Here is a 140,098-nt window from a genome sequence, read left to right on the forward strand (position 1 = left end):
CAAACTTTAAGCCAAAGTTACACTCTTTATTTTCTTTAAGCTATTTTCGTTGTCCTATTTCATAAGCTGCACTGCTCTGTGAAACTGGAATTTCCCTTCGGCAGCTGTTTCTAGGCACAGGGCGCTCCTCGCCTCTGCAGCGCTGGGGACACTCTGGTTTGGACAAAGCAAGTGAATTGGGGTCCTGCATCCACCAGGTCTTGTATCATGTACTAACGGCCTTCAAGCTCCTCCAGGGGAGATTTAGGCTGGACATCAGGAAAAAATTTTTCATGGAAAGGGTCATTGGGCACTGGCAGAGGCTGCCCAGGATGGGGGTTGAGTCACCTTCCCTGGAGGGGTTTAAGAGACGGGTGGACGAGGCGCTGAGGGACATGGGTTAGTGATTGATGGGAACGGTTGGACTCGATGATCCAATGGATCTTTTCCAACCTGATGATTTTATGATTCTACAATTCTATGTATCTTCCACACTCCAAAGCTCAGGTCCCACACCCCCCTGTATGTACATCCCTAAGGTCCTGCATTTCCCTGGACTCATATCCTCAAGATCCCACTTCTTCAGGTCCCACATCCCCCTCACCCACCTCCCCAGACCCCACCCTGAGAGCAGGAAGGACCCTGAGGTTGACTTAAGCCCCTTTAACTCCAAAGTGTCTCAGATCAGACCCGTATAAATCCTTTCCAGGTCTTGAATGTGGTCACATTGACTGGTTTTGATGGATCCGAGGTGGGGCAGGGAGGATGGCTCTGGCCGAAGCCCAGCCCGGAAAGCTCTCCGGGCTCTCGCTCAGCCCAGAATTGCGGTGGGGAAAACTGCCCAGAACAGGCCGGCCCTGTGCAAAAATGGGAACCTGTGTTGCTGATGAAAAGTGCTTTCTTTGGGTAGGATGTTTGTATTTCCTTTGGCAGAGGAGCCGCGGGAGCACGCACAGCACCTGCCGGGGGCGGGCGGGCTGGCTCTGCTCCCAGCGCACCCATCCAGCCCCTTCCCTTGAAAGCGGGAGGAAAGGGAAACGGTTTGGGAAACGCTCCAGTGATGGTTCTGCTTGAAGCAGGCTTTGCAGCTAGCGAGAGCCTCGTCTGGGCAGAGAACCACGACAACAGCCTCAAAAGCTGGGATCTCTCCCAGGAATCCATACAGGAGCTCTGGATCGAGAGTTATCTGCTGGCCTCCCAGCACCTACGGGATGGACAGGAACATCCTGGCCCCTGCCCTCCTGGCATCCCCGTCTGCCCTGGACGCTCCATCCCAGGACATGCCTTTGTTCACCCTTGGGGCCCTGGACAGTTAATGCTTCTCTTCCTGCTGCTTATCCCTCTTCTGGGAATCGGCCCCTGGATTGCTCTGGTTTGCATCACGGCTGCGAGGCTGAGCCAGCTGAGTGCGAGGAGCCAGGGCCGGAGGCTGCCTGCACTCCTCCTCCCGCTCCGAGAGAGAGTTCAAGGCTCTGTCCTGCAGCTCGGGATGGGGAAGGGAAAGAACTCCGGCTATGCGGAGGAGAGCAGGAGCCCACAGGGAAGCGAGAGTCAGGCTTTGCTCCATGGCGTGCGAGTCAGTGTTCAGTGCGGAGGAGAATGGCTGGGTGGCTGTGGTTGAGCTGTTTGCTGGGAGCCACCCAGTAAACCACCATCAAGGATGGGTTTGGAGGCAGAAGGGAGGGCAGCTGCCCAGGTTTGTGCTCTGCCCCTTTCCTTCCCTGCTCTGCAGTGTCCTCAGGGAGCACAAAGCTGCTACACAGAGGGTGCCCTGGCAGTGTGTACCCTACCCATCCCTTCTCCACAAAATTGTTTCGATTTAGATGGTTTAGTGATTGATGGGAATGGTTGGACTCGATGATCCAGTGGGTCCTTTCCAACCTAGTGATTCTATGATTCTATGACTTCCCCAGGGAGAAAGTTTTGCCATCAGATAGCATAGATCTGATGAAAATTCAGGGATAAAATAACAACCAGAAAAGCAATTTGTCTTGTCCCAATTAGAGTGAAGCCTCCGTCCTTCAGACCTTTCTGGGTGCTTGGATTGTACTGGTAAAGAAAGGCTAACGCTGGGACTGTGCCAGCTGAACCTAAACTGTTGAGTTGTGTGTTCCTCCCCCACCCTTGAAAGCATCGTCCAGAGTAAGATTTTATGTTTTAATGTGTTGTTCTAATGGATGAAACCTGGCGAGTGAGATGACGAGATTTCCCGTGAAATGCGGATTCTAGGTCTGCAGCCAACCCTGATCTACTGGCTTACTTGAAAGCTGACGGCCCCTGCTCCAAGCTTGGACTTGATGCTCCGGGGAGGGAAATGCTGAATCGTGTATCTTGCCAGGTGGAATTGGGGCTCATTGCCAGGGTGAATGCTCCTCGTGTCTCCCAGGGCTCGCGCAGGGTGCCCATCCCTGGAGGGGCCCCAGTTGCAGAGGGTGCAGGCTGCACCCTTCTTCTTGGGGACCTTTCCACACACCCAGCCCCCAGTCATGGTGGGAGCTGGGGTGAGAAGAAGCCACCCCAGCTGTATGTCCACGTGCAGCTGTTTTGTTCTTGGCAGAGGTACCTGATGGATCCCATGCACTGGCTGTGCATGTTGGAGTGGGATGGAGGGGACACGCGACTACATCCCTTGTGGTTTCCATAGGCAACTCCCTCTCCTTTTGGGCAGCTCAAGGCACCATGCAGGCCCACGTAACTGCCTTGCCATTTATTTATGACCGTGTCTGCGGTACTTGGAGCTACAGCTGTTGGTCTTGTTGCTCCTGCCACCCAGCAACACGGTGTCTACTAAACTAAGCTATTAGACTGAAATAAGTCTATCTTGAGAGGAGAAGCAGAGCATCTTGGTTGCTGCAACAGGCCCATGGCTTCTGAAACAATCATAGAATCATAGAATAGTTTGGGTAGGAAGGGATCTTAAAGATCATCTAGTTCCAACCCCCCTGCGATGGGAATCCCTGATGGCCTGAGTCAAACTCTGATGCCTTCCATCGAGGCATTATGGCTGGGGGAGGACTGGCTTTGGAGATTACTTTTTTCTTTCCTTCAGATCTTTTTAACTATGGGGATGATCCTCTCCCCCTGAATCTCCTGCATCAACCATCTTGTGCCCCATGAAAGCATCCCAGGGGCATCTGTCCATCCATCCTGCGCCCTGCCCTGTGGTACCATGCCTGGTGGTACCCTGTGTGACTTAGTATTTGATTTTTGATAGAAATGGTTGGACTCGATGATCCAATGGGTCTTTTCCAACCTGGTGATTCTATGATTTGCAGGGGGGAACCCAGGGGACTTGCAGGAAGCTTTGTGGTGTTGCTGGGGATGGAAAAATCCTGGGGATCTGCCCTTTCTCCAAGAAGACATCTGAGCTGGGAGGTGTTTTTCTTTCCACCCAGTCAGCGCGGCCGCTTGGAAATTTCCTATGCCGGCTCCCGGCTGTAATGTTTTCATAACGAAACGACCCATCTGGCAAACCCCTGAAAAGTGATTTGCCAATTAGTGACTTATATCTTTCCTGTAATTCTACCTCATTAGCCCTTATTAAAAAGAAATACATGAAAAATAACAACAAAGAGCCCGTCCCTAGGAACGCCTTGCAAAATCCTCCTAGTTTCTTGACGATGTTTCCCCTTTGCTCTCTTCCCACTGGGGTACCCAGGGGTAACCAAGTGGCAGGTATCAGCTCACAATGCCCATGGCTCGTCTGTTGGGTTCCACGTGGCTCCTGCCGCCTCCAGGGGATGAAGCTGGGCTAGCTGCATCCCTCCACCCCTGTGGGCAGCGAGGAACACGCAGCAGGCAGACGGGGCCCGAGGTCGGTGTGTTTTCATGCAGGGCATCCTCCTAGCTGGGTGTAAAGACACGTGAGCCAGCCTCCAGGGTCCACACGGGTGCTCCCGGCTCCCCCTGCGCCGGGACCAGGGGCTTTTTTGTGCCCTTTTTGGTGCTCCCCACCTGCTGGCAGAGGGGCCTGGGGCTCGAGTGGTGGCAGGAATGCTGACTCGGCACCTGAAAAGACTTACTTGGCAGTATAAGAAAACGCTGGCGCAGCATTTTGGGGGAAACGGTTGACTCGAGGGGGGTTGCAAAAACGTTGCTCAGCAGGCAGCGAAAATGTCAACTCATCGGGTTGTAAAAACACTGAGCTGTTCACAACCCCAGTCAGCCGAGCCATGCGTGGACCCACTCTGCCCCTGCCCTAACGTTGTGAGGATGCTGCTGCGGCATCCCAACCAGCTCCCAGCTTTATGGGGTGAGGCCACCCCAGGTTTGCCCTTGAGAGCCACCAAGCTTGCCCAGGTCCTTTGGGTGGCCACCCTTGGGCCACCCCATGCAACTCGTGCTTCTCCCCAGCAGCTCCCAAGACCTCAAATAGAAAATGCAAAACATGCTTATGGAAAGGTACCCTCCTCCTGAGCTCCCAGGGCTGCAGGGAGGCCGCACAGTCAGTAAATCCTGGTCCTGTGCTGTTCCAGTGCCTGGAGTTTGGCACTGGAGCGTGCCAGGACCCTCCTGCCAACACCGGCAATTGAAATGCAAGAGGCAGGCAATGCCACGGCAAACTCACCGATTTTTCAGTGGCCTCGGTGCCTGGAGCTCATGAAGGAATCAGGAAACCAAACGGTGATATCCAAAAGTCCCACAAAATTAAAGATCTAAGCAATCTGAGCCAGCGGAGTTGGGTCTTTCGGAAGGCGGTTTCAGCACTGCAGCCCCTGCTCTCCCCCCAGCACCAGGAGTGGCGTCACCAAACGTGGTTCTCCCTGAAGGCAGGAGAAGCAACTAAGCATGCAAGAACATCGCTGATGCCTCCTGCTCTCTCTAAAGACACTGTAAAAGGATCAGAGGAAAGGCTCCATTAAGGACGATGTGTGCACTACGTGTATTCCTCCCTTGCTTTGGCCCCAAGAGGGTTTTGGGTCTCGGCTGTTTCAGCTCCAGCTGAGAGCAGACCGGACCTCTGCGAGCCTTGTTTTTGAAAGTGTCTGTTAAAGATGAAGCTCATGGCCTCGTCTGGGAGACACAAACACAGCTAACACCACGACAGCCCAATCACGCTGCAGTTCTGAATTTATTAGAAACAGCTGTCAGTACATCCTTCTAAAACATTACATGTCAATGTGCTTTATTGCAACTTTTTATTGCATTTTTTTTGATCTAGAGCAAGTAGGCCCAGGATGCTTAGTGTCTGGGATTTAAAAGCCCAACCATCTAGTAAAAGAAAGTACAGCAAAATCGTAACACACCTGGTGACAAGTACAGTGTTGCATTACTGAGCTAGAAACTACAGGATGACTTGTCTGAAAACACTAACATACAATTGGTTTCCTTATGAAGCAGTTTGTTTCTTTTTTTTTTTAAAGTTAAACTACATGAATTCCTTTTTTTTTTTCTTTTTACCCCGCCCTCCCCCCCCAACTACACCATAAACGACAGAAGAACAGGTTTTACACAAATAACAAACAAGAGTACCAAAGTTACATGCTGGAATTCATCTGGAAAACAAAATAATTCGGTAGCTTCTGGAGAAGCAGGTTCTTAACAGATGCAGTTTCCCTTAAAGAAAATAGAATTCAAAGGAAAGCGGAAACATTAATGCAAAGGTTGTACAAAGGAGTGTGCTGTTATTTCAGCCCTCAATACAAGATCAAACACCCACTCATGCTTTACATTGAACCACACCTTATACAAAGAGTCCACTCACGAAGGGACACGTACCAACACCACCCATTGCACATCAGCTCTGGACGGGGGAGCCTGGGGGTCTACGCAAACGTGCAAACGCTCACTGCATCGTGCAGGAGCACAAGGGTTCCTTTTGCTAAAGCCTTGCCTGGAACAGAGTTGAAGGCTTTGTCCCAGAGTCAATAACAACCCAATTCGATTCGGTTTGGAAATGACCCCCAAGGAAATCCAGAGTTCAGCATTTCAGAAGCACGTATGCAAGATGAACACAAGAAACTCCTTTTCATTTGACAAAAACAAACCCAATTCTGCCTGAACGCATGGCAGAATGTGCTAACAGTGAATTTTGTTTGATTTTTAAGGGGCAGTGCCACTTACAGCTAATGCATATAAATGTGTACGTGAATATATTTTACATATATCTATATACATACAGTACATATACACACACGCACGCGCACACACACAGATGATGCAGACCATTACAATCCCGTGGTGCAATAAACAGCCAGATATACAAAATTAACAGGTTTCATCAAACATATCTTTGCTGGATGTAGAAGTCACTCACAAAAACAAAACAGACCAAAACCCCAACCATCTGACGGAACACGAAACCCCACCGCACGCGACGGAGACCCGAGGGCAGCTTATGGCTGGTCCCCGGCATCCGACAACTCCCCTGAAGCAACGAGACTGATGCCGGAGGGGTGAGATTCACCCTTGGACCCTTTTTTAATCTTTGGATGCAATCATTTTTCCAAATGATCCCAAGCCCCTTGCTACGAGCACTTGGCAAGCGCAGGGTACAGCGATGGTTAACACCGGGGAAAACCTCATCCCCCTCAGTTGCCAAGGCTGACCTCGCAGAAGCAATCCCAAGGGAAGGTGGTGAGGGGGGCATCAAATTAAAGCTGCTTTCTCTAATGCAGGTTGATCAATGAGGCATTATTTTCTATCAATACGGGCCCATTCGCACTTTTTTTTTTGCCTCTGAAGCTCATATCACAATTTTTAAGGTAAATTTTAAACCAAATGGTGAGTCAGGTCATAAAATACAGTGAGTCTATGCCAATAGCAATAAAAAAAATGCAAATTCTGCATTAATTGAATGGAGCCAGTGCCAAAGACCAGCACTTCAAGCACTGTCATCATCTAAACAGTTAACCAGCTAAAGCTCCTGATCTGCTCCTGTGAACAGACAGGAAGGAGCTGAAAAGACTTCAAGAGAGATTTTTTTTCCCCCCTTCCCATTTGGTGGAAAGTATTTCTGCCCACAGAATGCAAGATTCACAAAAATGTTGGACAAACTTCATCTAACCCCATCCAAAGCTACTCCTCACGCCGTACTTTTAGCTAGCCGAGCTGCTTCACCAACGGGCCCACGTGTATCTGGGCTAGTGACTCGGTTCCCTTCTCCTGGCTGCCAGGGTTGTGCCAAGGGAAACAAGGGGATAAGCTATGAGAGTTCTCTTCCAACACAGAAACAGAAGCAACTCCTTAAGGACATCTCTTAATTTCCTGACTATTCCCTTGCATGCACATTTAAGGAGAGTACAACTGATTATTCCAAAGGGAAGGGTCTGCTCTGGCATCTCCTCTTCCTTTCATGGTTCAAGGAGATCCTACTTCATGGTCTGTCTACTATTTCATAGAATTACAACCAGAGGGATGCTTTATGATGTCAACCTTTCCTCTTCATTAAAGCTATTTGCTTTGAACGCTGAATTTGAGCAAGTCTAACCCCCGTTCCCTTCACAGCATCTTTATTTTTCAGGAATGTTATTTTGATATTGCTGTTCCAAAAGCAGAGAATGCAAATAAAGAAAAGGAAACTTATACTTAAGAAAATCTGATTTTAAACATGTCCTAAACAAAACAACCCCCAACCCATCATAGTGCTTTGTAAAACTGCGTTTTGAACCTGTCTCTTACCCCTCCTGATCCACAAGCAGTACCTGTTTCATGTCTGCACAATGCAGCAAGCATACAAGACTCACTAAGTTTTCAGAGTTTTATTCCCTGTTAGTGTAACAAAAATAAAAAAAATAAACAGACATTCAAAACCAGAAGCGAGATTGTTCAAGTACCAAATAAGGGGCTTTTCCAAACTTAAGGTCCGACACTCCTATAGCAATTCTGCTGTTTTTAAACAGCCACAGCATTCAGTTACAGACATGATGCCATCCCAGGCTACAGAGAGCCCAGGATGTGGGGTAACAAGGACCCTCCTGCTTCCCCTGTCCTCCCCAAAACAGCACTAAGTGTGAACATTCATTTCCACAGTGCCCATTACAGTTGCCTGGCTTTGCAAAGGACTAACTTTGATTTTTGCCCTGCTGTGACTTGAATTCAGGTATGATTAAATACAAGCTCTTTTCCTGGGAATGGCTTTCAGTTGTGGAAGTCTTGCTTACACTAATGTCAGTGAGAAAAGAATCAGGCTCATCACATTAAATGGAAAACTTCTTGGCCATCTGCAACATCAAAAGGGATGGGTGTGGGAAGAGCATTTAAATTTTTGGCATCAGACAGAGGGATGTACTGGACGTAACTCTAGAGTGCTGTTACCAATGGTACAAAGCAGCAGCCCAATCCACTGCTGATGAGAATTAAAACAAACAAAATACAACCCCAAATCTAGAGGGCTCCAGTATCAGAAGGTGGACAATCACATATTACTGCTTCACACCCTAGTGAAGCATCTGTCGGGACATCCCTCTGTTTCTAGGTTGGTTCTTCCCGTGCTAAGATTACTTGTAATCAGAAAAAGAAACCAGTGTGAAAAGATTTATAACTTTCTAGCTTCAGAAACACGGCACTCATGGCTGATGCAACAGGGCCAATGGCAACTGTGGAAGTAGACCTGATTTCCATCTATACGAATACAAAATACTGAATTGCCCCTGATCCCTGCAAATATACTTCAAAACAGATTAGAAGAAACTGTGCATATGCGAGTTTCAACATATTCCCCTCCCCTTAACACTGTGCAAATGTTATTTATTTAATTCTAACTATATATTTAATACAATATGGGTCAACGAGCTCCGTACTCCTCTAACTGCAGTCCGATAACAGACAGCTGCTACAACAGTAAGACTATGCCCCCTCTTTCCTCCCAACTTTTTGACTCTTAAAACAAAAACCTTCTCACATCTTGCTGTTTTAAAAGAACTTGAGTTCCTTTGTTTTGCCTTTCTGTTCCCATTTCCTGTATTTGTTTTAGGCTTAACAGCTGCTTTTCGTACTAGGGTGTAAGCCTGCACCTCACAGACCCATTTCTGCTTTCTCAGTCATACAAGTGTAGAACAACTCCTGGAAGCCACGGGTTTTCTCACAGGTCTAACGCCACTGAGCAAACAGAATTATGCTGAGCACAATAAGTGCAGCAGGACCAAGCCCTTGCCCCATGGATCACGCCACGTATACGTGCCAGTAGGTTTTATACCTATTTTCAGTCCCCCTCTGAGTGCAAAACAGATGCAAAAAGAAATTGTGCAATGGCACATGAGAGTCAAAGGGGAGCAATTGTAGCAGCTGGTGCCTAAACCAAACACAGAGATACAGTGGCAAAACGCAGCCTCAGAGAGCCTGCTGAGAACAGAGCCGAACACGCGGAATGCGGACATAGTCTGCCCACAGCCCTGAGCTGAAGGTTTGGGCAAAGCACAATTTCAACGAATACTTCAAGATGGCTTATTGGCTCCAAGTGCATCATTTGCAGCAAATACAACACTTGCAATCAGCAAAGAGATCTCAGAGAGTGAGAGGCCAGAATCCCAACTCCCTCACACCACTATAAAGCCAAGCTACCTTCATGGACACCAGCAGAATTGTACTGTATTTACCTTGGCAGAGCTGGGGCAAGAGCCTGAACCAAGACCTCACAGGATCAGTCAGATTCCACTATGGGGAAACTTCAGACAGTCCTGCTTCGCTATCCCACTGCTTTCAGTACTCTGAGGGTGTGCCAGGATTTATGAGCTTGAAAGTAGACCTGCGCTTGTTTAAAACAAAACCGAGCCCTGTCTAAAACCAAGGGAGTTGTGGAACACTTCAGCTAGGTTGTCTCTGTCACAAAACCAAGGATCATAAATGTGCGCCCCATCAGCCTCAAATGTTAGCATTGTAAGTGAGATTGTAAAGGCAGAGAAAACAATCATACAATCCATGAGGCGCTCAGCTATCATTTATGCCTTTGAACTGATTTCCCTCACCTGGGACTCAGCCCAGCACCAAGGGAACAGCAGATGTACAAGAAACGTGAGGATGACAGCTTTAGACCTACCAGATTAGAACTGCAAATCATCCAAGAGGTAGGATAACTTCCTTTAGGAATTTCCATGCCATGCCACTGAGGAATCCATTCCACGTTTTCACTAAAAGCAAAGGCTACATCTCATTTTTCCATGAGAAGCTCGAGACAAGGGAAAACATGAGCAAACATGGGTCACTTTGACATAGCAACTTGCATGAATTTCCTTCTCCTCTCCCCCAGTTTTGGTTAAGTTTTGTCATGTTTAATTTAATCAGAAATGTAGCAATTACAGAATTCTTTGCCTGAAGATTGCACACTCTGTCCGATTACAAAGTGCCTAGGATGCGTCAGGGTCATTAGTGCAAAATAAAATAAAGTATCTTGCAGGCATGCCAGGCAACCAGACCACCCTTCCTGCAACGGCTGTCAGCACTCTAGCCTTGTCACTTCCCAACTTGTAAATTCATGCCATTCAGCAAAATAATGCTTCTCGTGTAAACATTAAACATCAACAAGCCAGGCACGGCTGCCCAGGCATTATAGAAAAGAAACCCATTTGAACAGGAAACCAGCCCCAGGGTCAGAAACAGGTCTAGAGTGTTCTCAGACCTGCATGACTGTCTGCTTCCTGTCCTGTACAATGGGTGCATTGCAAGGGAACGGCTTCCAGTAATAGGAACAAAAGTAACTTTCAAGGTTGCGCACTGAACAATTACTTTGCCAGTTGTGTTTTGATGCCAAGCGGTTCCTTTTGCCAAACTTAGCTCTTTTTCATTTTAGAAGCTTAAGGAATGGAAATAAGCTGCTTTATGTACTTTCCAGGGAAGGGATTTATTGGATGATTGTTGCACTTGAAGATGCCCAGGACAACCCATTCCATATCCAACAGCAGCCCAGGCCAAAGGATGGTACCAGACATCCAATAACTGAGAAGTATGGCTCTCTTGCCTTCCTGTGTTTTGCATCACGTCAAAAATAACTACATGGGAATTTGGATTATAACAGTATAAAATCCTGCTTGGCTGCAGTGGTGTGAGAGTTCAGAACCCAGCTTGCGAAGAACAAATTGGAGGAGATCTATAATTGGCACATTCACTTCTTACAACTGGAAAGGACTACATCTCGTGAAAAAAATTGGTACAATAAGCCATTGAGGAGCATTCGATTGCACCTACCTCTTCTATACCAAAATCAAGCATTACAAGATTCTGTCATTGTTCAGAACAGAACTGCAACAAGTGAGTGCAAGCTTCAGCCTAGTTTACATTCTGAAGCATGGTATCATTAAAGACTGAAAACAGAATCCCAAGCTGAGGAATGGGAGGAAAGGGATGAAGAAAGAGGAGAGTGAGCAGTTACATCAGATCAGACAAATTTAGTGTTTTGAAGCCACACAATGTTTAGCTTTTCCTTTTATTTGTTTCAAGTTTTGGTGTAAGAAGTATGTGCGGAAGCTAATGCAGCCTTCCCCACAAGTGCTCAATCTAGCAACGAACAAAGTTTTGGCGTGTTCAATTTGGTTATAATTGTTTCCTTTAAGTGAAGACCTGTAGTGCCATTGAAACCAAAACTTTGTTACTGTTGGCAAAAAAATAAAGCGACTTTTCTTTACAAGCATTTTTCCATTTAAATAAAAACCTGAAGCTTTCCCATAATTCCTTTGGTCTTCTCTCACCAAATTCCATACTACCTCAAGACAAGCCCTGTTTTGGAAGTTCGGCTGAATCGCAGTGAAGCTGCTAAAATTAACAGAGAAGAATTGCTGTGGTAGAGTTTCCCCCCTAGTTTCTTGGGAGTTTAAGACTGAAAGACATTACTGATGCCTCAAACAGAGGCTTCAAATTGTCTCTACAAGAACAAGAGAAAACAAAATCCAATTAAAAGTTCCACTGAAGGTGCCTGGCAAAAAATTATCTCCATAAAACGATGTTTTGCTTCCAGTATTTTTGTATGCGTTGTGTTGTTTATTCCCCTCATAAGGAAACAAAAGTATCAGTGTAAAAGCACAGCTGAGCTTTTAAGGTAGCACCAGGACACCTACACCCAAGTTGTCGTCTTGTTGCTGCTAGGCCTCTTTTTGATTCACATTCACAGAATCACTTCTTGTGCAAAACAAGCAGTCTAAGGAGAAAGAATGCCCTCCAAGTTCTAATAAAAATTGTAGAAAAGAATCCAAGACAGCCAATGCTTTCCTCCTCCCCAAAATTTATCTGCAGAGAGAGGGGGGCATCTGTGCGTAGACAGGATAGGCAAGCCTGACATTTAGGGAATCATTGTGTTGGACAAGGGATGTCTGCTGGTAATGAAGAACCAAATCCTTGAGTGTGCTGTACAGGTTATATGGTTCTGCAAACCCGTAACCTCTTGGAGTGCTGTAGATCACACAGTGTTTCACTTCTCCATCAGCTCTGCAAGAAAAAGAAATAGGAGAGGTTAACATCAAAGGACAAACCCAAAGTGACAGTCTATTAACAATTTACTAACACAGCAACTCTGCCAGTCACTAAATTGCATAATGGAGGACCCAGTAGATGCGAGAAGAGGAGATTAATATAGTCTGGGAAGAAACAGTGCTTCAGGGCATGCGATTAAACACTCTTGCATAATAATCCACATAAGAGGCCTCTTCTGTTCCAGCAGTACAATTCCCTACTGCATTGTTCTCCAAATGTTTCTTGAAAAAAAAAAAAAAAAAAAAATCAAGAGCTTAACTGAGAAGATAAGCACCTGAAGTCAGCAATGACTTTGTGCTCAACTCATCTGGAAATGTTTCCACTAAGCAAGAAAAGCCAAAACCCACAAATTCTTAGGACCTACAGAGTATTTCATGAAATGCAGCACTAACCTTCCAGCAGCATTTTTTAAATGTTAAGCACAGCATGGGTTCAAGTCGGTTCATTATCTGAAGCCATAGCGACTGAGCCCCTAACTTGGCAAAGCAGTTACTGCAACACAGTCTTTCCAAAGCTGCTAGAAAAACCTATCTGCCAGAAAGATCGATTATTATGTAATCCCTCTACTGGAGCCTATCGCAGTCCTGGTCACATGTAGGAAAAGGAAACGTTACACCATCCCTTTGCCAGCTTGTAGTATCATACAAACCAAGTAAAAGTATCTGATGAACCCACCACTTCAGTGATGCTGACAAAAAGTATGTTCAACAAAGCAGATACTACAATCTTCAGTTACCCTGAGGTGAAAGACCTTCACATATTCATTTCTCAAAGAAGCAATTAACCTCATATGAAATAAATCAACAAAAGGCATTTTGCACTACAGAACAGGCTTGAAGGATTTTTAGATAATGGAATCAGTATTTCTGACCTCCATTACACCAGCATAAAACACAAGAAATCAATGCAAGGCTGTGTGAATGTCATAAGAACTACTGTGCACAAATAATGGTGATACTTCACAGGAGACGTTATCTTAAACATACAAGAGAGGATTCTAGAGTTGGGCATGTCTGAAAATGAGAACAGAAGATGTTACAGCCTTACAGGATCATTTTTCTTCCTGTGTGCTCCTTGGCAGGAAAAAATATGGAAATGTGGCCTCAATTTATTTATGACTGTAGATCTTTGATTTGAGATACTTCTGAGATTTGTAGTAGCTACTTGGGTGACTGAAAAGACTGCTAGGACTACAATTATTGCACATTAAAAGCACATTCTTGAAACAGAGTTTTTATTATGCTAGTCTTCCTGCAAACATGCAACGTTTTCCAATGTTTATAGGCCTAGGCTAGGCCTGGCTTTTGTTCTCCAAAATGAAGAGGTATAATAGAGTTCTATACATTGAGCAGTTAAAACAAAGAGGAAAATAAGACTTACACCACAGAACAAGCATAACATCCTTTCTTGCTACTCTCTCGAATTAAAAATGCTCCATCAGGTTTCCCACAGAGCAAGTCTTCTGCCTGGATACGGTTGAGATCCCCAACAAACCAGGTTTTCTCATCATGATGTGGCAGGTTTTCATCTTCTTCATTCACAAAGTACATGCTGAAAGAGAGGATGAATTAAACTTCATCAGTGGTCAGTAAAGTAGTTAAAAAGTAGAGTGATTTAGTTTTACCAAGATAACTCAAAGAAATAACACAACACACCCAAACTGGGAGGTCAAGCTCATAATGGACATATATGAAAAGGTTTCAACTTCAGACTTAAATGCCAACTTCGTTTAATACTTAATGTTAGAGCAGAGTTGCTGCCTTGTATGACAAAGCTCCTCTAGAGAATTTCTCCTTTTTTTCTACAGTCCTTTTTCTGAGAAACCAGTGTTTTGTAATACCACCCCCCACAAGAGAAAACACATATTCATGGAATACTTCTCAGTAAAATCACACGTATAGTGACACTTACTCATCAATGTTTTCATTTTTGATCCCCAGCCAGTCGTTTATTCGCTTCTGTCTCACCCCTTTGTGATTGAGCCATCTGCCAGAAGAGAGCATTAGTATGTTACTTTAGAGTATTGGGTTTTCTTACAGACTCAGCTAAAGTTCAGACACAAGGCTGCACAATGGAACAGACTCAAGCTTAGTTTGTTCTCCAGTAGGAAAAGCCATAGAAAGACTACAGATTCCATAGAAGCGCTCTCTTGCACCATATTCCGAGATACCTCCTTTACTGGACACAGCAAAAAGGAGTCACGAAGCAATCTCTTAAATAGAGAAAGAGGAGGGTTGAGCTGAGAAGAGTTACTGCCTCTGCACAGAGCAGTCCAGAAAGGAAGCAAAATACATATCGTGACAGCTGCCTGTTTCTCTTGGAAAAACAAAATGGGTATTGCCAGTGGCTTCTTCTAACCTCCTAACACCACCTTCTGAGACACTTTGTGTTCTGCAGGAATCCTAGTGCACCAAGTCCACTCCAAGGACATTAGGAGCTGGATAATACATTTTGGTTATAACTCATTTATCTTAACCAGGAGTTGCAGAAAGTGCACCTAGTTGTGGCAGGCTCTTCAAGTCTAAGCAATCAAGTCACAAAGAGGCCAACTAATTACTCAGACATCCCATGCCAGAATGTAGTATTGTAGTACTCACAGAACTTTGGTTATGAAAAGAATATTAAATTCCCATTATCCTGATGGAAACAGTCATTAATCGCATTCATCAGAGCTCTAATTCTGAGGTACAGGTCAGGCTTACTTACACAAGATACTGATCTCTGATTTTGCGAAGCTGAATTAGGTCAGGCTTGATACTATTCATTTTCTTATCAGTCTCTCTGTTGTCCAGAGCTTGTTTCTTCAAATCTTGTTCCAGGCGCATTTTACTATCATGGATCTCACCCAGGCGTGATTTTAATTTTTCATAGTTCATCATTATCCTGCAAACAAGTGTAATATTTGAGAGGTGAGGTCAAACCAGTCTAGAAGGACTGAACCTTACCAGTAGCACTTACATAAGAGTATCACAAGAACTACTATAACAGCAGCTCCTCCCTTTCACTGCCTCATCTTAACATAAGAATTACTGTTAAAGTGCCAGGGAAAGACCTCCTGCCAAAAGGCCTACCACCTTTTTGCATCGTTTGAACCTTCAGTTTACCTTAATATATTTCCTCTTGGTGGAGATGCAAGAAAAATATATCTCTAGGAGGTAAGCTGGAACAGATTCCCCCTTCCTTCCCTTTTTACAAGGACATGCAGTGATAGGAAGCAGGGGAATGGCTTTAAATTGGAAGGGAGAAGATTTAGATTAATTAATAGAAAGAAATTCTTCACAATGAGGATGGTGAGACATGGAAGTTGTGGCTGTTCCCTCCCTAGAGGTGTTCAAGGCCAGACTGGATGGGGCCTTGAGCAGTGAGGTTGAGTAGGAGATGTCTCTGGGGGTGGAACTGGGTGATATTTAAGGTCCCTTCCAACCCAAACCATTTTATGATTCTATGATTGATTCCCAGTCAAATTCACTTTTTGGTCTATCAGTTGTGCAACCCCACCACAGGTATCAGTACCTGCGAGATTTCAAATGCAGACTTCAATTACTGATCAAGAGGTACCAAGGAGTAACACTGCCTGGCTCTTCATTCAGTGTTTACTTTGCAGTTTCAGTACAAGCCCAGAAAAATCACATATTTTCCCCTCAACTGATCTTCAGTCAGAATGAAGCACCACAATCATATAACAAAATCATTGCAGGTAACTGTTTACAGTCTAAAAATCTCCTTAAGGATACCCTACTGTGATTCCTGAAGCACTGTGTCAAGTTAGGCATCATACCTGGCATTTCTTCAAAGGCCCAGATACAGCTACTGCTGCTCGTATCTTTACAGAGTGGCAATTTCAAATGAGGCCCTTACTGAATTTTTGTTAGATGATCACTATCCACTTGCAAGTAGTGGCAATTCAATACTGAGGTTCTTTGAACATGACTAAAACAGACTATGGACTACAAGATTTACAAGATCTACGTACATTTCACACTTTATAAGTGAAGATTTTTCTGAATTATATTCTGAGCAAATCCAAACAGAAGTAGGACAAGCGGATGAAATTAGTATTTCCTGGTTCTCATCACAGTATCTTGATTTACTGAAGTTAAGAGAGAATAATCCAGAGATCTCCCACCAATTCTGCCTACAATGTTATTCCTTGACAAAAGAGGGCTTTACTGAACACACACACCTTGGAGAAAAATCTCAGAGAAAATACTGAGTTTACAAAGTGTTTTATATGATGCAATATTACATTAAAGAATTTCATGGGAGTGTCAATGTGGACACTAGCTCTTCCTCATAAGCAAACAAGTTGAGAGCATACCGTTCAATCTCTTTGTCATTCCCCTCCCTGCGAAATCGTTCAATGTATTCTTTGCTGTATCGCTCTTGTGAGTGGCACTGTTCCTCAAATATCTTAATAGTTTCATTAAATGCTTCAATTGCGGTCCTCTTCATCTGAATTTCCTATGTGAGGAGAGAGTCCTTCGTCATTTGCTCATGCTACACATGACAATGCAAGACTATGTTCCCTGAATTGACTGAGAAGATGAACTTTTCTCCCCCCAACAAGTTAAAAAGTGAGATTAATTAGTTTTAAGTTTATCCAGATGTCCAAGTAGAGTCAGGGAAGACTTAGGCCCCATAAGTCTACACTTCTTCCTGAAATGATGCTCTCTGTTATGCTGCAAACCCATCAAATATTTTAGTCATATTTTCCATCTTAGTTTGCAGGAAGACTGCCAGCAAATCTCCTCCCCATATATGAACTATCTTCTTTTACAAGAAGCAGTCCAAACACTGTATTCACACTTCCTTAATGTATAATATCTGGTATCTGGTTTGAACCTGACTTCATAAAAAACCTGGATCAACCCCTCCACAATTTCTCAGTGCAACATACAGCAGCTGGAAATACTCAGCATAAGTCTGCAGTGCAAAGCTTGTAGTTGATGGCCTTCTCCACTGCTTTACCTTACACTAGGAAGCTCAGCTCTTCTTTCTTGCTTGCTTCATACCCTACCTCTACGACTATCAGCAACAAATAATATTCACTGTTTCCACCACTTAGAAACCACCTTGTTCTATCCCACAAATTACTAAGATTTTTCCTTGTATTTTCTGACCTTGGCCTGGCCTGCCTTTATTAGCCATAACAGGTTTACTTTTTAAACAAGAAATAGACTCTACAGAGAGCTAAAGTAGAACCAACCTGTGATGTTCTGGTATATTCTTCATACAGTTTGTCGTACTCTTTACTCTTTTCCTGATACTGAGCATGGTATTCTTGAAGCTTTTTACCTACTGCATCTATATTATCTTCTTTCACCAACTGATCCTGTACATACAAAAAGCTATTAAGTCTTCAAGCAAAGCAGCTTTTCCGTAAGAGTATTCATTTGTCCACTCATGCACATTTGCATTTTACAACTATTAAGATAATTTTTATAATCAGTTTTCGACATAACACAAACTCCGTACCTAAATCCCCCTTCCTTCATGCAACCAGTTCCACAGTTTACAGACAGCAGGAACTGGAACTATGGGACACCAAGAACTATGTCAAAAACCTAAGCTTCCAAAAATACACTACAGCTTATGTCTGGAATTGCTATTCCCTACTAGAGAGGGGAAGAAGAGAATTGCTTGGAATCTGAAGTTAAAGATCAGAATATTTTTTCCAAAAAGCTCCGCAGTTCTTGCTTAACACAGGACAAAATCTCAGGCTACTGAATAAAAGTCTAAAAAATACACTTGAAATACTTGGATGGCTATGCACAGCGTGAGCACCTACATGGCTCGTGTGTGCTTCAAGGGCAACACTGCCTAGTACAGTGCCCCATGGGGCCAGAAAGGTCCAACGGGGGGAAAAAAAAGCTTCTCAAAGAGGTTCAAGTCTGCTGCACGGAGACTGGAAACTTGATAAAATGAAAGAGCTTAAATAGTTAGACAATTTGGAAGACCCATTATTATGAGCAAATAGAGATAAAATGTGGAAATTGACCTCTTTTCTCAGTTTTCAAAAAAACCCAAGGCTTTACAGAAAAAAACAAATTCACACACACATTTGCAATTGGTCTTCTGTCTGCACTAATAGCTACTGGGGTCTGACGAAGATCTTACCTGCTGGTATCGGGACACCGGATACATCAACTTCACATCAAGCTTCGGGTTATACTGAGCAAGAGACTCGTTGCGGTAGTGGTTAATCAGTTCCACGACTGAATTAAATGTCAGTGGATCAGAAAAGCCATATTTTCCATCCCGATGATAGATCTTTATCAGTTTATTGTTGCCACCCTTCCTGTAAAGCAGTACGGTCATTTAGAGGTTTTACTGTGTACCTCCTACCCCTCTTCAACACTAAGGCTGCTAACAAAGACAACAGTGAAATTCCTGGCCCAGTGGCTTTGACACTGTCCACCTTCATAGCGGTTCTTTACATAGTAGCAGATATTAGGTAATTTCAGAGTCAATACACACAGAATTATCACCAGATATTATTTGAACAGGAGCAACGCCCAGATTAAATTTCTTCCCATGAGTTCACTCTGGAGCCAGCTTATGGTATTCAAGACCTAGCTTTGTGAGAAGTTTTGCAAGGCAAAAGGAAGACACTGAAGGCTGAACAAAGGAGCCATATGAAAACCCACAACTTCAGGTCACTAATAGTATACGACCAAGTATACTTTACACAGTGATTAACAAGTCTTTTGAGCTATGGATGCTAGCACAGGATACACAAACCTGAACAAAATCCTTAAGGATTACAAGATGGTTGTAAGTTTAGGACTTTACACATTTATACACCAGATTTATACATTCTAGCAGTTTCCACAAATATAGTGCTTATTTTTGCCCTTTTTTCACCAGCAGACTGTTTAGGCAATATCCTGTTCTTCCTGCACTCTCAGTATTGGTTCCTAAATACATCTGCATTCAGCAAAATAACCAAATCACGCCAAACCTCAGTGCGCAAGCCATGAACTTCAAGGCACAAGTCAAAGCAGAATTTAAACTACACCCTTGGGTTCAAACCTGCCATTAAGACAATGGACTTTCACAGCACGATCAAACATCTTCTGTATCATAGTAACTCCCAAAGGTGTGCTACAGAGGCAGTGGCTTGCGTGCCTCGCCTGTTCGCTTCTAACAACCAATCCTGGGAGTCTGGCAGAGGCAAGCAGCTGGCCAGGCCGGGCAACGCACCAGCAGCTAGTCACAAGGTCTGCTGCCCAACTGCAGCAAGCAGAGCTGGGGCAGCTCTGTGAAGTCTGACACTTGCAGACAATTTTAATGAAGAAAGGAACACAGCTCAAATTCAGTATTTCCTAAACTTTAAATCAGAAGACATAAGATACTTTTTTTACAGAGACACTGCATTATAAACAGCAGAGCTGCATGCTGATGAGATATTCTACACACTCCCATTGATCAAAGCCCTAGTTTATAAATACCTTTTACCTTAGCGGTTCTGAAACTATAAAGCACTACTGAGCGGCTCTCCTTCCTGTGTCCCATTTAATCTACACAGACATCCTTACAGTAGTGTTTAATGAGGGACAGGATTCAATTGACTATCAGACCTAGCTCATTCTGCGATCTGTACCTTTGGAAGCGTCTCTCAGCTTGAGCCATGTCAGCTTTACACACAGCTATGGCAGTCACTGGTCAACTTTGGCCAACTCAAGGTTTTATCATGTGGACGAGAACTGCTCAATTCTTACCGTAATGTCAGAGTGTAGTCTCCCTGCATCTTGGTTGATGCATCGCGCACCAGGAATGTTCCATCTGGCATATCTCGTAATTTGTCATTTACTTCTTCCCTGGAGAATGAAAAGGAAGGCAAAATTAGAGGCATTAAGGACATGATCATCTTTGCCACAGGTATCAATACTGGAGCCAGTAACACCAGCATGTGTAAGGAGTTCAGTCTGCAAAACATCAGGCAATCTTCTTTCACGCTTTCCAGTCTTTTAGACCATCCAAAGCAAGTCTTAACTTGTGTAGTTATACTAAATAAAGCAGCTGCAGTCAACTGCCACTTAGGATGAAGTCTCTGTTTAAGCAACAGTAGCTGCTGTGTCTCAGAGTTCACAACCTTTCCCTGTAATCTTCTCAGGTTTTGAAGTCCATACTGGAAACAGGTGGCCTTTGAGAAGCCAGTCCTGACCTCTTAAGAAATGGGCTCTAGCACCATAGTTCAAAGGGGTCTAGAGTTTAGCACAGTTCTAGTCTCAAGAGACTCATTATTGGCTTAACTCTGATCTTATTTATGGCGGTTTTAAACCACTACAACCTTGCTAGCTTCCGTGCAACTTCTCCTTAATTAAAAGTGAAGCAAAAAGATACTCAGTCCAGAGCTTTAAGCTAAATCAAGAAATCTTTTAGTGAAAGTGAGTTCCTGTAAGTATCAAGAAAATTATTTCAGATGAAGAGTTAAGCGTCTTTCCAGCTTCGACCATTTCACCTAGATTACATATCTCACTTTGTAACAGCTCTCTCACAGGTTCATAGAAGCACTAAGCAGTTTTTAATGCAATTGTTTGGAAACTGAAGTTTATCAGGTAGCCTCAACATTATCTAAATAGAGCAGGAAGCCAACTTAAGTCTTACAAAGAAAAATTAACAGCAGCTTTTTTTTCAAGGAACAAGATTATTACAAAATAGCCTTAGTTTTGATTTAACTACCTGAAAACCATTCTGTTAGTAAATCTGACTCCTATGAAGTATCATGTGCATATCTGCTTACTCCTTTCCGGGCATTTTACAGGTTGGACCCGGCTAACTCAAATAGCCTCCTCCTTTTTGAATGGATAGGTATAACCTAAAGGATTGGGCTTCTGCCTGCAAGTTGCACCATGGAGCTCATGACAAAAATCTTCAGCACAAGTTCCTCATTGAAGAACGTGGCTCCTGCCCTGACAGCCCAATGCAGTTCATACCTGCCGACTGTCAAGTTAAGGTCATAAACAATTCCATCTTCACATTTTAATCCAATAAAGCCACTCCAATGTGATTTGTACTACATTAGCTCCTGCCATCACGTGCACTGTTAATTGAGGAACAAATCCACAGTCAAACTGATACCAGTATCGAGCAGTTTTAAACAAACCCTGCCTAGTGGCTTTTGTGATCAGGTTTTGCCACTCTGCTTCAATTTAGAATTAACAGAAAAATATCACTGCCGAAGCCCTTCAAAAGCAAGATCTATCCGGGTTTGCTTTCTAAAGATAAGGGTGGTACAATAAAGATATGAAAACTGTAATTCCCTTCTCAGAATGTCAGTGAACTACTGTGGCACACACACTCTTCTTGCCTCTATCTGACAATGTGTTTCCAACTATTATGTGCACAAGTCTGAGCAATTCCTGGTCACACTCCCAGCATGCTCACAATTCCCCTTACAGTTCCAAATTCTAGACTCCTCAGAAGTGCCTTAGGAGGGAAAGAGATGAATGGACACTTCAGTTCTTTTATGCAATTAGGTATATTAAAAACTGGCACTTCATTTTATGAACCTAACCCAAGTAATCTATTTTCTCAAGTGCAGAGAAAAGGGTTTCCTTAAGAGGTAAAATTTAATTTATTTGGTACGGGTCTGTATTATTTGCTCTGTATAGCTGGTGATGGTTAGCATTGTTTATACCACCATGTAATAAAAATTAATAGAGACACAATTTTAACCAAATTGTTAAAGAAACCAAAAATAAGAATGCAGCTACTGAAAAGTTTGCTGGACTGCATGCATGCTACCATTGTATGCTTACAAAATCGTATTAGCTACTGCTTCCAGAAGTACTTTTCTCTGGAATAAACTAATTTTCTCTTTTTTTTAAAGGCTTTGTGTATCTGGAGAAATTTAGAAACCCCAAATAACCGTCACCAATACTGTCAATATCTGTACCAGAACACTAACAACAAACAAAAGCCCTTGAACCCAACTGAATACTTGCATTCAGGTGCTTTTCCAAGTATACTCCTGAAGCATTTCCCTCCTATAAAATGCTGCCTGAAATAGACTTCAGGAGAAAAAAGACCATGCCTAAGAGGTTTATTCTATTTTTACTAACATATTAATGTATTTTAACTAGTATTTTTTAGTAATATTCTTTACCTTGAGATGTCCCCCCAGTACCACTCTGCTTCCTGCAGAGAGAAACTGGAATTGTCCTTTATTCCATTCGTGTTGACAGGAGTCATTGGCTTGGGGGGCTTTGGCGGAAGAGCTGAAAACGAAGAACAGATTAAAGAAAGGTAAACAAGGGAAAACAATCACCAAAGTGTTAATGAAATGTGACAGTGAAAAAGCGAGAGAAAATATGCATCGTGAACTTGGATTTCAAGCTCTCTAAGTAAATGGAATTTGTAATTTTTAAAATAATTTTGAAGTCAACATCTGCAGTGAGATCCTAGATTTCCTGGTACTCAAACCAAACGTGCTCAAGGGAGGGGAAAGGGAAGGAGTATGAGGAAATGAGAGTTTTTGTTAAAAGGAAGATTGGCTCAGTCGTGACTACAAGGGCAATCACAGCCTAAACCCCCAAACAAGTGACAAAGGTGCATTGTGTCTGAAAACCACAGCCTGGAGAGCACTGTGCACTGCTATGGAAAAACTCCAGCTGCTCAGGCATCACCAGTCCTTATGGCAACCCATAAGAGCAAACAGGTGGGCTCTCCTTCGAAGGGAAAAACACTGCTAGTGGGAAAAGTGGTGGCTTGGCAGCAGTATATCCATCACAGACCCAAGGTTCCTGTTTCATATCAGATTTGTCATTTAGGCTCCTGTTAGGAATAAAAGCTATGACCCTCTGACTACTACAGGACAGGAGGTGATAAAGGAAGGGGATAAAGAAAGGGGAACGGGGACATTAGGTCATTATTAGAGTGCCTACACCACTTTACACGGTTAAAATGTTTACCACAGGAAAGGGAATCCTACAAATCCCTGAAAGACAGGCAGAATTGCACATCTGTAGGCCTAGTGCATACCTGCCCAGAATTCCTCGAATCTGAATTCAAGGCCAACAGGCTTTTACCTCTATTCCCAGAATAGGTTACACAATGTAAGGGCACACAATACACTGAAGCTCCTTCTATTTAGTCAGGTTTTGCTCCAACTTTATCGTGGTCTTGAATGTAAGCCCTATATCAGGAGTAATTCAGCCGCCACGGGCATGCTCATGTATTGGCAGAGACTTGTCTGTCAGCAGAAACACATTACACTGTTTTCTTCAAGAAAGATGCCTTGAGTGCTCTCCCCTGCTTTACAGAGGCTGAACACTTCATCAAGAACGCAACCACTGAAATGGAGCATTTTTCAGGCATTTCATGAGACAATGTTTTACAGAGGCAGGTAACATTTGGATTCAGAATAAGAAGGCAGCTACACATATTGATTTGCTCCTAGCACATTTTCAAAGTCAGATCCTGCACATCTGTGCTCCCAGCTCTATGCCCCAGCCATCAGATTACACGACCATCAGTGAGCAGACCTGACACACGCTGACAACAGCCATCTTTCAGATGCACACAATCCCAGTGTACAAGCAGAAATACAAATAAAGGGAGCAGAAAGAAGATCTTTATCTCTAGCTCCAGAGTGGAACGGCTTAACACTGAGAGGTGTGCTACTTGGCACCGGCCCTCTGCTCACCTCTGAGCCACACCTCCCACATTAAAGAAGGGAAAACAGTATTCCAACTGCAGTTCCAAATACCATTTCATGTTGAATATCCGACACAGTAACTTCACTGTTCTCAGACAAACCAGTAGATACTTTAATCGAGCCAATCTAAACTAAATCTGAACCTTGACCCAGACGTTTGCACCCTGGGGCTGCTGACCAAACACCTGATTCAGATAGCAGCATTCATTCTGTGGGACGGAGCATTCAACTGTAGCATACAGGTTCTTTTTATGAGGTGAGCTGGGACCTTTCAGGTGTGCACATATCTAGAGAGGCAATAACAGGTCTCATTATAAAAGGAAGGCGAAAACCTTTGGATTCAGTGAAGTAGCTTCCTGGTTAAAAGGCTTGGGCTAGGAGTAACCAAATCACTACAGCTGTTTGTACAACACCTAATATTTGTACAAATCACTGAGAGCAAGACAGTTCTAACCCTACTTTGCCTGAAGCTCCCAGCTCCACTCTACTTTTGCAGGGTCAGACCTGCATTTATCCAGTCTAAGCCTGTGGAATCAATTGTACTTACTGTGCCCTGTGCTATTCCCTCTCTCTCTCTTTCAAGCTCCTGAATTAGAAAGCATCTCCAAGTCCTCCCTCCTCCCCACCTCACAGCTGAGCTGTGCTGTCTCATGTACTCTAGAGTCAGGATAGATGCAGCGGTTCCAAGTCTCATCAGTGTCTGCACATGACAGCAAATCAGAGTTCAGAAAACTTGTAGATGTTCTGATCTACTTTAGAATCTTTTGTAGATTGAGTCATCAACAAATGCATGAAGGCTCATATAAGAAAGCACACAACAGCATGGAGGATTCTTAAAAAAACTATACCAGCAGCAGCAATTATTTTGCTGTGTCTTGCAAGTGAAGGTTTGGACACATCAAAAACTTCAAGGTATTTTATAGTGTAAAAGATTTCCAGGAGAGGCTGTCAAGTATTCTCCTGAGTACTTGAATGCTTCTCTAGCCCTCCTTGTAATATTAATTCTTGCTCCCTTATACACCATGGAATTATTTAGCAGCTTTGTTAGGGCTCAGTCCAAAGCATGGGGCACAGAAAAGCAAACTATGAGAGACCACAAAGGTAAGGAACAGGAGTTTGGCATATGGACACAGAGCACTAGACACTTAAAAGAGGTGGAGATGTGGTGCTTTGGGACATGTTTTGGTGGTGGAGTTGGCAGTGGTGGGTTTATGGTTGACCTTGGTGATCCTGGGGGTCTTTTCCCACCAGAACGATTCTGTGATGCAGTGATTAGAGCAAGTGTCATTACTACAGGTGCAGGTTTTCTTTCTTTCCTTAATATGCAGGTATGAGTTCTCACTGTCAGGGGGTTGTCTGCAAAACTTCATCCTGCACGAGAAAATTGGAAGGAAATTCTTCCAGGGAGAAGAATAAGGCTTGGACCAGTTCCTGTAAAACCTGACTCATGGAAGCCAGTCCTTTTCACAATAGACTTTTGAAAAATGCTTTTTAATAGCTTGCACATTTTAAAAATACAAAAGTATTTGTAAGGGTGGATCCTGTTTCCAGAAAGCTATGAATCTAATTCTTTACTTTCAATACTTTGAGCTCCTTGAATGGATTTTCCCCCATCTTGGGCACAGAACCAGATCCTGGCTACTGCTTTACCCAGTAGGCCAACATGCCCATCCACTTCAGCATTCCTTGGCTACTCTCTCAGCCTCACAGGGCTGTGGTCTGCACGAATGGAGATCTCAGCTCAAAGGTAGTTTTAAACCCCACAGCCCAGAACCTGTGATGACACAAGAGGAGCATTTTGTAGTACCACAGCAAGCCTGTAACAGAGCAGCATCCACTCTGCCACTCTCATAACGCTGGCCCAACTGCCTGCTAGAAGAGGAATCCTAAAATAGTTTTTTCTAGTACCAGGACAGTACTTAATCACCCTGCCAGGAGAAATGCTGTGCTGTTTCTATGAGATGCTACAGAAAGCCTTAAAGAGTCTACAGACGTTGATTTAAATAAAATAAAAAAAAATATCCAGTTTTATATACCTCAATTGATGAACATTAGAGAGCTAAAATCCAACAGTAAAGTAAAATAAGGCTGGCTTGAAGTCAACAGAAATGCTCTCAAGAGCAGCCGTGTTTCTTTCCATGTCACTGGGTCCAACTCTGATCTAGCCACAGGCACAATCTTACTTTATCTCAAAACAAGCTCTGATTAAAGTGAACGATCCTGATGGTTTCTTGCCTCCTTTTTCCTGGGAGAGAAAGAACATTGATCTCAAGTGATTAACAGCACAATGGATCTGTCTGTTCTAATAAAGAGCTTGCTGTTGGCACCAGATACACAAATATCCTTCCGTACCAAGTCTCTAGGACAGCTTTATGGCACAGATCTTTCCAAAACCCAAAAGGTGACAGCTCAGCTGGACCCTTCTGCTCCCGCATGAGTGCATTCCCAAGATCCGCCTGGCACACAGTGATGAGAGCAGACTGGTTCTCCCACATGCACTAGTGGGCATCTCTAGTTTTTGGGGTTTTTTTAGCAACACTAGTCTCCTCTTTCTAGCTTCCCCAAGCAGCCTAGCTTGAGCTAAATCCCAATCCCAGATCAGTGTCACTTAGAAGGAGGGAAATAAAAAAAAGGGCTGGGCATGGAGTAGAGGCAGCAGCAGCCAATGCAAGCCAGGGCCGGGATCGGATGTTGCTGACATCAGAGCCTGGTGGCTGCCATGTGGCTCCAGCAGGTAGCTTCGCCTGAGCTGCGGCACAAGGCCATAGGGAGAAAAATCCTATTGATTAGGCTTTGCCAAGGCAATTTTATTTTTTTTTAATGCTTTCTGGACCGCATAGAATTGTTTTTTTAAGAAGGCTACTCAAGATTTAACTGACTTGATTCCCTGACATTCAAACCACCTCCAATGCCAAGACAACCAAGGAAGCTGGCAAGCGTCTTGAAGTTTAGCACCATTGTATTTTTAGTTAAATTAAAGTTGCTTGTAGAAATTAGGAGTCTGTATTAATCCCATATTTACCTTCAGCAACATACACTGTCACTTCCATGAGATATGCACTTTCCCAATCTGGTTTTTAATAAAAAACTTCACAAATTTACATGATCCAAGAGCCACGGAGCCCTAGGTGTGAGGGTTTTCAATGGCACTAATTCAGGAGTGAAAAAAGAAGAATGCCTTGGGTCTCCAAGTGCTACATCCCAGACAGTATCCAGTTAAGCAGCCTGTTTCTTCTCTGTCTGCAGTATTTGCATACAAGATAATCCTGCCAGTTAATTAAACTCCAATTAGCAGTTTTAAGGCAGATGCCACTTAGTCTAAGAATGGCCCCATACTTATTTCTTCCAGTATTTTCCAAGAGCTGCAGGCCAGATATTTGAAAGCATAGCAGGTTTAAATGCAGTATGAACTCTATCTTACTATTACAACTATCAAGTACTTTGAAAGAGTCAATTTTAAGTCACTCGGCACTTTCATGAACTTGTTATTCTTTCTGATGTTCTCAACCTACTCTCCCAACACAGTGACAAGCAGTAAAAAGATCAGAGGATTTTCAAGATAGTTTACCCAGCTTCAAAAAGGCTGATGTACAGTAGATACCCTACAAACTGTAATATCAAGCTCTAGGAAGTGTCATTACTATGGAAACATGCAAGTAGTCCACGGTTAAGCTAGCTAACATTTTAATGACATAGTCCTTAAGGACAGAAGGGTTTTCCCTTTGGAAGTACAGATGAAGACTTGGAATGAAAATGTAGGATAGCCTTTTAAAAAATAAAATCTCCTCAATCTTTAATTGTTCTCTGTAGCCTAACTCAATTTCTCACTTTTTTTTGATTTCTCTAACACTTCTAAGATAAAGACTCAAAACCTTTCCCTCCCTCAACAGTCCTGCACTTGTCATTGCTGCACAAGATCCCCTCAAGACATCTGGAAAAAAGTATATGCTGAACAAAGGTGCTTTTTGCACACCATTTCCATGAAATAGCGTACTCGGTGTGCAAGCCAGAGCAGTGAGGCACCATGCTTTGGGAAAGATTTTCCAGCTGATGAAAAGGAGGGTCTTGCACACCTGCTAACAGCAGTTCCTTCACCACCACTGGCAAGTAAGTTATCTTGGCAGCTCCTCACCTCAGCTCGTCAGTTCTTTTGCCAAGACCCCTTTTGCAAAGTACTGAGCACCGCTGCCCTTCGAAGCTGCCCTTCCTCTAAGGGCAGCTAACATGTACTGAGAGCTCCTCAAGGGACAGAGAAGGAAGCTACTCGATCGCATTATTGCTGGCCACAGAACCTCAGGCATGCTCACATTTTCACTCTCCTCCCCCAAAACAGGCGAGATGCCAAAAAGTAAGACATATTCAAAGAACTGAAGTCTTTCAATATCTCATTACAGAAAACAGCAGACAAGTTGGCAGAAAGCCAGGCAGGCTTCCAATGAAAACACTCCCATTATAGCTTTGCTTGTGTTTCTATGAACTTTCATAAAAACCAACACCTTCAAGAAATATTTCAGTTTTGATTAATTGGCTTTTTTGATAAAGATCTGTTTTGTTTGAAAACTCCCCAGCTATCCAGTCCTCTCCCACACCTCCCAACCACTGTTTCACCTCCTGCAGCCTGCCAGACTCCTGCTGCACTCCATTCTTGACAAGCATCCACAGCTACTGCACAGGTTAAAAGAGTATCTGCTAAGGGACACCTGCAGAATGGTGGACAACAACAGCATGTGAAGAAGATGCTGGCTCAAATTCAGAATTCTTTCGGGCGTTTCACAAGCACCTCTCACTACTTAGCAAGGCTTTTTACTTCATGGGCTGAAATGAAAGAAATGGAAGATGCTCACAGCATCTTCTCTTCATTCCAGTCTTCACATGAAGTTGCAAAGCCAACCCCCCATCCTGCAACTTCCCAATTATTTTCACTACTCCATTAAAAAGGTTTTTCCTTCCAACCACAGAGTAAGAGCTACAGCAGCATCAGAGGTTCCATGACCAACAAGGCTGAGATGCCTCTCCCAGTGTTAACATGAGAAGCATGAAAAGGACAAGCCTTCTTTTACTTATCAAGCATAATTAGCAAACTATTAATAAGATGGATGCCAAAATGATAGCAATGTTTCGGAAATTTTACCATGTTTTTTCATTCAGAAAGACTGTTACCATGCAGCATCACATGCTCAGCTTGCTTCAGGAAGGAATAGCGCTATCTCCAAGCCGGCAGACCTTGTTTTTTACCAGCTCTGTGGATGAAAGTCAGCGGCAACATTTTATTGTCCATTAAAATCTGAAGTGTTTGATAAGAACAACTGTACTTTACAGTATCCAATGTATTGTATAGTCTAGAAGACTACACCATAAAGTAGATATAAAATGCAAGGAGCAAATAGATTCTCCTTTTCATTTATTAACTAAAGCTGTTCCTCATCTGCTTTCACAAAAGAAATACCACAGCATGTTTTCTACTCCTCCATAGGTTGAGTCTTCAAACAGCTATTAAAAAATACCCTTTAGTCAATTCACTGAGATAGAGTTTAGATAAGAACAAATTTAGCATAAGCACAGAGCTACCGTGATCAAGAATGAAGAACTAGCTTTTTATTGTAGAAGATGCAGTATGAAGTAAGGCCTGAGCAGTGACATGCTATGGCTAGGAGACCTACCAAAGCCGCAAGAAAAAGCCATCTTAAATAAAACCAGCCCAAGGCTGTTTCCCTAGATATTTCAAAGACTAACCATCCATCCAGATGTCAGGTACAAACCTCACAGGATAATCAATTCACAGAAATTATTGGCACTGCTGAGAAGTTTGCTGCACAAAAGCCTACTTAAAAACAATAATAATACAGCTGTAAATACATGGGACTCTTGCTTCACATGGGACTCTTGCTTCTCTAAGCAGCATTTTATTTTGGCTTACCACTAGCTCAGACCTTTCAGAACAGTATGTAAAATTGTTCCTTACACACTACCTGCCACTGTGCTATGCCAAACTATCTTCTAGTTATTAAAGTAGAAAAAATTTCAACACCACCTAAATTGTTATCAGAGAGCCATCGAAATAAAGATCAAAAGGTGCACTTCAAATCAACACTCCAGAAGAAATTTGAAGTTAGAGAAGTATTCAGAGGAAAAGTGCTGTATGTTGTGTCATGCATCATCTTTTCCAAGAACCTTGATCTTGAAGGACGCGCCATGGAGGCTGAAGTTGCAGCCCATAGAGTCCTACATAGGGCCCTCAGCAGCAGCTGCGTTTCATGGCAGGCATGGGGTTGTCTCACCAAGTTGAGACTGCAGGGCAACTGCTCTTGTTGAGATCTCAAGGTGTAACAAAAGAAATGGATTCAACCTCCTCACTCAAGTACATAGTGATCTTCAAAATATTTTAATGAAATCCATTTCACAGCAGCACTTTGACTTCTTTCACTTTCCTGAAACTGAGACCGAACCGTATGCTTTGAAAGGGAAAGGTTCTTCAACATTCATCTCATCCATTCAAATTTCCTTGTATCCTTTGTATCCTTCAATAGACTATTTTTGGAGACAGGAGACAAAACAGAGTAAAGATGCCACATACTCCAAAGACTTCTAATATGACACTTGGGAGCAGTTCCTCCTCAGAGGGCCAGATTCCTATGATGTCCCTAAGGTGACTGTGCAGGACACCGAGTACCGACTGCTTGGGAAATCTAATTACAGTGTACAAATTCACGTTGTAACAGACAACAGAACTTACACACACAGTACTGTCAATGAACTTCTCATCCACATCACTTCCAAAACGTTTTCCTGGGGCAGGTGTTAGAGTGGAACACCGCTGCCCACACTCAAACAAAACACACCCAAACCCACGGGCTGTGTTCCCTCATTACAGCAATTTCTTCTCTAGCTCCACTGCAGCAGCTCTGGTTTCAGGGGGTTATGTTTGGGTTTTTAGAGGGAGGTAAGAATTCCTCTAAAAGCAATGATAATCATGAGCAGCATCAGATTTTAGGGACTACAGAGGCTGAAATTTAGGATGAGGCTACAGAAGGTGAAAACCCTGGAAAAATGGCTCCCAGGGATTTTTTTCTTTTGTGGGAAAGAGGAGGAAAGTAATAGAGTAAGTGATAGCAAATAGAAAGAAATGGGAGGTTTATGTTTAGAATGACAAAACTGACCTGAAGTACAATACTGTCAGAGTGATACCAACCCCAAACTGAAGTTATTCTGTAGTGAAAGAACAAACAAGAAGGGAACACTGACTGATGTTTTTTTTATTTGTCCAAACCCCACATTTTTTTTTGCTTAGAGATTTGACATTTTTCAAGGTTTTTCTAAATAATCACACTTCAACTTCAAGGATATCTGATTTTAGAAGTAGCAACGTTCCTATGAACTATCATTAAAATAACATTTTTCCAGTTCACAAAAACTGGTAGAGAGCCTGGGCAAAGGTTGGAAGCAGTCACAGGCTGAAGCAGTTGAAGTATTCAATCTCCTTTTTCAAAGGGTGCTGAATGGAAGGTAGCCATCTCAAGTGTGCTGCTGGACTCAAAGCCAGAGAAGAACCTGGATCCTGTTCAGCCACAAGAAAACTTCAGAGCACATTGTGCTTCAGCATCAGGATTCACCAGGCAGCTGGTTGGTGTCTAGCAGGGCAGCTGGGGTCTGTTTTGGGAAGGGCTGTAACAGGCACCACTCCTACCTTGCTGCTTTTGAACTGTATGAATTCTTATAAAATTCCCTGTATGCAGCCACTCCAGAAGAACTGAAAGAATTTAAGGTACTGGAAAATATTCACTGAAACATTGCAAAATCACAGCAAATGTGAAGAACAATGAAAATCTCTTTAAAGAGGTAACATCCACTCACGTTGTTTGGGGACCCAGCACCAGCTCATATTTCGTAGTTTAGATTATGTGGAAAAGAGAATTCTTGCTTACTTAGCTATTGTGCAGATTTTAACCTGTCAGAAGAAATGAGATGAAAAGCAGAAGAAAAAAAAGAAAATCTGACTAATTTCCATAGGGGCATTTAGTACATGAGCAGAGTCTGTTCTTTAAGCATTACTCAGCAACCTACTTTACAAAATGAGTTCCCAAAAATCCAGTTAGAACACACCTATTGCTTTAATGGAGACAGAGTTTTACAGTAACCTGTTTCAACACAGTTAACAGTCTTTTTGACAATAATAATGCCTAAGCTTTAAAACATACAAGGAATGCTGATAAAAGTATTCTTTCTGCTGCTGTTTCCAGCGTTCTCTGCCCAAAAGTGACTCACTAAACAACCAACATGAGATGATGTAAGGCACCCAACTGCTTTTAGTGCTGGGCGCAGATGTGTATGACCAGCTATGCCTCTGTTTTCCCAAGCTGTAGGGCAAAGATAAGCCCAAACAGCTTCATTCTGCAATAAGATATCATGCAGGCAATGGCAAAGACAGAAGTCAACTCTGCTGCTTGAGAAAATTATATTCCCCCAAGGAAACTGCAAGAAGAGCTTTCTCCTTTTAAACAGGTGAGGTAGAAGGAAGCACCACAGTGATTAACTCCTGTCATGTACAGGCATCATGCAATACACAAAACTGTTTGGAACAATGATTGCAGAAGTAACATTTGCTGCAGGTTTTGCCTTGCAAAACACATGGCAAAGTACTTGGTTTCTTCTCAGAAGACTCTCCTGTGTTTCAGTTTGCATAAACCTGCAGCTTTACAGAACACAGAATTGAACAACTCCCTTAAGCAGGCTTCCCCCACCCCGTACTATTTCTACATCATCTGAAAGCGTACTGATAAACAAAAATGCCAGTCTTTTAAAGCAGGCTCTCCCATCTCAAGCAAAGCATAATTTCACTTTACATTAATGATGTTATTTTTTTGGTTTCATGTATTTAATTGAAAGCTGATGAGTGATATTCTTTAACAGTTAGAGCCATCAAAATGAAAACCAAATGCAAGGAATGCAAAAGCAAGCCTGAAAATGCAATCAGATAAAAAGCAGTTACAGCAGTCATTAAATGAAAAGGCCAATAGAGAAATCTAGGTGTAACAGGAACAGAATACAAGCATTTCACATCATTGTCCTCATCGGAGCTGAGACTCCAAACCATTTTCCAGGATATACAGAACACAAGCAACGGAACCTTATTTATTCCCTGCACCAACCCAGTCTCTACAACCTTCCCTTCTGCATTAAGAAAACTCTCAGCCCCCAACATCTGCTTTTTTTGGAAACCTGACTTTCAGCAAGACTTAAGTTTGCAATGAAGACAGTTGCTGCCACAGCACTGCTGTCTCGATTGCATGCACTAGTAGAACTATTTTTTTTTTTTAAGAGTCTAAAAGCAGAACTTTTCTTTGATAAGCTTCTGGAGTCAGCTCAGATAAGCTGAAGGACAATACTGACAACGCCATTAAAATTTGCATCTGCTGTCCCACTGGAAAACTAATCAGGCATAGATATGCAGGGTTCACCTACATCTGGCTACTGTGTACCACAAACCCCATTTGAGAAGCCACATTCAGTTCCCACTATAACATTGATAATGATACAGCACATCTGAGCAAACACTGCCCTTGAGATCAGAACCCTGTGTTTTCCAAATTACAATTATAGTATCCCTCCCCTAAAACAAGGGTTGTCAAATTATATATGAGAAGAAAATAGAAACTATACATGAATAAATACACTTTTTCCCTTGAATACTTGTTTCACTCATACAACGGCAGTGCTGCTTTTGCAAAATAGATGAAACTAAGCAGCCTATAGATTATTGCTGCCCTCGTCTCTCAATTATTAAGAGAGGGCATTTATTAACAACAGCACTGTTACAGCCTGTCTCAACATACGAGGCAAGGAAGAGTAACATTCTGGAAAAGGACAGTTGGATCAAGTTACAGAGAGAGTCAATCATGCTTTGGACTAAAAGGCTTCAAAAAGGTAGCTTTCTTATATCTTTAGGACAAACACTTATTCTATCTGCTCATTACTAGACAGAGACCATTCTGCATTAGTAACCCTACTTTTAAACTTGTGGTTTTCTTCAGAACCCACACAAATGAAACTTAACCTCTAATTTGCAGCTGAGCCAAATATCTTTGCTGACATCTGTGTCTGAAATCCCAGTGGAACACACTTAGTGATTTTCATCCAACTGTGAAAAAATGTATTCAGCGATTACACATTTTATCACCAACTGATAATATATCCCAGATCTACAGAGGGAAAGATATTACTTAGTCCTACTTACTAGAAGTGAGGCAATACATAGGTAGTTATGCTTTAGGTACTCCTGTAACTTTTGCAGTCAATTCAACATCCTCTGCTCAAAAACTTAAGTTATCGCCAAAACAAGTTTTTGCAGACCTGAACAGATGTCTTTAAGAACTCAATTCAATCTGGTAAGCTATTTCCTTGACTTTTCAGACAGCAAGACCCACAGCAAGAACAAACAAATGTGTGTGAACCCCTGACAGTCAGTTTCCTAATGCCGGAACAGCATATGACGCTGCTATGGCTACAGTACTCTAAATTACTCCTGATTAGGAAGTTTAGAAGCTACTCTGTTAGCTATAGCAGCTGAGGGTTCCAGTTTGTCTTTAGGCATTGAAAGTTATTTAGTTGCACCCAGTGTTCTTTGCCACATATAGTTCCTACCTTATGCCAGCGATACGTTTTATTATGCCAAAATACATGCAAGCAGATGCAAAAAGCATTAGGGTACAGGAGTCACCCTGCTGGTTGTCACCACTGCTGCTCCTGTATTAGTTGTACTGCTCTAAGGCATGTTTTGCAAGGCTGACAGAACAGAATCTCTGGTTCCACTGCTCTATTTAGGAAAACAGTTCCATTCTTATGTTTAAGATGGATTGAAGCAAGCAGAAACCTAGCAATCCCTTGTTGCCTGATCCTGCCTCTACTGAAATTGGGAAAAACTCATGTGAGAGAGAGACAGAGGCATCAACTTTTTTGGTTTTGAACTTTTGAGCAAGCTTTCTAGCAGAGAGGTTTCAAGGCCCACTCTGAGCATCCATGTACATCTACAAACCTGGACAGAAAACACAAGCACACTGATAAGCTGGTGCAGGTGCACTGAGGCCTGACAGAAGCTATGGCTGAGCTGCAGGCTGCCTGCCATCACAGGATTTTACTTCTGCGTTATTACTGGGCAACGCTGAGGTGGGTATTAAGACAGCCTGCCAAGATAAATTTGAGGTCTACTGGCCCTTTACAAGGAACTGTATCCCCGCGCTTGACATAGAGGTTACAGGTGACATCGCACATTATGTTCACCTTGCTTTTGTCTTCTGTCTGAAGTTTAGATGCACTAAAATGTGATCACGAGCAGCCACGCATGACTGGAGACACTTGACTGCCAGTATTAGTCCTTGCCCAATACTGCAGCATAAAGACCAAGCAGGGATCTCTTCACGCAAGTTCTGTGAACAAAAGACCGTGCTGCCTCCTTTGGCAGCAGGGATGCTCGCTGCATATTGTTAGTTTGTGCGCTGCTGAGAAAACATATTGCCACCATTCAGCTGCTCAGGCACTCCAGCCACCGCGCAGGGGAATGGTACACTGAAAACCTTCACAAATTTTTATTGGAAGCAGGCCAAACGGAGTTGTGGTTGTTACCGGGTGCAAACGCAGTGACTTTATCCCAAGGCACGCCAAGTGTTTAAGTCTTCCAAATAAATTCCTCCACACTCCCCTTAGGGATGACCTATCATCCCAGACCAGAAAATGCTTTCCCATCCCACCTCGGGACAAGGAAAACGCAGACAACCTCCACCATACTCTCCTTCCGCCTGCAACTTCAAAGTTACAGTTGTATGGAACCAGGACATGCACATGGGGACCATCCCATGCATCATTTCCAGCTTAAAAATATGAAGAAGACAAGTTACCTCAGGGATCAGCAGGAAACATTAAGTCATTTTATTAACTGGTGTTTGGATCATGCAGAGCCCTGATCCCTGACAAGGAGGCTTCAATAATGGAAAGACTGGCATTGTTCATGACAGAAGTGCTACTTCTTCATGTGAACTTCCAAAGCTGCACAGCCAAATTCCAGCAGAAATACTGAAAAGTTCTTTTCTGACCTGTCCAGTTAGACCAGCCCCTTTTAGCAGCTTCTAAATACTAAGCCATTTAAGGGGCTTTCTTTATTTCCCCCCACATCAATTGTTTTAAGTCACCTACAATGGGACTTGAGTTATTGTTCACTCCATACAAGAAAATACAAAAACGAATCTCATGAATAGTTAAAATCAAAAGCATTTACAAGGAAGAAACTCTGAAATTCACAGAGGCAAGCAAACAGATTTGACTGAACTTTAGCTTTCAGGAGCAACATCTAAAAATAGGTAATGTCATCTATGCAAGAATTTAACAAGTAGTGGCCAGTATTCAGTGTCTTAAGAGATCTGTCCAATTTTTAAAGCATCAGAATTACCAGGGAAAGTGAGTACAGGTCCTTGAGATCCAAAAATCTCAGGATGATTCCCTCCTTCTCTTTTAATTAAAGTAACACATACCTAAGGAGAGAAAAAAAGAGCTCACTGCACTGAAACAAAGAGATTAAACCACACTTGGAGATACAAGCCACGATTCAAGCACAGACTGAAAAGCGCATTTTGAAAGTCTAACAGTACATACCATACAGGAGATACCACTTAGAAGCACTTATTCACTATCAGTTTCTCTGCAGGCTAAGATTTTTGACGCATATTTTACCGTACCTGCTGGCTATACAGATCAGAGACCTGAGAACATAAAGGCCCTTCAATTATCTTACTGCCCTCAGCCTGTTAGACTCTGACAGGTATAGATACAGTTTCACCAGTACCCATTTATGCTTACTTTAATTCATTACCAAAGAAAGACTTCTCCTTGTAAGCCTTCCCTCACTCTTCAGACACAAAAGAAACTTTCTGTCCCATCTAAAAACTTCAGGCAATGAGGGGACAACGCATTCCTTCATTTTCAGCACTGGCAATCTATCCGAGAGGGGGGAGAAAAAGTTGCATCAAACCCTTCTGAACAAGGTTATTAAGCATTATCAAAGTAACAGTGCCTCCAGGGATGTATTCCAGCCTATTCCCAAGTATTATTCCCCCAGCACCAAAACCCAGAGACAACACACACCCAATCTGTCAATGCTGGAAGAGAGCTGGGCAAGAAAGAGAGGTCTCGGAGACTGTAAAAGCGATTAAACTGGAACTGAATGGAGGTAGGTAAATCACTACCATCAAAGTGTTACAGGCACATAAAGGCACACAGGTGAAGAGGGTAATAAAAGCACTCCTCTAGAAGTGAATACAGCCGAAATATACGGTTTTCAATAATGTTCAGAAGAAAAAAAAAAAAAAAGGAGACTCAGGAGAGGTGCTGCGAGCAGCTCTCCTACTCCTGCCTCCCTCCACCTCCCAAAAGGCACCATAAATCGCAGTTACCTTCCCACCCCCACAAAAAAAAATAAGTATTAAACCACTTCAGCCCAGGAGACAGCGGGTTCAAATCCCTGAAAAGTTTACGCAGGCATCAAAGTTTAACTACGGATATTTATTCCTCCCCCGCCACCGTTTTCACCTCTGTAGATTCCCCCCCGTCCTTTTCCAAAGGGGGAGAAGTCTGCAAGCAGTAGGAGAAGGGAGGATGGGGCAGGGGAGAGGAGGCAGGAATGAGGGGTGCACAGGCAGGCACGCAGGCTTCGGCTCCCTACCTGGAGGGTCCATTTCAATGTAAAATATCAGTTCAGTGGAATAGGGCATCATCACTTCCCTCCAGTCCGTGTCATCGCGGTCCATATCCCACACCGTGTTGTACATCGCGACAGTCAAGAACCAGCAGGTTTATAAATAAGAGAATGGCTCTCTCGGCTTTTAATGGAAGGAGGAAAAAAAAAAAAAAAGGGGGTGGGGGGAAGGAGGAGGGAAAATGCCGCGAAGAATCCACCCCGCTCTAAAATAACTGTTCTAGCAAAAAAAAAAAAAAAAAAAATTAAAAATCGCGAAATTAAACTTAATTTAAAAAAAAAATCAAAACACTAAAGCCACCTCAGCGGCTGCCCTGCAGGAACCGCGGTCGGGAGGGGTAGGACGCATAGAGTGCTGCTTTTTTTTTGTTTGTTTAAAAAGACACCTTTCCACCGAAAAGCCACTTTCCTGAATTCTCTCTAAAAAATCGCCATTTTCGGGTTTTTTTTCAAACACCGGGGCTGCGAGGCGAACAAAACCCCGCCGCCGCTCACAAAAAAGGGGGAGGGCAGGAAAGAAAAGGGGGTAGATGTCGGTGTGGGGATGGAGTCTCTCCGCCGGCGGAGGAGAAGGAGGAGGAGAAAGGAGGGGGGCGACAATAACGGAGAGCGCGGAGCCCGAGCGGGGCGGGCGGCGCGGTCCCGGCCGGGCTCAGGGCTGCGCGGGCAGGTGCTGGAGGTGCCGTGGGTGCCGATCCCCGCTGGGTGCGGGCGTGCTGGCGGCTCCGGTCGCGGCCCCGGGCTCTGCGCGGCGCCGCTCGCTTTCATTTTAAAGCGGCTCGAGAGGGGCCCAACCGCCGCCCGCCCGCCGCGAGGACACGCCCACGCGGCGCCCCGGGGAGGCGGGGCTTCGCGGCTTTTTAACCCCTTCGAGGGCGCGCGAGCGGGCGCTTCCACGGATTCGCAGGAGGGGGTGGAAAGAAAAAAAAAAAGCTGAGCGGGGAATCGTCCCTCTTCGCTCCGGCGAGCCGGAAAAGAAAATCTTTAAAAAAATAATAAAAAAGTCATCGCTTTGCTAACTTTTCCCCTTTTCCCTTTCGCCACCTCAGCAGAGTCTCTCGCTGTGTTTTCCCACCCCACTCCCCCGCCCCCCCCGCGCGCGGAGGTGGTAAGTCCCTCGGCTGGCCTGTCGCCAAGGGGCTGCAGCCGCGGAGCACGCGCGGGGGGGCGGGGGGAACCTGGGCCCCGTTGCCAGAGCTGCTGCCTTTGTCTGAGGGAGCAGCGAGAGCCCCGATTGGCGGAGGCCTCCGAGCCTCGCAGCCAATCAGCTGCCGCCGGAGCCGGCCGGCTCGCTGGCCATTGGCTGCCAGCCCCAGTTACTAAGCGGGACAAAGAAAGGCGGAGGGAGATGGGGGGGCAGAAGGCGCGGGCGCCCCCGGGTCCTGCTGCCCGGCCCGGCCGGGGCGGGGGCTCCTCCTGCCCGTGTCACCGTCCCCAGGCGCTGCTTTACCCCCCAGTTGCCTGCTGTGCTGCTGCCTGAGACCTGGGTGGTCCCCTGGCTGCCTTGTGCAGGTCATGGAATCACAGAATCATCGAATCATAAATCCCAGGATCATAGAATCCCGGAATCATAGAACCCCGGAAACCCAGAATCATAGAATTTCTTAATCCCAGAATCATAGAGTCCCGGGATCTTATAATCCCAGAATCATAGAAGCCCAGAATCCCAAAATCATAGAGTTTCAGAAGCCCAGAATCGTAGAATCTCAGAATCAGAGTCCCAGAAGTCCAGGATCATAGAATCCCAGAATCATAGAATCCCAGAATCTCATAATCCCAGAATCATAGAGGCTCAGAATCATAGAAGCCCAGAATCCCAAAATCATAGAGTCCCAGAAGTTCAGGATCACAGAATCCCTTGTTTGGAAAAGACCTTTGAGATCATCGAGTCCAACCGTACCTGTTCACTGCTAAACCACGTCCCTGACCACCTCATCTGCCCATCTTTTAAACACCTCCAGGGATGGGGAATCCACCACCTCCCAGCGCCTGATGACCCTTTTGGAGAAGACATTTTCCCTAATGTCTAATTTGAATCCCCTGGCACAATTTGTGGTCCCTGGCAGCTGCCTGTGGCACGTTCCGTATAATAACCTGAGCATTTCAGAGGGCATCACAGCCCTCCGCTACAGCGTGACCTCCAGAGAGACGCAACGTTCCTTCTAGTGACATAACCAGTGGAAAAAAAAAAAAAAAAAGCAGAGGAAAAGGCACCAAGTCGGATGGCTGCATCTCAGAAGCTTTGGGATAAATCTGAGCTGCAAACACATCCGAAACTGAACCTCAGTCTGCCTGCCAGCCACATCGTGATGGCCAGACACCAGTGGGAGGCAGAAATGCAGCCAGCTCGGCACTCAGCTTCGGTCCTAACGCAGCGAAGCATCCTTAAAGAACGGCAAAATGACAGCTGTTGAGAAATTAAGGAAAAGCCCTTTCTGTAGACTTCCAACCAGTGCACAAGGACAGGCAGAGCACCTTGATCTGGTGTGCAGACATCAGGGAACGCTAGAAAACCCAGCACACAGAAGTTGTCTGCTTTATTCGCACTTTAAACCATGGAAGAGCAAGTTATGAGTAATTTCTTCTGCTTTAGCACTAGGTAGACGCTTCCTGAAAATGTAACTCCTGGCTTAGGTGAACCAGAGGGGGACTGCAACATGGAATAACTGAAAGGCTATATCCAGTGTAAGAGTATGTAGGAAGAGCTGGGCGCAGACGAGCTGAAGTTTGCTGATGTATCACAACTTCCACGGCAGCAATCGAGAGCAGCGCTGCTCCAGTAACAGAGCTCCTTGAGGGACGGGCAGCTGCAGAGCACAGAGCTTTGATTCAAATAACTCACTGTAGATAAATTAATTTTATATCCCCATCCACAAACTCTGATTAATCCTTGATAACCAGATATGATTCCTTATTTTAATTTTTAAATTAAATTTCTTGGGCTGATACAATATATCGGCTCATGCTTGCACAAAGTGAAATGCCCTCCTTGGAAGCACATTCTTCTCCCCCAGTGAAATTTAAGTTTGTGTCAGGGGTACAAACCACCCGCTGCCCACCGACGGTGCGTGGGGCAGGACTGCAGAGCAGTCCCGCAGGGTGGTGGTGGATGCAGTTGGAGATGGGGATGCTGCTTTGCAGACCCCACATTGCTGAGAAATGGGGCTTCTGTCCCTACTGCAGCCCTCAAACTTTGATTAGCAGCTCTGACAGGGGGAGGAAAGAGGGAGGGAGGCTCGGGTTGAAATTCATTTTCCCCCTTCCTGCACCTCATTATAAGTTCCACCCACATAAGACCTAATTACTTGGCTTTTATGCTGGCAAAGTGGATTTCATCCTTGCTGTTTCCCATGGTGGTTGCCTTCATTTTCATGGCGGCACTGATGGTTACAGCTTATTGATGTTTTCACTTTAGTGATTTAAAGCAGAATACATTTTGTTATTAGCAGTGGTTTCTCTCATTGCTGCTTTAATCAAAGATGCAATTTAAGGCAAAGGATTGTGTGTAATGGTAAACAGTAGGATAATGCCTTCAGAGAACAGAATATTAATGTGTTTTTATTTTTCAAAACTATGCTTATAATATATCCAGGATTACTTGGCTCCCAACATTCATGCATGGAATGCTCCCTTTCCTTCTGCAGTGCCTGCCTTGCAATAGGGGCGAGTGGCTGTGTGCGTGTGTGTGCTGGGGAGGGAAAAGGAGGCACATGTGCCACCTTACACACCACAAAATCTCCTCTCACTTTATATCTGCCCTCCATGGGCACAAACTGTGAGCATCCAGTGTCACGGCAGTGCTCTCAGAGAACAGAAACAGAGCTGGGAGCACACTGAGTGCTCAAGGGATGCTCAAGGTCCGACTGAGCACCAGATCATCCCAGGTCAGGGAAACCTATGTTTGAACACTGAAATAAAGTACTGGTGATAATGACAATGTTTGACTAGGGGACACGGTGCTCTAGAATGGTCCTGGTGCCCCATGCCAATGCTGAAAGGCAAGAAATGAGCAAAACTTCTGCTGCCTCCCCGATGTCCCCGCATTGACGGCCATGCATTCACTCACTTTCATTTCCTTGGATCTGACAATTTGCATTTCAAGGCAAGATTAAATATTGAAGTTTTGAGCACTTCCATGTGCTTCAAGAAGAGTCGAATGGACCCAGGCTGAAACAGGCTGAACACAGAAAAGCCATTTGTGCCAAACTGCTTGGTTTCCTCTTTGCCGAGCCATGATAATGTGATATCCAACAGCTGAATGTAGGCCACAACAGGCTTTTATAGTTGGAGAGGTGGAGGAGGGAGGGGGGCTGAATCCACAGCACTGCCAGCCAAAGGCACAAAAATGATGAGATTTTGGGGGCAGACTGGGGACTCCTGGCCACTCCCAAGACCCAAATATTAGCTTCACTGTTAGCACAAGCTCAGTGCCAGCTGAAGGGAAGTTTGTAGAAGGCAGGGCTGCGTTTGAGTCAAAAAGGATGACTCCCTGGCCAGCAGTAAATGCTACACAAAATTACTAGCCTTGCAGTGCACAGACACTGGGATTTGTGGATTATCTGCCGTAATTGGTGGCCAGCTTCCCACAGGGGCAGCCACAATTTGCAAGTAACAGCACGAGAACAACCGGTCACGGCAGTTTGGCTTAGTTAACAGATTATTCCTGCCTGTTTCTCACCTCCTGGTGATGAGGAGACGAGAGAAGCAGGAGAGTTACTCTGCTTTGGCTCAGACGCTGCCCCTGGGATCTCAGTGCAACTCAGTGCTCTGCAAGTGAAACCTGGGGCTTGCTGGCAGAAGAGGTGGTGGGAAAGGTTCATCCTGTCTTCCTGAACCAATGTGGTGCTGGCAGCATGAGGACAGTGCAAGAACCATCTTTCCCTTGAATTTTACAAGCTAAGCCCAGAAAATACCCCCAGGACTACAGATTAAGAGTATTAACCCCTGCGGAGGTGAACTAGCAGTAGTTTCCCTCCCTGCATCCTCCTGCACCTTCATGTGAAATGTAATGCATGTTTTTAACAAGGGATACGCTTTCTCCTCTATGCTTTAGTGTAATTTTATGTCCTAATACTCTGTAAAACAGTTGCCTCGCTCTACCCTAGATGCAGCCACATTTCTGTGGTGAGGAGAAACTCTGGCAAGTGTGCCGAAGTTGGGTGCTTTGGTTTGAAAATTATACATTGCCTTAAAAACCCGTATTAAAGAATAATATGTGGTCTGCAAAAATGTTCGAACTAAACACTTCAGTGTTAGGAAGTGTCTTATTTACAGCCGCCAGAGCTGCCTGTGCCCTCTTCCCTCCAGTGTGCACACAATAAGGAACGAGGTTGAAAGGGGCTCACGTATGTAAAGGTCGTAGCTCAAAGCATGCACACCGAGTTGAGCTTGTGAGGAATCATACATTAGGCATTTCCTAACTTAAAAGCACTTGGCTTTGCATTGTAAACAACATTCTTTTAACATAGGAAATAACATTTTAAAAAAGGAATAAGATCTGTTAAATAAATGTCTACGACGTAGGTTATTGCAGCTGGATTCAAGGTATTCCTTAGCAAGGTTTGGACTGGCCTTTCCTTACTGTTCCAGACATTTCTGCCCCAAAACTGCAGGAGTGACGGTTAGTTCTGGAAGCAGAAAGCTGCTGTCCTGTGAAGGGAGAGGAGATGCGTGTGGCTTTTGAAGCGTATGCCAGCCTTGTGCTCTGCCCACTGGTGTCCAGGGTGGACACGTCTGCGACGAAGGGTGCCCAGGGATGGGTGTGCGAGGGGGTGGGCACGGAGGGGTGAGGGAAAGGACACGCTGCACTGAGCTGTGCTGAATTGCTGCTTTGGCAGACAGCACCGGGCCAGCTCTTTAGAAAGTTCACGTTCAGTTATTGTTTTGACAGGCTGCCAAAGTTTTCCTGAGGAATGCAGGCAGCAGAAGGGAAATGGTGATTTTCAAACTTTTTTTTTTTATAACTCAGCCAAACCAGAATGGAATTTCATGGGAAAAGCGAAAGGTACATCTCTAGCCTCGGGGTATCATCCCTGCCAAATTTCAGAGGCTGGCTGTGAACAATGGAGGTGTCGGAGCATCTCCAAAGCAATGCACGCTTGCACGCACTCACATGTGCTCACACACAACTCACATTCACACTGGAAGCATCTTCTCTAACGGGCAAGTGTTCCCATCCTACCCCCAGAAGACAGACATTAACCCATAGCACTTAAAAAAAAGGAAGGAATATCCATGGTGTAAAAGCAGAAGGCAAAGCTGGTTTGCAGCTGATGAAAGGTTTGCGGCTTGGCCCTGGGAGGACGCTTAGGTCCTCTCCCCACCCTGATCCCAGCCTGGAGCCAGCTGTGCACCGTGCTTCAGGGACCCTACGGCTGCGAAGGGCATCCCTCGTCTACACACACTTCACTATGTCAGTCCCAGAGCTGCAGCCTATTTCTGGAATTCTTCCTACCCCTAGGAAAGGCAGGAGGTTGCAAGGTCCCCTCCTCTTCCTCAACAGAGGCAGCAGAACAGCCAGTGAGCCCGGCTCCAGTGTTGTGGCACCCCAGGGTCTGCGGGGCCGTGGAACCGGCCTGGGGAGCTGCCAGTTACCTTATATTTTCCAGTACACTAATTTCTCTTGTCATCTTGCCAGTGACAAACAGAGAGAGTTAAACAGAGCAATCCATTAAAGAAGCAGCCTGACAGACCGATTGTTAAGGGTTTCAGCGATCCCCATTTATACTGGCTTGAAAAAAATTTTGCCTCAAGCAGCTCCAATTACAGAATTATCGGACCACACTCCAGTCCCTTTGTGCACTTCGCATCTCTGTCATCGTTCCAGGCCTCTCTCTATTTAGTCGCTTGGAAATGGCGAGGGCAGGAGACTTGTAACAAGTTCAGAGAAATCAGAGGGGAAAAAAGAGAGAAAAAAAAAGCTCCCCCCTCAGTTCTAATGTCCTAAACTAGGACATTTTTGAAATGTAACCCTGTATAGGAATTTAAAATATTTTTCACTTCCTGTATTCATTGCTTTAATGCACTGGAACTACTTGCTCAGATTTTTTTTTTTTCCCAAGGAATGTACAATAACCACTCTGTAAATTCTTTGGGTCTGATTTTAAGAGGAACTGTAGAACCTTATTCACGGAGGAAAGAAATAATCCCAATGCCTTCCTGCTCTAACTCTTTCTTCTTAATAAGCATGGCAGGATATGTTTTGGTCACAGCCAGTGATGCAGGCGGCAGGAAGAGGAAATCAGTGGCAGTTCTAGGAAAAGTGAGGTCTCATCCCTGCTTTGCTGCCATCCCATCTGATGACCTTCAGGCTGAGTTGCCAGCACTGGATTGAAGGTGGCACCATTCCCGGCAGGAGGAATTCTGGAAAAGCCCAGCTGAGCGGTCACTTCTGCAAATGCAAAACTTGAACTCTGTAGGTTTGCTTTTATTATGAAAAAAAAAACCCCAAACCCAACACAATAGTTTTTATGCACTGCGATGCAAAGCTGAAGGGTTCCCTAATCCTGCACCCTCAGCTGAGCCAGGCATTGTCACCATGACACAGCAGCTACGTGATGCAGATGCTATGTCCCCGGCCAAACCTGACCTCACCTATTTATCTTCCAGCAAACTCTCCCATTCCTGGCTTCCGGAATGGTTTTACAATCCCATCGATAGAGTTATTCTAGTACTAGTACCCTTGTATGTCCATAACATGTTAGCCCACTGTAAGAAAACATCCCCTTTTCTTGATGTGAAAATAATCTAGTGTCCCAGGGAGGCTACTGAGCAAAGCTGTCCCTGCGTGCTGCTGGGAATGGTTTGAGATCAAGCCTTGGTGCTAATGCCCAAACAAACACCGGCTTTGCTCTGGCGCCTAAACAGGAGGAAGTTTCTCGTGGCTGGGTCCTCAGTCCTGCCATGGGACTCCCCTGTCCCCATCCCCTTCCCTGAGATGTGGCAGAGCTGACCCACTGCTCTTCGGGCCCAGGGAACCTTGCTGCAACGCATTCATACTCAGAGCTCTGCCCAGAGGCTGTAATGAAGACTCCAATCCAGTGTTTGGGTGGAGATTGAAAGTGGGAGAAAAAATCCTGTAACAACCCAGGAAGCTCCTGGGGCTATTGAAAAGTCATCTCATTTCTTATTAATTGCTCAGGCCAAGAATTCAAGTGGCGGCAGTGTGTTGGCTGGGGTTGTTTTCCTTGCAGTTATCCACATGCAATTCATGCCTTGGAAAATGACCCATTTACCATCATGCATTGTTGCTTAGCTACACGCGCTTTCCCTCTAAGTTTTCCCAAATGGAAACATGGCTCTATTTGCTTTGGAGATCATTTTCCCTGGCTTTCTTTGCTTAACAGCAAATAAGCGCAAGAAGAACAGCCTCTGAACACTAAGCAGGGAAATAAACCAAACAGTGCTGTGGAGGGTAATAATTTAAAAAGCAGCACATGGATGCAATTCCTTCCTTGACCAGCCAAGGCCGTGGGCAGGGAAGGCTTGAGCAAAGGCAACTTGCTCATCAGCTTCCTTAAGACCCCTTTTTGACCGTCCCTTGCATTAAAGTTCTTTCCCTGCTGAAGATTTCCAAACCCAAAGGGTGAATTTGGTTGAATAAGACTGGGTTCCCAAAAGAATAATATTAATTTCTTGGAGGACAAGTAGGATGTTAGGGCACTGAGAACTCACTCCGTGTCTTGCTGCCACAATTGCCTTGTGGAGTCCTAGGCACCTTCTAGAAACATGCAGGAAAATACCTCCTTTGTCCTAGCAAACTACCACACCACCTTGCACCAGCAGGAGGGACTTCATCACCATCAAACCTCAGAATTTCCCAGATTCACTAAGTCCTGGCTGCAATGGCATAGCTGTCGGTGGGCACACGCTGGCAGATCGGCCACCACAGTGTGGACTTCAGCTTCCAAGCACACCAGGTAAATCCTTCAGCCGTTTGCTGGAAGCATGAGCCCATCAGTGCCTGTGCTGCACAGATGTCCTCTAAACATGCAACAAATCCAGAGCATTTGGAAGGCATCAGCTTTACTGCCCATGCACAGAGGGACTGTGCAGCATATGTGTGGCTGGTCCCCAGCCTCCCAGGAGCGTTGGTCTTGCTAAGCATGTGCCTTAGGGCTGAGCTGTGCCGGCATGATGTTCACATTCAGGATTTCCAGATGTCCTTCTGGACATCTGTTCTTCTGTTCCTTGATGATCAAACAAAACTTGCAACATCTTCAGATATTGCTGAGGACAAAGCTTTTGGGTAAAAAGGTGGCCAGGTCTTTCTCACAACACATAGGTTGGCAGAGACCAAAGTGCAAACCCTTTTGTTTCTCAGTGCCACGAATGTGAGCTCTTTGCAGAGCGCTGGCAGCTGCCCCAGCGCTGGGTGCCTGCAGCTTCCAGGAGGAGTGGGACACCCAAAGGGTGAGCTCTCGCCCTGCTTTCTGCTGACAATGTTTAAAATGCGTATTGTCTCCAAAAAGCAAAAGAGGAAGGACAAAGTAAATAGTGCGATACCGATTGCCAGGCCAACATACTGGTCTAAGGTTTAATACAACGGTTTCCATGCCAAGAACCTGCCAGAAAGTGAAGAAGGGTATTGTACCTATGCAAATCCCGGGCAGTGAGTTAACACATCCCGAACACTGTGTGCTCTGTGAGCGCTGCCAGTACCTGAAGAAGCCACCTTTACTGCCCCGCCACTTGGAAGCTCTTATCTCACTTTGACCAAATGTACACAATGCAACTTTGTTTGAGGCGACACCTCCCAGACGAATGGCCTCTTAAAAGTGCTTTAAGGAATTAAATGAGATAAAACAGTAGAAGGGGGAGAGGTAGGGTAAGGAGAGCTGCTGCACCACGAGAGACAAAGTTAATGGACACTAAAACCCCTAAATAAGGAGCTATGAGCAATGTCAGACTGGAAGAGGCTAATGGAGGACCAGGCTCTCTGCCACCAGAGACATCCCGAGACAGTGGCTCCGTCCCAAGGCGAGTATCCACTTCACTGTCCCCTGTGTCCCTGCAGCAAGGATGGGGATGCTGTTGCCTGCGGACGCTGCCTGGGTCTGCAGCACTCGAGCTAACCTGCCCACACCTCCACACTGAGCTCAGGCACATTTTCCTCATCTGCATAGCATGGCCGCACATCCCGGCTCCCTGCAGCAGGTGCATTCACCACAGGTGTTTTGGGGAGACCGGCAGGTGATGGGATCAGTCAGCATGTCCTCTCCTTCCCTTTGCCGTTGTGTCACTGCAGCTGAGGCCAAACCCTGCTTCTTGCACTCCCCTCTGGTCTCTGTGATTGATGAGGAGATGACAGGCCTCTCTTGCCCTGGGCAAAGGGCTGGAGACCTGCTCTTAGGAAGCATGAGTGTCTCCTTGGTGGAGCCGCGGGCTCCTGCTGTGGGCAGTAGCAGGAAGCAGGACGTGGCTGGCACAGCATTTCTCTAGCAAACTAACCCATAATGCTGAAGAGGTGCTAGTCTCCCTGCAGATACTTCAGTGATGCTGATGAGGTAGCCGGACAGCACAGAGCAGTCCCACAATGACCACTCTCTTTTGTGGTCCCCTATTCTGCCCCAAACAGCAGAGCATTAGCTGCGCCCAAAAATCGCAATAGGGGAGGACATAAGGCTGCATTTCATCTGGCAGCACTAGACGGGGCTGGCCTGCTGCCTGGGCTTCTCCTTCCCGCTGCGGTAACACTCATCAGGGGCTCTGGGTTTTGCAAAGGGAGAGCAGGCTGCTGGGAAGCAGCTTAGTCCCAGGCCCAGGGTGGCTCAGGAGCACGGTGGCCAGGGCAGAGGTGGCCCCCGATCAGTGTCTCTGCACCCTGCATGGGCAGAACCTGCCTGCCTCTGCAGCCCTGGGGCTCTCCAAGCTGATCCTACCTCCTTCCCACTGCTATCCAAGGGGATGTGCCATCCTGCAGTCAGAGCATCCCACTGACACCATCAGTCCAGCACCGAGTGGTGCCTTGGATGGGTTTGGAAACACTGCATCCGTCACTAACTGCAGGCTGAGCATTTGCCTGGTCCTCGAGCTGAACCAGGCTAAAGGCAGTTTTCATGAATGGAAACCCCTCTGGTTTTATTGGTCTGTAGAGACTGGGAACATCTGCCTATTGCTCAGAGAAATGGCAGGCAGGTAGGATAAAGGTTTGGCAGGACCTCCCCTTTGTCCCACGTCTTTCCTGGACACCCTTTGGAGCACAGCCCCACCGGCACCTGGTGCCTCTGTGGTTGGTTTGGAGTTGGCCCTCTGAAAATCAAACATCAAAAGGGCCTTTTCAGTAAGGGCTATTTCCACATCAAATGCCTACCTCCAGTCCTGAGCCATGGGGGAGAGAGAGCCCTTCATAAAAGGAAAGGGAAGATTAATATTATTTTTCAAAAGTATAATGGGAGGTTTCCACTCCCTGAGCACTTCAGAGCTGTTTTTTGCACAAAGCTGGAATAATTCCATGCCCAAAGAAGAGGGAAAAAGAAAAACATGTTTGAGAGGGTTACAAATGCCTAAAAAATATGATTGGTCTGAATAGAAACGTTCATGTCACCATCACTTTGGGGGCTGGAGAAAGCTGCTGCTGGGAGAGTCTGACCTTCCCATGGGCATGGGTGTCCTCCATCCTCCCTCAGGACAGCAGGGCCATTCCAGACACCTACTCGAGCACAAGGAGGTGGAGAGAGCTAGAGATGGGATGTTGGGGTTGCAAACTGGTGGGAGGGAGATGGGGAGGACATGAGTTGGAGAAGATGCTGGGAGCATTCTGTTGGGCAAGGAGGACAGGGGAAAGATTGCTGCTGGACGCAATCCTCCTATGGCTCCACAGAGTGAAAGGCAGCATGAATCCAGCCATGTGCCTAGATCATGGCATGGCTCCACGTTAAAAAGGCACTTGCAGTTTCAACATCTTCTTCTTAAATGCCATGTTCCATGTCATCATGAGGGGACTCCATCCCAGCAGCCTCGATAGCAAGTTTCTGCTCTGTGAGCATGAGCCATCAGGACAGACAGGTGTATAAATAACTATTTGATCTCTTCCACTGCAGAAACCAGCTTGAGAAATACATCTGATCCACTAGCTTGCAGCCTGAGAAACCAGACTAGGAGCAAGTTCCCACCCTGGAAAATCCCTTGCCTGTGCCAGGAGGGGCTGGGCCAAATGCAGATGATGCCCTGGGGCTGGCAGAGCTGCTACGGGGCAATGTCCCCAAGCTGCTGGGTCAGGGGTGGCAGGACTCAGCACCTGAGAGGTGATCTGCTGTTGGTCGTCTTAGCGCCTTCCTTGCTTTCCTCTTCGTGATTCAACAGACAGGGCTGAATCTCTTGTCAGTATAAGCCTCACCTTCCTCTGGACTTAGAGTGCAAATGCACAGCAAGATGTGGGACAGTCCTTGAAGCCCCAAGCTCTACAGTCACTGGTGCCATGAGACCCTCAGTGGTTTTCACTCAGTAAGTATGTAGAGAGAAAATCCTTGTGCGTAGTAGAGAGAAAAATGCAAAATGTGATCCTGAGGGCTCAGAGAAACTCTTCTGGTTACACCACATTTTGCCTTTTCCCAGTGTGTGGGGTTGCCTGTCCATGAAGAGGGCTGGAGCAGGCATCTTCACTACATGAAGTTCACCTAAGCCCTCAAAGAAATGATTGAATGGCCCTTCAGGTTCATCCACTGGCAACTGCAGGGACAAAGATTTCACATTTGCATGAAAAAGCAGAAAAATCCCCCAGTCCTTCTGCTGGAGATTGCAGCTGATGGCTGGAGGGCAGTGATGGAAGGAAGAAACAGCACGGAGTGGCTGAGCAGAAGCTTTTGGGACTGTGCCTGTGCACACCAAGTGCCTCAGCATCCTTCCTCGACGGCTTTCCTGCACACCCGGAGCCAACGCAGGGGAGGGCGACGGCAGATGCAGCTCCCTTTCCCGAGACATCAGCTGCCTCTGGGAATATGGGGGAACGCCCTGGGAAAGCGGCTTCACGCTGGTGACGGGCGCTGACGTGTGGTGGGTCGGTGCTGGGAAAGCCAAGGGTGTGCTGGAAACGGGAGATGCCTGCGCCAAAAGATGGTGGCAGTAGGATACAGCTGGTTTGCTGCCTGCAGGACTTCAAATGCTCTGCCTGAAACAACTTACTCAGATTTACTGTAAGCGGTAGCCAGGCCATCTACAGCTTGTGGTGAACCTGCCAGCCTTGCCTGCAAAAAGGGCCATGGTAGCCAAGCTGGCCCCCTGCCCAGCCGGCTGGAGAGTGGGGAGCGGAGGGTCTCAGCAGCCCCTGGCCCACAGGAACAGTGTTTTCCATGGGTTGCTGCTGTTTGTTTGGGTGAAGGTGTTGAAATTTGGTGGACTGCTTGCTAAGGAAGAGGGAGGCAAAGAATACAAGTGGAATAACGGGAGTGGGCTCCTGGGTGTGTGTGGCACATACCTCACACACGCGCACACACACCCACCAGACCCAGCTCGCCCACGTCTGTGCTGGTGGGGTCGGTTCTCACCATTTCTGGGGTCCCTGTACGACTCCTGAGCCCATGGAGCTGCACTCACAGAAACCAGCCCTACCAGGGTCCTGCACAGAGGGAAATCTCCCCTCCTGCCTGCAAACCTGCTTCGCCCCATAGCCAGGTCCTGCTCTTCACAGCCAGATGGTGCAGATCCACTTGCCACCACATAGCCTCTAATTTCAACCATTTGCCCCCAGTCAGAGCCCCTCTGTCTGCCTGCTGGACCCCTCGGGGCATGCTTACCTGGAGCCAGGTGTATAGGAGGAGGAGCTGGAGGGGGGATGCTGCTGCGGGGACAGGATGTCACCACATGGCCATCGGGCTCATCACGAGGGATGGCTAATTTTCCGTTCACATCATGGCTAGGTCACTGTCAATTCAGGTCTGCCAGCAAGAACGGAAACCTGGCTGGGTTTTCTGACTTGTGGTCCAGCAGCAGCCCCGCTTCCCCTTCCGCTCCCCCAGTGTGCAGCGCTGTTTGGTTTCCAAAGGGAAATCAGGAGTTTTTTCCCCTGGGAGAGGGGATCAGGGGAGTTGGTAGGGATGGCAAAGCATGGCTAGAGTTTGTGATATTCAGAGCTTCTTTGTGGATTCAGACAGGAGGAATCCACCGCTGCCCACGGGCATCACTGCTCAGCCCCGCACCAGCGGCTGATGAAGTGTGGCAGAGGCAGGAGCTCTGTGCTTCAACTTGGAAGGCAACAGTCCCAGGAGGATATATCTAGATCACCCAAAAGCTGTGGTGACCAAATCATTCTCTAGCAACAACCCCATCCCAGCATGGAGCTGGCTGCAGGGTATCCTCATGCAGCTGGTGGCGTTTGTAGAGCTTACTCACTGCAGGAATGAACACAGGAGGTTGGCTTGAAACCTGCCAAGTCCTTACAGGGACTGAGGGGTTCGCGGTTCATGCCCCTCTCCTGCCTGTCCTTCCTGCAGGACCAGCTTGCTAGAAAAAAAATGAGTCTGGGGCTAAAACCTCCAGCACAAACCTGGTGTTGTATGGGTGGGGGGCGCTGACCTTGGCCTCACAGCCCCCCAGCACCAGCTCGGGCTTAACTCTCTCCTCTGCAGGAAGAGTTCAAACCTTCCAGTTAAATCCGGGAAGGAGTTAGCAAGTCTTTGTGGCAGGCAGATTAGAGGCAGAGGTAAATGTTCCTGCTAAGTGTAATCTGGCTGGTTAAAAGCTCAGCTCAGCCTCTATGCCAGCATCGTCCTTGTTTATTATAAATATAGGAGTCGCTTCTGCAAAAGGGGATTTTTCCTTTTGCCTGTTTAGAGATGCAAGAGATTGAGGAGAACCTGTCACCCTCCCCCTCCTCCGCTCCCCAAGGTGTCATTAGGGTTTATTGCCACCTCCCCTTGCCCCCTTCTCTGTGGGATGCATTTTGTGCTGGCAGCCTCTGATCCTGCGAGTGCAGCAGAACTGGGATTACAGCTCACGGAGCTGTGGGTCAGGGCAGGTAAAGGCAGCAGAAGCTCCCAGTGCTCGGGAAATGGGGTTGGGGGCAGAGCCAGGGCCCTCTTTCATCCTGCAAACTGGAAGCTCCTCCATTTCCACATCCTGGGGAGGCCCCCTGGATGGGATGGGGCAGGATTTGGGGAGGGATGGCTGGGAGGCTTCAGTGTGAAGCATGCAGGAACCCCAAGTACAAATAAAAAATAACTATATAAAAATAGGTAACAGTAATCTGGTCATCTCTTAAAACACCTATTCCTGAGCTGGTGGCACTGAGATGGGCACAGGAGGTGGCAGCTTTGCCTGTGACCCTCCCTGCCCTGACCATCCCACCCCATGGCAGGAGCATCCCTGGGACCCTGTCCCCTGCAGGTGACAGAGGGCTCCTTGGGCAAGGGTAACCAGCACCTGCATGCTGGCCTCCGGAGCTTGTGGGCACCCTGGAGAGGGTCCCTTGTCCCCATGGCTGGAGGGTGCGCAGGTGACCTCTCCCTGGGGACAATGGCCCAAGTGGAGGGCTCTCACGGGGAGCACGAGGCAGGCAGGGATCAGGGGCTTACCAGGGATTAAGGTATTTTTCATGCATTCAAACTAGTCGTCACGAACCCAGAGCTATCTAGGAACAGGCAACCTGGAGCACCGCGCCCAGGGGACTGGGGAGAAAGGAGTTAGGAGCCAAGGCCGCCCTGGTCTCCATCCCCAGCATTTTCAGGGAACAGAAGATGCTTGGAGAGGCTTGGAAGCCCCTGAAGCCCCAGGGATTGCTCGTGAGTGTCCATCTGGGGAGAGACAAGCACGTGCTGCACAACCCTGGTGAGATGTGTACTGGCAGAGAAGAGGTTGAGGGGCTGAGGGGGGACAGCAGCGAGCCCTGTGGGGGTGGCAGGGCGCTGTGCCCTCTCTGAAGCCAGGACAGAGTGGTCCATCCCAGGAGGTATGAGGGCTGGGTGGCTCCAGGAGCTTGTTAACCTTAATCCTCCCTTGGAGTAATGCTCAGGGGAGCTGGGGACAGCAGTTAAACCCACAGAAGTGGGTCCTCGTGTTGAGCGTGGCACTGCAGTGGGGTCAGGGGGGGACGGAGGGCAGAGGTTAAGGGCAAGGAGAGCAGCAAACAGTCCCACGGCCTAATCTGACATGCGGACTTGGAATTTATAGGCATGTTATTGGGCCCTGCCTTCCCCTGGAGTAAAGGGATGGGTGATGTGATAGCCAGCTCCATGTTGGGGTCATGTCCGGCAACGCTGCCTGGCTCTGGGAGGTTGCTGCTGGGTCCAGCTCTGCAGGGCTACCATGGGCTGAACCCAGCCTGGATCAGAGCAGCTTGGTGGTGCCAGCTCAGGGTGGAAACCATCTGCTTTTGGAAGGATGCTTGGGATAAAGACTATGGGATGAAAACTTGGGCTGAGATGGCTCAGAGGAGCAGTGTGAGGATGCTCAGGGGTGCTCAGACAGCCCATGCTTCTGCCCATGCAGACCCCAGGTCGCTGCGCTGCAGCAAAGGACCCCCTAGCTCCTGCCATTAGTGAGCCACTCTGCTCTGCAACCACTAGCCATGCTGTGGGGCTTGCAAGCCCACACAGGACAGACCAGCCCAGCTGGCATCCCTGCAGATGGGGACACCCTTACTCAGAGCATCCTCAGACTTAGCTCCCCACCAAAGCAGAGACAGGTACCGACAGCCCCTGCAAGCCCCCTGACACCCCATCCCAGCCTGTCCAGGACCCCATGCCAGCCCCCGAGTTCCAGCTGAGTGGCAAATGCCGTGTGGATGTCCCCATCCCTTGGCAGCGCAGGTGTCCCTCCTCGCATCCCCTGCTCTGAGCTATTTCACTGGGCAGCTTGGTGTGGCATGAAAGGGCTGCTGAGTTACACCAGTATCTCCTGGACCCCCAAGTGTCCATCCCACCTCCTTCACCCCTCTGTGGGCTTGGCCCCTTGTAGGAACCCATCGCTCTGTGCCTAATCCAGCCCATTGGTCTGTACTGTGGGGCTGGCACCACTCAAACCTGCTGTATGTCCCAGGGAGATGCCACAGGCCATTGTCACCCATTCCAACATGGTCAGTGTCACCTTGGGCGCCTCCGCGGTGGGGTGAGGGCCTTACAGGGGCTGTGGATGCCATGTGTGCCTGTTCCCTGAGGCAGCGAGGATGGGATGTGCTGTCCTAAGTGGCGTCTTAACTAGATCTGATCAAGACTTGCAAAGCCACAGCGCCTTCAATTCCCTTAGCACTCCAAATCTGCTACTGTTCATCTAAGCAGATTATTTTAAATACCCCATGATGGACTGCTCCTTTGTAATATAATTGTATTGGGTTTGCGTGGCAAGGTTTTGGTATTGGGGGGGTTACAGGGGTGGCTTCTGTAAGAAGCTGCTAGAAGCTTCCTCTATGCCCGACAGATCCAGCGCTAGCCGGCTCCAAGACAGACCTGCTGCTAGCCAAGGCCAAGCCAATCAGTGATGGTGATAGAGCTTCTGGGATAACAGATTTAAGAAGAGGGGAAAAAAAAAACCCTACGGAATTGCAGCCAGAGAGAGGAGTGAGAACATCTAAGCAACAACTCTGCAGACACCAAGGTCAGTGGAGAAGGAGGGGGAGGATGTGTTTCAGGAACCAGAGCAGCCCATGGTGAAGACCGTGGTGAGGCAGGCTGATCTCCTGCAGCCTGGGGAGAATCCCACATCGGAACAGGTGGATGCACCCCAAGAAGGCGATGGGGAGCCCATGCTGGAGCAGGCTCCTGGCAGGACCTGTGGTCCCACAGAGAGGAGCACACGCTGGAGCAGGTTTGCCAGCAAGACTTGTGACCCCACAGGGGACCCGCGTCGGAGCAGTCTGTTCCTGAAGGACTGCACCTTGTGGAAGGGACCCACGCTGGAGCAGTTCGTGAAGAACTGCAGCCCGTGGGAAGGACTCGCATTGGAGAAGTTTGTGGAGGATGGTCTCCTGTGGGAGGGACCCCACACTGGAGCAGGGGGAGAGCGTGACGAGTCCTTCCCCTGAGGAGGAAGGAGCAGCAGGAACGTGTGATGAATTGACTGCAATCCCTGTTCCCTGTCCCCCTGTGCCACTGTGGGGGAGGAGGTAGAGAAAATCGGGAGTGAAGTTAAGCCTGGGAAGAAGGGAGGGGTTGGCAGAAGATGTTTTCTAGATTTGTTTTTATTTCTCATTACCCTACTCTGATTTGATTGATAATAAATTATATTATTTTTTCCCCCAAGTTGAGTCTATTTTGCCTGTGACAGTAATTGCTGAGAGATCTCCCTGTCCTTATCTTGACTCACAAGCTTTTCCTTATATTTTCTCTCCCCTGTTTGGCTGAGGAGAGGGAGTGATGGAGCTGCTTTGGTGGGCACCTGGCCTCCAGCCAGGGTCAACCCACCACAATAATCCAGCCTTGTGTGTCCCATTCGCCTCCTAGATGCTGTGATTTAGCAGCTGCAACAGCCAGAAGCCTCCCCAGCTCCCCTTGTTCCTTAGGAAATGTCCCTCGCACCAGGTCCTTCCCCAAATCCTGCTGTGGCCAGATCCCGGGGATGCTCCCAACACACCCTCAGTGTCCAGCCTTTCATGTCTTGGGGTGAGTGGTGGCTGGGGATGTGCTGCCCTCGATCTGCTTCATCTGCACCAGGAGCTGAGCACCTGCTGCTGCTGTGGGGCACTGGCATTGCCCCCACCCGCACCTCGGAGCCAGATCCCACCTCGGCTGCTTTCACCCAGACAGCGGCCATGCAGAAGAGCCCTTTCGGGTGGTTGTTGCCAGTTTTCAGGCTTCTTGCTCCAGCTGACTGGCTCTGACATCTCAGCCTAACAAGAAAGCATCCTGCCTCCCGCTCCCACTGGAGAGGGGGCTCGGGGAGGGGGTGGGATGGGGGCGCAGCACGGAGCCCACCCAGCCCCGCTCTGGGCAATGGCAAAGAAGCTGCCGCTTTTCCAAGCGCTTCCTCTGGGGCTTGTCTGATTAATGAGGGCTTGTTATTTCCAAACTGTTTGAAATCGTGTTTATTTTATCTGCTGCCGGATTCCTCTGACTCAGGGCTCATCGTTAACTGCCAAAGATGAGTGACAGATCCCACTAATTACAGCTAATGATGGCCTTAAAGGATCTCTGCGCACGCCCGTGTGTTTGTGTGCACACATGCCAAGGGCCATTTATAATTTAAAGAGGGGAGAGTCGTTAGCATAAACCATGCCCGGATTAATTGCAGAGAGTGGCCTCTCCAGGGAGGATGCTTACCGAGAGGTTGTGGTTTCAAGTGCTGGATGCTCAGGACGGTACAGGCTGCCCGGGCAGTGGCCGTGTGGCCTTGAACAAGGTGTCAGCCACGGGGACACCAAATCAAAGCCATCACGTGAAAAACATTTGGCATGGAGCCACTGAGCAGCCCTTGGGGACCAAGTGTCCCCAGCACAGGGATAACTGGCCATGCAGGGCCATGGGAACTGACATCCAGCCCCTGGCAGAGCTCTGCAGGGTGTTTTTCAGCTGGGAGGAGTGCCATGTCCGAGAGACCCAGTTCTCCAGCTTCTGTGGGCAGGGAGCAGGAGCACCGTGAGACAGTTTTTGAGGCCTCCCTGAGAACAAAGTAGCTGCAGGAGCACAGTCCCTTACTAGAAACTGGAGACCTCACCTGGGTGGCTGGGATTAGCATTGCCCCTGCCTTGGGGAGGAATCTCCTCCCTTAGACCTTGGACAATCCAGCCCTGGCATTGAACTCTTTGCTTATACATTTCTTCCCTGGAGGGAAAGAGGGAGGATGGAGAAGATGAGGCTTTCCCCACCTCTGGGCTAGAGGATGCTGCAGGAGCTCACGGCCACCACCCCAGTGAGGGGATGGGCAGGGTGGCAGCTCAGGCAAAGCGAGCACGCCCTGCAGAAGGGCTGACCAGGGGACTTAGACGGCTGGCACAGTGGGATTTATAATCATAGAATCATTTAGGTTGGAAAAGACCTTTAAGATCAGCAAGTCCGACTATAAACCTAGCACTGTCATGTCCACCACTGAACTGTATGCCCAAGACCTTCCCTAAACCAGCTTTCCACTTGCTGGGCTGACTTTCCCCCAGACCTGCAAAACGGGCACATGGGAATGGATCTGCATGTCCCCCGTCTCCATCTCCTTGCCCTTCCCCTCCTTGGGGTCCAAGAGATGCCCTCACCCCTCTCCCCACCCTGCTGATGTGGGTTGTGAGAGAGGCATCCAGTAGGAAACCAAAAGCTGTTCCAGATGGCAAAAGGCTCAGCAGAGCAGTCAACTGCTCCCAAGCCCTTATCTTTCTGCAAATCAAATCCACCCTTCTTGGAAAAAAATGTAATTCAAGCTCCTCGGTCTTCCTCAGAGCTGGGGAGTGAGAATAGTGAAGTGCCAGCACCAGCTCCCCAGAGAGGGGAAGCGCCATCCTGCAAAGTGTTTCTATATTGGTCTCTGCCATGAGAAGGTCTAAATTGGAAGTGATAGCAGCAGCAAGCATCGGGATGCTGAGATGGACTCTGGGGCCAGTGCCAAGGGATTTCAGAGGCTGGATGTGCTCGGTGTGGAGGGATGCCTGCCAGTGCAGGACACTGCGCTTCTAATCCCACTAAAAGCTGGGAGGAAACAACTTGGACGAGAGCTTTTGGCTTACTTGCTGAAAAGACCAGATTCAGGTCAAGCTTGATGGCTCACGAATTTGTCTTGGATCCTTTGAACTGTTCTGGACCCTGAAACAGTCAGGTTTTTCTTTCTGAAGCACTCCAGATGTTTCAATTCAAGGCTTTTGCAGAAACAGCTGCTGGAGGCTGCAGACCAGAATCACCCTCAGAAACACACAGCAACCCCACAGTTACAACCTTTCCTGTAAGAGCCCAACTTGGGCTGGTGCTTTGTGTGTTACCGACCCCCGCTCTGGTTCAGTCCAACTGATTTTATTCCCAGCACTTCTTCATATCAAAGAAATCAGTCAGCAGTGAGCAACTGGTTGTTCCCGGAGGGAAGTGGACGTCAGACACGGCTATTTGGCTGCAGATTCAAAAAACCCCAACAAAGTTGGGATGTTCTGGGCTACCTCAAAATAAGATGTTACTGGCACTTAGTGAGATTCAGCCCCCACCCAGGCTTTGTCTCAAGTTGCCCTGCACCAACTTACTGAAAGCGTTTTTCTCAGTTTCACCCCCTTTTTTCCCACTCTGAAATGTGAACATTGCTTTGCAGCTGCAGGTGGGGATGCTTTCCCTTGCCCTGAAGCCTTTGCCTACATCGCCAGCCTTGGGGGCAAAAATCATTGAGCACATCTGCCTACCAGGTCACTGAGGGTTTCATGTGTCTGCATACACAAGGGGGAGTGGGAGCGGGTGGCTTCAAGGCTCCAGAGCAGCTGGGGGGTGTTCAGAGCCAAACTGTCTCTCCTGAGCCCAGGTCAAGTGTTTTTTTCCCCCGGTGCCACAGCCAGGGAGGGTCGGAGCCCTCTGAGATGTGGACAGCCACAACCACAGCAGGACGGCCACCGCAAGGTCCTGGGTCTGGGCACCGTGCTGCAAGCAGCTTGCTCAGCAGCACAGAGACTTCTCCAAATAACCCCCGTGATCGCTGTCACCCGGCGAAAGAGCCCGATTGCAAAGAAAACAGGGAAGTGGCTGAAAAAATAAAGGCACTGCCATGGGACTGTGCACACCCAGGTTGGAAATTTGGGATGGTGCCGAAGCACAGCCCAGGATGCTCCTCCCACGCCAGGGCATGAAGGGCTAACGCAGGACAGAGGGATTAGTGAGACCAGAGGCCAGCCAGAGGGTACCCTGGTGACAGCACTGGGGATGGGCAGCCAGGACCTGTGTGTCCTCCAGGTACTTGGGAAGAGCTGGGGATGCCCAGCAGGGGTGCAGCAGCACATCTGCGTGGCATGAGCTCGAACGGTCTAATCCCAACCCCATATCCCCAGGGGACAACGTGGTGCCAGGCTGCTCACTGAGACGCCAGCCTCTGTGGGTACCCCAGCTCCTCCACCATCTGCACCCCTCCCCAGATGCCAAAAGTATCCAAAAGATGGAGAAATCTGCTCAGTGACCCCAAAGCACAGCCATGAGCTCCCAGAGACTTTATCCAGAGACTTTCAAGCCCCAGCCATGGGGCGGTAGCTGTTTCAGCTGAAGAAAAGGATAAATGGAGATGAGCTGAGAAGACACAGATGAACTGGGCAGACAAAGCTTTGCTGGGAAAACTGGAAGGTCACCAAGCCTTGAGATCAGGATAAGAGGCAATGCCAGTGCCTGCCTCCCAGCCTTGTGCGTACGACTGCCAGAGACTGAGCGCACCAAACCTCTGCCTTGGGCCTCTGCTTCTATCCAGCATCAGCCAGCACGGGGGCAGGAGCAGGTCCAGGCTCAGCTGGATGCCCCTGGCCCTGCAGAACAGGCGGGTGTGGGTGGAGGCAGCGGTCCCTGCCTTATCTGGCAAGGCTCTGGGATTAGCTGTGTAGCTTTGGAGCAGCTCTAGTGGCCCTGCCTTCAGTGGCCAGGTAGGAACAGATACACACAGATAAGGCAACCTGAACCCAGGAGACAGCGAGGCAGCTTTGTTAACCCCCATGCATCCAGGCACTAATGAAGACACTATCATTCCCCGTTCCTCCTTGGCAGTTTGTGCGTCAGCCCTGGCTCGTAAGAGGTCAAAACCTGACGCTTGCATGGGTGTCCCTGCTCTCCTGGTGCTGCTCTCACAGTTCTCTTGGCCCCCTGGGGATACTGCTGGTATAGGGGCTCCACTGGTACAGGGTAACACAGCCTATGCGGGAACAGAGCTGGTACAGGGGTCCACAGCCAACTCTGGGCCCCATGGCCAGTACAGAGAGCTATGGATAGTACAGGATGGAGACTGCGGACAGCATAGAATCGTAGAACCACTAGGTTGGAAAAGACCTTTGAGCTTATCAAGCCCAATCATGCCTGTCTACTACTAAACAATATCCCTGAGCAATTCATCTGCCTGCCTTTTAAACCCCTCCAGGGATGGTGACTCAACTACCTCCCTGGGCAGCCATTCCAGTGCCTGAGAACCCTTTTGGTGAAGAATTTTTTCCTAATGTCCAATCTGAATCTTCCCTGGTTCAACTTGAGGCCATTCACTCTCATCCTGTCAACTATTACTTGGGAGAAGAGACCAGCATGCACCTTGCTACAACCTCTTTCAGATAGTTGTAGACAGTGATAAGGTCTTCCCTTGGCCTCCTTTTCTCCAGGCTAAACAACCCCTGTTCTCTCAGCGTGGGCACATGCAGCGAGGGTGGGGTCCCAGGTGGTACAGGGACGTGCAGCCAGGATGGGAACCTGCCAGTCAGGGACACAGCTCCAGGGATGGAGTTCCATGGATGGCGTGGAGGTATGCAGCTGGCATGGGGACACATGCAGGGGAACCCTGTAGAGTCCTGGCACAGCGACGCTGCAGGGCAGAGGATGCCCAGCAGCATCACCCACCCCTTTGATGGTCCATCCCTACCTCCCTCCCTGCACTGGGCAGGAGGGCCCAGCACTGCATGGGTGCATGGAGGTAGAAGAAGCCGTGCCAGGTCCCTGCCCACATCCCCATCGCTGGCAGGCCAGGGGCTGTTTGAGGCTGGGCGCAGCGCGGCACTCCCCATCCCGTTAGCTGCGGCATGAAAGCGCCCGCCGCAGCCTTCATTTCCAGGTAAACAGATGAGGCAAGCGGCTCGCCTTCCCTCCCTGCCCAGCAAACCCGGCTGCACAGACCTGCAATTCAGCCCCACGGCCTCGCACAAGCCCCCAGTGTTTGGGAGAGGGCTCGTACTCCCCGGGGGGACGCGCCACGGCCAGGCAGTTGACACCCATCCAGGTTGGAGCGGGGCCAGCGGATGCAGAAAGAGCCGCTGTGTTTTGGCTCTCTCCCGCTGTGCCAAGGGTGGGGAGCAGAAAGGGCCCCTTGTGTGAAGGACCCGGCGGCTGCCCCCACAGCTCAGCCACATCCAAGGTCCTGCGAGGCCGTGGCCGTGGTCACCGGTGGGTGTGTAGGGTGGTGGGAGCACAACAGGGTGAGGGGGTGAGATGTGGCAGGAGGGGGAGCCACAGCCACCACTCTGGGGTGCATGGTGCTCGCTGACCCATCGCCACCCGGGAGATTTGCAACTACAAGAGACAAAAGCCGTGGAGGGGTTTAGCCAATCAGAATCATAGAATCATAGAATCACCAGGTTGGAAAAGACCCATCGGATCATCGAGTCCAACCACTCCTATCAACCACTAAACCATGTCCCTCAGCGCCTCGTCCACCTGTGCCTTAAACCCCTCCAGGGAGGGTGACTCAATCCCCTCCCTGGGCAGCCTGTTCCAGTGCCCAATGACCCTTTCCATGAAAAATTTTTTCCTAATGTCCAGCCTAAACCTCCCCTGGCGGAGCTTGAGGCCATTCCCTCTCGTCCTGTCCCCTGTCACTTGGGAGAAGAGCCCAGCTCCCTCCTCTCCACAACCTCCTTTCAGGTAGTTGTAGAGAGCAATGAGGTCTCCCCTCAGCCTCCTCTTCTCCAGGCTAAACACCCCCAGCTCTCTCAGCCGTTCCTCATAAGGCCTGTTCTCCAGCCCCTTCACCAGCTTCGTTGCTCTTCTCTGGACTCATTCCAGAGCCTCAACATCCTTCTTGTGGTGCGGGGCCCAGAACTGAACACAGGATTCGAGGAGCGGTCTCACCAGTGCCGAGTACAGAGGGAGAATAACCTCCCTGGACCTGCTGGTCACACCATTTCTGATCCAAGCCAAGATGCCACTGGCCTTCTTGGCCACCTGGGCCACTGCCGGCTCATGTTCAGTCGCTGTCAACCAAAACCCCCAGGTCCCTCTCCTCCAGGCAGCTTTCCAGACAGACTTCTCCTAGTCTGTAGCTGCACGGGGCTGTTGTGCCCCAAGTGCAGGACCCGGCATTTGGCCTTGTTAAACCTCCTGCCATTGGTCTCAGCCCAGTGGTCCAGCTTGTTCAGATCCCTTTGGAGAGGGGGGTTGGAACTAAACGATCTTTAAGGTCCCTTCCAACCCAAACTATCCTATGATTCTGTGATCCACAGGCAGACAACAATGCCTTTGCTAGGGACAATTTCCCCTGTTTCACGCCTGGCACCTTCCCCCCGAGAAGGTGGCTTTCTTCCCCAAAGAGCACAGGGAAAGCGTTTCCCACCACGGATGACAAAAATGGATTCACAATCCAATTTTACCCTAGTACCACTTCAGTGATTTTGATGGAGCTGCTCTGGATGGGTGCCAGTTTGAGCCAGAGGACAGCTGTCGTGGCTTCATAGACCAGGGGTTTCTTATCTGTGTCACCTTTGATTACTGTAATTGAAATCCTGCTCTGATCTGAGCTGTGCCCAAATGTTTCTGCTGCCTGTGCGGCTCTCGGCTCGAATGGCAAAATGACGTTAATAGATTTTAAAGCCAGACAAGGCCTGCGAGAGCATTTCTGCCTGACCTCCCGGATAGCAGCCGACAGTTACCGCTTACCCCGGTCCCACGCTCAGCCGCTGGCATGGCCCTGCCGGCCCCCCGTGACTCATTTTCCCTCCTGGAAGCACAAATCCTGCCTTTCCCCAGAGCTGCTCACATTGTGTGCCAGACAGCCTGCCTCCTCCCATCCCTTCGGAGGAGAGCTGGGATGCTCTCAGGGGAGGCAGGGTCCAGGGAGGGTGGTGGTGGGATCACAGAGGGATCAGTCACCCTTGAGCCCTCCCGCTCCAGTATAAAATCCCCCGTGGGCAGCGTTGCCCTTTCCTGGCATCGCCTGACCAAAAGGGCAGTGGGGCGACACACTGCTGCCAGGAGGGCTGCAGGGGACAGGAATGACACCACGCAGGAGAGGATGCTCCTGGCTTTGGTCCCAAGCAGGAAAACCGGCTGCTGCTGGCAGTGCGACCAGCGCTTTGTCACCCTCCCTGTCTTCTTTTGTGAAGCCGGAGTCACCGCAGCAGGAAGAGTGACTCCAGCCCAGACAGTGTCTGAGGGCAGGAGCCGAGAGGACACGTGTGCTGGCATGCACGCTGCTGCACTTTGGCTCAATGAGCAACTGGTGTGAGGAGCGAGCCAGCCCTGGTTAGGCTGCGACAGCGAAGCCGGTGGCTCTGTCCCGGATGCGGAGGGTTTGCTCAGCCAGCCTGGCCTCCAGGAGCCTCCCTTTGGAGCAGCAGAGGCGTCCCAGGCGCAAAGCCCCATCCAGAGAGTCCTGCAAACCCCATGGGGCAAACCTTGGCTGTGCCAGACAACCTCCCTGAACCCCAAGTTTTTCTGAGCCGGCAGCTTTCACGGATGTACAGCCTGGCCGGCACGTGCTGGCTTGCACCAGAGAGGATCTGACGGAGCCATCCCGAAACCTCACGTGCCAGCGAAAAGAAAGGAAGGCAGCCAGAAGGCAAGGCAGCCCCGCACCCCACCGCCGGCACACACAGAGCTCCCTGAAAATCCCGACCCGCCGAACAGCAGCGTTTCCTCTCCGGCAGTGAAACCCCCAGCGGGTCATGGGCTGGCGACGCACACAATGCTTGGGGTTATCCAGCCCGTTATCAGCTCCAGCCATGTGATGTGGGGAGGAAAAGGGTTTCAATCTCAGCTGAGCTGTGTTTCCGTCAGGAGCCGTTCCTCCTGTCACAGAGGAAGGTTGGACCACACCATGCGTTTGACACCAAGATCGGTGGAGTGGGGCTGTGGCTGCCGTGAGGACAGGGATAGCAGGACTGTCACCCCGTATCCCTACGGCATTGCCAGGCTTTCCTTCTCATGTCAGGGAAGCTGTTGGACTCGGAGCAAAGTGCAGTTGCTCCTGCCACAGCGTTGCTTGGTGGCACTGCACATGGCCACCTGCACAACCTGGGGATGGAAGGGGCCAGAGCTGGTGACCCTCAGGGAAGGGGCAGTGACCAGGGTGTGCGGTGGACACCTGGGCTGGCTGAAACACCTCTTGCTGGGTGTCATAGAACCACAGAATCATAGAATCACTAGGTTGGAAAAGACCCACCAGATCATCGAGTCCAACCACTCCTATCAAACACTAAACCATGTCCCTCAGCACCTCGTCCACCCGTCCCTTGAACATCTCCAGGGAAGGGGACTCAACCCCCTCCCTGGGCAGCCTGTTCCAGTGCCCAATGACCCTTTCCATGAAAAATTTTTTCCTGATGTCCAGCCTGAACCTCCCCTGGCGGAGCTTGAGGCCATTTCCTCTCATCCTCTCCCCTGTCACTTGGGAGAAGAGCCCAGCTCCCTCCTCTCCACAACCTCCTTTCAGGTAGTTGTAGAGAGCAATGAGGTCTCCCCTCAGCCTCCTCTTCTCCAGGCTAAACACCCCCAGCTCTCTCAGCCGTTCCTCATAAGGCCTGTTCTCCAGCCCCTTCACCAGCTTTGTTGCTCTTCTCTGGACTCGCTCCAGAGCCTCAACATCCTTCTTGTGGTGCGGGGCCCAGAACTGAACACAGGATTTGAGGAGCGGTCTCAGCGGTGCTGAGTACAGAGGGAGGAGAACCTCCCTGGACCTGCTGGCCACGCTGTTTCTGATCCAAGCCAAGATGCCATTGGCCTTCTTGGCCACCTGGGCCACTGCTGGCTCATGTTCAGTCGCTGTCAACCAACACCCCCAGGTCCTTCTCCTCCAGGCAGCTTTCCAGCCAGACTTCTCCCAGTCTATAGCTGCACAGGGTTGTTGTGCCCCAAGTGCAGGAGTGTCTCTGCTCCCATCCTAGGCAGGCACCCTGGTAAGCTTGTCTGAGCAGTACAGGCAACCTCCCTTCCCCAGGAGGGGAAACTGAGGCACGAGGAGATACTAAGAGAGACCTTCTGGCCCCTTGTCCCTGGGTTGCTGTGGGCCATCCTTCCATGGGCTGCCCCAGCTGCTTAAAGCTGATTTGAGGAAGGTGACTGCAGCACAGGGTCAACCCTAGTTCTGAAATCACAGCGTAGGGGCACCCGCTGCTCCTCCAAACTCTCTCAGGGGAGCCAGCAGAGGCACCAGCAAAGGCTGGGGTTGCCATGATCGCCTCCCACTCCATGATTAATTGAACACGGGCTGAAGTTAGCTGCGGAGGCAGCACCCCTGGGGTCTCCCATCAGCATCCCACTGCCCGCCAGTTGCCTGCAAGTGGGTCAGGCAGCAGCTGCCTCCCAGCTGGGCACCCTGCCTGCTTGGGGGACCCCCATCCCCTGCTGCAGGTAGGAGCATCCCTCCCTGCTCCACAGCACGGCTCTGCACCTCTCACCTCCCTGCTGATCCCATCTCAGAGGCTTTTGCCTCTCTGGATTCACTGCACTGGGCTACATTGTGGCTGGAGCAGCTGGGGAGGTGCATGGCTGCCTTCTGGGATGGCAGGAGTGTGGATCCCTGTCGTGTTCCTCCCTGTGCCTTCAGGGATCTGTTATTTTTAGCCACTCTCACTATCTCACATCTCTAGGTAGGCTCTGGCTCTCTTCTCTGCCCCTTTTCCCGTGTCAATTTGTTTTCTCCATATTATTTGCAGATGAGGGGAGGCAGAACCAGGAGTCTGGGACCACTTGGCCACAGTCTCCCCATGTTGTCCTCCACCTAGGAGATTTTGGTTGGCTTTTTTTTTTTTTTTTTTTTCTGGCTATTTTTAATCCCCATCGACAGCCCCAAGAGGATCAAAACCTACGGGCTAATGCAAACCAGAGGCACTCTGCAGCCAGTGCATCAGGCCAAGCAGTGGGATGCTTGTGGCTGTGCCGGGATGCTCCCACGCAGGCAGGGCGGTGAGTGGACACAGTCTCCAGCATCCCGGGCAGGCCAGGGTCTGCACCCGCAGGCTGGCCCCTCCTGGCAAGCTCTCTGCTCCCTCCTGACCCCCTGCACATCTAAGACTGTAACCTCCACCATGGCACATTGACATGTGAGCCGGGGAGAGCGAGAGGACGGGCTTTCCCCTTGGACCCAGAAGAAAGCAAACAGCAAAAATGCTAATTGAAAACTTAAAAGCCAGATATTTCTAATTCGGTTTCATGTGGCAGTCCCGCTTGATGGCAATGCTGCCACAGAGGTGCCTGCGCGGAGCCCAGCTGGGGAAGTGCCCAGCGTGTCACATCACAAGATGTAACGGGATGTCACCCATCCCCAGCACCGCCGTAGCAGCTCTGTGACCTCCATCCCTGCTGAGCAGTGGGGTGCGGGGTGCTCTGGTGCTGGGCATCTGGGGATCGACCCACAAGGACTGGATTTTGGAGCTGCTGGGAGAATGATTCCATGGGGAGGTGTGCCTCAGTTTCCCCATGGCACAAGGCTGCCAAACCTGCTGTTTGGGAAGATGTTTTCAAGGCGCTTGGGCTGGTGCTGGAGCCTGCTCCCCACTGCTGACATTGTACCACTGCCACACAGAAAGAGGGGAAGGGCTGGGGGCACTGCTGGAGCAGAGGATACCTGCCTCAGCAGGGTCCATCACAACAACAGACACTCTCTGGGGTGAGGAGGGTGTCCCAGCACCACTGGTCCCATCCCCTCCAGCCACTGCTCTGAAGGAGGAAGGGGGACATCTCCCTTTCTCGATTCTAATTCTTTTCCCTAAAAGGACCCCAAATCCTCTCATTTTCTCCCGAAACCTACACCACAGGACAGAGATGCTCCTGCCCTTAGCGCTCTGCTGTCTTTTCCTGCCTCCCACCCTTCGTGTTTGGGGCTATTTTTTGGTGTTGGGTCGGGATTTTTAGTGCAGAATTCTGTGCCGCATGGTGAGTAAAGGCATCTTGCTGTCTGAGGAATAACGGCTTGCTGGAGAGATAATAAAGCAAAAGGGAGTAAATTAAAGTGGCTATAAATAGCACCAGGAGAGGAAAGGAGATGAAGTCATCTTCCTTCAGCTGAGCTGGTATTTGCATCACTTCTTCCCTCTGCCTTCCCCTGCCCCCTCACCCTGCTCGGTAAGTGGTGGCCCCTGGGTTTGGGGGTGCTGCTGCAGGTTGTGTGTGTCCCCCTGGGTCCCCACAGGACTCAGAAATGTCTGGGGACAGCTGTCCTGCGCTGGGACCTTGCTGGAGAGCACAGCAAGGTGGCCTGGATGTGACTGATTGTCCCTAGAGGCTCATTCCCAGGTTTGCCACCAACCCAAGGCATTGCCCCATGCAAATCGGCGCACGGTTGCAAGCAAACCAGTGCCTCCAGCATGACCCGGCTGCTGCATTCCCCAGCCAGTGGGAAGAGCTTCCAGGAACCATCCCAGACCCATCCCATGCCATTTCCCTTGGCACAGGCGGCTACAGAGACCTGCCAGGAGCAGCGCCTGAGGAAAAGGGATTCAGCAAACTTAATGAGAGTGAATCCACCCCGGGAAGACCCTCCAGGAACCAGAGTTCATAATTTACATTTTTATCCTTGATCATTTCCACATCCAAGCCTCCACCATCAGCCCCAGGACGCACGGCAGAGGAGGAACCCCAATGCCCCAGGAGCCTCCCTGGGGTTAGCAGCTGTCTTCAGACCTAACCCAAACCATGGCCCTTGCTCCCAAGGCAGCCGCTGTCCCCACAGCCCCAAAACTCCCCCAGCTGCCCCAAACCCCCTCCAGCTACTGCTCGCACGATGTATATTTACTCCTGAGTCAGAATGAGGTCACACGGCGGTTTCCTCCGTGTCAGCTACCGATTCCTATTCCTGTGCTATGCGCACACGCCCGCCGTGTTATTGCAGGGTATTTATAGCTATTTTACATGTATAATTATAAAACCACAACTCCACACATGCACAAAAATAATCACAGTGCCAGGACGTGCAGGCAGCGGGGGAGTGGGGCCAGGACGATGGGAGTGGGGCCGGGGCACGGACCCCACCGCTAATAATAATTCTTCGCGCTTTATATATAGCGCCTTTCATCCGCAGCTCTCCAAAACGCTTTGCAGGCATTTAATTAAGCTTCCCAACATCCTAATGTGATGACAGCCAAGTAATAATAACCACAGCAAAGAGAGGGGAGGTGGTAGGACTTGTGTGAAGTCCCGAAGCATCACAGCCCACGGGGCAGCGAACCTGTGCCCTGCCCCACACTTGTGGGGTGCCCATGGCAGGACACGCTCATAGGAGAGATTTTGATGCAGAAAGGGGATAAGGATCTCAGAGTCTTGCCCAACCCCTCTGCTGAGTTCCAGGTGGGGACAACCGGTGACAGCACAGGATCCAGGGACAGCAGCAGCGACCCTGGAGATTGCTGGGCTGCAGCTGCCCAACATCTGGATCAGCGGGTGGAAGAGCCGTGCAGATCTCGACAAACTCGTGGGTGAGATCTCAGGGGAGAGCAATAAATAAGATGACAGGTCTGAAAGGGCTGATTTATGAGGAATATTTAGAGTTGTAATCCTGCCTGGCCCGGCCACCCCCTAGGGAAGCAGGGTGATGACAAGGACACAGATAGATCACGAGGAGACAGCACTCACTGGGGCCAACACTGACATATCTCCAAGAGGGACAGCTGGAAGCAATTGTGCCTCCTGGGGGTCTGGGCAGCTTGGTGTGGGGACACAGCTGGATCTCAGTGGCGTTGTGGAGATGGGATCCCACAGGGATGGACCTCTGTGGTCCTTAAGGACTGTCCCTCCCTGCCACACGCATACCTGCCCAAACGGACTGTTTGCCTCCTATCCTTGGAGCGCTGCAGAGATCACAAGGAGCACATGCTTCAGGTTTGGACACTGATGGGATAAGAGATGCCACCAAGCAAGAGCGATGTGACAAGAGAAGGTGGCCAGCAGAGGGCTGGGACGGCTGGGACTTCAACCACGATAGAATCATAGAATCACCAGGTTGGAAGAGACCTACCGGATCATCGGGTCCAACCATAAGAGAGTAAAAGCAAAGAGGTGTTGGAGGTACTGGTAATAAAAGGGGTAGAACTGCAGTCCTGGGGGGAGAAGGCTGAGTAAGGTCATTAACCTGTGCAGAAAACACACGCTCCCAGTTCCTTTCTCCACTTGTAGAGGGGTGGACGACCAGTCCCCATCCCTCCTCCCCATCCTGGTGATGCCCAGCAGTGTGTTGATGGACACAGAGCGATTCTGTACACATGAAAACTACATGCAAGTCAAAAAATCATAAACCTGGATTTGGTCCAGTAGCAAGCATTATCCTGCCATTTTATGGCTCTGTTGGTAGCCTTTTCCTCCCAGACTGCAGCCAGATCCCTGTTCACTGAAACAAGCTGAGCAGCAGAGCCCAACTGAGAGCACCCACACAGGCTGAGTCCCCCAGATGGGAGAACTGGACCTGCTTGAACCTCACCAGGACCAAAGAGCAGCAACACAGACATTAAGCAACAGAACAGTTCCAAACCTTCCGAGGGGCTGCAAAGAAATGCCCCCAAACCTTAGAATCATAGAATCACCAGGTTGGAAAAGACCCACTGGATCATTGAGTCCAACCATTCCTATCAAACCAGTCTCTGTGATGAGAATGGAGGGAGGGGAATGGGAAGAGCTTGTCTGGCCAGGGAGTCAGCACAGCCTGGGCATCACCGCAGAGACACAGCACCTTCCTGTCACCACACAGGCCACTGAAAATGCCCCACAACCTGCTGCTCCCCCCTCCCCAAATTTCACTGCCATTACTGCCCCCTGACCCCACCGTGCACCAGGCATCTCTTACCAGGGGCTGCAGGCACCTCTGCCATCTCACCAGCCACGATGAGGGACTCAAGGATCTTTGCATGAAGCTCAGGGCTCGTCTCAGCACTGCAGGGAGAAGCAGGGGGTCTATGAGGGTGCCAGCAGCTCAGCCCCGCTGGAGAACCCCACACCACTGGGATAGCACCCAGCTGCCCCGATGGATCTTCTGTGCAACTGGGGTGATGCTGCATCCCATGCGTGACATCACACCTGCTCACTGTGAGACAGATGTGATGGCAAAGCACCACGGTTAGGATGGGGGCTCCTGGCTTTCCCTTCAGAACGCTCCGGGGCTGAGCTGCTGGTGGGCTGTCATCCATCAGAACCAGCTTAGCCGGTGCCTGGCTACGGGCACCCTTCTCTCACCCCGTCTGTCCCGTGCATGGCAGGAGAACCTCACCTGGCTGCTGCAGGGCGGAGAAGCAGCTCCCCGAAGAGCTCTGCAAGGAGCCGGGGTGAGAGGCGGCTCCTGCGGGTGCTCTGGCAAAGGCGGTGGAAGTGGCAGATGAGCTGGTGCAGGAGCAGCGCCTGGGGCTGCTGCAGGGCTGGGGGGGCCAGCAGGGCTCGGGCTCGCTGGCCACACTCCTCCAGGCCTGAGGTCTCTGCAGCAGAGAAGAAGCAGGAGAAGAAAGGTCAGTTTGGGAATTCGTGGCCAAAGACCTACCAAATTTAAAGGCTCAGCTCTCCCCTTGCAGTAAAAGGGAGATTTAGGCTGGACATTAGGAAAAAATTTTTCATGGAAAGGGTCATTGGGCACTGGCAGAGGCTGCCCAGGGAGGGGGTTGCGTCACCTTCCCTGGAGGGGTTTAAGGGACAGGTGGACGAGGTGCTGAGGGACATGGTTTAGTGATTGATGAGAATGGTTGGACTCAATGATCTGATGGGTCCTTTCCAACCTGGTGGTGTTTCTATGTAAAGCAAGCTGGGAGGGGAAAGGTTTTTTAGGAGAAAAAACTCTACACCTGAGATGAGAGCTACAGGCAAAGCCATAGCAAGGTCCCCGTGGTCCTCCCAGAGTGGTTCTCTCCCCCCATGATGTGAGGGTGGCTGGTTGGACGGCACTTACTTTTGGCAATGTGAGTAAAAGCAGGGATCTAATAACATTGAACATCATGGAGGTGCCACCAGGAGCCCCATCACAGGTGCCCTGAGCAGCCCACAGCCCCGTGGTGTTCTCACCAGCATCCCCCCATGTCCCCAGCTGCCCTCTAGCAGCCTTGGCCAGGGCTCCCCAATCTTGTGAGCAGTGTGATCAGCAGCCTGGAACCACAGCCCTGCCCAGGCGCGGGAAACAGCCTTTCTCCAGCCACCCTCCATCCCCGCCTTGGCCTGGCCCTTTGGTCTGTGAGGGACAGGGACGTCCCCAGGGTTGTAGCTCTCAGCTGCCTTCAAAGCGCAGCTTGGCCGAGTGCTGACTCGGCTCCCTGTGGCTCTTTGCACCCGGACTGAGGCTTGGCTGATGCCCAGGCAGCTCCCTCCTTGGGGCTGGTGTCACCAGAGCTGGAGGGGCAGCAGCTCGTGCATCCCTTCTGGATCAGGTCCACAACCTGGCTGACCCCGCTGGGCGGGCGATGGGATGCTCCTCTGTCTGACAAGCTGCTCCCAGAGGATGCTCCGCTTTGCTCCAGGCTTCCCCTACCCCAACTGGATGCTTTTTTTGCACCCGGGGGATGCTGCAGAAGGAAGGTCCACAGCCAACGAGGGGATTTGGGGATGGTTTTTCCTTCTGCAGAAGGTCAGCTTGCCGCTTTTCTGGGCCGCGGCCTCGAGTAGGGCAGAAGCAGCCCGCTTGCAAGGGCAGACTGCCAAAACCCAGCACTGTCTCCTGAAAGACTTGTGTTTTTGTTTTTATTTTAAAGCCCCAGAGAAATCCCCATTGGTTTTGCCTCCATTTCTACCCCCTCCTCCTCCTGCACCCGTTGTGCCAGGAGCAGAGCCCGCTCTGGCGCAGGCTGCCAGGGAAAGGCGCTTCCCTTTGAAGTTGCTTAACGAGGCAACCCAGCTAATTGCTTCCTAATTGTTTTTTTTTTCTTTTTATCCTTGGGAGGGAGGCAGCCTTTGATTTCTGCTCTCTCCAGTGGGTGAGGGGAAGGCAGCATCTTGGTGCCACCAGTCCTGGGGGTATTTCTTCAGGCTCTGTGCTCCTGCACAGGGCAGGGAGGGCACGCACAGCCAGGTTGGATGGGGCTTTGAGTGTCTTGTCTGGTGGGATGTGTCCCTACCCATGGCAGAGGGGTTGGAACTGGATGATATTTAAGCTCCCTTCCAACCCAAACCATGCTATGATTTTATGACAGGGTGTGAGTTATCCCTAATCTTCCCTGGGTGTCTCTCCTGCTGTGCTGGAGGCCACGAAGAACCTGTTGCCTTTTCCCACTGGGATAAGGTAGGAAAAGACCACACTGGTTTGGCCATGGGTGATTTTTTGGTGCCTCTTAAGTCAGCCAAGAGCATGATCTGCCCAAGAGCTAATCTGGTTTAGGGCAGGGAAGAAATGCACAGGGATGGAGGGCAATGCAGCAACTGGCAGCAAGACGAGAGCTGCTGTGAAAGGGGAAATCCTGGATTCAGAGATGGTGAGGGGTTCAGGTCCTAGCTAACAAGGTGGGAAAGGGCTTCATGTATTCCTGGTAATGTCCATGGGGCCTCAGACTGGGAGATGCTGAGCAGGTCTGTGGGGACTCATTTGAAACAGGTTTTGGTCCCGATTTCCCTTTAGGATAGACCATGGACTCTGCTGACCTGGGTACAAGCCCTGCCCTGTTTATTTGAAAAAAAAAACCCAAAACAACATCCCAGACAATAAAGCCTGAAACATTGATGGTCTTGTACATTTGCACAGAGACTGGAAAGCTTGCAGGGACCTAAAGGCACTTCCTAATGGGACTAAGATGAAAAAGCAGAGAATTTTCTATGCCCATATAAAGCCAAAAGTTAACAAGATTACAGTAAAAATTCCCAGGCAGCAGAGCCAAAATATTACAGCAACGCTTTCTTCTGGGGCCAGCATCACCCAGCCTTGGCAGCCACACGTCCCAGCAGGCAGCATCTCCTCCTCTGGGCACTGCTGCAGGAGAAGACCCTGCCACAGCCAAGGCAAAGCTGCCCATCTGGTTTTCCCTCACTTTCCTTGAGCATCTCGCAAAAGGAGCTGCGTCACTCCAGTGCAGGGGATGTTTCCAATGGTCCTTCTTGGGATCTGCCCTTAGTGCAGCATCCAGACCGGGGATGCAGACAGGAGCCACCCTACGTATGCTGGGGAGCCTTAATAGGAGCTTTCCAAAGCTCCTCCAGCCCCACAAAGTTCCCAGACACAGGGGTAGCCTGACTGTGCTTACCTTGAGCCATATGGACCAATTCGCTGTACAGGGCTGGGGGGACCAGGGGCGACGGGAGCTCCTGGAGGTACCACTTCAGGGCCTCTGCCAGCGTCTGCGCATCATACAAGTCCATGTCCACAGCCGAGGCATCTGTAGGGAGAGACACAGCAGGAGCCCTTAGCCCGTGGTGCTGCCCCTCTGGCGTGGAGCTTGGAGCTCTTTCACCACTGCACGCCCTCCTCCAGACACGGGTGCCAATTTCTTTGCCTGTGCCTCCATCCCCCAGGTGTGGCAGCCCAGGATTTCACTCCCCAGCAAAATATTCCTGCCCCAGTTTCCACTGACCCCGAGTTAAACGTGCCCCCAGAGAGCCTCGTGTGCACTATGCACCCAGCACATGGTGTGGGGGCTCTTGCTGTCCCCCTAGGGTCCCACATGCCAGCACCCATGGGATGGGCTGAAGAGCTGCCCCAGGCCCCCTGTGCCACCCCAGCTCTGGAGGAACTGCTTGGGAAAACGCATCCATGCAATGGGGTTACATTCCCCAGACACTGCCCATCGCTGAAAGCACACGTCATCCTCCCAGTGAGCCCAAAACACCGTGAATGTGCCCCAGCTGGCATTGCTCTCCCAGCTCTGAAAGGCAGCTGCCCTGAGGGAGGTGGGGAGGGTGCTCCAGGGACCAGGGCAAAGCACCCAGGGGCAGAAATGTCCCATGGTCTGCAAGAAGCCAAAGGGTGGGAAACATCCATCCAAGCCCCACAGCTGGGCTGGTGCGGGGATGTTGCTTCACCAGGGTTCAAGGGCAAGAATCCTTTCAGCATCCTTTGGTATTGCTTCATGCGTTTTTCTTGGAGGTCTCTCAGCCCAGCCAGGCCAGGAGGTGACTACCCAGAGGGCAACGGTCCCTTTTGCGAAGATCAGGAGGTTTCAAAATCCACCTTTGATTCAAACTGGAGCCAAATGCAATGTTTTGAAATTCTCCTTGCAGGAGAAATCTTGGGGTGGGGGGAATAATAAAAAAGCCCAAGATATTTGGGATTGCTTGAAATGGTTTGTGTGTGGAAACTGATTTTCTCACTTTTTCTAAATGACAGTACTGAAAAAAGAGCAAATTTTGCACTTTCTTAAAGATGATGTGTCAGGCCCCAAATGGCTTGATGTGACAGAGAAGATGATGGGCTTGCCCTGCTCTGAGCTCCCTTCCTCTGCTTTCTGGGTCTTTACCCCCAGACACTGCTTTACCAAAATCAGTGCCATTTCGGGAGATGCCCCACCTCCCAGCCCAGAATTTTCCAGCTGAAAGTACCTCAAGTCTCCAACCATTTCACCAACCACATGAGGCCACAGTCCCTTCTCGGGTAATAAGCCCAAAAGAGTGGGGAAAAGCTATTTCCTAGGTTTCTGAGGAACCTGACTAGCAGGGTTGGTATGGGGAACAGCTTCCCGACTCCTGGCAAAGGCAAGTTTTGTGCACCTTGACCTTGATCTTCTCTCCTTGGGGTGTCCCCACCATGGGTCAGGCATCGTGGGAGCCTGCCTGCCTCCCCCTCTGCCTGCTCGGGGACAAGAAGCTGTGGCGGGTCCCTTATGGCCAGTGGCTGCCATTTGGCTCAGAGACCAGAGAGAAAACAGATTGACCAATGCCCGAAGTGAAGCCTTTAACCCAGCTGCTGGAGACGCTACCTCATTTTCAGGAGCAAGCACCCGCTCTGCCAAGAACCGTGCCCCAGGGCAGCGTGGGGACAGCTGGGAGAGATGCCACCACTCTAGGGCAGGACAGAGGGCGCAAACGTGACCCAGGGCACCTTCTGATGTCACTGCATCACCCTATGGGCCACCCTGCCCTCAGCATCCTTGAGGTGGGCAGAGCCCTTGCATCCTGCACCCCAGCCCCATTCTGGTCCATCTGATGTTCCCAGCTCCCGGTTGCACTTCTGGACTCTTTCAGCTGGCCAAAAGTGTTATTTCTACCTGGATTTGCAGGGGAATGATAGCAAATTCCTCATTTTGGTAGCACTTGCCCTGCAGAAGTGAACTGGCAGGTTGGGTCCAGCTGGGTAAGGGGAGGAAAGCAGCGCCAGGGATCCCGTGAGATGCTCCAGCCCCCACTTTGGGCTGAAATTCTGCAGTGCGTGGCTGAAACTCAGGGATGCTGCTGTGGGGTCTCAGAGTCTTGTTGCTTGGGCAAGAAGCTGCTGCCATCAGCGGGATGCACCAGGCAAACCCCAACCCCCTTCTCACCTGGGGGGAGCCCGGCTGCTCTCTCCTGCCTGCTGCTGAGGTTTCTTCAGGGACCTGTCACTCGCCTTAAGGATGCTGGTGCAAATTGGGGAGAGCAGCCGCAAGCTGTTTCTGCGCAGGGAAGGGGCGGCTGCAGGGCACTGGCCCCAGGCGATCAGCCCCAGGCTCCACTGCGGCCTAATTAACTCATTTGAATCGTTAGGCATGGGCTTGGGGGGGCGTTCAAAGGGAAGGCTCAGCCGGTTTCAAAGTGAGACTTGAAAACATCTTTCCACCCAGAGAGAGAGGCGTGATGGGGAGGCCAGGCTGATTCACACCCCGGTAACAAGGATGGATTGCTGATGGCAACATTTTCCTTGGCGCGTTGACTAGAAAGAACCATTAGCCTGTTGCCCCCAGCCTCCTGGAGATCCAGGGGTACCCTCCTGCCTCAGTTACCCTCCTTCCCTTGGTGAGTGGCTCCCCGTTAGGTGGAGAGCAGGGCTTGGGGTTGCTCCAGCACCAGCTGCGCCCCAGCAGCTCAGGGAGGCTCGGACAGCATCTGGGGAAGGGTTAATCCTGGAGCCTTCCCAGCCAATTATGCCGGCTTGACCCCACGGATGCTTCTCTCTCCTTATCAGAGGGAGATGATAACCAGCTATAAGAAGTTAATGATGCTGCAGGATGAGTCAGTGCTCTCCCACTGCTCTCCAGATGTTCCCATCCCTTCCCCCAGGGGAATGACGTAGGGATTCCATCGCCTGCCACAAATAGAAGGAATACACCCCAAAACCCCAACTCCAACCCCATAGCAGCTCCCTCCAGCACACAACCTGCTCGCAATCAGCCTAGGACCAGCAAAGAGCATCACTTGCCCATGGGGGAAGAAAAGCAGGAATTTATCTGTGGCTGCAGTGTACAGGATGGCCACAAACCCAGACGGAAAAGCAATGGGTCTCCTCCCACTGGGATGCCAGACCCCCACATCCCAGCAGAGGAAAGGGGGTGCTGGGACTTTAGGCTGAGTCAGGCCAGGCAGGAAACACCAGGACCTCTCCTGGCCACTGCAGCCAGCCAGGGAGGCGTGAGTAAGCCTGGAGTTTCGGTAAATGCAGAGGATGTTTAGCCAAGAGGTGGTGTGGAGGAGTTGGGGGGGCTTGTGCTTGAGCAGGTCCTGGTCACTGGCTGTTCCCTGCGTGTGGCCACAGGTGACAGCTGGACTCACATCCCCAGCCAGTGGTGTGAGAGGGTGCAGACCCTGCCCAGACCCCGCAGCCTCTCTCGCAGCAGGGAGCCCTACAGGCTAAGCTGGACCTCGGTCACCAAGTGCTGCCATGATCTTGTTTAGCCTGGAGGAGAGGAGGCTGAGGGGAGAATTCACTGCTCTCTACAACTACCTGAAAGGTTGTGGAGAGGAGAGAGCTGGCCTCTTCTCCCAGTGACAGGGGACAGGATGAGAGGGAACAGCCTCAAGCTCATCCAGAGGAGGTTCAGGCTGAACATTAGGAAAACATTTTTCACAGAAAGGGTCATTGGGCACCGGAACAGGCTGCCCAGGGAGGTGGTTGAGTCACCTTCCCTGGAGGGGTTTAAGGGACGGGTGGACGAGGTGCTGAGGGACATGGTTTAGTGATTGATGGGAATGGTTGGACTTGATGATCCGATGGGTCTTTTCCAACCTGGTGATTCTATGGTTCCATGATTCTATGATTCTATAATGTGACGTGTTGTCCCCATGGTAGAAGGGCATCAAAGCTACCCATTCCTGGGGCTGACTTGAATACTGACTTAGCAGTTTCCCTACCCCTTCTGGAACTTCTAGGTTTAATTCTCAGCTGGTGCTGCTCTGATGTCCTTGTCATCTGCTCCAGGGGGCTGTTACCTTCCCATCTGCATGGATGGTGCTTGCACAAGGATCTGCACACCCCACGGAGCCAACCAGGTGTTTGAGGCTCCTGGAAATCCCACAGTGGGGGCTTCCTGGGGAACCGTGCACCAAATCAGGGCATTTTTAGAATCATAGAATCATAGAATCACCAGGTTGGAAAAGACCCACTGGTATATCGAGTCCAACCATTCCTATCAATCACTAAACCATGACCCTCAGCACCTCGTCCACCCGTCCCTTAAACCCGTCCAGGGAAGGTGACTCAACCCCCTCCCTGGGCAGCCTCTGCCAGTGCCCAAAGACCCTTTCCATGAAAAATTTTTTCCTAATGTTCAGCCTAAACCTCCCCTGGTGGAGCTTGAGGCCATTCCCTCTCGTCCTGTCCCCTGTCACTTCTTCACCTTTGATTCAGCATCACTGTAAGATCTCTCAGCCAGCCTGCTGGTACCTCGTGCTGGGGACTTGGCAGCTGCCCGTGCACGGGAGCTCCTGGCAGCCCCAGACACCCTCCCATCTGGGTTTCTCTTTAACGTACTTGCACTCAGACAGGGCAGCGGTGCTGGGACCCCCTTTCAAGGGTGACCAGCGAGGCAGCCCCCTTTCTCAGGTTCCCCAACAGCCATGGGAGGGGACGGCGAAAGTTCCTCCAGTTCATCCCGATGGCTCTGGCAGGGCCGTCTGCGCTGCTGCCATTTATTTACCCTTCTTTCATCACCACCAAATATAAGAGATGAGCTCATGCCTCTTGCCAGGCTCTGACGATGCAGGGTTTATTTCCACTGCAGGTATAAATAAAAAGCAGCGCAGCAGGCACCGGGGCGCCTTGTGTTCGGGAGTAAAGTCATTGTGGTGGGGTCAATAGCTCATCCAGGGGAAACAAGAGCCCTCGGAGGCCTCCAGCCCCTCTCTGGCATCTCAGGGATGAGGATGTGCTCCCTCCCTGGGCATCGGAGCCCTGGTGATAGGGGGAGCGGAGTGAGGCCCCCTGGCCTGCTCTCCCCTCCACCCCAGCCATTTCTGCCCGGCAGCAGCTCCCGGAAAGCCACGGGACCCACCGCCGCCCGCTAATCCCCACCGAGCCCTGACCTAATTCCCGGGCATGTGAGCGTGTCTCCAGGCAGACTGCTCTGCGCCGGGGCCGACATCAAAGCGTGCGGAATGGCAGCACAGGCACCGCACGCCTGGAGACACCGGCTCCAATCCGCCTCGCGCTGCCGCCCGATTCGCTCCAGCACCCCAAGGTGCCAGCGGTTGCTGCCCGGCCCTGCTGCCATGGAAGATTTTCCCAGCGCTACTTGGGAAAGGCTCGTGGTGTTTGCTGGGGATGTTTAGCTGAGGGGAGACCTCATTGCTCTCTACAACTACCTGAAAGGAGGGTGTGGAGAGGAGGGAGCTGGGCTCTTCTCCCAAGTGACAGGGGACAGGACGAGAGGGAATGGCCTCAAGCTCCTCCAGGGGATGTTCAGGCTGAACATCAGGAAAAAAATTTTCACAGAAAGGGTCATTGGGCACTGGAACAGGCTGCCCAGGGAGGTGGTTGAGTCACCTTCCCTGGAGGGGTTTAAGGGACGGGTGGATGAGGTGCTGAGGGACGTGGTTTGGTGGTTGACAGGAATGGTTGGACTCAATGATACTGGGGGTCTTTTCCAACCTGCTGATTCTATGATTCTATAATCTGGTGATGGACTCAAGAACCCAGATCAGGGCATAGGGTATCCAAAATGCAGGAGGTTTCAGTGCTGGGTGGGTTCAGCCCCATCGGAGACATATGGGGCACCCAAGGAGTCACAGGGGACTCACAGAGGCTCTGTGCCCTATCCTCCCACAAGGGAGGAAGGATAAGGATGCGCATTATCCCTACCCAGTGGTGGCAAAGTTCTGCCTGGCTACTACACATAGGACTTTGCAGCCATCACCAAGCTGAGCCTCCCCAGGGTCGGGTCCTGCAGCTCTGAACAGCTCCAGCACCCACTAGCCCACCCACAGCTCTGCTGCCACCATCCAGAGAAGGTCCCAGGTTTCCAGCAGCGGTGAGGAGAGTGCTGCCCGGCACATCTCACGGGACACAGGCAGAAACCTGAGCAAGCATGGGGTGAGAAGACATCACCCGTAGGCACTGAAGGGCCTCGTACGCCTCTAGTCCACAGGATGATGTCAGGAAAAAATATTTCACAGAAAGGGTCATTGGGCACTGGAACAGGCTGCCCAGGGAGGGGGTTGAGTCACCTTCCCTGGAGGGGTTTAAAAGATGGATGGATGAGGTGCTGAGGGACATGGTTTAGTGATCAATGGGAATGGTTCGACTCAATGATCCAGTGGATCCTTTCCAACCTAGTGATTCTATGATTTGCCCCATCCCCGTGCTCTAAACAGCCCCTGAGCCACCCACCCACAGGGAACAGTAGGAGTGCTGGGGGCTGGAAATCCTCCTCTGTGTGCCCCCAGGCCATGAAGCAACCCCTCACTGGGGCACCGCAGAGATCACCCAGGGGGAAGAGGAGTGTTGTACCCTGCTGCTGTCATTTAAAGATCTTAAAGCTCCACTTTCTTCTTCTTTTTCTGCCCATAACTCCTTCCCTGTGGCTGCAGCAGGGCTCCTGGCCAGCTGATTGCTGCAACCCTTTAGTGAGTCCTCCCAGCCCCCCGTGGGGCTGTGGCGTTTCGTTGAGTGCCTTTTCGGTACCGCCACGTGACTCTGACTCCCATGTGCAGTGATGTTGCATGGCTCTGCTTGCCACTCAGGGCATAATGGACTGAATCAAGCACTGAATACCCTAAACCAATTAATTCTCCTCTGGAGCCAGCATAAGCCGGCTGTGAGCCCATCCTTGCTTCACCCGCTGGCCCTGGTGGCATCTTAGCCAGGTGGCTGTGGAGATGCTTGCTTCACAGAACCCCTTTTATTGATGAACTCCGTCTTTGCTTTCTTTTTTTTTCTTTTTGTACCTATAAATGTTTTTTTCTTGCATCATCCAACATGGAGATACCAATTCTGGTGCACAGGCTCTAGCCCGTAGCCAGATGCCATTGTCCTGCAGGACATCAACAGCACCAGGATGGGAACAGGCTCAGCCCAGCATCTAGAATCACACAGATGGGAAAACCTTCATCCCAAAGCTTGGGGGTAAGGGCTCCAAAAGAGCCAGGAATGGGGAAAGGGCTTGATCAGCACAATTCAGACGGGCAGCTGCACTGCCCATGGGCTCCCCAGGACAGCCAGGACCACTTTGACCTGTAGGGCTCCTTGTCCTGAGAGAAAGCTCCACACCCTCCTCACTGAAAGTTCAGATACTCTTTCAGTGTAGAAAACACTCTGCTTTCTCTGACACCTTAAGATTTGGGGGTTAGAAAACCAACACCTGAACTTTTTCAGCCCCTCCTCCTTTTTCCATACACTTTCTAGCAGTTTTCCTGGAACCTCTGCCAAACACCAGCATGATTTGTGTATTTGCAGGGAAGCTGAAACCCCCAGTGGGAACCTGGTTTTCCCCTTGGCCGAGATGGGGTTCAGTTCCAGCCACCACCAGCCCTGGCTCTGGTTTCTTCCCATCCCCCAAGACGTTTGCTTGGCATTTGCAGGCAGGCTGCTGGCAGAGATGAGGTGCTGGAGGGATGGACCATCAGGAGAGGAGAGGAAGAGAAACAAGACTCTTGCCTCTACCATCTCATGCATGGGACATGCAAACTTATATTTTATTTTACTTTTTGGCAGGGATGTTTTACTCCACCGAGCGCAATGAAAGGGCCTGTACAGGACCCAAAGCAGAGGTGCTCTCCTACCCATCCCAGCCCTGTTAGAGCTCCAGCAGAGCCCAGAGGAAGAACTACTGGGTCTCTGGTCTGCAGGAGGTTGTTGGGGGGACAGGCTGCCAACTCTGGGCTCTGCTGTGATGCTGGCAGGAATATCATCCCCATCCTGTTTGCAGAGCATCCCTCCAGCAGGGCTGAGCATCAGCTCGTCTGTCTGAGAGCTAGAAAATGCCTGATATTCCCTACCTGCTCCAGCCAGCTACAGGGAGCCCCGGTTTTGTCCAGCCCTGGTGCTGCCAAGTGCAGCCCCCTAGGTTTCCAAATAAAAGAGCTTATTTAGGTCCTTGAGGAGATGTGGAGGCATGGGAGCATCAAGTCTCTTGGGGCTGTTGAGGATTTTCAAGGCTTTCAAACGTTTTGAGAAAAAATAATTATAGCATTTCTCTGCCCAGTGCTGGGACCTGTGGTAGGAGATGAAAATCTGGATGGACACAGCAGCTGCTCAGAGCTCCCGCCCAGGCTCCAGCAAAGCCAGCAGATTTTACCCCTGGCCTGAGGGAGTCTCCTAAGGCTGGGCAGGATTTTGGTAGTGACCACTGCAGTGCTGCCAGGGAGCCCTGTGCCTGCTGGGGATGCTGCACTGCCTGCACGGGGAGGACGGAGGACCTGTAACTCCTGCGTGCTCAGAAAGCAAAACATCCTTCTCATGCTGTTGTTGCTGCCCCTCCCTGCCTAGCCTGGGCATCAGTGCCCATTGGTGTCTGGATGCCTTCACCTCCTCTGCAGACCAGCTGGGAAATCTGAGCACCTGCTACTCCTGCCTTCCCCAGACTACAGGAGCATCTGCAAGAGGAGAGCAGCAGAGTTCTGGGGTGCACAGTGCCCCCCATTATCCCTGGGGGAGCAGAGCCCTCCTTGGGCAGTGGGGATGGAGCAGCCCCAAGACCCCTGCATCTCCTGCTGGGACCCCTGGGACACTTCTTCATCTTCTCCTGCATCCCTTCCTTCTCCGCGGCCCCAGGACACTCCAGCATCCCCTCCTGCGACCCCTGGGACCCTCTAGCATCCTCTCCTTCTCTGCAGCCTCAGAACCTTCAGCATCCCCTGCTGGGACCCCCGGTACCTTCCAGCATCCTCTCCTGCATCTCTTCCTTCTCCACAGCCCTGGGACACCTCAGCATCTCCTGCTGAGATTCCCGGTACCCTCCAGCATCCTCTCCTGCATCCCTTCCTTCTCCACAGCCCCGGGACACCTCAGCATCCTCTCCTGCGACCCCCAGAACACCCCAGCATCCTCTCCTGGACCCCCCCGGCATCCTCTCCTGCATCCCTTCCTACTCCGCAGCTCCGTCCCCCGCCCGGCGAGGACTCGGCTCCCGGTGCGCGGGGGAAGAGATGAGGTCATGTTGCTTAATATAGCGATTTCATCACAGCCCTTCTCCACAGCAACACGGCCCGGCTGCCGCCGGCTCCCCTCCCCCGGCAGCTCCCGGGATGCTGGGGGGATGCGGTGCCAGACCCGGGCTGCTCGGGGCTGGACCGTGCCTGGAGCCACAGTGCCGCCCTCTGGGCACCGCGGCCAGAGGAGGATGGAGATGCTCCATGCAGCACCCCCAGACCCCAGACCGGAGCAGCACGCCGTATCCATCACATCCCCGTGCCATCCCAGCCGTGAATTTAGGAGCAAAGCTGGGAGATGGGTTTTCTCACCCTGCTCATACCTCCCCCCACCCCCAGCCGCACAAAACGCTTCACGTTCTCCTAAAAAAGAAGCTTTACACCCCCCCCACCCGATTTTTTTTCTTTTTCCCTGTCGCACCCACAAGAGCCTGCCTTGCTCTTCAAATAGAAAGCCTAGAGGTTTGCAGAACAAAATATTTTTCTCCCTAAAACCCCTAAAATAGAGCTTTTGGTGAAGCATCCCAGCTCCACACCTGCATCAGGCGCCGAGGGGCATGGTTTAGTGTTTGATAGGAATGGTTGGACTTGATGATCCGGTGGGTCTTTTCCAACCTGGTGATTCTGTGATCCCTCTTGGCAGCATCATACCAGGGTATTTTGGGGAGCAGAGAGGGACTTGCATACAAACAGGGCTTTACAGAGCTGTAATTAGGGGCATAATGAAGTTGGAGCCAATAAGCCGTCCCTGCTCTGCCTGGGTAGCACAGCTCGCCCTCCTAGGAGGGACACAGCGCTGGGACTTACCTGTCAGAAGAGCTTGCTTCAGCTCAGCATCCCCCAGCGCACCTGGGCTGGATCTGTAGAGCACCTCGCTGTCGAGACCTGGGGAGCAGCCAGGAGAGAGGAGTCACTCCCGAGTCCTACATCCTCCCCTCCAATGCGATGGAAGCAAGCAGGGACTGAGACCACCCAGATCCCTCACTTTACCCAAGCTGCATGGGTACCAGGGTTCGTGAGGAGAGATTTGGCTCTAGAAAAGCTCTCAGGGCATCTCCCAACACAAGTACTCGGCACTGGTGAGACCACTCCTGGAATCCTGTGTTCAGTTCTGGGCCCCGCACCACAAGAAGGATGTTGAGGCTCTGGAGCGAGCCCAGAGAAGAGCAATGAAGCTGGTGAAGGGGCTGGAGAACAGGCCTTATGAGGAACGGCTGAGAGAGCTGGGGGTGTTTAGCCTGGAGGAGACTGAAGGGAGACCTCATTGCTCTCTCCAACTACCTGAAAGGAGGTTGTGGAGAGGAGGGAGCTGGGCTCTTCTCCCAAGTTACAGGAGACAGGATGAGAGGGAATGGCCTCAAGCTCCACCAGGGGAGATTTAGGCTGAACATTAGGAAAAAAATTTTCATGGAAAGGGTCATTGGGCACTGGCAGAGGCTGCCCAGGGAGGTGGTTGAGTCACCTACCCTGGAGGGGTTTAAGGGACGGGTGGATGAGGTGCTGAGGGACTTGGTTTAGTGATTGATGAGAATGGTTGGACTCGATGATCCGGTGGGTCTTTTCCAACCTGGTGATTCTATGATTCTAAGTAGAATGAGTGGTCTCGCACACGCCACCGCATGTGCCCTGCAGACAGACACCACAGCTGCCCCTACCTTGTTTTTCCAGTGCCTCGATGAGCCTGGCCACGGTCGTCAGCACCTGCTCGGGGAGAGTGGGGTGCTCGGTGAGCTCTGCCTGCCCAGGGAGCCCTGTGATGGAAAGATGGGGACAAGGGGCTTAGAAATTCCTGCCTGTAGGAATTCCAGCCTCCTTCCTTGCTTGCCCCAGGACAGGAGCAAGCTGCTGTTTTGGCACAGCCACAACCAACACTTCAATTCATCTGTGCCCAGTTTTGGAGAATTTCTCCCCTATTTTTATGTTCTTTTTGCAGAAAGAGTTGCCATTGGGGGCTCAGCCACTGGCTGAGATGCAAAGACCTGCTCAGGCACACGCTGAGCGTCCTGCCCTGAGCATGGAGACCCTTCAAGCCCAACCCTCTTCCCCACCTCTCCTCCCATGGCACTGAGGATTGGCCCCTCTCATCACCCACAGTCTTTAGTGGCACCAGCAGGAGCTGTGGGGCCAGATCCACACCCGGCACAGACAGCTCCCTGCAGCTCCCTCACACTTGAATTTTCTTGTCTACAGCAGGGATGAACACAAGCCCAGGGAGGACTCAGCCGCTTCTTTGGCTGGCATAGACCTCCCCAGCCCCTGGGGAGCCCCATCCCATCAGGGAAACCCTTCTTATCACCCCATCTGATAAACCCTTCCTGTGCAGGAATACCTGATGAACACAGTTCTGGGATTTCCACCCCCTACTTTTTTTTTTTCCTGCCTTGAATCCACCCCTTGGAGGGCAGCAGGCAGGGGCTGGCAGGGCTGCTGCAGCACTCCAGAGCTGGGCTATGGGTGGCATCTGTAAAGGCTGATGTACCAAGAGCTCTTTGCCCATTTTATTTGGATCTGCTCTGCTGCAAATATATTTTTTAAAATATAGCAAATTAAATAAAGCCCGAGCATGACTTCTTCCCCACAGTGAGGTGTGCTTCAGCTCAGCCAGCTACCTTGTTATGCTCAGTCCATCTTTGGGTTTTGCTGCCTAACAGAAGCCTGGATGCTCAGGTATTGAAGCCAAGAAACCCATAATAATTTTAAGAAATGAAAAAGCAAAATAACAACAATCATAGAGACTTCGGGCACAGCCACCCTGCCTTCGACTTTTTGCAAAATCACAACCTGGCCGCAAGGGGTGGATCCAGGCTCTGATCTTTGCTGCAGTGATGCCCTGATGCTCCCTGGGGAAGAGGGTGGGATGAAGTCTCCTGTTCATGGGTGGCTGATCTGGTCCCCAGGCACTGCTGGGACCCTCCACTGTCTGACAGGGATGTACGGATGGCTTTGGGTGGGAATAAGGAAGATTTCAAGGTTTAAAGCAAAGCATGTGGTTGGGGGCCCATGGAAAATGTCCCCACCGCACAAGTGTTTTTTTAATTAGGAAAAACTGGGCTTTGGTCTCCCAGCTGATGGCTTAGGGAAAAGGTGGTGGCTGCAAAAAAATTGCCATCTGTTTCTTCTTGTTGAAAACAGTAGGAATAGCCCCAAGCTCAGGTTGGAACCTTAGCTGGACCCCAGCATCCTGACACGCCACTTGGCTCCGACCTTGGGTGAAGCAGAGGTGATGCCTCACAGCAGAAATGCCACCCAGGACAACCAGGCAGGGGCAAACCAGCTGCCAAGCTCTTGGGAAGCCCTCTGGGACTCAAATCCACTGCAGAGCCATTTTTAGGATGTTATTTAATTAAAAAAAGACCATTCCTCCCTGCAGAGCCAGCCCTGGCTCCAGGGTACAGCTGGGAAATGCAGAGTCTCTCCCCCATTCAGGACACCCTGTTTCATCCTGCTCAGGGTCCCCAGGCAGCACCGGAGCTCGGTGGGCACAGGGGCTTCACGCATGGCAATACGCTGTTGGCACAGAAAAATAAGCATTCTGGCCAGCCAGAAAAAAGTGTCCTTCAAAACCTCCATCTGGGAATGGAAACAGTATGGGAAGAATTTAAAAAAAAAAAAAAAAGTGCCTTGTCTTCCAAGAGGATGTTGGAGATATTTACTCTAAGGGAAATCCCGCCAGCTGGAAGGTTTGGGTTTAAACAGGCATAAAATGGTACACGCTGCTCTGCTGCTGCAGAAAGATGGGGTTATAGGTTGTGAGAGTCCCCCCAAGGTGCCCGCACACCCCAGCATCTCCCAGGAAAGCCACCCCAGAGGGGCACCCACAGCAGGCAGCACCCAACATCCATGGTCAAAGCATGTCCTGCAGATGGCAGCACCCTCCCCCATCTACCCCCAGAGTCTGGTTTTAGTTTTTCCTTATTAAAAAAAAAAACCCAAAACAACTCAATTTTACTTTTTTTAAAAAATGAAATTGTTAAATTGGAGAGCCCTTGAGCCTGCTCCGTCCACACTACAGCACTGAGTTCTCTAGGGCTCTGCCTGCCAAACAGCCAGAGGGCTCCTCAAGCATCAATGAACTCGACTGGGAAGGTGGCTCAGACCACTTCCTTGTCTGGCCCAAAAAAGTGGTCTCCTCTCTCCTCCAAAGTCACCAAATAGCTGCTCACTGATCCCTGACAAAGCCTCAGGGACTGCGGATGCCTTTGCACGCTCGGAACATCACTCAAGGAGGAGCACCATGTTCTGGTGAGGCAGAGAGGGGTCCCAGAATGCTCCTCATGCTGCCATCAGGGGGCTGAGCGACAAGATCCACATGGCAATCCCACACGCAGTGGTAGATGGTTGTCCCACACCAGTAGAGTCCTGCTGTGCTTGGGCCAGTGCTCCCCACCCTCTTAAATCACCGTTATAAGGGGGTCTTGAACAATATTTTCTCCCCACCCTCTTAAATCACCATTATAAGGAGGTCTTGAACAATATTTTGGAGGGAGACTGGCTTCTCAGCAGCAGGTGCCCCTCTAAACCCAGCACTCAGATACCTCCAATGCCTACCCAGCCCTGGAGAAATGTTGCCTCTCTGGTTATCACATCCATGGTCTCCAATTCAGCAAGGAGGGTGCCCGAGGCACCAGGCCTGCAGCTGGGCAGGTTTCGATTAGCCAGTGCTGCTTTCCAAGCCCCATCTCCACACAGACAGCTATTTCTCTTCCATTGCATCCCAGAGGAGAACACCACCTCTGCTTTGGCCAGGGTTGCCACATTGTGCCTGGCTGGATGAGGGTTTTTTTCACTTCACATCTCTTTTTTTTAGCCAAGTACCTTACACAACTGCTGTGAAATTCCTTCCAGTCCCAACGCACTCGGCCACATTAAGTGGTGAGGGCAGAGCTAGCTGGGCAGATCCCAGCAAAGAAGCGGCTGGAAGCCCCCACGCCACAAAAGGTCCTGTCAAACTTCCCCCCCAGCGCCGTGCTGCAGCCTCCAGGGATGGAGGAGCCTCCCAGGGATCAACCCTGCTGCCTGCCAAGATAGTCCCCTGTCCCAGTTAGCACAAAGTGACAGGAGGCTGGGAGCTGGCCAGGGGCCAGCGCTCACCCAGGCACTGAGAGCAGCTGGAATCGGGTGCCGCAGTGATGGGGAGAAGAGCAGTTGGGAAAAAAAAATGTCCCCAAGGACCACCAGGGGTTTTCTGCTCCTTCCTGGTGGACCAAAGGACTCCTGCATCTTCTGTGCTGTCACAGACCCAGACCCCCTTGGACACCCCATTCCAGCACAGCAGGATGTCAGCGAGAAGCAATCCCTGCAGTGCATTTGCTTGGAGGAACAACACCCCAGGCACCCCCTGCTCCTCCTGCCACTGCCTCAATGCACCCAGGAAGATAAATCCCAGGGCAGTTCCACCATCTGAGGTTGGATCCCCATCCTGAGAGCGGATCCCCACCAAGCCACCCCCAACGCAAGGATCCATTTGGGCTCCGTGCCACCCTCACTGCCTTGCAGTGGATACCCATCCATGGGTTCCCACCTTTTCCCACTGTCCCATCACTCACCCCAGGGCGCAGGGGTCCCCGCGGGAGGTGGGGGCAAGGGCCGTGGCCTGGCCTTGGCAGCCGTGGGGACGATGCGTGCAGGACCCAGGTACTCCACGTAGGTGCCAGGGAAGTTGCCGCGTTCCTTGGTGCGCTCGTTGAGGCCGTGGAGCCAACCCTGGGGGCTGCGCTCGTCCCCGTCCTTGTAGTCGGGGTTGCTGAGCAGCCCAGCCCTGCTGACCGTCAGCACATCCCCAGGGCACAGTGCCAGGTCCTCCTCCCGGTCCTTCTGGTACTCGTAGAGTGCCCGATACTGCAGCCCATCCGAGGAGGCCATGCGGACAGCGCGGTGTGGGTCACACTGCCCCAATCCAGCTGGGCATCGGGGGCCTGTGGTGGCTGCGTGGGGCCAGGCTGGAGCAATGCAGCAGGGATGGGAGCGCTCCCTTCCCTGCGCACGCAGGATAAAATCTCACTGTTGGAATATCTCCGTGTTGGAGAGTGGCTCCTGATACCCTCCAGCCTCCAAAATCACTGTGGAGCCATGCTGGTGCCTAGGGCTCAGCAGGGCTGGCTCAGGTATGGGCAGGGAGGCTTTTCGTCACTGGGGCAAATGGAGCAGCACAAATGAGGCCGATTGGAGTGTTGGATATGAATGTGCCGTCCTCTTCTCAGCCTGGTCTCATCTGCACGGGCACGGAGGACATCCCCCTCTCTGCCAAAGAGAAAGGCAGCAACATCAGCGACCAAATCGCTGTCTCAACCCCATCACCCCGTATCCCCATCGCAGCCACCCGATGCTGGGGAAGAGTCCAGCGGCTCTCGCTCAGCTCCCACTTCCCAGGGAGCTCCCGCCAGCAGGACTCAGCTGCTTGCACGCAAGGAAAGTACCGGCAAGAGTCTGGAAAGTAGGGCAAGAGATCACGCCACGGGCTTTTAAAATAGACATATGTGCCGAGAAACCTCCTGCCGCACACAGCTCCCCTCCGGCAGCTCCAGCCTGGCATCACCGCCGCTCCGAGCTGGCGGATGAAGACATAGGGGTTTTGAGTGGTTTATTTTTATTTATTTATTTAGGGTGCATTTTTAAATATTCCTCCAAGAGAAGCACCTTCCTTGGTGGGGGGATGAGAGGGGGGGAGGCTGTAGTGCTGCTGCCAACCCGCTGCCCCCCAAGCTTCCCGCAGGACCCCCGCGGATGAGGGGTGGAGGGATGGGTGAGGAGCAGAGCCGCGGGGCTGCCTGCCTGTCTGTCTGTCCGTCCATCCATCCATCCATCCCCCCGGCTCTCCTCTCGGAGCCCTCCCGCTGCCCCCTCTCCAGCCTTACCGGGCGCTGCGGCTTCCCCGGCGGGAGCGGAGCCGCGCTCCGGCGGTGATGTCAGCCTCCTTCCTCCTCCTCCTCCTCCTACCCGGTACCCGGACGGCCCCCCCTTCTCCCTCCCTCCCTCTCTGCGGCGGGGGGGGGACCGCCCGGCTACTGGGGAGGTGGGGAACTGAGCGGCTAAGTGGATGATTTCATCCCCAGATGCGGCATCTCTGCTCCAAAATTTGCCTCCTCTGCGGGATGGGGAGTCTCCATCCAGCCCTGAGGGACACGGGAGGACCAGCATCCCATGGAAAACACTCTCTCCTGAGCCAGACAGCTCTCCCTGCTCCACCACCCCAGCCTTTAGCCGGGATCAAAACCATGCACAGGACAGGCAGGGGCTGCCATGGAGAATTCCAGCCCAGGGATGCTCTAGTTCCTCGCTATCCTCATGAGCATCTGCTCAGAAATGTTCTCCAGACCAGAGATAAAGGCTGGGCACCTCGTAATACAGCGCAGGGTGATGCTGTGAGAGCTCCTGCATGCAGCGATGCTCCTTAAAAATTAACGAGCCAGCATTTAAAATGTAATGGGGCAGAGAACTTGGAGAGGGCTGGCAGGGCTCTTAGGGAAGGGGCCAAGCTCAGCTGCAGCAGGGACACGCACGTCACCAGCCCATGGCAACAGCAGTGTAGACACATACATGGAAATAATCAGTTCTCAGCTCCCTTCCAGCTAGGGGGACACCCAGGTGCTTCTGCCCCGGGGTGGTTTGTGCCTCCATGGACAAGCTCGCCAAAAAAACATGATTGTTCACAAGGCAAAGCTGATGTGATGTTCCCAGAGGTGCAGAGGCTTAGACTTTCGGTTTTAATTTTTTCAGCCCTTGCCTCTCATGCTGACTCCTCTGAACTGGCAGTTGCTCCTTGCCTTTGCCGCAGGTTAGGCATCCTAAAAATAGATGGTACCTAAAACACGAGCTCTGAGAAATGCACCGTGGCTGAATCCAGGCCAGCGCTGGAGCAGCACAGGGGTGACACGCTGTCCAAGGGGGCACCAAAGGAGCTGGGAAAACAGAGGAAACTGAGGCACAGAGGCCAGCAGAACAACACAGGAGTCGCATTGCCCTTCTCACCCATGATTTCAGCAGACTCCCTGCTTCTTTCCCTGCAGCGCAGGGCCTGACCTTGTTGGGCAGCAGCATCCTAAGGGATTTCACCCCAGCTGTCCTGCCCCAGGCAGCATACAGCCCCCACCACCCCATTCCCCAGCATGAATCCAGCCCATCTGCTGGCCTTTGAGGACTAAGAGGGCTTTTTCTCTCCCATGCCCCAGTCCCGATGGCACCGTGCTGCTGCTGCAGCTGCCAGGACAGAGCCAGGGTCAGCTGCAGACAGCCACAAGCTGCCTTCCTCTCATATCGTGCTTCCCTGCCCAACGCTGCCCCAGTCATGCCCCCTGTGTCCTGCTAGGGTCTAAGGGGCACCTTGATGGAAGCCTAAAGTCCTTCTTGGTCTCCCCAGCTGTTCCATTAGACCTTTCTAACCAAGCAGGCTAGGACACCGTGCCAGCGCTCTAGGGGCTGCTTAGGAAAAGGAGGGGAGGCGTTTTCCTCCTGGAAGAGGATTAGGGGAAGCTGGTGGATGCACAACCACCTGATATTACCAACCTTCCTAGCCTGGGATCTAACCTATGTACAGGCCAGGAATTAACACAGTCCCAGGGCTCCAGAGCAGGGAAACACTCTGGCACGACACCCACCATCTAAGCTGCTGAGTGGGACCCCTCCATCCCAGCAGCAGATATCTTCCTGCCCTTATGGTCCAAGGACACCATCTCCTATTGGAGCCCAGTCCCATCACCCCGCTTCTCACTGGATGGGGCTGAGCATCGCCCCAGCCCTCCCTAGCAAGGCCAGCTCCTGTCCCCTTCTCACTGTTATCTTAGAGACATCCCCCAGAGCACCCCTTACCCACCCCCCAGCTGTACTGCAGCAGGGTTATTCCAAAACAACCCACTCCAGGTACCCCTAACCCTCCACTGTTAACTCCTTACCTTTGCTCCAGCCTCAATGAGGGGGTGCATCCCCACAGGGTGAGCAGAGAGCCCCCAGCAGCACCCTGGGAAGAAAGAAAAGCTGCCTCAGGCCTTCACTGCTATTTATTGAGCAAGCAAAGGTGCTGCTTGTTGGATCCAGATTAGACACAGATCCTTCCTCATTTGCCTAACGAGCGGTACTCATTGCAATGAGAGCTTTGCCTTCGACTTGACTGGCTGTTGCTCTGCTGACAGCTGTGTGGGAGGAGGTGCCCTTGCACCCCATGTTCCCCTCCAAGCCCCGCTATGCTCACTGTGTGTACAGCCCGAGATGGGCTATGGCATAGAGAGGGACACGTCTGCTTGCCGATGTCCCCATGCCATGAGCCCCTCGCCTCTCCTTGCTGGAGGAACAGCCCTCGGTGGGAGCATTTCCTGGGGTGCTTGCCAGGCACCCACCTCAGCTGCCTGCCCTGTCCTTCCCAAAGCAGCAGGGGCAGCCCTGCTTCTCCTGTCTTTGCTTCAGGGGCGGCTCAGCACCATCCTGTCCAGCCCTGAGATATGCTGGCCACGCTCACCCCGTACCTCCCAGCAGTGGCCAGGGGAAGTCTGCCACACAGCTGCAAAGAAATAGAGCAGAAATAGAGTTGTTAACATACCCGACTGGAGTAAGTGAGGCTGCAAAGCTGAGCTGAGCCCTTCCCAGCTGGAAAAATCAGAGAGAAACGATGTTTGATTTCTGCTGACATTTCAAAGTTGGCTTTTTCTATTTCATCTCTCCTTCCATTTGGAGGGGGCCATGTTTTGTTTTTTCTTCTCTTTGAGAGCAGGAAAACTCCCTATTCTTTTGCTTCTCTCCCAGGGTGTTCAGGAGTGAGCTCTGGCCTCTGCGGGGTTTGGTTTAGGAAGAGCCAAGTGTTTCTTCAAACAACTTCCCAGTGCCTGCAGGCAGCCGGAGCTGCTCACTCCTACAACCGCTCTCTGCCATCGCTGCCAAGCTGGGATACCCTAACCTGGGGAGGGAGGAGCTGGAAAAAGCTTGAGGAACATAAGGAAAAGCTCGAGGCGCTGCTCGGGGCTGGCACTGGGGCTCTTTTTTGCACCTCTCTGCAGGGTTGAAGCTTCACAGCGTGGCAGGCACCAGGAGCTGCCGGAGGGAATGCCGGAGCAGCAGCCTGGCATGGCACCAGGGTCTGATTGCCCCTCAACAGGTCCCACACCCCAACCTGCAGTGGGACAAAGCTCCATTAACCAGGTGGCCCTGGCTGTTCTCACCAGTGGGACGATGGCAAGAAGATGGTGAAGGCTTCTCAGCGCGACTTTTGCCTGCAGCAGCCCCCAGAGCATCAGTGCTTGGGCACGGGGCTGCCCTGACATGACCCTGGGGCTCTCTGCAGCCCGAAACCTGCTTGGCTGGGCTTGATAACAGCTGGTGCCTCTGCATGGCTCTTGTTAATCAATTCGTGAGGGATTTACCCGCCTGGATACACGTGGGGAAACAAGAAAGCCTTATCAGGAGGGGCACTGGCAGGGCAGGCACGGGGCGAGTCACCGTGGGGGTTAAATGCACGGGAAGAAGCTCAGCCTGATGCACAGGCAGGGAGATGTCATCAAGCCCCTCTTTAATTGCATTAGTAACACACAGCTAGAAATGGCATCATGATTAAAATAATTTACATAATGTGCAGGGCCGGATTCTTACCCTGAGGGATTCCCGCTGGGGGGATGCACCACTGGGACATGCTTGTTGTCCCACGCTTATTGCCCCCATAGATCCACCCGGAGCTCCGCGTGGCACAGATCACAGCGCTAGATAGGGCAGCTCCCATTTCTTTGGACTCACGTCGTGGTCTGGCACGTAGCCGCAGAAACGGGGAGGATTCCCCCAAAGCGGGAGCTGCAGCCATGGGGAAATCACTGCGGTCTCACTCTCCAGTCCCTCCTAGGGTGGGTGGATCAATGATTTCCCCAGTTCTCTGGCCAAAATGCTTTGAGTCCTTTTGAAGCTGAGAACGGAAACATTTCATTTTTAAGATGTCAAAAAACTTTTGGCTCCTGTAGATTTTTATTTCTCCCCAGCAGGAGGCGGGAAGAGGTGAATTCAGCACAAATTTGCAACATTCAGAACTTCCATCAGCAAATCTGAAGATGGGTTCACCTCTGGCGCATTGCAGTGTGTTCATGCACCTACCATGCTCCAGGCGACTGGACAGACAGCTGGATGGGTGCTGCCAGCCCAAAATACATGTGTGAAAACCCTTTGAAAGTGCTTACCCGGCTGTCACTGAAATCCTTTCACAGAATCAAAGAATCACCAGGTTGGAAAAGACCCACCGGATCATCGAGTCCAACCATTCCCATCAATCACTAAATCATGTCCCTCAGCGCCTCATCCACCGGTCCCTTGAACACCTCCAGGGAAGGTGACTCAACCCCCTCCCTGGGCAGCCTGTTCCAGTGCCCAATGACCCTTTTTGTGAAATTTTTTTTCCTAATGTTCAGCCTGAACATCCCCTGGTGGAGCTTGAGGCCATTCCCTACGTCCTCTCAGCCACTCCTCATAAGGCCTGTTCTCCAGCCCCTTCACCAGCTTTGTTGCTCTTCTCTGGACTCGCTCCAGAGCCTCAACATCCTTCTTGTGGTGAGGGGCCCAGAATTGAACACAGGATTCGAGGTGCAGTCTCACCAGTGCCAAGCCTGGTCTGGTCTCTGTCTTTGTTACCTGATGCTTTGCCAGGAGGGAAACTGAGGCACGGGGAGAATGTCCCCTGTGCCCAGATGAGACCCTGTGGACGGCATTAAGCCAAGCTCGGCTCAGCACCCGCCTGCTGACAGATTGCTCAGGCTCGTTAGCATTTGCTAATTCGTGCGAGCAGGCTGAGCAGGCTCCAGCAAACCCCGCTAGTGGCAGGGCTGCCAGGGGTGCAAGATACCAGTTTAGGTTTCCCCCTCACCTATTCCCGTGCAGACGTCACAAGCTAATTTGCCTGCAGAGAAAAAGAAGGGATGGCTGCTCTGAAATGCCTCCTTGGAGCACCTGTCTGGCTCTACCTCACCCTGGGTTGGAGGGCCCCGTGGCTGGGGTCAAAGGGGATGGGGAAAGCCACACCAGAAGTGAGCGCAGCCATTAATTAGAGGATGCCGAGGCCCAGGATCATCAACAGAATGGGAAATCAACACTTGAACACTCAAAATGTGAATACAAGCTGGAAGAGGCGTGATGCTGGGAGGAGACCTTACAGCTTTTCCTTGAAGAAAAGCTCAGGGAGGGGTGCTCAGCATAGACGTTATGCCTGGTTCCTCTGCAACCACAGAGGACCACAGGGATGACCATTTATGACCATTTTTGTGCTTTCGGCCTCCAAGGGGCAGGTTGTGGGGCAGGAGCTGTGGTACCCATGCCTTCTCGAGAGGCATCGCTGTGCTTCAGGAGCGGGGATGCTTGAGATCCAGCCGGGCTGCGTGTAAGGATGGGAACAGAAGGGAGGTGGTGGCGACCTGCTGGGCAGGAGGGATATGGGAATGTCATCGGGCTTGTCCTTCTGTGGTCAGGCTGTGCCTTCCTGGAGATCCAGAAAATCCAGCCCTGGCTCTCTAATCAGGCTTGGATGGGAGGCGTTGGGGAGCGGCCAAACCTGGGGCTGTGGCGCCAGGCTCTGGGGAGGTGAGGATTTCCCCGTGGCTGGGAATGATTTGAAATGAGAGTATTTATATATTTGCCAAGACAATTTTTGTGTTGGGGGGACAGCTTCAGTAGAGGGATGAATGCTTAACCCATCACTTGGAGTGGTTTTGTCGCAGCAGTGGGTGGGCAGCTGCTGCAGGAAAGGGCTGAGCTACAGGCGGTGCGGGAGAAAGGATTAAAGCCCCTGGCTCTCACACAGGTTGCACTAATACCCAGGATGCCCAGGAGGCTTGAAGGCTTTTCCCAAATGCCACTTGGCTTTGGCTGGAGCCCAACAGGGCTGACTTCATGCTGCTGACATGTATCATTATTGCCAGGCAGGGAATTTGCTGCGGGGTTTCAGTAGGGTAGACAGGGAATTCCGGCACGGGGCAGAACATGCCAAGCACCCAGAGTCTGTGTTTGCTGCCTGCTGTTGCCGGACAAGGGCTCCCTGGCCTCCTGCATCACTCCTCAGCTTGATGGCAAGCAGAAAGGACACGCTGTGGATACTGGGGAAGGACTGACATGAGCCCCAGACCCAGAGGTGTGTTGGATGGTCAAGAACCACCACCACAGTCAGGCCTGGGGTTGCAGCATCTCCTGGTGTTCCCACTGCAGCCGTGATCTGGGAGAACCGGCCACGTTTCAAAGCATCTTTCCAAAGACAATCACTTTTGCCAGCCCTTAGGCGATGGCAGGTCTCTGCTGACCTGCTCCAGCACTGGCATCTGTTACACCTGTCAGCGTCTGCTCTTCCAGTCATCCTGCTGTGTCCCGGACGGTGAAAATCTGCCTCCCTGCGCAACAGTTAGGGGTGGCCCACACAGCTTTGGCTTTTCCTTTGCAAACCGGCTTGCACGGCGGTTCCCCTGTGCCCTCCCCTGCCTGGTTTTGCCCAGGAGGGTGGAGATAGGTCGTTTGGAGAGATTCCTTCCCAAGTGGTTCTGGGCAGCATGGAATCCATCTGGGAATCGTAGAATGGTCTGGGTTGGAAGGGACCTTAAAGCCCAGCCAGTTCCAAGCGCCAGCCATGGGCAGGGACATCTCCCACTGACCAAAGCCCCATTCAGCCTGGCCTTGAACACCTCCAGGGATGGGGCAGCCTCGGCTTCCCTTGGCAATGGAAGGTGGGGTGACCCAACCATAGCCATGCCGGGAGTGTGTGGCAGAGACACGGAGGCTCAGACCTGTGGGGCTGCACATGGCTGGAAAATCTTGAGCATGATGTCCATCATTGCTGCCAAACTCTGCACTGTAGCAGCACCACCCCGCGCTGTATTATGGGGTGCCCAGCCCTTACCTGGAGAAGATTTCTGGGCGAATGCTCATGAGAAGGGTGAGGAATCACAGCATCCCTGGGCTGGAATTTCCCATGGCAAGTCCTGCCTGTCCTGCGCATGGTTTTGATCGCAGCTAAAGGATGGAGTGGTGAAGCAAGGAGAGCTGTCTGGCCCAGGAGGGAGTGTTTTCCATGGGATGCTGGTCCTCCCGTGTCCCTCAGGCTGGATGGAGACTCCCCATCCCTCAGAGGAGGCAAATTTTGGAGCAGAGATGCCGCATCTGGGGGTGAAATCCGAAGCCCCCTTAGGACTGATGCCCCCGCAAAGCCCGGTGGCTCCCAGCCTCCTGCTCCCTGGGGGTCTATCGGGTGGGGACATGGGCAGGGGGGACACGCGATGGAAGGGCTGTTGGCTGGCGGTGACATCACGGTATGTCGTGTGTGTTCCATCCCCCGCCCAGCTCAAGCGCCCCTCGCCCAGAGGCCGCGGTGATGGGCGCGGGCAGCACGTCGGGGCCGCTGCCCAGCCCCGGGGGCGGGCGGCAGAGGGCAGCAAGGCACCGAGGGACACACACGAGTGGTGACATCGCCACCCACAGGGGGTGGCCCCGGTGGCCCCGGGCGGGGCAGGAGGGGTGGAGGTGGAGGAGGTGTATGGGGGGGGGGGGGGGGGGGGTAGGTGTCCCGCCTGCTTAAAAGGCGGTAGCGGCGGGGCGGGGGGGGACAGAACGAGCTGAGTCGGGGCTGTGGGACCTGCTCTCCGCTCAGGTAGGCTGGGATGGAGCTTGGGGGAATGGAATCCGTGGGGTTCTCCCCCCCCCGAGGGGAGCCCCCCACCCCCTCAGAGCTGCATCGTGGTGGGGGCTCCCTCTGACCACCTCTCTGCTCTCCCCAGGTGCCAAGATGGGGTGCTTCACCTTTATCAAGGTTATGATGATCCTCTTCAACCTGGCCATCTTCGTAAGTGCGCCCAGGAGCCCCCTTGTCTTCCCTGGGAAACCGGGATGAGGGACTGGGATCTGCAGGAGAGGCTGCTGGGGAGGTCTCTGAGCAGGACAAACCTGTCCCCGTGTCCCCATGGGCTCCTCGTGGGCTCCCTGTGTCCCCATGGCCTCCCCGTGTCCCCATGTCCCTTTCTGGGGGGACGGCGTGGGGGATGCGGGTGGCACTTGCGCTCCTTGCGCCTCAGTGAGGTGTGAGGTCTGATCTCTCTGTCCCCAAGCTGAAGACTCCAAGCCTTGAGCTCGCAGGGGTCTCTCACCCCAGTGGTGTGTCCGGCTCTGGCCAAAGCCCCGGGGACGGCTGGGCCCTGGGGACAGTGGCTGTTGCATCAGCCACCTGTGTCCCTCCCTGGGTGAAGCTCTGGAGAAGGGTGCTGGCTACCAGCACGGGGGTTCTCTGGGTCCCTGCTTGGGGAGGGGGCTCCATCTCAACCCGTGTGTGTGATAACAACCTGTAGTGTTGGGGGTCTCAGAGGCTGGGGGTCTCCAGAGCTCTGCTCCCACCCAGGACGAAGGGTGGTGGAGCTCTGGAGAGCTCTGCAGGAGCAGTGGAGCCACCTGGAAGGGGAGGTGGTGGGATATAGCCTTGGGAAAGGGGGTGCAGAGAGCCTCCAGGCTCACCCTTGTTTAGCCTGGAGAAGAGGAGGCTGAGGGGAGACCTCATTGCTCTCTACGACTACCTGAAAGGAGGTTGTGGAAAGGAGGGAGCTGGGCTCTTCTCCTAAGTGACAGGGGACAGGACGAGAGGGAATGGCCTCAAGCTCTGCCAGGGGAGGTTCAGGCTGAACATTAGGAAAAAAATTTTTCACGGAAAGGGTCATTGGACACTGGAACAGGCTGCCCAGGGAGGTGGTTGAGTCACCTTCCCTGGAGGGGTTTAAGGGACAGGGGGATGAGGTGCTGAGGGACATGGTTTAGTGATTGCTAGGAATGGTTGGACTCGATGATCCGGTGGGTCTTTTCCAACCTGGTGATTCTATGAAATCTCCCTCCTTAAAGCCCCTGCCAGGACCTGGGGCTGATGGGGAAGGTTGACTGTGTGGAGGGCAAGGGCTGGGGCAGGCTGGAGGGAGCCCTGAGCTGCCCTGGTGGCAACGTGTGAGTGTTTGGGGTCAGGGGCTGCTCAGCCGCTCCTCCGGGTGAATGGGCGGCTGCCCCAGATGGAGGAACTTGTGGCAGCGTGATGATGGCCAGTAGCCGAGTTGGCCACGTGGGCCCCTCTGGGGGAAGGCTGGTGTCACTACTGGCTTGGCTGAACTGCGTGGGAGTTTCTGCCCCTGAGCTGCAGGGGGGTGTAGCTGTGACACCACAGCCAGGGTTGTACTGGTTGTGGGGTATGTTTTGGGGTAGTGAACCATTTGGCCACCCCAAGTCTAAGGTGGCAACACCCTGAGCTGCCCTCAGTGGCCACACAGTCTTGCTTTGGTGTGATGAAAACTTTTAGAGGGGAGAAATACCTCCCTGTAGAGGGGAACTTTCCCAAACTGCAGGTCCCTTCCTGCCTGGGAGCTGACGTTGTTGTCTTTCTCCTCTCAGCTTGGTGGCGGAACCCTCCTGGGAGTTGGCATCTGGGTCACAGTGGATGGACAGTCATTCCTGGATATATTTGGGGCGCTGTCCTCCAGCGTCCTGCAGGTTGTCAATGTGAGCTATTTCCTCATCGTCATTGGTGCCATCCTGGTGGTGATCGGCTTCCTTGGATGCTGCGGTGCCCAGAAGGAGAGCAAGTGTCTCCTGATGATGGTATGGAACGGATTTATCTCCTTATCAAACGTCATTTGAGCTGGGTCTCTGGTGCAGGAGATCCAAGGGACAGATTTCTGTGTGGAGAAGTGCTCCTTGGATGTTCCCAAGTGGTGGGAAGCTGGGTGGACCCTGGAAAGGCAGTGCTGGACTCAAAATCTGCCCTACGCAAGGGTGAAAGGAAGAAAGAACTGCTGCTGAGCAGAGATCTGTCTTGGAGTGTGTCAGCCCCATGCAGATAGAGGGTTAGAGGGCCCCAAGTTTGTCCTCTGGAGCAGAGCTGAAGGCAATGAGATGAGACTTGAGCTCTGAGGTAGAGTCCTGTGGCCCTTGGGAAGCAGATGGGTTCCTGGGGGCCCTGTAGACTCTCTGACTCCCCTCCCCTTCCTCTGTTCTAGTTCTTCTCAGTGGTGCTGATCATCTTCATTGCCGAAGTTGCTGCTGCTGTGGTGGCTCTGGTCTACACAGGTCTTGTGAGTGACATGTCTGGATCTTAGGTTGGGCTAATCTGGGACCTGTCTTACCCCTTGGGAAAACAGGAGACTTTGTGGGGCTGGCAGTGCTGCCCACGGATAGAGAAGCTGAGTGGTGGTTACTGCTGTAAGGGGAAGAAATGTTGGTCTCAGCTGGCACCAGCTGCATGGGCAAGCTGGGGTGAAGGTGGAGGGAACACAGAAATTAGAAAGAAATGAGGTTCTGGTGCAAGTTTCACCACTTATTTCTTTCAAACCCCTTAGTCCAGCATCAGTTGAAGCTTGACACCTCTCCACCTCTGATGGTAGGAGCCACACAGGAGAGGAAGTCCCTAATGCTCCATGCTGAGCAAACTCAACCCTTTATTATGCACCTGAGAAACCACCTGGGGAGAAAGGTGACTGCTCTCACCCTTATGGACTTTGCCTCATTAGGCACAGGAGAAGTCAACCGCAGGGCAAGCGTCATTCCTGCTCCCTCAGTTATGGTGCTTATCAGATGACTCACTGGTCATAAGTAGCCTTGGCGCTATAAATCATTGGTTAGTGGGCAAGCTGTTTGTGGGTTTGAAGGGATGTGATGTGACGTGCTCCTGGCCATGCTGGGTCTGGTTGGCCTCCTCCCCATGGGCTGAGATCAGAATGAAGGCTCTTGGCTCTGTGGTGCTCTCTAGGACCTTCTCTGATAGTGTTTCTCTGCCTCTTCTTCCAGGCAGAGACGCTGCTGACGGCTGTGGTGACCCCTCTCCTGAAGGAGAAGTATGGGACAGATAAGAGTCTCACACACATCTGGAATGTCACCATGACGGAGGTGAGCTGAACCCTGGGACACTTGTCTGTGGGTCAGGATGCTCCCAGCACAGGCCGGGTGGTGCACACCTGGGTGGGCCAGGAGGACGGGCATGCGGACATCGTTGTAGTCCTGGATGTGCAGAGCTATTGCCACCCCATCAGTCTCCCAGCTGCCTGGGACCTACCTGCATGAGAGCTGTACCTGCTGGGGTGTGGGGCAAAATCCTGATCCCAAGAAGTTGCTTGGGCACCTCTGAGAGCTGGATTGAGATGGGTGACCCTTTCCGTGGAGCAGTGGGGTCCAAAACATGTCTGACCCAAGATGGAGACCTGCAGGACACTCTCCCCATTCCTCCCTTTCCTCTCTTTCCATCTTAGGTCCATTGCTGTGGCCTGAATAACTACACAGACTTCACTGGCTCACCCTGGTACGAGAAACACAAAACCTACCCGGCTCCCTGCTGTAAGGATCGGGAACCCTGCAATGAAACACTTGCCGCAGAAATGGATGTTGCGGTATGGATGCATCAGCAGCTCTTGCCTTCTGGCAGACCCTGGTTTGGTGTGTGCTCTGGCATGGGGAGGGAGACCTGTCCCGTAGCTCCAACATCAGCTCTGGACGTGGTGGATTTAAGTCCTGGGGGATGCTGTCGTGGCTTTGGCTTTTCCTTAGTGGAGACAAGAAAAGCTGCTACCATTGCTCTGGTTCTAAAGCTGCAGAGTGGCAAGCCTGGACTTGAGCATGAGCATGAACCCAGGCACCACCCTGTCTTTTTGGGTGATTTCCTTGTGTCTTCCCCTCCACTCTCCCATCCCAAATCCGTCTTTGGCCTGAGAAGAGGCTGAGTTTCCCCCTGAAGACCCAGACCTCTCCAGGGCCAGCTCTGGGCTGGAGAATTGTACCTCCCTTTATGGAGATGCTATTCCCCAGCGGTTAGGGGATTGCTACCCCTAGCTTGTCCTCACCTGCGTGGTTGCTTCTTGCAGGGTTGTTTTAGTCAGATCTTGGAAGAAATCAAGACTAACGCAGGTGTGGTGGGTGGCGTGGCAGCTGGCATTGCTGCCTTGGAGGTGAGTGCCTGAGCATCTCTGTGCTGCCTCCTCCTTCTACCTGGAGGTAAACAGTGGGTGGCCTGAGGGCTACAGGATGGGTGGTGGTGATGGGTGCAGCCCTGTGGATCACCATCTGCCCCGGGGTGGCCACTGAACCTTCATCCCTGGGCACACCCAGCTCTCCCTCCCTGAGTGTGCTGGGAATGGATGCTGTGGGCATCCCAAACCTGTGCTGGGGGGGACAGACGCTTAGAGGCCTGACTTGCCTCTTGTCACCCCCAGATTGCAGCCATGACGGTGTCCATGTACCTGTACTGCCACCTGGACCAGAAATGACCCCACAAGGCAGAAGGATGATCTGCTCCCCCCTATCACGCCGCAGCGCACCCATGGCTTTCGGCATGGGGGGGACCCCATCGCTCCCTGGACCTGATGCTGTCCTGTGCACTGTGAATTATAGCTGGATTGTGATCTACTGAGCTGGGATCTGTAGAGTTTATGTGTATATTTTTGTACTGATCAGGCACGCTGTGTCTGTATGTCGAGATTTGAGGGGGGCTGGTTTGAAGCGGGCAGGGGTGGAAGCTGCTTGGGCTGTCTGGGAGATGAAGCAGCACAGGGGCAGATCAGGGCTGCTGATCCAGCAACGGCACAGCGATGTCTTGATTAATCCCTTGATTAATCCCCGCACCTCTCCCCTGCTGTCCCCAAGGTGTCCCTATGCAGGGGCTGGCAGGACAGGGGGCTGGCACCGGGGTTGATCTGTGCTTTGCTCCATGGAGCTGGGGCTGGCGGCTGTGGTTACTACACCCTCCCATGTGGATGTATCTGCCCCCACACCCCCTTTCTGCCAGCTGTGACCCTGTCACCCTGTTATCCCCTAAAAGAGGCGCTGGCTGGTCTCTGCCCTGCATGAAGACAGCCCTGTTGGTCCCTGGCCCCTGGGGTGGCCGGGGTTGCCCTGCACCCCTTGTCATTTCATGGCTGAGCCCCTCTTGATGCTGTAAAGAAAAACCAAATAAATTTTTCATCTTGGATACAAATTATTTTCTGGAGTCAGTCTGGGCCCTGCCCTCAAGAAACAGGCGAGGGGCTGCCTTGCCTCATGAGCCCCCCTGCCTGCCCTCCCTCCGCTGCGGCTCCTCACCTGCTCAGGTGCTTGGAAACAAGCAGTTTGGTGTTTGCACAACAGCCGGGGAGCAGGATGTGCCATTAGCCTTGCAAACCTGCTCTCTGCCCTCTGTGCCACCTGCTGCTTGCTCAGAAACATTGGGAACACCAAGGAACAGCTCGCTTTGAAAGGCAGGGCTGCCTCTGGGGTGGTTGTGCTGGTGTCCCCGTCAGCTCTGGGAAACCCAGATGGGGTGGTGAGGGAAAAGGTGTCCTGCCAGCCCCATCTCCAAGCACCTCCGTCCCCCACCCATGCGATGCACCTTTAATGTGTGGGGAGGGTGGGGGGTCATGAGCGGGCTGTGAGGGTTCAAGCCACCCCCTTTCCCCCGCATCGTCCCCTCCCTGGCTTCAGTGCCAGCTGGTTACCCCACTAGGTTGGGAAAGATCTTGGAGATCTTTGAGATCTTTCTCAACCGTGCCTCATTTTCCCCTTTTCAAAAGGGAGGCCGCGGTGGGTAGTTTTGGGGGTGGGTGCTGTCGAGGGCTGCTTCACCCTATTTTTTGACACGAGGCTCCCTACTCCCCCGGGTGTGGGTCAGAGCTGGAGGGACGTAGTGGTGAAGGGCAGGGCGATCGGCCGCGAGGCAGGAGGCCAGTGTGCAAACAGCCTCCCCGTGCGCCGCCTTGCTCCGTGCCTGCCATGGCCGCCCCTTATCGGGTCCTGCACCGGGCACGGGGCCGCACCGCACGTCCCTGGTGCCTTCCAGCACGCTGGCAGGAGCAGCAGGGTGGCAGTGGGTGCAGGGACGTACTCCCCAACCCCGGGGTGACTCAGCCGTGGGGACACGGGATCTGGCCCTGCCCCGTGGCGAGGCGTGGGGTGAGGCTGCCGGTACACGGCCTCCTCTTCCTCCTCTTTGCTGGACTGGTGAAGGTCCTAGTTCCACCATAAACGTGTGACCTCATTAGTGACGTCAAGGCTTTTATTTCTCTTTTTTTCCCCCCTCTCTGGGCACGTGGGAGCCGCCTGGATCCCGTTGCCTCCCAAACCCCTTCCTGGAGGTGTTGTGGTTCCCGGGAGCCATCTTGGAGCCAACCAGAACCGAGCAGTTGGCACCGAGCTCCCTCTTTTTGGGTCCGTCTCTCAAAGCCGGCTCCCTTTGCCATCATCCCCACAGGGTGGAGTGGGGTTAGGGCAATGACCCAGAGGCACCGGGCTTTGCGCCTCTTCCCTGCTGCAGAGTTTCTTTGGGACAAGGCAGGCAGTTTCTGTGCTGCTCTGTTTTGGCAATAACTCTGCAACCACTGGCTTGGCTTCTCGCCGTCCACCTGCCGAGGAAACTCGAAGGACCAGTTTCTCTTCCCGGATGCGATTCCTCCGGGTTGCCCTTCCCAAATCTCGGCTTCCCTGGCAGCGGAAGGGTGGATTCGATGATCCAGTGGGTCTCTTCCAACCTGGTTATTCTAAGATTCTATGAAGAAGCGAGGTGGAAGCCAGGCTGGTGCTCCCACCGTGCCCTTGCTCTCTGCTTCCCACCACCCAGGTGCTTCTGGAGCTTCTGGGCTTCCTGAAGGAGACCTCATCCCAGCCAGGCCCCCACACCCCCATCCCCACCAAGCTGGGTGGGCACCACCAGGCATCTCTACACTTTGTGCCCCTTAGACTGGCCTGGTTCCCCCTGACCGGCCGCACCCCGAAAGCTGACAGGTGTTCGGTCAAAATGTGAGGCTGAAAAGTCCCCGAGGCCACGTAGCAGCAAGCAAAAACTTCCTTATTGCGCCTGGGAAGGCGTCCTTGGGCTCGAGGTGCCCGAAATAGGGTGTGTGTGCTGGGGTGGGGGTTGCTTTTCCACTCGTGACTCAGGGTGGGGGAGAGCAGGAGGGTGAAGGCTCTCTGGCAGGGACTGCAGGAAAGCCCTGGTCACTGCTGCCTCCAGCCATGTGCCCCGTGGTGCTCCCTGGCCGTGGGTCGTGCCACCCGCCGTGGGGAAACCCTCCAGGATGGGCAGAGCCAGTGGAAGTGAACAGCAGTGTGGCTTTGCTTTTCTCCTGGGTCGGGTTTGCTCCTCTCGCGGCTCAGGAGGTGACGAGGATGGCAAGGGGAGAGACTCAGTCATGTGGATAGATGCTCGGCAGCAGAACTGAGGTCACCGTCAGGGCCAGGCTCAGCAAACAGGTGCCAGTCCCTGTGCTCTGGAGTTGGCTCTGTGCAGGGAAACAGAGGAGTGCACAGATCCACGCCTGCTCCTGTGGATAGTGTGGCATCTCCAGCCTCACCCTGTCTCCTGTGGCCCCACATGCCCCCATGTGATGGGGACCAGCCCGATGCCACCATATTCTCTGCCCTGCAGCAGTCCTGGACCTTCTCCCCGTGGGAAACAGCTACCGTCAGAGCCCACGTGGGGAATTTCCCCCTGCCTGGGGATCAGGGTGGCTCAAGGCTGAGCCATCACTCCCTTGGAGGCAATAAGGAAGGAGCCAGGGCTGGGTGGGGAGGATTCATCAGCCTCCCACGGGATGGTGTGTTTAGCATCCCTGCGGGCACAGAGTGGGGAGCATGAGGGGCTGGGAGCCCCTGGCTATACGGGGAAGTCAGATACCTGCATTTCACCCGCCAGCAGCCCCATGGGGTACTGGTTTATGTGTTTCCTCTTTGTGGTGGGTGCCGGGCATGGGTCAAAGTCCCAGAAGATTTGCAGGGTGTGTTTGCCACCGGCACCATCTGTTTCGGGGCACAGCGGGCAAAGCCCTGCTGGCAGAGGGGTGTGTGCGGGCAGGGAGCGGGCTGCGCTCAGAGCGTTAGGACATGAGCTGCCCACCCCTCCTGGGAATTAGCTTTGGTAGGGCACAGGGTCCTCGTCAGAGGGAGGAGGAATCACGGCTCTTTGGGCTTGTGCTGATAAATGGAATGGGAAGTAAAAGCAAACTTATCCAGCACCAGCTGCCCAAGGAGTGCCCGCTGCGGGGGATTTTCCCCCGCCTTCCATAACAGCCTGGCCAGGGTATACCCGGATCAGGGAGGAAAGGACACCCTTGAAGGGCACAGGCTGGCCCTGGGGAAAGAAGTGAGGCAATGCACCCTTTCCGGGCACAGCCTTCCTCCCTGGCTCCCCTTCTCCTCCTCCTTTCTGCCCCAGAGATAAACCTTCCTGCGTGCCCACCCAAAGGTGCTTTCTGGGCGGGTCCATGCCCACGTTATTTGCTGGGCTATCAGCGAAGGTGGTGGAAGGGCTATTCAAAAGGCAGCAGGCAGGAGCTGACAGTGCACCTGGGATGTTAATCATTAATGCCGCACTGGGCAGGACACAGCACAATAACCATCGCAACAACAATCCAGGGTACCCAGTTGAAGATTAATTCACTGCTGGGTTTCGTTGGGTGTGGGCACAGGAGGTGGCAGCAGGGGCTGGGGCTGGGCTGGGCACAGGGGAGGGATCCCTGCAGCTGGGACCAAGGAGGGAAGCCCCTTCCTGGGAGTGAGCTGGGCACATCTTGGTGTTGCAAGGCTCTTTATAAAGCAGAAGGTACAGAAAGTGGGAGATCAGCTCCCCGAGTTGGGATGCGAGTGGCTTGGGAGCAGCATCATTGCCTCCCTCCCACACACCAGCGCGCCCTAGGCACTGGCATCCCTCCAGTACCGAGATACCTCCATCCAAGAGGACCGTGTCTGTTATCTGGAGAATGCCAGCTGGAGGGTGCTTCCCTCCATCTGTGGGGCACCGAGGGGCAAACACACCATGGGAAGGGTCAGCCTAGACCTTGTCTCCCACATCCCAGCCCATCATCAGAGCACGGCAACTCCCGCTCCCCTGGCACAGAGATCCCTGCCAAACAAGCATAATGCATAAAAATAACCACCACCAGAAATGATGCAAAATTCCCCTCCCCCCAAAGCTCTGGAAAGGTCAAATTTCATGCCAAGGCTATTTTGCTTTTGTTTAATTATCAGCCAACTCCTGGGATGCAGAGCAGCCCGGACAGGTTCTCCTTTGTGCGGCTGCACAAAGCCAGGGAGGCCAGGCTGTGGGCAGCTGCCTAGGGCCGGGTGAGACCTGGGAACCGGCGACGTAGGCAGCACAACAAGCTGGTTCTACACGGGGCTGAGCTGTGGGAGCTGATGGGTCGGGCTTCCCAGGGAGAGCAGGCGATGGGTCAGTCACCTGACCAGCTCCCAGACATCAAGGGATGCTCCAGCATCTGCCAGCTGAGCCGGGAAGTGAGCGGGACCCCAAGGAAGGGAATGATGGGGAATGACTGGGCTCCTCTAACAAGCTTCCCAGAACTGAGCTCTTCCAGGCAATGAACCTTGGCATCATCATCACCCAGGATGATAAGCCACAGCTTTCCAGTAACCTGGCACAGGGGGTTAACCTGCTTTTAGTGAGAGCCCGCTCCAGCATCACCAAGTAAAGCCCCTGGGGCTGGGGGAAAAGCCTTTGTGCCTGGTCCCAGGAAGAGGTGGCAGTCGCCTAGGAAGAAGCCCAGCCTGGCTGCGGAGAGCTGGCAGGGGAGTAGGAAGCAGCTGGGATGGGACGGAGGTTGTGGCCGGTCTGTGCTGGTGGCCAACGCTCTCCCATGGTGCAGGGCCTATGGTTTCTGCCCAGGAACAGGCACAATCCCAAGCCCTCCCTACCCCATGGGGGCAGAAATTTGGAGAAGTCCCTTGGGCTTCCTTTGAGTCACTCAAACAGGGCTGACCCAGAGGCTATTTTACTATTTTACTCATGGCAGGACTGAGCTTGCTCCTTGCTTGACTTTGCATCCACCCCGCAGGGAGGAACAAAGGCTGCCATGCTGAAGAAGGTGCTTTTGCTTTGCCTTCCCCGGCAATAAGTCAGGGGCTGAACGAGGCAGGAGCCAGGCTGGGGGTGGATCTGGCCCTGGTGTGGCATGACATGAAATGCCAGGTCTCAGTTCCAGCTGTGGCTGGTTGATGGCAGGGGCCCCGTCCCCTCCAGCTATGATGCCCCTTCCTTCAGCAGAGACCTTGGGCAGGGGGTTGCTATTCCAAGAACCCATTTTCCTCCAAGGAAAGGAACCCAAACCCAACAGCGAGGCCAGAAATGCAGCTCAGCTCCAATATGCTCGCTGCTGGATGGAAGGGTGCAAGCACGAGGGTAGGTTGCTCACTTCACCATGCTGAGTCCCCAAGGGGACACCAAGCTAGGAGCCAGGGAGCGAACACAGACCCAGGCTGTGAGGCTGTTTCTCCGCAGACATTGGCCGGAGGTGGCAGGGGAGGCACAAGGGCTGGTTATGCCAAGCAAGAGACCCTAGGCAGTTGGTCAGAATTCTCTCAGTTGCTGAACTGAAGATAAGAGTAATAAAAGCTTGAGGATAAAACAGATCACAAACCCACGCCAGCCACTTGGGCACCACATGGCATGGAGGACCTCTGCTGGCACAGGAGCTGCAGAACAGGGGCCCACAGCAGCCCTGCGGCACACAGGGCAGAGTGAGACACCAGAGAATAGGGGTCTGTCCTTTCTAGGCAGGTGGCTGCAGTGGAGGACTCCAGTCCTGGGCCACGCATAAAGCCAGCTATGAAACACATGAGGCTCAACAGCTTTGCAATGTTTACTCTTGGAAAAATAATTCAATTCAGAAAGCAGCAAGCCCCGGAGATGCCCATGGACCCAGCCCTCCCACGGCCACCGCAGCAGAGCCTTGCTGGAGGAACGTCAAGGGATGGAGAACATCACTCGGCAGGCCCACTGCAGTGGGTGGAGAGGGGGTCAAGTCCTGCTGTCGCAGAGAGCAGGGAGCCACTGCTCTCCGGTTGCTGCATGGCAAGCAGCAGAGAGGAACTCACATTTAGCCATTCCCTATCTGCAGGACCACCTTCCCCAGCCCCAGGAGGAGCCAGGAAGGAGCCAAGCCAGAGCCTTGCCAGGGAAGAAGGGAAAACAGGTGCATTTAGTTTTAGGGAGAAGGGAAACAGGGCCTTGGGAACAGAGATGCCAAGGAAATGGCATCATGGCGAAGAGCTGTGGAAGGTTTTCCAAAGTACGGCATGGGGAGGGAGCTGCTTTCCCCAGGAAGAAGCCAAGTCCCCTTTCCCATTGTGCTGAAAGGACCTGCTTTATGGTTAAGGACCAGCACAGAGAGGCTGTCTGAGCAGAACCCCAATGCAGGGCAGCGCTGGGGGTGGCAGGAGAGGGCAGAGTTGAACCCGAGTCTGGGACTACAGTCTCAAGGGTGCCACCCTGCACCCCTCCTGCATCCACCCCCTCCCTGCTGCTGTGACAGGCACACCCCAGACTGCAGGGTCAGAGTCCTGTGGTCACACGAGAGCCGTGCTGTGGCCACGCTGGGCTCATTGTGGCCACAGAGAGGCAGATTTCTCAGGTTCGCAACTATTTGTATGCTGGGCAAGGGAGGAAGGAGGGGAACAGAGGATGGAGCCAGGGGAAAAGACGTAAGCCTCCCACAAGTGCCTCGACACAGGCTGGGGGCTGCCAGCTCTCCAGGTTGCTTTCCTGCTATCCTTCCCCCCCTTCCCACAAACAATAAATAAATAAGTTAGTGTAGTGTAGACCCCAATGCTCCGTTCACAGTGAGAAAATAAAGAATAGTCTCTGCAACCACAGGGAAAGGGCTGAGCAGCAAATCCTCCTCCCAGGGGCAAGCCAGAGAATAGCACCCCTGCCCAAGGCTTGGGGACCTGGGCAGAGAACAGATCTCTTGCTGCATGGATGAAACAGGGAGGTGTATGAGCAAGGGGACCAAGAATGCCCTCAGTGCAGGAGGGACAGGACATTAGTACCATGTGGCTGGAGGTGGGAGGGGGCTCTGGGGTCCTTCCTAAGGCATGGGAGTGTGGATAGGGACCCCTTCCATCTCCCTCTGTGTAAGGGATGTACCACAGCAGGACAGCCAAGCTGCCCATCCTGGCTCAGCTCACAGCTTCCCTGCTAGCAACGTACCACAGTAAGGGTGGGGATTCAGGAGAAGAAACTCCCTCTTCCTCCAGCTAAAGCTGGGGGGGAGCTGGCAAGGGAAGGGGGAGACAGGGTACAGTACCACAGGCAAGGACCACACCAGAGCACAGCAGCTCTCACTCCAGAGGGCCCTGGTCCCTCCTGCCCCTGCAGCCAAGGGAGATGCCCTCAGGCTGCTCCCATCTCACTCTGCAAGGCACTTTCACCCCCTCTCCCACGACTCAGGGGGTAGGGCTGTTCCCCACAGAGAAAGTGGGTGAGGATGGTTTGAGCCACAGCACGCAGTCTGGTCCGCTTCCATCTAGAGGCCTCTCCAGCTCCCAGAACTGCAGAGAAAGGAAAGGGGCATCTGACTGCCCTCATGCTGGGTCTGGGGCGTCCCCTTCGTGTCCACAGCACATTGAGCTCCTCTTCAGCATTCCCTTTTGCCTGTGAGCTGGGCTGCACCAATTGCTGCAGCCCAAGAAGCAAAGCCAGCGTGCAGGGAGACATCCAACCCAGCATACAGTCTTCAAGGTGCATCCATCATGCAGGAGATAGAAGAGATGCTGGAAGATTCCCTCTTCACCACCGCGCTCACCACTGGGCATGAAGCCAGCCAGGCAAGAGTTAATAAATAACACCCAGCTGGTCAGATGCACGTGAGCGTGCTGCCCTCTCAGGACTTGGGGGCCAAAAAGGGAAGCAGAGGTGTTTCTTGAAGTCCCCTCTAGCCCCCAGTTGAGCATCTCCTTCCTCCAGCCTTGCCCAGCCACGGGGCAAAGGAGCAGTGTTAGTAAAGAGTCTGTTAAAAAAAAAGTTCCTGGGACACAGGGTGGCCTATGTACAGGGAAGGACCCTGTCCCGTGCCAGGGAGACCACAACAGGGGGCTGGAGGAAGCCCAAGATCTCAGTTTTCAGCCTGAAATGACAGTCCACGTCCAAGTCACCGGCTTCCGAGCTACTGCCAACACTCTTGCTGCACCACGGAGGGGTCTGTGTCTTTCCCCAGTCCCCTGCGCTTCCCAGCTACTTGTCTCACGTCTGCTCTGCTGCAGCAACTGCTGGCACTGCCGCCGCCGCCCCCTCCTCCTTGGCAGGGGGCTCCATGTAGATTGGCGTCACCGATGAGGGCTTCTTAGACCTGCAGCGGAGGAGTCAGGATGGGAGCAGGCAGGGCTGGTGGTCCCACCCATCTCAGGATCCCAACTCCCAGCAGCCCTGCCTGGCCTTCCTGGCATTATCTCCTTCCCCCTGGGGCATCCTCCAGGTCCTGTCCCCGTCTCCCACCACACTAATGAAGAATAGGGAGTGGTTTGCCCCAGGACTGGGCTGGGACAGAAGATGACAGAAGGTGGCAGTGCCACAAAGACGGGGTGGGGGGGATTACTGAGGTTGCTGTGCCCCCCCTATACTCACGAGTAGGGGGAGGCAGGGACTCCCACCACCAGGAAGTGGTTCTTCTTGCGGAAGAGCCGCCACAACCCCTTGTGGTTCCCACGGACATCCAGGTCCCAGATGTGGAGGCACTAGGATGGTGGGGAGGAAGGAAGAGGCATCAGAACCTGGTGAGAAACACCAGGGCCAGGCATCTCCTAGCAAGGTAAAAGCCACCAGCCCTGCCCTCTCCAGGGCTGCACCCTTTGGCTGGGGTGGTGCAGGGCAGCATGAGTGAGAGGAGAGTGGGAACCCACTCCCTTCCCTGTCTCAGGACAGGGGATTTGATCATCGCCTCCAGGCGAGTGATGGAAACCACCAGACTAGACAAGCTCAGACCCTGGGCTCCCACACAGGTACACACAAAACTCATTTTCTCTACTGAGCCAAGCATCTGCCCTGGATGACCCAGTGTCTTCTGTAAACGCCAAGAGATTTATCGTCACCCAAGGACAGGAAGAATCAATTTGCTGAGCTGTGTCCACGCAATAAGCAAACCCAAGAACAACAGCCAGATGTTTCCCAGCGATGTAGAGATCAGTGCAGGGGTCAGGACAGACCACGTCAGGGGCCTCACCTTTGCAAGCTGAGTCCAGGTGGTGAAATCTGCTTCCTGCTCCATCCTGATGAACATGACGTAGACCTTGCCCTCAGTGTCAGGCACAAAGGAGTCTTCACACGGATTCTTGCTGTGGTCCAAGATTTCAGCCTCGCTGCAGAAACCAAACAGGGATTGAGAGGGGACCACACCTCCTCACTGTTGCCACTGCAGAGTACTTCTGACAGGCAAGCGGTGGCTGGGGCCACCAGGGCCACCTCTCCCCTTTCTTCTGTCCTGGTTGGTTCATCCAGCGTGCCCCACAGCCTCCCAGCCTTCCTGCAGGCACTTACCCCAGGAGCCGATGAATTTCAGTCTCGTAGGCATCCTTCCTCAAGCTGTTGGAGGAGAGAGCACAGAGACCGGGGCAGAGTCAGGTGGTTTGATCAGCAGAAGACATCCCAAGATGATCCAAATCCAAGACTGCCCCAGCGTAACAATAAAACGCAGGTTGGAGCCAATGAATGGAGAGCAAGGACTGCCATGCATCCTGGAAGATGTGGCAGCAAAAACGTGACCCTTCAACATGTCTACCACGAGCACAAGGTAGATGAACCCAACCTCAGAAAAACACTGCAAGGATTCCCTAGTGGAGGCCAGTGTGCTAGGGCTGGAGGTTATCGCTGTTGTTCCAGAATGAAGGGAGACATCCCCAGCACATGGGGACAAGGGTCGGGTCAAGCAACTGTTTCGTCCAGATCTCATTCTGACCAGCACTCACCTCTCCACATTTTTAAGCTGGACATTTGGAACTGTGTTGAACTTGTGCTTCTTGAAATAGGCTTCCTGGGAGGAAGAGAGAGGAGAGGGAGGAAAATTGGGTTCAGTCAGAAGTCATGAGTACTTGGAAGTCACCTCAAGCATCCCTCCTACTGGAAAGGCAGCAGAGTCTGAGCTCGGCACCAGGGTGGAGCTTGGGGGCTGAGGGAGGTCACTTACATGGAAGTAGCCGTTCATGTTGAGCCCCACGATGCCAAAGTGGTAGGAGCGCGAGATGTCAGGGATGATGCACTCCCGGCCTTTCCGCTGCTCGGGCATCCGCATCCACATGTCCCAGTCCCAGAGCTAGAGATTGGAAATTGCATCTCACACTGTTTGGTGATATAATTTGGTGGTTTGGCCACGCAGGGACCTTTCTGGCTGCCCATATCAGCTCCAGGCCCTTAGGCCTCAGCCTGCCTGGGCTGTTCCAGCCACCTCTGTGGCTGGTTATGTGGTCCTGAAGTTACTATCTGTCCCAAATCCATTCTGCTTGGATATCCTTCCCAGCAGAAGCTCAGAGAGAGACAGTGCTCCTCCAAGAGCTGTACCCATAGGCACTGGGTGATGATTGGTGACTGCTGAAGGGCAGAGGCGGGAGTGCAGAAGACCGGGTACCCCTAGAGTACTCACCTTCTCAGGGGTTGGCCACTTTGGCTCCAGCTCATCCTTGTACAGGCTCTTCCGGAGTACCCAGCCCAGGCCTGGCATCGTCTCCACACGGTACAGCAGTGAGGGGTCCTCAGCTGTGTGCTCATAGCCCTGTGACATTATGAAGAACATTCAGCATCCTTCATGCACCCCTACCCCACAAAAAAAAGGAGGCATCTTGCTCCTTTGAGGCTCTCAGTGTGGGGAAGAGGCAGACATAGGAAGCACATGGCAGGGATAAGAGTGATTTGCAGAGGTACTTCTGAACAGTCCTGAGCTGAGGAGATGGTGATCCCTTAGGATGATAGTGAGGGGGACACCCTGCTTTAAAGATAGAACTTGGACCTCAGGGGAAAAACACAGGGCAGAGGTGTCCCTTCTCCACCATCTTTCCCTGACCCACCTGGTCATTCCAAGCAGAGATGCAGTACAGGCTCTCGTCCTCCTCCAGAAGGTGTATCGACTGGCTCAGAAAGCTGAGGAAAGAGTTGCTCAGTTCCTGCTCGAACACCCTTCCCTCATACAAACTGTGGCAAATTCTCCACCAAGGGACAAGCCACCCCCAACTGCTGCAACTGTTTAATCCATCTCCTGGGGTGAGATAGCTGATGCTGGTGTGAGATCAAGGGAGAAGCACCCAAACAAGCTAAGTTGCATCTTGCCATGAGGAGGGGACAAGATTATCCATCAGTCTTTCCTTCTTAAGAAGAAACAGGAGCCCTGTTAGACACTGTCCCAGCCCTCTTGCTATGGGGCAGACTTAACTGTGTGTGTACAGAATGGACCAGTAACTCCAAAAAGCAAAGCAGGAAGAGATCCCAGACCCTGAAGTCACCCTGCATGGAATGCCAGGACAGAGGACTTCAGACTTTCTGCAAGCAGAGCTCAATTAACACTGTTGCCTGGGAACTGCTCAGTCTCAGATAGGTGAGCTACAGCACTGCAAGCTCTGGCCTCTCCTCAGCAGCCAGACAGCTTTTAAGAAATGCCCCACCCAAAGAGGGACCCGCAGCTTTACCTGAAGAAGTCCACAGAAATGTCAAGGTCTTCCTCCAGAACCACAGCAAATTTAGCATCCTGTAGGGCAAGGAGAATGTCAGAAGGATAGAGAGGAACAGGACAGAGCAGAGACACCGAACAGTGCTCCTGCCTGTGCTGTTCACTGCCCCAGAGGGATATTTCCAGCTCCTGTGAGATGGAGGTCACAGATGCCAACCTCCCAGGGACACCCTGTGTCTGCCATGGGCAAAAAGTGAGACAGGGCACAGGCAGAGGTCTTCTCACTCACCGGGAACAGGTTGAAGGTTGCAGTCAGACTGGCTTTGTAGTGCTACAAGAAAAGATGGATTGTTACCTGTGTTAGTATTGACCTGACACAGACGTGAGGCTAAGCCCAGCCTCCCTCAAAAGCTATTCCAGGTCCCAGGAAACAGCTCTTCCAGGATTTGGGGAATGCCTCTCACCTGGGAAACTCTAGCATTTTTAATACTGATGGGAGTGTGCTGGATTCCTGAGAGGCCAAACAGCTCCACGACGTCCATTGGCTCCTGCAATGGAAAGGTACAAAGCTTACCAAACATGGTATGGATATATTCTCCCCACCCTCTGCCACTGTCAGCTCCCTGGGACAAGAATATGCCTGTGGGATGCCCCGTAAGTGGCTGTTCTCTTGTGGCAAGTGAGGCTTAAAATGATGCTGTGTTATAGACCCTGCAACAGGGAACCCACCAAACCCTCTTGGCCCTTCAGCCCTTAAATATCATGATAATTTTCTGTTAGCCCTGCCAGTTTGCAGACCCAATAGTTCCGAGACTATCTGAGAGGCCCTAAATTCCCAGTTCCTCACTGATAGTGCAGAAAGAAAAGAAGTATAGCCAGGAACACCTACAAGCTGCTTAACATCAAGACCGTAATCAACCTCACTTTCTCTCACAGTTGCCAAGGAAGAGACCTCTCTGACCAAGCACATCCATCCTGGGGCTAAAGGTGATCCATATTTGGGATGACAGATCTCTGTCCCAAGAAGGGCCCCCCAAGGGGGGCCTCTCATTGCACCAACCCTTCTGCCTTTCCCTGGTATCCACCAGGACGCACGAGCATCCAGGCTGCCCCCTCATAGCTGAGGGATGCTGGTCAAGTTGCCATGGCAATGGATGCTGCTATCTTTAACCACTCTGATGTGCTGTGGTGAGAGCCTGAATAAACAAACTAGCTGCCCCAGCCCCACAACCTGGCAATGGTTGGAGAAGCCTACAAGGGAACAAGCCTGTTCCCTTCCCCGTCTCCATCACAAGGCAACCAGACAGCACCTCGTGAGCTGCTGCAGAGACGAGGGCCAGCAAGCTCTTGAGAACTACTAAGATCCCACGTGCCTGTCCCAGAGCACATACTGCTGCCTGAGAGCCAGGGCTTGCAGGGGGATCCTCTGGGGCTTTATAAGGTTGAGCTGACAGGATGGTCTTTGCTCTATAAAGGGTCAGTTCTCCTCTACCTGGCCTCAGCTTTCATAAGCCTTGTGAACACAGAACATTTGGGGCCTCTTCACCTCTTAGTGAGAGTAGAGCTGGACAGGCATGGCTGGACTAGTTTGTTCTGCTTCATGTGTGGGAGCTGCACAGGCAGTGTTACACCCAGACCTGCTCAAAGAACTGGCAACACTTATCAAGTGAGAAAAGAGAATAGGGAAGAGTCCAGCATCACCACCTCATTCCTGCACACCAGCCCCCTTCTGATTTAAGGATAACCCTGGGCTTTGCTGAATGCCAAGGCAGCTTTACCTGCACCCATGGATGGCTAAAGCTGAATGACTTTGTGGAAGAGCAGTGTGACCCATAGCAGGAAGAAGGGTGAAGGGACCAAGGACTGGGCCAGCACCACATACTCTCAGCTGGGAAACCAAGGACCTGCCTGCAGGGACCTCTGGGAGCACTCTTACCTCGTAGTACCCATCGATGAAGACTGTGATCATCTGTGGATTGACACCTTGAGCCGACAGCAAGGAGCGCAGCATCCTGGGGAGAGACCAAGGAGCCTGAGCACAGCACAGCCCCAGGGGGCTCAGGAAATTCAGCAGGGGGGTATGGATTCCTCAGGGTAAAGTGTGGATGATGAGGGAACAAGAATACCCCATAGCTCTTCCCTGTCCCAAGGCCAAGGACCCTGACAACTGTCCAAGCAGGTGTGCCCATGGTGCTCATGCAGCCCCAGGAGGAGGCTGGATCCTGCCAGCAGGACGGAGGGGAAGGCCTGTACCATGCCTGGTTTCATGGCACAGAGCAGAGACGCCGTGTCCCCTGGCAGTGCTCACCTGTACAGGTAGTTGGGGCGATTCCCAGCAATAACAGCTACAGGCACATCAAAGACTTTATTGTCTTTGAGCTGAAAGAGAAGAATGTGCATGAGTGGGGCTGGGAGCGGTTATGCCAACCTAAACAATTCTACACTACTGAAAGCATGATCCAAGGGTAGGGATTGCCCTGCCTGCTAAACAGCAGAGCTGCATAGTCCTAACCCTGGGCTCAGGCCCACAACAACCAACCAGGACACCACTCACTGCTGCTCGAGACCCTGCCAGCTTCCCACCTTCACCCCACCTCAGACTCAGCTCCCAAATGCCAAACTGCATCTGCATGGAGACCTTTGTCCAAACCTTTCAGCACTGTGCCAAGCTCAGACCAAGGCCGTGACAGCTGTTCCATCTCCAAAGGCAGAGTGTCTGCTGCCTGCACTGACGTCCCTAGAGGCATGGTAACCTGGCAGCTCAAAGCAGACATAGGGCAAGGGAACTCCCCTTCCCCAGCATGACCTGACCACCTCACCTTTGCTGGGATTAAGAGCTGGCCCAGAAGCAGTTTTCACCACTCAGCCGGTGTTTATGGACAGGACTCTGCATCTGAGCTGCAAATAGACCTAGTCCAGCCCAGCCCTCCCTCCTGAAGAGCCTTCCCAGAATACTCCGCCCCTGCACTCACAGGATCAGGGTTGAACTCAATGGGCGTGGGGTCTTTGCAGCTGCAGACGCTGCCGTAACCTTCTACTTTGCTGCAGAACCTCTTTCGGCGGCGGTTCAGCTCTGTGTCGGGCCAGCGGCACTCAGCATCTGGAGGCACCAAGGAGGAAAAAAAGACTGCTCATCCCTATGGCCTCACCTTGTGTGCTCCAGGCTGCACTGCTATATGAGTGGTGCCCTCTGGGCTTAGCCATTACAAAGCTAGTCCTCGTTACTATCAACAAGCAGCATTTTTTCATATAACCACAGGGGCTACTCAGAAGTCATCCCCCACCACATGGCCTCTCTGAACAGCAATGGGCCCATGGTCAAGGCCAACAGTCAGAAAAGACTGGACTAAGCCTGGTTTGGAGAGGTGACAAACAGCCAGACCACCTCCCCATCCTCACCTTTCTCAAGAAGCACGCTTAGAATTGCCATGGAAGCAGGAAGAAAGGAAGCTGGCCCCATTTTAGAAGTTATCATCCTCATCCCAAACAGTCTGAAATCCATTCTGGGATATGTTGACCCATGGCTTTAATTCAAAAGCACCAGGAGCAGCAGGCAGACATCTCCCAAAGATACCTGGCACTGCAGAGTGGATCATACTTCCTACCTTCCACGGATGTCAGATGAACTTCTGTCTTCAGCAGTACAGGATCACCCCATGTCGAGAGGGCAGGTGACTTGGCATGCTTCTCCCCGTACACTTCCCCTGGAGAAGGGACATAGGGTCAGGAATGTCTGGAAAGGCCCATCTCTCCTGTTGTAAGCACGACCAAGGGCTGTAGCTCTGGGTGGCAGCTTGGCACCTTTTCCCATTGGAAACTCTGGTGAGCTGCTGAAGGCATGTGCTTTGCCTCTATCCTCTCCCTCACCCCCAGTAACAGAATTGCTGCTCTCTGTGACTTGTTCCCTGCTCATATAGCATGTTGGGTATAAGCTGGGTTTATCTTCATCTGCCTTCTCCCCGAAAAAGAAGCCTGTGCTAGACTCACCTCCCTTCTTCCCCACAAACGTCCACATGTCTCTCCAGCTGAGGAATGGTGCAACTTGGCTCCCCAGGCTTTTCAGAACATTCTTGGCTGTGTCCTTGAGGTGAAAGGAACCTTCATCCTGGAACAAAACCCAACCCTGCAGCTAAGGTCTGGCTCCTGATGCAGACAAGGAAGGTCTCCCATCAACACCAAAGAGGTACAGGGCCCACTCCTACCCTTGAATCAGCTGAGCCAGACAGCTTCAAGAGCAGGTTCCCGAGGTCTGCGTGTCACTAAACGTGCCATTGGCTTCTTCACGATCTACAGACTGGTCAGAGGAGTCATGGACTCCTGTTTCCTTGAGACCAAATTGTTCTTAAGCAGGTACGTGTTCAGCAGCACTTCACACAGCTAAACCTGTAACCTTGCGAACACAGTGCTGCTCACGCAGCAGCCCAGAGTCAGCACAGTCCACAGTGCCCCTCCCAAAGCTGGGAGCTGGGACCTAGAAGGGTCCCACCACATCCTTTTATTTCATAGAATTACAGAATCATTAAGGTTGGAAAAGACCTCTAAGATCATCCACACCACTGTGCCTGCTAAACCGCGTCACAATGTGCCACATCTACATGTATTTTGAACACCTTCAGGGATGGAGACTTCACTACTTCTCTGGGCAGCCTGTTCCAGTGCCTCTCTTTTAGAAAAGAAAGTTTTTCCAACATCCACTCTAAACGTCTCCTGGCGCAGGTTGAAGCCATTTCCTCATGTCCACTCTCCACCTAACCTCTCATTTATTGTTGCGGGCTCTGACACATCTGCTTTTTGCTCTCCTGTCTTGCTGTGCACACAGCAGTATCTGTAGTAACAATGAGGAGCAAGAGGAGAAGGGAGATGATCCAGCCAGGGAGGTAGAGCCCAATGGCGATGTGACATTCAGCCCTGGGAATGCCCGATGACATTCAGGAAGCAACTATTTTGATGAGCTTTAGAGCATCCTGGCTCATGGTGACTTTTTCTTTTGACACTAAGGGAATATACCTTAATGGTGAAGATCAGGATCCGTCCCCGAGCAACCATGTTGAGGAAAAGTACCATGGCTTCATCTTCATGGGGAGAATAGGTGTCAAAGACCCTCTTGGCCATCACGTGACCCTGTTGGTATTCAAACATCAGACACATCTTAAATGCTATACCTGCAGGGATTGCAGAATTATGGAAACTGTGTAAGTCTCAGTCCCTGAGCATCCCAATGAGTCACTTTTCTGGTATGCCGGGGAGTCAGTCCCCAGGTAAATTCAGCCCTCAGGCTTTTACCCATGATATTAAGTGCACTGAGGTCCATGGGACAGCATTACCCAACCTCACAACTCCTCTTCCACCTGCTTCCCAAGGACAGCTAGGCAAGCCTGAGATAAACAAAGCAGGGACCTTCTGGGTGACTGTGCTGTGGTCTGGGAACTACAGGCAAACAGACACTCGGGGACTTCTCTCTTGGTTGCCCTTTACCTCATACACCTAACACTTGAAGAGCAAGGAAAGATGAAGTAAGAAGGACAAAGACAGGTGCACGGGGATGATTTACCGTAGCCTGATTTAAGACGATGACATGGATCCCTCTTCCCTGCTCCCGAGCCTCATCTTCCAGGATCTACAGGTGGAGAAACAATGAGAACCATACACCAAGACCTCTTCTTCCCTGCCCATTCAGCACAGCAGAGCCCCCCAGACAAGAGGCAAGTGTCTCTCCTGTGACATTTTGGCTTTGCTTATGGCAGTGACAGATGCCAGAGTAGAAGCCAATGTGGGAACACCTCCACAGTCCTGTAGGCAGGAGAGGGATCCACTCCCGACCTTCTTGCCAGCCACAGAAGTGCTCCCACCACCCACTGCTTGAGGCTTCAGCCATCCAACTCCACCTGCCCTCTGCACACAGGAACAGTCAGTTCCCCTCACTTACTGTTGTCCCATCCACAGCCACATAGACCTTTGACCGGCTGGAGTAAACCTCAACATCCAAGACCTTCTTGTTGCTGACAGGGTGCCTAGGGACCTCCACATTCAGCATCTCGTCATCTACAGGGGAGAAAAGCCCAGCCTCAATCAGGCAAAGTACCTCTGGCTTGTCCTTGCTCAGTGCTAGCCCAGCCAAGCCTCCAGGAGGCCATGCCCATCAGGGATCCCAGCCCAGCAAGCCATGGGTGAGAATCTATGGGATGGCAGGTAAGGGAAATCCAAAATACCATCAAGCCTGGCCCCACCTATCCCCACACAGACCTCTGCAACCAAACGTGCTGAAACCTTGAGAAGACACATGAATGGGAACAACCTGTTCTATTCACTTTTATTTAACCCATATGTATAGACCTGTCTTTTGTGCTGCAGCTGGTCACAAGTTCATCCTGACTTAAAGAAATTATTTCCCTCCCTCTAGTTTCTTGCTTTCAAAGAAAAGCAAGATGCTGCCCCTCACCATAGTCCTGCGCAGGCTCCTCTTCCTCCTCATAAGCAGCTCTCCTGGTGTCCAAGATCAACTTGATGTTCACAATTACAGTCACAAGCAGGAAGAGGACAGCACCTGTCTGCAACGCAGGATGCTTTGTGTTACCAACTTGTAAGTAACAACCCTGAGATCAGGCCATCTCCTTGGCAGTCTGCAGGGCACCCCAAAGAGATCTTGCAGGGGATGATAAGCATCTGTTATTTCCCCTGTTTTTTTCTGGGAAAAGGCAAAGAAAGAAATACAGGTTGACCAAGTTTTAGGGTGAAATGTTTTCATTAGCTGAAGAACACTGAACTCTTGACACATGAGAATTATATTTCAATAAGATCCTGCTTCCAGATTGGTGAGCACACTGCTGCTAAAATATTGTGTGGAGGTTGAGGGTCTCTGCATATAAAGAGTTTGGTAATTCAGAGTTACAGCTCCCACAGTAACCTTAACTTTTGCCTCTCCTGCAGCATCACTTTCAACTCTCCCTTTGCATCCAGAAGATGTATCCAGGGTATTCTGAGCGAGAAAGGCTGCTGTGTGACTAAAGCAAGGCAAAGGCAAGAAGCTGAGGTCTGACTTCAGGAAACCATGCTGTGCCACAGGCTGCAGAGAACAGCCTACAGCCTTACTGTCTGCAGCAAACCAAGGCAACCTGCGTGAATGCTGACACAGAGGGCGACAGGAAGGTCCAGGGGCTACAAGAAGGTTCAGGGGAGACCAAGGGGAGGGAGAAAAGAACACATTTCTATTTATTAAAATACATCTTGTTTTTCTCTTTCCCAATTTCAGTCTTCTTGCTTGTTTTTGGACCCAGCGTACAGCAGAAACAACTCCGAGCTAGAAGGACCTCTTCTGAGACAGAGCCACACAGGAAAACTTGGACCACCAATATCCCATGTTGGGAAATGATTTGCCTGTGGGTCAAAGCTGCAAGAGCACATCTGGCCACAGCCAAGAGGATGGTCTTAGAGCTGCAGTGCTGCCTAGAGATGCAGGACAGCCTAGGTTGAAAGATGAGGCCTTCACTTGACCCAGGGAGTGCTGTAACCCAGGGACCAGACGCTTCTCCACGATGGAAAGGTGACAGCAGTGTGTGGTGGCTGCAGGCATTTGTGCAAAACCAAAATCTCTGCCCAGCAGCCACAGCCCTGCTCCTATGGACATACCAGGCAGTTCCCCCAGGTCACACAAGCTCAGGGTTCTGCCAGCCTCCCAGAGCATTCCAAGACTCAGCAGCCAAAGGAGAGGATGGGAGAGGTTGATGGAGACTGCTCATAGCCTGGGTCACCCCAAAAAAGGGTGCTGAAATAGGTCTTGAGTGGTTTTGGGACACTTCCCTTGTCTCTCAACCCCTGAACAGCTTGCTTTCTAAAAATCTGCACCTTTTTGCTCTAGAAACCTTGATTCTCTGAGGTCTGGGGTTGAGATCACACACAGGCCTGCCCTTGCTGAGAAACACAAAAAAGTATCTCCCCTCTACCTGGCTGGATATTGCCTCAAAGTTACATGATGCTGCTACCTCTGCCAAGCAGCCAAATGGGTTCAAGAAGTAACTGAGGAAGATAAAAAACCAGCAATAAGACAAGAGACAGACAGGCAGAAAATATGGAAACAAACAACACTTCGGCATTTTGGCTTTGCTGGCTTGCTGTTGACTTAGGCCAATGAATAGCTTTTGATATTTGTGCAAGGAAAGCTTTTAATTAGGCAAGAACAGAGCCCTGGCCTCACAGCAAGGAGCAGGCTGCGCTTGGTGGCCACAGCAAAGCCACCTTATCAACTTGCCCAGACTTTCTGCCCTGGTCAGCAGTGGAGAGGCAGAAAATCAGCCCCACAGCCCAGGGCAAGCGAGGCAGCACCAAGCAGGACCAGCAGTCGAGTTAGCAGGACTGGCTCAGTCAGAGCTGCTGACAGAGGCCCAGCGACCGTACATGTGGCTACTCCACCGCTGCAGCTCTAGTTTACTTGTTTTAAGCTCAGTTTTCATCTGTGTTTTAAGCCACAGCAGTGCCATGAAAGACAGAGATGACAGCAGACAAGGCAGCCCATTGCCCTTGGCACAATGAACAATGCTGGCCTGAATGATCAGGCCTTTTCCAAAGTTCCAAGCACCCCAGAGGATGCAGGACTGAGCAGTCTTCTTTCCAGAGAGCCATCACAAGTCTTTGTTCTCCCAGGCACACGCAAAACTCCCCTGCTCCCTTCCACAGAAACCAACTGCCAGATTTCACAGAGCTCTGCTCATCCCAAGAACAGCCCATTTTCTGCAGCTCACTGCCATGGGGCCAAACCCTTCCTGTCCTTATGTCCCCAGATACCCTCCAGGATGCTGATTCCACCAAGGATTAGGTGTTTTACAGCAGAAGCGACCAAGCCTGTGGCTCTCTCAGACACCAGCTGCCTCTGGTGCAAGAGACTGTATTACTCAGCCCTATTTTCTCTGTCCACCTGTTGTGTTTTATATCAGGGTTGATTTGCAAACCAAACAGGGCAAGGGTGGATTCCCAGTGCAAGCTGAGCCCTGCTGCACTGGGTATAGGTCTGGAACCAGAAAGGGAGGAATCAATCAGGTTTCAAGCTGAAAGCCTCCCAGGGACACCTGGATAACTGTATCTCCTACCACAGCCATCCAACAGGTTCTTTGCACCTGGAAGGAACTGCTAGACATAGCAGACCCTTCCACACACAAAGCCACTGGCTGTAGCTTTTTAGGGGACAAGTTCTGCTTTCGCAGCATATTAGGTCACCCAGGACTGCCAGCAGGCCCACCTCTACCCAAGCAGCTGCTCCATAAGCTCGTAAACCCTATAGATTATCCTCCCTAATCCACCACAGGCCTGTGAGTGACTCACCTGGCACAGTTTCCGCAGCGCGCGCTGGTTCATCAGCTTGTACTTCCAAGCAAGGTACCAGCTCCGCTTCTTGTGGGGCTTGATGGCAGGGTTGGGTTTCCACTCATCCATAGTCATGGGGGCTGACACAGGGGCAGCCACGTGGGGCAGGGGTCAGGATGCACTCTGCTCCGCTCTTGCGTCCATTGGGGCTCCCTGACAAAACGTGATCAGTGCAGGGTGAGGGAGGTGAGCACCTTCAAACCCTCTTCACAGCAAACACAAGGCCTGGCACAAGCCGTGGCCAGGAATGGCACACGTACCACAAGGAGAAGCCCCACGGAGCCTTCCCACCTGCCAGCCCCTCCAGCCCCACAAGGAACAACCCAAGTTTTGCCGAGAGCTGTGAGCAGGGCGATTGGAAGCCTTCAAACCCACATGCCAATGAGGAGCTCTGCTCCAGGCCAAGCCCTTAGTGAGGGCTGATGCAGTGCGTGGGCACACTCCCAGACCCTAGAAAAGCAAAGCCACCAAGAGGCACAAACTGGTGATAGGCCCTGCACCAGCAGGGGTTATGGAGGTGCTGGGCCTGCCCATACTGGACCGCAGGGTCCCTGTTGGGGAAAGGTACCCTCCTCACTCACAGCAGCAGGGCTGTGAGGCAGCACCACTGACATAGTGGGGATGCAGCCAGCACCATCGCCATAGCGAAGATGCAACCACCCTAGACACTGGGACCAGAGCTGGGGCCATCATTCCACTGCCAACACCAGCATTGTAGGGCAGAGGAGTTGTGCCCAGGTGAGGCTGCCCCCACACCCTGATGGGCCTGGGGCAGGATCACAATGATTTAGGTTAGAAAGGACCTTAAAGCCCACCCAGTTCCAACCCCGTGGCCACAGGCAGGGACACATCCCACTGGATCAGGGTACGGAGACCCGTCAGAGCCAGGGGCCTGGCAGAGGCACAGGCCTCCCCTAATGGGGCCACGCTGGGGGGGAGAATCCCACATACTCTACCCGGGTAGGGAGAGGAGCAGTCGTGAGCCCAGAGCGCTCAGGGGAAGGGCAATGGGACTCTGGGGATCGCGGAGGGGAGGGCGAACAGGGGTCCGGGCACTCGGGGGCTGTGGAGGCCGCGAAGCGGACGGAGGAGAGAGGAGATTAAGGCGCGCAAGGCCGGGGGCCTCAGGGATAGGACCCCCTAAGCAGCGGCGGGAGCGGAGGAGGCGTTGGGGTCGCGCGGAGGGCGAGTACCAGCCTCACTACTCACGATCCGCGCGCAGGGGAGGAAGCTGAGGCCGGGCCGGAGCAGGCAGGTCCGTCCACAGCTCAACGAAGCCGCCACCACCGCCGCCGTGAACCCCTCACGCTACTTCCGGCGCCGAGGAGGGGCGGGGCCAGCACAAGCCACGCCCACCCTACCGCTCTGGGCTGCCTGGAGGACCTCGATGGTGGCGACGGCGAGAGGGGCGTGACCACGCCCACAAATGGTGGAGACGGCGATGGGGGCGTGGCTTGTTCTGGCCACGCCCCCGCCCCGGCGGGCGGGGGCGTGGCCAGAACAAAGCCACGCCCCCACACGCACACCTGGTGGCGCGCCCCGCGGTGACAGCGCGTTCGCCACCGCCCCCAGCGACCCGCATGGAGGTCGGCGGGGAGTCGCTGCCCGCCGAGCTGCGGGATCTGGCCTGCAAGGTGGGACGGCGCCCTCCCGCCGGGCTGCTGCGGGGGCTGCGAGCCGAACCCGCCCCCGCGCCGCCCGCCCCGGAGCGCGGCGCCCGGACGCCGCTCGCCGACCGCCTGCGGGCGCTGCGCGTCGAGCTGGTGAGTGCGGAGGCTCCCGGAGCTCTTGACAGCCCTTCTGGCCGTCCCCCCCACCCCGCCCCGGCCGCCGAGGTTGCCGGCAGCCCCCGGTATCTCCGGGAAACGCCTGAGTTGCCCCCGGTGCCTGCCGCCTCCAGGGCACCTTGACCACCCGCCCCCACTGCCTGCATCTTCCAGGTTAACTACCTTCATCCCCCCTCTCCGCCTTACATGTCAGCGTCGTCCCCTCCCGGTATCTGCCTGCATCCCCCCCTCCCGGTATCTGCCTGCATCCCCCCTCCTGATAGCTGCCTGCATCCCCCCTCCCCGTATCTGCCTGCTTCCCTCCTCCCTGTCTCTGCCTGCTTCTCTCCTCCCTGTCTCTGCCTGCTTCCCCCCTCCCTGTCTCTGCCTGCTTCCCCCCTCCCTATATATGCCTGCATCCCCCCCTCCCAGTATCTGCCTGCATCCCCCCTCTCGGTATCTGCCTGCATCCCCCCTCCCAGTATCTGCCTGCATCCGCCCTCCCTGGTATCTGCCTGCATCCCCCCCCATCCAATACCTGCCACCTCGGGGCACTTTGCCTCTGGCCTGGGCTGCCTGCATCTGCCTTCTCCTGCATGATTTAACAGCCCCAGCTCATACCCCTCCCTAAAGTCTTTCTTCACCCCTCCAGCCCATGCAGCATCCCTGCCTGGGATCCCTGTGCCCCCCCCAGGCTCTGGTGGGGACCAGGGAGTCGTGGGCATCAGGATTTAGGGCAGGGACCTTCGCCAAGGACACAGTGGCAGGTCCAGCCCTGCGTACCCCCCTCCTCCCCGTGGGTGTCACCCCTGGGTGACAAGGCACAAGCATTGCCAGGAGATTTCTCGGGGTTCGCTTCCTGCTGGGGCGTCTCCAGTGGCTTGTAAAGGGTTGGGCTCTGGCGTCGGCCTTTCCCAGGGACTGTGGGAGTGCCGGTGGCAGCTTTCTCGCCTCCCTCCTTTCGTGGAAGGAGCAAATACCAGCGATGCCTGCGCCTCCGCGAAACGTGGCGAGATTGGGCAATGGGTTCAAGTGCTGCTGGGGGAAGGGACGCTCCCACGCATGCAGCCACCGAGGGAGGGAACGAGCATCATTTCTGGATGGAAACAGGCTAAATATGCCGACATCCCTGCCTGCCACCCAGGAGGATGGGGAGCAGCCTGAGCCCTCTGCACCCACGCTTTGCCTGGTTTGGTGTCACCCATCGCTGAATGCTTCTCGCCCACCCTCCGTGCCGGCTCCCAGGCTGCACTCTGACCAGAGGAGAAAGGTCTGTGGGTTGCTCAGAGGAGGAGGGAGCAGCCGCAGCGTTTTCCCTGCCCAGGTTGCAGACAGGGTTAGGTGATGGTTTTTGCAAGGCCTGGCTTTGGCCACGCTTTCTGAACCTTGAGTCAGCAAAGCTTTTCCTTTCTCTGCCCCAGCTTGTCTCACCAGTTGATGAATAGAATCATAGAATCACCAGGTTGGAAGAGACCCACCGGATCATCGAGTCCAACCATTCCTATCAAACACTAAACCATGTCCCTCAGCGCCTCGTCCACCCGTCCCTTAAACCCCTCCAGGGAAGGTGACTCAACCCCCTCCCTGGGCAGCCTGTTCCAGTGCCCTGAAGAAGCAGGGACACCTCCCACCCAGGTCAGCAGCCTGGGAATGGCCTCCCAGGTGCCCAAAATCCAGCATTGAGCTCTCCCCTGTCTCTATTCACATGAACAAGAACCAAAATCTGCCCTCCCTGCCCCCAGCAGAGAGCAGCAAACCCAGGGCTCAGAGGAGGAGTTGGCCTAGGACTGAGCAGTGGGAGGAGAAGATAGAAAATTCCTAGTCTCACCTGGTTTGCGGAGGATGTGTGGTCCCTGGGACTGGATGTCGTGAAGGAAGATGATGCTTATGGGTTTCTTGTGCACTGGGTAGGATAGCAGGACCATATCCCCCCAGGGGGATGCTCTCCCCCTGGCACCTCGCCTGCCCTCAGAGAGCACAGGAAGGAACATGATGGTCCTCCCAGCTCTGCTCTCCTTTGAAAGAGGAGGGGATGTTTCTGGATGCAGGGGAAGACAGCATTGTGGTGTGCACATGGGGAAACTGAGGCACGGGTGTCATATCCCAGTGCAGGGGTCCAGGTGGATCTCCTCCTCTCCCTGCCACGCACACAGGACTGCGGTCACCCTCCTCCCTTCTGGATGCTGCTGCCACCCCGGGTCTGGATGCCAGTGGACATTGTGTGGGGACCACCACGCAGGCTTTGGGATGGCTGTGGGCTTGGTTCAGCGTAGCTAACACTTCATCAGGAGGAATACAGAAACCAGATGGATCTGGATCTCCTCCTGCACTGACCTCGCCTTGCTGGAGAGGGGTTTTCTTGGGGTGCAAGGTCAGGCTGGCAGCAAATCGATCACCAACTCTTCCCAGCAAATCATACGGAAAACAGGGAGCGTTTCCTCACACTCTGCTTTTGGAGTGCCTCATCTGGCATCTCTGACAGCCACAGTTGGATGTGGCAGAGAAAAATGGGGACCTCCCCCACGAGGGGTTCCCAGCCTTCCTCCCATGCTGTCTCCCTGCCAAGGCCAGAGGCTTTAGCAGCGTGTGCAGAAAAGTCCATTGTAGGCAATTTTTGAAATAACTTGCCTAGAAAAGGAAGTTTCTGCACTTCAGAGCTGGCTCCTGTCCCAATCCAGTCACATCACTGCTAGTTTTCGTTTAAATCCGGCTTGAGGAGCGTGGGGAGGGGATGGGAGTCGGTGTCAGATCTCTACAAATCTTTACCCCTTTTTTTTCGTGTCCTCTGAACTGAGAGGCGTCACGTGCCGAACCCCTGGCTGAAGCTTTCCCAGGCTCCTTTCTCGGACGCTTTTGTTGCTGTGTTTGCTGTGGGACCGGAGACAGGGGGTCCCGAGAGACCAGCGGGTCACTCATAGACAGGCGGGTGACTCTGAGGGCACCGGATGCTGGGGACCGGGCGCTGTGCTTAGAAAAGATCCCAGGAGACTCTGTGGATTTCCATCGCAGCTTGCTGGTGCTGAGGTGTTTGTGAATGAGTCCCTCGGCATCCACAGCTCCCAGGCTGCCTGTACCTGTCCTGCCATGGCTTTTTCTCCCTCGCATCCCACCACCGCCCTATTCCCTTTCCTGGCAAAATATTTGCGTCCTGTGCAGGGGAAATCCAGTGGCTTTCAGCGGCCAGTATCACACAGACAGGAATGTCTTGGCATGCAGGGCTTTCCGTTAGGAAAACAGATGTTTCTGCGGCAGCTAAAGTTTTGCAAAGAGCTTCCCCCAGCTCGGAGGGGCAGGAGCCAGCGTGGTGAGCAATGCGATCAGGCAATACCTGTCCTCCCCCATTCTGGGAGTCTCAGGCTCCAAATCCAGCTCTGTTACATCGTCATCAGGCTTGGCTCAACCTTTAGAAGGAGGAAAACAAATGCTTGAAGGACACCACTGAAAGTCTCAGGAGGTGCTGATGGTCCAGCTGGATCTGAGCAATGTCCCAGCACATTGCTGCCTGATCTCTTCTGTGCTGGCAGCTGCCTCCCAGGGCTTGGGGTATTCTGTAGGCTCAGATCTGTACCACCCAGTGCCTCCAGTTCCTTTTCTTACTCCTCTCCCCCTGGGAGACAGTGATGTAAGTGCCCTGGATTTATTTCCCCAAGGGGGTTGGTGGCCTTTGGGTGCCATAAGTTGTTTACCCCTGATGGTTGTGTCCTCAGGGCTTGGACAGGGTTTGCTGGGATGGTTCCCTGCAGGGTTTTATCCCATGCTGTGCTGTTCATCAAGCAGCTTGGAAGACCTGTGGCCACCATGGTGACACCTCTGCTGGGCTCTGCTGGTACTTGGGTCCCTCAGTCACCAGGGTCATATTGGTCTCCCCAAACCTCTGTATTCTCTTTCTCTCCCTGCCAGGCTTATCTGCGAGCAGTCGACGTGAAGATCCTGCAGCAGCTGGTGGCGTTGAATGAGGGCATCGAGGCGGTGAAGTGGCTGCTGGAGGAGAGGAGCACGCTGACCAGCCGCTGCAGCAGCCTGACCAGCAGCCAGTACAGCCTGGTGGAGAGCCAGGCGGCCTCGCGGCGGGGCAGCTGGGACAGCCTGCAGGACCCCAACGACAGGCTGGACAGCATCTCCGTCGGCAGCTACCTGGACACTTTGGCCGATGACATGGATGAGTATTCCCAAAACGCTGCCGAAACCAACGCTGCACCTGTGCCGGGCACAGCCCTGGTCAGGGCAGAGCAGGATTGGGTCAGGATTGACCCCGAGAGGGCTCTTGCAAAGCAAGAGAAGAGCAAAGCAGAGCACGAGTGGCCCCATGTGGACCTCTCCCCACCTGGGCTACCACAAGACCACTGGTTTTCTAAGGAGCCCCAGGTGGCCAACGGGTATTTGGGCCAGCAGCTGCCTTCTCTGGAACAGGGCAGAGACACCAAATTGCCATCGGGGGCCGGGGAGAGGCTGGGGAAGGGGAACTCGAGTGGAAAGACTCGGAAAGCTGAGGCTGACTTTGAGAACTGCAAATTCAACAGCAAACTGCACCTGGAGTATGATGCCCACTGGCGCTGGCTCCAGTCTCAGGACGATGTGACGTTCTTGTAGCCCATGGCTTTGCCTTCCCAGACCAGCTCTCCCATCTGCCTGCTCTGCTTCAGTTATCTCTGCTTGGGAGAGTTGGGGTGGCTGGGGAATGGGGACAGGCTGGCTTGGTGGTATTGCACTGCTCCTCTGAACCTCAGTCTGTGTTTGGTGGTGCAGCCCTAAGGAATGGGGTGCCCACCCTACAGCAAATTTCTGGAGGTGGGATGAGGTGTATCCTTGTAAATTTAATTCTTTGCTCTGGGGTGGTGCTTGCAGGTGGTTAATCACTCTGATGCCTTTGATGTTGGTGGCGGGGAAGGCTTGGTGGTGAAGCCTGGGACAGTGGGGCTTCTGGGACTCCTCCCCGGCTCCACCTCTGCCCTCTAATCCTCAGTTTCCCATCTGCAAAGACCGGGAACCCTTCCCCTAAACTGGGTATCCAGGGAAGACAGAAGATGCTCCCATGCATCTGCAGCTCGATGGGACCAGACTGCTCAGTGAGAGCTGCAGGGCAGGACCATCAGCAGGGCATCCCTGTTGGATGTGCTCATTTCCACCACTGTCTTCATGGCCAGTGTCCATCCAGGGTGCAGCTGACCTGGGGCACCGAGGGTTTGGCTGCAGCACATCGTGAATGCTAAAACCCCCTTCCTGGCAGGTGAAGCCCTGCCTGATTTAAAGGCCCCTGTGAAGTCAAGTCACTATAGCTGCTCCCACTGGGCTGGGGAGGCTTAGTCTGTGCCCTGCGGAGGAAGGATGATGGTGCAGACTTCCCTTCCTGGTGTGTTTAGAGGAGAAGGGCAAAACACTGGATGAGAGATGGAGATCCAGTTCTCCCAGTTCGTTTGTGGACGGTCTCCCACCTTGGGAGAAAACTTGGTCGTGGCGGCATACAGGCAGCCTGGCAGAGCCTGCGGGGCTCAGACTCAGGAAGGCTCATGGGATTCTCCATCTGTGTGATGAATGGTGCCAAGTCTCTGCCTGATACCAGCAGCCAGAAACATGAGGCTCCTCTGCTGGGGTGGATTTGCAGTGACCCTGCCCTCGAGACATCTCTGTCCTTTTAACCTCAGCTTCTGCCTGTGCCTTTTACTGTCCACCTACTATGTCTCCCAGCACGCCCTTTCCTCCTTTCTGGCTTGTAGAGCATGGCTTGCAGCTGGAGCTGTGTGCAAGCTTGGTCAGGAACTGCTGCCTTCACCAGACAATGCAGGGAAGGACGTGGGCATTCAGAGCCTCCTGCTTCAAGGAGAGGGGCTGTTCCATGTGTGTGGACAAGACTTGGAGAGTCCTGGCTTCACAGCCTGTGGGTGTGTCTGTCCCCAGCTGAGTGCTGTGATGGTTTTGCTTTCTCTGGGGTTCTGTTGTTCCTTTGCCTGTGTGGGTTGCAGCCTGGCATTTTACTTGCTAGGGCTGTGGGAGTAGGGAGAACATCTCCTGATGTCAATAAGAAGTGAAGAGAGCGGGAAGACCTGGCTATGACTCTTGAGATGTGAGCTGGCCGTGCTTAGGAAAGTGGTTGGGTGCACAACAGGTTCAGCTTTGTATCTCTGAAGCAGCACCTTCGGTGGAAGCTACCCTCCGTGCCAAGACTCCCAAGCACCCTCCCTTGTCCTGCAGATCCTCAGAGCTTCTTTGGATGAACATAGAGAGCAGAACAATGTGCAAAATTTCTGGAAAGAGCATCTGCCAAGGACTTAAGGGTATCCCAGCAAATTGTGACTGGGTTGCCTTACGGGAGCATCCCATCTGCCTGCTGTGGAGCTGCTGTGCTTGGCTTGCTGTCACCTGTGAGCAGCTCGTGGCTCCCTGCATAGCTCTGCCTCTGCTGCTGAGCCACCGTGTCCCCCAAGGATGACTGTCCCCCGCTTTCCTTCTATCCCTGCATGCAATGAATCAGCTGAGGGTCCCAGGAGGAGACGGGGTAAGTCCTACAGCTCTGTTAAAATCATTCTTGACAAAAACTAGCTGGCTTAATAAACGGTAGTGTTTTTCACAGGCCGTACTGTCAGTGCTTCACTGAGCTTACAGGGGTTTCTAGGGGAAGGTGAGAGGGTCGGGTCTGAAATGCCCTAGAGCTGCTGGCAGTTCTGCAGGCAGGGCAGGTTTAGCCCCCCTGTCCTGAAAAAGGCACAGGCCACGTGCCCGGATACCTGTCCCTTCTCACACAAGGCTTCCTGAAGCAGCTGGGTACCAGAGCACATATGCTGGGAGGGAGGGTGCTGCTGAGAGATTGAGCATATTGAGCTCAGCTGAATTATGTCTCCAGCAGCAGATGGCAGCTTTGCCCTTCCTGCTCTGTTAGCCATGCTGGGGGCTCCGTTTGCCTTATTCTGCCTCCTCCACCCAGGATGTGCAGGAGGCGTCTGGGTGCAGGGCAGAAACTTCAACCCAGCCCTGGGTGGAAGCAGCTGCAGCTCTGATTTCAGGCTGTTGGGATTTGCTTCTGGGTGGGTCCCTGTAAAACCACTGGAGCCGGTGCTCATGCAAACATCAGCCTTTCCAAAGCAAACCCAAGCGGCTTATCCAGCCGTCCCAGCCTCAGTATCCTTTTCGGCTCCTGGCTTTGGAATTGTGAGCTTTTGCAGATGGAGAGGTGGATGCTGGAGCCAGCAGGGCTTGGCAGGATTTCCTCATTTTCTACTGGGCTGAGGTAAAAAAATAAAATGAAAAACGCTTGGAAACAAAATGTCCAGCCCATTTGTCTTCCAAACCTAGAGTCCAGCAGTCAGACAGCTCTTTATCACTGCAGATGAGCCTTTGCTGGGGCTTCCCTGGGCGTGGACTCTTCATCTCATGGGAGCTGAAGTTTCCCATAGCCCCAAAACCAGGGTATCCCCCAAATCCGTGGAGGCATTGGTGAGATCGCACAGTTTTCCTGCCATCCCTTGCCCTGTCTCTGGGCTGACTTAATGAGAGGTGACACCCATCCAGGAAACACCCCTGCAGTCCCTCTTGCTGAAAGGTGGGTGCAGCAAGGGGTTGCGGAGCATCCATAGGTCATAAACAAGATCTACAGCGTCTCTCTGTGCCCCTACCCAGTGAGAAGCAGTCTGCTCCGCCCTGCCTCCTGCTGCCCTTGGACTGTTCTTGGTCTGTTGAGTGTGGTATCAGGTAAGAAAACAGATAAAGCAGGCAGGATCCCAGCTGGTGCCAGAAGACACCCACCTCTGTTACTATAAAAAACACCAGCAAGCCTTTTTTTTTTTTTTTTAAGATATACACAGAGATTAGATTGTCTTAACGAGGCAGTAAAACACTTTAATAGCTCCCCTTCCTAGTTATTAGAAAGTCCCCTGGGCTTTCCCCTCCCTGCGAGTATCTTGGCTAGGAAAGGGCCTGTCCCCTGAGCGCTGCAGCTTTTTAAGTAATTTGCGTTGGTTCCTGCAGGAAGGCAGCGTGGAAATAACCTTTTACAGGGGGTGAAGAGGCTGGTCCCTGCGCTCAGAGGGGAGGTGGTATCCAGTTTCTTCGGTAACCACCGTGGCCCCACACAACCCTGTGGGCTCAACAGGTGTGGGGTGTGTTGCTGTGGGGTGACCCAAGGGGCAGGTGTGGGGGATGTGTGGGTGCAAGTGCAGCCTGTGGAGCTGGATTCTGGCACCCTCACCCTCTTTGGAACAGTAAGGGGGGGGATACTCCCTGTTGCCCCTTGTACAGTTTCCTGCAGAAATTCCTTTCCTTGAGAGCCACTGTCACCCCTAAGAAAGCTCACATCCTTCCAGGGGAGCCCACGTCAGCCTTGGAAAGCTCTCATCCCACCAGGAGAACCCATATACCTCCTAGAGAGCTCCCATTCCCTCCCTGAGAGCCTACATCACCCCTATGAAAGATCACATCCTTCTAGGAGAGCCCGCATACCCCTCACAGGAGCCTCCATTCTCCTCCAGGAGAGCTTGCTTCACCCTTGGAAAGTTCACATCCCTCCAGGAGCACCCATATCCCCCCTAGAGAGCCCACATTCCCCTCTAGGAGACCCCAAATCCCTCCTGGAGAGCCTGCATCACCCCTAGGAAAGCTCACACCCTTCTTGGGTGACCGTGTCCACCAGAAGAGCCTGCTGCCACGGTCCATCGAGCTCACTAAACAGTGGGCATGGCTGTAGCTGTGGCTCAGAGGTCTTAAGCAGTGTTAGGTTTATGGTTGGACTCAATGATCTTAAAGGTCTTTTCCGACTGAAATTATTCTGTGAAGTGGCTTATATTCTGCACGTTGCTCAGGGATCATACGGTGAGAGGCAAACTCTGTGTTTTAGGGCTGCTTGGGACTGCTCTAAAATGCACCCTTAGGGCTTTGCACAAGCACCAGCTTGTTCCAGACGTTCCTGCCACAGCCCTGCCTTTGGCACCCTCTGCTCGGAGATGAAGAGATAAGAAAAGGTGCAGATGAAGCAAGTTTAACCTGGGTCTGCTGGCATCCTGCCTGCCCATTCTTCTGAGCACAGTGATGTGCCTGAGAATCAAACTCCTCAAGTGAAGGGCTTCAGCCAACACAGTGTGATGAAGTTACATGGTGGTAGCAGTGGCAGGGTGTCCCTCAGGCCACCACAGACCCTTGGGAAGGGGCTGGCTGGTGCACCCCACTACTCCCCGTAACTCTTGCTGGGGAGCAGTGCTGCCAGCAGAACCCTGGGCTTGCACTGCCTGACCCATTGCAGGCAGCGTGGGGCAGAAGAGGACAAAAAATGGGGCAGGAAGGGCTGGTTGTGCCCCTAAGTCCTATTCTCAGCCCTGCGGTGCTTTGGCAGCAGGGACGGTCTCCTGTGAAAGGCTGAAGTGTTGATGCTGGTCAGAGAAAAGTGGCGATCCCCAGAGAGAGCCCTGTGATGCCAAAATAACCTCCAATTCAAGACAACATACAGTCCCCCATCCCTGGGGACCTGGCACTCAACTTGGACCCGTCATCCATCCTCTCCTCTGGCCAGTACCGCTCCTCCAGCCCTCTCTCCATGCCCTGCCCAGGACCCCCAAGTATGAGGTTAAACCAGCCCAGCCGAGGGTTCTTGTGTCCTGAGTTTGTAGCTGGTTTCCAGATTTTCCTTCCCAGGGTTGCAGGTCTCCAAGGCAGGAACCTCCTACAAGTCTTGTGCAGAAGCAGCAGAGGAGAAGGGGGAGATGTCATCTATTGCCTCTCAGTTTAGCCTGGAGAAGAGGAGGCTGAGGGGAGACCTCATTGCTCTCTACAACTACCTGAAAGGAGGTTGTGGAGAGGAGGGAGCTGGGCTCTTCTCCCAAGGGACAGGGGACAGGACAAGAGGGAATGGCCTCAAGCTCCGCCAGGGGAGGTTCAGGCTGGACATCAGGAAAAAATTTTTCCTGGAAAGGGTCATTGGGCACTGGAACAGGCTGCCCAGGGAGGGGGTTGATTCACCTTCCCTGGAGGGGTTTAAGGGACGGGTGGACGAGGTGCTGAGGGACATGGTTTAGTGATTGATAGGAATGGTTGGACTCGATGATCCGGTGGGTCTTTTCCAACCTGGTGATTCTATGATTCTGTGATTCTTCTAAGGAAAGGGCTTATAGCATGTGATCAACCTTTATTACACATTGGAGAAGCTACATCAAGCAGGGACTGCCCCAACTGCCCAGGGTGGCTCAGGCACCAAGAAGCAATCTCAAGGTCTCCTGCCTCCTCCTACCCTGTGGGGCGGCCTGATCCTGCTCTTGGTGTTGATGGCCTTGGTGAACTTGGGGATAAAGCAGGACCATGAGCCAGGAGCAAGCTGAGTCTTTGGGAAAGGCCTCCCTGGGCTGGCAGCAGGCCAGGCCTTCTCTTTGGAGACTAATCCTCAGGTTTAAGACTTTCCCAACTCTCCTCGGGAGAGCAAAACAAGCCTGCTTGGGGGCCTCGTGGGCGTGTGAGCACGGGTGGATGATGAGGATGGGCTCGGCATCAGGCACGCTGGGTGCTGAGACAGACTGGAGGCACAGCTCTCCCTTTCCTCGTCCCGGGGTGATGGGCACCCACCCTGACCCATCGGGGACCCCAACGTGCCACCTTCTCCTTTCCACTTCCACGTTCGACACGCAAGGCTGGAACCTGGGGATGCCCCTACTCAATGGCACCCAGGGGTGACACTAAAAATCTGCGTGTGACCGGGAAACGTGTGGGCTCCTGCTGCTGCCTCCTGCCCACCAGCCCTGCTTTGGTCCCCAGCGGGGGGAGAGAAGAAAAATCTGAATTGCTCTTCTGAGAAATTAATCTGCTTTTACCGTCTTAGCGCAGCCTGACCTAGAAGAACCGCCCCCCCTTCTCCGTTTTGGATTTTTTTTTACTCTTGGGGTTATTAAAGGGAAAATTACAACAAATGTGTTGCAAAGAGGCCATGAAAGAGGCTGTTCAGACCTGCAACAGGGCTGAGGGGAGACCTCATAGCTCTCTACAACTACCTGAAAGGAGGTTGTGGAGAGGAGGGAGCTGGGCTCTTCTCCCAAGTGACAGGGGACAGGACGAGAGGGAATGGCCTCAAGCTTCACCAGGGGAGGTTCAGGCTGGACATCAGGAAAAAATTTTTCACGGAAAGGGTCATTGGGCACTGGAACAGGCTGCCCAGGGAGGGGGTTGATTCACCTTCCCTGGAGGGGTTTAAGGGACGGGTGGATGAGGCGCTGAGGGACATGGTTTAGTGTTTGATAGGAATGGTTGGACTCGATGATCCGGTGGGTCATTTCCAACCTAGTGATTCTATGATTCTATGATGCTATGAAAGTGATTCAGGCAGCCCCTGAGCAGTATTAGTCAGAATTTCCTGTGCTGCCCTCTGCTGTGGGAACCCTTGGTCATAGGGGCTGAGGAGAATTGCACCAGCCATGGGTAGTAAAAGAGAAACAGTAAAAGGCTGAAAGATGTGTTGGGTTCAGCCTGGCAGGGTGCAGAGTCAGGGGGAATTTGGGCTGGAGAGGAGCAGAAGCTGAGCTGCTTTAGGAGAGAAATGGTGTGGCAGCAGGGTCTGGCAGGGGAGGGCAGGGATGCTGCCTGGCTGGTGGCCCTGTGCTGCACAGCCACCTCTCAGCGGGATGTCAGGATATATCTGCGCTGGGGACACTGGTGGGGAAGGATGGGGAGCAGGACCAGAGGAGGATGTCCCCAAATGGGAGAGAAGCAGCTGCAGTGCTTGTTGTCCTCTCTGGACAGCTGTGGTCCTGGGTGGCCACAGGATTGGGGCTGGATGGGGAGACCACGCTGGCCACTGAACAGGGACTGGAGGTGGAATGCGCCTCTCCCAGGCACCTGCTCCCTCAACATTGCACCTTCTGCTGCCCCATTTCACATCCCTTCTCACCAGCCCCCACCATCACCAGGGATAAAGCCTGGATGACCCAAATGCCATCCTTGGCCTTGAGGGCACAACCTGGGTAAGGTAAATCACAGCCACCCCAGCACAAACCCAATTCTTATATAAGGCTGAAGCTCAGGTCTTGGGTGCTACATCCAAGCATGGAGCTTTGTCAAATGTTAAAGTTCATCGACTGCCCTGCAAAGGGCTCTGCTCCTGCACTGCGGAACCAGGATTGCTCTGCTCCTTCCCCACTCCCCCTCTGCCTCAGTTTCCCTTTTTAAGATGTGGGTGATTAGAAAGGAAAGAATCCCCCAGCCTCCCCCAAAGCCCCCCGTTCCCAGGACTTTCTCATCGCTGTGCTGTGGGCTGGTTCCAACTCTGTAAGTCTTGGAGCAGAGTGGAGGAACCAGGCATCCGCTCTGGCACTCATGCACGCATCTCTGTCTGTCTGTCCGTCCATCTGTCTCCCACAGAGTGCTGTCAATGGGAACAGGGTGCAATGCTCAAGGCTCTCCAACTTCTGCAAACGGGTTTTAAGCCCAGAGCCAGCCCCAGCCAGGATCTGCGCCCTGGGAGAAAAACGGTGCTGGGAGCCAAATGGGTTTAAAGCAGTTTTTGGGCAGCAACCCCTGTTTTGGAGGCTCAGCCCCGTGCCTCAGGGCAGGATGGTGCAGGCAGTGTGAGCAGCGGGGATTACAGCTGCTATAAAAAGCACTGGCTCTCTCGCCCCTGCTCCCTAAGGCGCTTAGGGGAGGAAAGAGGGACTTAAAGAGCAACTTCTTACACTGAAAAAGACTGGATCAGTTGGAACAGTCTGGCACCCTCATCTGTCCCTTCCCCCTGCAAAACTCACCCAGAAAAACAACCCTCAGCACTTCTTCCCACAGACTCTGGGTCTCTGATGTTGGACGTCCAGACCCTCGTCCTGTTTGGAGGAAAAGGGGGACAAGGAGGACAAGGAGAGGGCTGGGGTGGGAGGGCACAGCCCAGCCCAGAGCTGGTGTCCTGGCACATGAGAATAATAGATAAGTTTGTACTGGCCCCCAAATAGCTCTCCCTTCCCCATCCACGCAGCCTTGCTCGTCCACCTGGTCCTGTCCTGCCAGGATGCTTCATGGTTCTTCTGAGGTTACTGGTGATGTCCTCCAAAATGCAGGCACTGGTTTCTTGCTGTCAGCTAAAAGCCACGTTCTACCTCCAGTGTCTGGAGGTGAAACAGCTCCATGGCTTCTCTGGACTGCCATGCCGGCTCACAGAACACCCTCAGGGCTCAGCTCAGCGTCTGGTGACATACTTGGAGACAAATTAGGGGTAAGAAAGATGCCAGATGACGGCAATGATGCAGGAATAGGGAGATGCAAAGGAAGGTGGTGTGGGAAACTGTTATCCTCTGCAGTTTTGTCCTGGCATGTGGCAGGTTCCAGTGGGGTCAGCAGGCAGAACAGCTACAGCCATGGGGTCCTGCGCAGCTCCAGTGCCAGCCTGGTTCTTGATGTTGACCGGGCACCCACCAAGCCACCCTACTTCTCACAGAGAAGGTTGGTTATTCCCCCCTGCCATGCACCACACTGTGCTGTTACCTGGGGCCTCAGTCAGTCCAGGGGATGGGCACAGCACCAGGGTCCCTCCCTGAAGCACTGCAAAAGAGGGGTTTCAAAGCGGGGTTCCTGGGTCTAGGAGGCCAGCGAGGGGAGAGGGCTGAGGGCACTTCCCCGCCTGCCCTTCCCAGCTTGGAGCAGCCTGGTGGACCTTGGTGCAGGCGGCCACAGGAGGGAGCTTGGCTCCATCCTTCTCCTGCTCAGAAGACAGTGGTCTGGGGTGGGTGACAGAAACATTGGCTCTGGGTGTGAGCTGCTGCTTGGTGCAGGAGCATCTCCCAGGGGTCAAACCATGCTATGTGGGACGTGAGACGTCTTGAGAAGGTGGCAAGAACCCATCTGTAGTGGAGGTGGCTGCCTCAGGGAAGTGTCCACTAGATTTCCAGCAGCTGGTAGTTGATGGGTCCCTGATGCAGAGGAGCCCTTGAGGCTGTTGCGCACAGCTGTGGGGGAACCAGCGGTGCCTGTCAAGTGGCATGTCCCTGTGGCAGGGACTGGTCCCTTTGAGAGCGGTATTTGTGCTGGACACACGGTTTCACCATCCCTCCACAGCAGTGGTTGCGGGGACCTGGGTGGTTCCAGTGCCCAACATCTAGATGTTGATAGGGCAAGGGAGCAAGAAAGCTACCTCCCTCACACTGTACAATCTCCTGTCCCACAAGACTATGGACCTTACCAGTTTCCCCAGCCCATCGACAGCTCTGGTGCTGCAGCCCCACTCCCAGGTGCCGACAGACCCAAGATCACTCCCAGCATCTCCCCTGGGAGCCAGCTGGCAGCTGCCCATGAACGCAGGGCCAAAACAAAGGAAGAAAAATGATGGTGGCAGCAACGGCGTATGTGATTGGAAATGGTTAATTATTGGGGCAAGGTTTGCATGCTGTTGCTACCACCACCTTTGCTTGCAGCAAAGCTGACAAAGCCTCAGCATGGGCATGCTGGTAATGGCTCTCATTAAAAGCCATCAGAGCAGGAGGTTGAAACCACATCCATTTCCCCTCACACCTTTCAGAAAGGGAAAATGATGCTGTGGTCTCTGCTATTAGAGGTGTGCTCGGTGCCTGGGGCTGGGAAAGGCAGCACTCATCTTCCTGAAGGCAGAGGCAGGAGTCCTGAGTACTTGTTTTTCTTTGGGATAAAGCCTGTGGGCCATCAGTGTAGCCTTTATTTTTTATTTATTTAATTTTTTAGTTCAGAAAAGATGTGGAGATTAAAGGGATCTTCATAAGGAAGAGGCATTGGGACCAAGTAGTGGTCCCAGT

At 52.0% G+C, this 140,098-nt stretch overlaps 4 protein-coding genes across 6 annotated transcripts; 2 read left to right on the top strand and 2 right to left on the bottom strand.

Annotated features, from left to right (window-relative positions):
* Positions 1–11,320: 11,320 nt before the first annotated feature.
* On the bottom strand, positions 11,321–89,126 carry PIK3R3 (phosphoinositide-3-kinase regulatory subunit 3). 3 transcript variants are annotated; one of them, XM_069863021.1, is made up of 15 exons: positions 88,462–89,126; positions 84,571–84,666; positions 83,723–83,800; positions 73,675–73,806; positions 70,737–70,938; positions 70,317–70,402; positions 22,490–22,601; positions 20,100–20,198; positions 18,496–18,676; positions 17,585–17,710; positions 16,697–16,839; positions 15,085–15,261; positions 14,290–14,364; positions 13,759–13,929; positions 11,321–12,333 (listed from the first exon to the last, which is right to left on the bottom strand). In XM_069863021.1, exons 1-15 carry the CDS (start codon positions 88,775–88,777, stop codon positions 12,132–12,134), a joined length of 2,196 nt encoding a protein of 731 aa, XP_069719122.1. In that variant the 5' UTR covers positions 88,778–89,126; the 3' UTR covers positions 11,321–12,131. The 3 variants fall into 3 exon arrangements, with proteins under 3 accessions (XP_069719122.1, XP_069719123.1, XP_069719124.1); XM_069863022.1 differs by lacking the exons at positions 70,317–70,402; positions 70,737–70,938; positions 73,675–73,806; ... (1 more) ...; positions 84,571–84,666; positions 88,462–89,126 and adding exons at positions 36,477–36,558; positions 36,897–37,019; XM_069863023.1 differs by lacking the exons at positions 70,317–70,402; positions 70,737–70,938; positions 73,675–73,806; ... (1 more) ...; positions 84,571–84,666; positions 88,462–89,126 and adding an exon at positions 37,746–38,515.
* An 8,311-nt stretch (positions 89,127–97,437) lies between these two features.
* TSPAN1 (tetraspanin 1) lies at positions 97,438–102,549 on the top strand. Its single transcript, XM_069862165.1, has 8 exons — positions 97,438–97,499; positions 97,627–97,691; positions 99,269–99,475; positions 99,874–99,948; positions 100,661–100,759; positions 101,119–101,256; positions 101,728–101,811; positions 102,076–102,549. Exons 2-8 carry the CDS (start codon positions 97,635–97,637, stop codon positions 102,127–102,129), a joined length of 714 nt encoding a protein of 237 aa, XP_069718266.1. The 5' UTR covers positions 97,438–97,499; positions 97,627–97,634; the 3' UTR covers positions 102,130–102,549.
* Positions 102,550–108,465: 5,916 nt separating this feature from the next.
* On the bottom strand, positions 108,466–124,922 carry POMGNT1 (protein O-linked mannose N-acetylglucosaminyltransferase 1 (beta 1,2-)). Its single transcript, XM_069863024.1, has 22 exons — positions 124,834–124,922; positions 123,583–123,777; positions 120,710–120,818; positions 120,197–120,312; positions 119,822–119,887; positions 119,278–119,391; positions 118,258–118,375; positions 117,876–117,974; positions 117,243–117,370; positions 116,579–116,649; positions 116,207–116,282; positions 114,735–114,818; positions 114,560–114,601; positions 114,290–114,348; positions 113,675–113,747; positions 113,254–113,382; positions 112,801–112,926; positions 112,583–112,647; positions 112,155–112,199; positions 111,841–111,976; positions 111,246–111,355; positions 108,466–110,970 (listed from the first exon to the last, which is right to left on the bottom strand). The coding sequence occupies exons 2-22, from the start codon at positions 123,697–123,699 to the stop codon at positions 110,865–110,867; spliced, it is 1,989 nt and encodes a 662-aa protein (XP_069719125.1). The 5' UTR covers positions 123,700–123,777; positions 124,834–124,922; the 3' UTR covers positions 108,466–110,864.
* A 239-nt stretch (positions 124,923–125,161) lies between these two features.
* On the top strand, positions 125,162–131,971 carry LURAP1 (leucine rich adaptor protein 1). Its single transcript, XM_069863025.1, has 2 exons — positions 125,162–125,387; positions 129,291–131,971. Exons 1-2 carry the CDS (start codon positions 125,205–125,207, stop codon positions 129,978–129,980), a joined length of 873 nt encoding a protein of 290 aa, XP_069719126.1. The 5' UTR covers positions 125,162–125,204; the 3' UTR covers positions 129,981–131,971.
* Positions 131,972–140,098: the final 8,127 nt, after the last annotated feature.

The sequence above is a fragment of the Phaenicophaeus curvirostris genome, chromosome 8 (genome assembly GCF_032191515.1).
Source record: "Phaenicophaeus curvirostris isolate KB17595 chromosome 8, BPBGC_Pcur_1.0, whole genome shotgun sequence".
Lineage (NCBI taxonomy): Eukaryota > Metazoa > Chordata > Aves > Cuculiformes > Cuculidae > Phaenicophaeus > Phaenicophaeus curvirostris.

Excerpts from the sequence above, each read along its gene's own strand:
- PIK3R3 (XM_069863021.1), bottom strand. The coding sequence starts at position 88,777 with ATGGCCTCCTCGGATGGGCTGCAGTATCGGGCACTCTACGAGTACCAG. Across the intron at positions 15,262-16,696 it reads AATGACAAAGAGATTGAACG|GATAATGATGAACTATGAAA; the intron begins GTATGCTCTCAA and ends ACTTGTTTGCAG. Across the intron at positions 12,334-13,758 it reads TGTTATGCTTGTTCTGTGGT|AGCTGATGGAGAAGTGAAAC; the intron begins GTAAGTCTTATT and ends TTTTTCTTGCAG.
- TSPAN1 (XM_069862165.1), top strand. The coding sequence starts at position 97,635 with ATGGGGTGCTTCACCTTTATCAAGGTTATGATGATCCTCTTCAACCTG. Across the intron at positions 99,949-100,660 it reads CTCTGGTCTACACAGGTCTT|GCAGAGACGCTGCTGACGGC; the intron begins GTGAGTGACATG and ends CTCTTCTTCCAG. Across the intron at positions 100,760-101,118 it reads GGAATGTCACCATGACGGAG|GTCCATTGCTGTGGCCTGAA; the intron begins GTGAGCTGAACC and ends TTTCCATCTTAG.
- POMGNT1 (XM_069863024.1), bottom strand. The coding sequence starts at position 123,699 with ATGACTATGGATGAGTGGAAACCCAACCCTGCCATCAAGCCCCACAAG. Across the intron at positions 114,602-114,734 it reads AAAATGCTAGAGTTTCCCAG|CACTACAAAGCCAGTCTGAC; the intron begins GTGAGAGGCATT and ends CTTTTCTTGTAG. Across the intron at positions 112,927-113,253 it reads AGTGGCCAACCCCTGAGAAG|CTCTGGGACTGGGACATGTG; the intron begins GTGAGTACTCTA and ends TCCAATCTCTAG.
- LURAP1 (XM_069863025.1), top strand. The coding sequence starts at position 125,205 with ATGGAGGTCGGCGGGGAGTCGCTGCCCGCCGAGCTGCGGGATCTGGCC. Across the intron at positions 125,388-129,290 it reads GGGCGCTGCGCGTCGAGCTG|GCTTATCTGCGAGCAGTCGA; the intron begins GTGAGTGCGGAG and ends TCTCCCTGCCAG.